This window comes from Motacilla alba, chromosome 18, assembly GCF_015832195.1.
Source record: "Motacilla alba alba isolate MOTALB_02 chromosome 18, Motacilla_alba_V1.0_pri, whole genome shotgun sequence".
Classification (NCBI taxonomy): domain Eukaryota; kingdom Metazoa; phylum Chordata; class Aves; order Passeriformes; family Motacillidae; genus Motacilla; species Motacilla alba.
The window spans coordinates 3,964,056-4,071,181 of NC_052033.1; the positions used below are offsets into that span (position 1 = coordinate 3,964,056).

Sequence of the window (107,126 nt, forward strand, 5' to 3'; positions counted from 1 at the left end):
TCTCAGGCTGAAGATGGCAATGCTAAGTTACTCAAATTTGCATATTTATTATATGACAATAACCCGCTTGTATTCCAACTTCATCCCAGCTGCATTCCAGTTATTTGGTGGCAAGTTTTGCAAGTGTTTAATATCAATTATATGTTTATTTAGTTGTTAACTGATAGTAACTGATTTTGTTGTTAACTGATGAGTTTAATAACATTTGCTGTAAGTTGGTGGCAAGTTTTGCAAGTGTTTAGTATCAATTATACATTTATTTAGTTGTTAACTGATGAGCTTAATAACATTTGCTGTGAGTAAACCATGTGTGTTTTCCTTCAAGGTTAACTTTGTCATCTTCTTAAAAATTCTCAGAATGCTGATTTCCAAACTGAAAGCTCAGCAAATGACCTTCCACGACTACAAATACAGGTATGCAACAAATGACCCACAACTCCTGATAGCTTTTTCTTGAGTTAGGAGCTCTTATTGAATTTATCACACTTGAGATAGCTTAGCTACTTTGAATGGTATAAAATAGGTAGGATGGTTTTTGAGGTAGTGCTGGAAACAGAAAAAGTTCAATAAAAGGCAAAATAACAAAGCTTTTTTAGAGAAAAACTGAGCTAGGGGTAAGAGGTTTTTGCGTTTGTTAAAGCACTCCACAAAAGCAATTATTTCTTTTGTTCTCTTCTTTTTCTAGTGAATTAGTTAGGTGGGACTTTTTGGCCTCTGTCCAATTGGGTAGCTCTAGGTCTGAGGTGAAGTTTTAATGGTCTTAGGAGGTATCTTTTTACCAAACTGAGGAGAGAAACTTTTGGGCTTTTTGTTTTTTTAAGCAGACAATAATTTGGTCACTTTGTTAACAGAGGGTACATTCCTCCAAAGTCCTGGCTCCATTTTAAACATTTTGTCACATCAAAAACTTGTCTGTTTCCCCTAAAGATGTACCCACCACCAGCAGGTGTAACAGATATTCAGAATAAGGGAAATAGCTCTTGTGGTATTTCCTGAGACCCCCGTGGCAAGAAGGAATGATGAATCTGACTCCATGCTCTCAGAAGGCTGATTTATTATTTTATTATCTATATTATATAAAGAATACTATACTAAACTTTACTAAAGAATAGAGAAAGGATCTTGGCAGAGGGCTAAAAGATAATAATGAAAAACCCCTGACTCCTTCCAGAGTCAAAACAATTCACATATTGGATAAACACATTCCAAAGCAGCAAAACACAGCAGAAGCAAATGAGATAAGAATTGTTTTCCTTTTTCTCTGAGGCTTCTCAGCTTCCCAGGAGAAGAATCCTGGGCAAAGAGATTTTTCAGAAAATATGACAGTGGCAAGCTATATTCTGAGTAGATTTTCTGAGTAGATTTTCTGCATAGGAGAGCAGGCTCCACAGACATTTCCATATCTGGGAGGCAAAGGCAGCTCAGAAGCTGGGTGCTGAGTTTTGGGGGCATTTTCACAAAGTGCACTGAGATCTCTGCCCTCAGGTATCTCCTCTCACACCTGTGGCCTCTGCTGCTGTGGCACATCTTTCCCTTTGTCATCACCAAAATTTGGGAAGAAAAACCCTCTAGCACTATGTGTGTGGTCTGATAGAGAATCAGAATTACTTTATTCTGGCCAGGATGTGCCATGGAAAACATTTCATTTACACAAGCCTTTTAACTAGACTTTCCACGGATTTATGCATACATTATTCCCAAAATCACAAAACTTCTACTACCATTCCAAAGTCAGAATATTGAGGGCATGTTCCTGGAATAATTTCTTTGTTTCTGAGTTTTTGATTTTTGGCTCCAAGGACGTTTAAAAAATACAATAATCAAACATTTTCTTTTTAAGATTGGCAAGATCTACACTTGTGCTGATTCCACTGTTGGGGATCCACGAATTTGTATTTACCTTCATCACTGATGAACAGGTGGAAGGGCTTTCAAGACATATCAGACTTTTCATTCAGCTGACAATGAGCTCATTTCATGTAAGTTCTGAAAACATTGTTTTCTGTGTTTTGCAGATATTGTTTTTAGGGTTCATAGATCCATGTGCATTTGCTGTTCACCACAGCTACACTGAATTTTCACTTAATATCATATCCCAACCTACAATGTCTCTAAATACACTTGTTGTTGCAGTAACAAGATAAAACACTCATAAATAAACATCACAGTCCCAAACACCAAAAAAAAGGAGCCTGACGTTTTCAAAAACTTTTAGGAGAAAATTTGTCAGAGCCCTCACATGATGGAGCAGAGAAACAGACCAGCATCTGCAGGTGGAAAAGAAGTTTCTCACCCACAGGCAGGGGTGTTTCACAGATGTTGAGGCACTTGGCTCCTCTTCAGTCCCTTGGTTTGGTGGGAGCAGGAAGAAGCCGAGGTGAGGGAGGGAGTGTGGCTGTGGAGCTCAGCCGCAGGACTGGGGGTGAAGGAGCCCCACCCCAACCAAGCAGCTGCTTCCAAGGAGCCCAGGGGAGCTGGCACTGGAGCTCAGGGTGATTCTCAGATGATGCACAGGCTGTGCCTTCCCACTCTTCATCATAATCCTGGGGTTTTTACCTTTCCTGTGCTCTGATGTCTGTAACCACCTGCTCTCTGGACACCGTCTCTCTCACTGGACGCTGGCACAAGACAGTTCTGTCTGTCTGTCTGTCTGTCTGGAGTGCTGCAGCCCTGCTAAATAATGAATTTTTGAGAGACTGCTCATGAACCTGCCCAGCAAAGCTGTCTTTTACCCACATCTCCTGCCTCGATCTTCCTGGGGCTCCAGGACAGCAATTTCCAGATCTCTGTTTGCTGCAAAGCCCAGGAATCTCTCTGGCTCCAGGTGGCTGCTCCTCAGCAATTCCCTGCTCTGACACTGCTGCCTTCTTCTGCAGCCTGGGGCCACCTGAGCTCTGCTGCACTTTCCCACAATTTATAATCCTGGGTTTTTACCTTTCCTGTGCTCTGGTGCACGCATGCAGCAGTGTTCTGACACTTCTACTGAGGCTAGACTTGAAAATTTCCACCCCAGCTTGAGGGGAAAAATGTCCCAGTGGCAGCAGAGAATTCCTGGAGAGCCACAACCCCGAGGAGCCTGCTGACATGGTGTTCACAAAATCCCAGGATTATTTGGGTTGGAAGGGACCTCAATGTTGGAGTGTAAGTTCCTTGGTTAGAAATATCCTTACTTGGAGAGGTTGCAGTGCCTAGATGTTATTTTAAAAGTGCAGAATCATTTTAAGTGAAGATTTTATTTACTGGCTTGTACAAAGAAATCTGATATATAAACCAGCTTACTCATCCCTTGCTAAAGAACACAAACTTCATTCCTTTTGGAGAAACATGCATGAGCTTGGCAGCATGTCATGCTTTAGAAGCAGAGCTCCATTAAAAAACACCCAGAGATCTTAGCCAATGTTTATTGCAGATTCTCTTTTTTAGCTGCAGCATTATTTATGAAGGGATTAGCCAAAAAGCACATAAACTGTACCCAATTACATTTGTTTAGTCTGTAAATCTTCTCAGTAGTTTAAAAAGGCAGTTAAACTGTTTTGTTAAAGAAAAGCAATTATCCCTGGGATCTCAGCTGAAGGTTTTACTCAAACATTTTCAAGGAGCACAGAATGAAATTCTAAATAGGAGTTCTGTTGTAGGTAGGATGCTGCTTTGCTTTAGGAAATAGGGCAATCTAAACATCTTGGCTCCCTTGTGCATGGAAATTTTTACCCTCAGGAAAAAACACTGGTTTCTGGTGGAGAGAACTCAGTTATCTGATGAGTAATTTATCACATTGTCATTAGAACTGAAGAACAGCTTTGAGGCTTAGGTGTGCATCTGTCCTTTCCTAGTGGTGTTTCTGCTAATGAGTATTTCCTCTGAGTTTCTGATTCTCCATTCTCACTCACACTGGGATAATTCCGTGTTTGAGAAGTCACAACACACTGGGAAGCTTTCTAAGTGTGAAAATCAATTTACTGGGGCAAAAATGAGTAAGCATTATAAGCATTAAAGAAACCAGGATATGAAGTGAACATCAAACACAAATAATCAGTGAAACTTTCCACTTTCTGGTGGGATTTCACAGTGCTTGTCACTCCTGCTCTGACCCTGCAGCAGCAGAGGAGGAGATTCCCAGAGGATTTCCAAACTGGAATCAGCCCAGGGAGCCCCACGTTTGCAAACAGCAGCAGTCACAGTATAACACAATAGTTTGGAAAAAAACCCCAAAATTATGTGGCAGCAAAATGGAGATAAAACTGGGGTTTACAATCTGTAAATATATAATATATATATACACAAATAATTTATATATATTTATAGATTATATATATGTAAAATTATATATATATGTGTGTATATATATATATATATTATATATATATATATATATATTATATATATATAATATTCTTCAGCATCTGCACAAAATGTGCCCTGCACTTGCCAAGGAACTGCCCACAAACAAGTGACTGGCTACTTCATTAATTAATAATAAATAAATAAATGCAGGCAGCCAGTTTCCTTTTTGAACATTAAGGGGCACTGTTTATATTTATGGTTTTAACACTAATGTCAGCTTTAAATTCGAGCTTCAGGTACGTCCTGCACTCTGACTTTTCCCTCTCACTCCCTTTCTCTTGCAGGGATTTTTGGTAGCAGTTCTCTATTGCTTTGCTAATGGAGAGGTAAGACACAGTGCTGTGAGAAAACTCTTAGTTCATTAGCAAAATGTATTAATGACACCAAGGATGAGCACACTGACAGCTCTGCTTGCTGAGAGCATGGATGCATTCTTTTGAGCTGGTAAAATTGTTTTGAGAGGAGAGAACAGCAAGAACTACCACAGCTTTGGGCTCAAATGGGAAATATTTCCAGGGAAGGCTGAGTGGTGATAGCACTGCAGAGGTTTGGGTAGCCTGGGGTGTCTGAAATGCCATTAGAGGTTTATGGTCACCCTAAACCACTAATAAATCCATTAATAAATAAATAGATCCACATATATCCACTCCTTTAAGCAGCTGCAACCCCAGACTTGGTGGTCAGCCAGGCTGAATCCTCCCTGGGTTTACCCCTGAGCTCCATGTGATCACATTCAGAGCTCTTCATTACCTCAGACAGCAACGTGTTGAAAAAATAATTCCATAAAATCACAGAATGGGCTGGCTTGGAAGGGATCTTAGAGCCCATCTCACCCCACCCCTGCCATGGCAGGGACACCTTCCACTGTCCCAGGCTGCTCCCAGCCCTGTCCAGCCTGGCCTGGGGCACTGCCAGGGATCCAGGGGCACCCTGTGCCAGGGCCTCACTGCTCTCACAGGGAATATCCTCCCAAAATCTAATTTAAATCTGTCTTCTTGTAGTTTAAAACCATGCTCCCCCTTGTCCTGTCCCTATTTGCACATGTGAAAATGTCTCTCAGCTTTTTTATGTCCCCTTCAGGCCCTGGAAGGGGCACTCAGATCTCCCCAGAGCCTTCCCTTCTCCAGGCTGAACAACCTCAGCTCTCTCAGCCTGGCTTGCTACCTTGGAAAATTATGCTATCTCAGTTAATTTAAAATGTTTTCTGAGCTGGATCTGTCTGTTCTCCCTGACATTTGGCCCAGGTGCAGATTGCCCCTACTCACACACATCAGATCTGCAGAGGAAAAACTTCAGGGTGAAGAGGTTGGACTCTTCAGATGGATTTAGCAAACAAATCTGTTCCTACCCTACAAGCACAGGTGCAAGGCAAACCCCAAAGGGGCAGGAAGCTCTGATTTGACAGGGTATTTGTGTCAGGGTGCTCACATGCCATTCCCAGTGACCATTTTCTCCTCTCCTCAGGTGAAAGCAGAGCTGCAGAAGCAGTGGTCCCGTTTCCTGCTGGCAGATCCCTTGGGCTGCAAGCTCTGCTTTCTAGGGGAAAACATCAAATACCTCCGGAAATGTTCCCAGAAAAGGAAAAAGCAGCACCTGAGCAGCGGCAGGCACCACTTCTGCCTGGAGGTGAGCAAGCCCTGGGAGCTGCAGCTGCAGAAGGTGCTGGGGAGGCAGAGCCCAGGGGCCAAGGCAGGCCCTCCCCAGATGAGCATGTCTGACAGCAGCGAGGGAGAGGTCACCACTGCAGAGACCACCGAGGAGGTCTTTGAGGAAAGTGAAATTTAGGCAGCTGTCCCCTGGGACAGCACCTGAAGCAGCAGGGCTCAGGAGAACAAAGTGTTCATCTCTCAGCTGCAGGCTGCTGCGAGCTCTGGGAGGTGCAGGGCAGCACGAAGCAGTTGATGTCCCAGGTGTTCCCGTTGCCTTGGGCTGAGAAAAAAATGTTATTTATCTGGAGGTTGCTAAGCTGTGTGCCTGGGGAGAAGAGGACTTCTGGATGGAGCGTTTTTGCTTTGAGCTGGCATTTCTGTAGCACACACAGGGAAGAGGATGAACTCTGGAAAGCAGCAGGCTCTGGGGACACTTTTTGTCAGCGCCATCCGTCTGTGGCTGGCTTTGAGTCTCGTCATGAGAAGTCAGTTTTTCTCTTTCATAGGAGTGGTTCTTAAACAGAAGAGATGTGTGTGGAAGACTCCTTCCTTCACAGACTGAAATCATACCCCATCTCAAGAAAACCACCCCAATTTTAGAACAAACCAGACCAAACACACACACACACACACATATATATATATATATATATGCATAAAATATAAATATATATATATATATAACCCAAAAAACATCCTTGGGAAGAGCCAAGCTTTTGCTTGCATTTTTGAGCTTCTTCACTTAAAAGTTTCCTGCTGGAAATGTCATGATGAGATGAAAACCCAAAATACTTCCATGGAATGTGCCCAAATGAAATGTCCTGACACGATTTTTTTACCTTTTTGTTTTGTTTTGGTTTTTTTTTGACACAAGCCACTGTGACTTCTGGCTTGCCCTACATTTGTCCTTAATGACAAAACAGTGGTAAGTGCTGCCTCCACCTTCCTCCCAGGGGACCCAAAATGGGTAAAAACATGGCATTGTGACAGCACCAAAAGATTTTGTGAAATCCTTCTTCCTCCATTTAACAAGAGCCATGGTGAAGTTTCATTTCTCACATCCAAACTCATCCAGAGACCTATGAAATGCAATCATTGTTAATATTCTATGATTCTACTTATGTAATTTACCAATGCTTTTCTGATTATTTATCAGGCTACAAAGGTTTAGCCATGCAACCTGTGGCATTTATACTCTTTTATTGCAAAAACCAGATAAATTCATTGACCAGCACTAGTTCAAGAACCTATTTTTGGCACTTTAAAAAAGTATTTCTTTTACAGTTCTATCTGTGTTACCTTTTTAATCAATACCAAGTTGTACATTTCAGTGCTATATTAATAAACTGTAAATGTTTGATCTATTTTAAAATAATTTATCTGCAGTTTTAAAAGGTTTTTTTTTTTTTTACCAGAATGTGAATTCTGCTTGTATAGAATTTTACTGCAATGGATTTCTTCAGCAGCCACTGGAAACAGCAGACACCACACATGCCCACTTTGTGTCTTCCTCTATTTAAATCAAACTGATTTCTTCTAGAGCCATTGTTTAAGACATTAAAGAGATTGAAGAGATTTCAAATCTGTTTCACTTAGGTGTTAAAGACATTGAAATTGTAAGATCTTATGGCATCTTAGTGAAATAGCTTACTTTTTAATTGCATTTTAAAGATTTTTAAATGGTGAAGAAACCAGTTCTCTGTGTTTTGGCCAGCAGTCCCTCTAGCTGCATTTTCTCCTCTCTATTATGTGTTTGGGCTTTTTGCCTCTTTCAGTTTATAAAAATCAACTCTTGTTATATAAGCAGGCCCTGTTGGCCTGAGGTCTAATCCAGACAAAAACAACCATCACACAGATTCCTTCAGAAAGAGCCTTTCTAAGCAGATAACAGCAGGAACACAGAATTATTTATTTCACAGAATTATTACAAGCTCCAAATTTCTAAACATTTCCAGAAGACAGCAGCGAACTTCACAATTCACACGTGTTAGTCAGAGTCAGGAATAGCTGACTGTCCTCCTGGGAATCTGAAGGTCAGGAACCCTCCTGGGATTTCCTTTCCACCCTTTGTGGAGCCCCTGGAGGGACACGGCAGCCTGGTGAGCTGATAAAAGCACCTGCAGCAGCCAGGGATGCTGCCAGTGCACGGGCTGGACACACATGGGAAGGCATCCCTGTCACTGCCAGAAATGAAGGGATGGGACTGGTTTTAAGTTAAGAACAATTTATTGTTTAGATAAACATCAATCAGTGAGATTTTAGAGGTGTAAGCATTTGCCTATAGCTCAAGAGTAGTTACAAGGTTTTTTTGTTATAAGGTAATATATCACCTTCTAATAATATATTAGAAATAATCTTAGGAATAATATTAGAAATATTATTATTAATAATATACATTGCTTTCTTCTATAAGCAACTAAAAGACAGTTGCTACAGGGTTTATTTTACTTTTCTAACTTATCATTTTTACTTCTGCTGCACTGTGGATGCTTTTCTCTGATGGGCTTCTAACTCACAGGCACACATTTGCTTCTGTTATAACTTCTAAACTCTTGGCTTATTCCATACAACCACACCCCTAATTATAAATTTTCACTGTTTAATAGTTTCTCACTTACTAAGGCATATTCTTACAACTACAGAAATATAAGTTTATTATTTTTCTGCATGTGTGTTGTATTTTTACATCAATCTCAGTGGCTTTTAAAGCTGCACACCCAACTCTTCAGTGTCTGGAGAAATTTCTGTTTTTCCAATTCCCACAGGAAGGACATGAAATAGGATCTTGTTCTCACAAAACAAGAGTGGAGGAGACAGCCTGGGTAAAGTGGTGTTTGTTTACAAGTGGTATTTTATGGAAATCATGTATCTAATTTGTGTGCTGACTAATTATCAGGCAACAGAAAGTTTAGCATTCCCCCAGGGCTTTATGCTCACGCAGACCTGGTAATGGGTCTTTTCTCTTTATCCATTGGTTTCTCACCTTTACTCCCCAGATTTCCACTGCCTTTTGAGAAATCCTGGTGGGAGATAAAGGCTTCCCACAGTCCTGGGAGTCTGGGCTCTGCTGAGTCAGTCCATTCAGTAAAACCATTATTATTATCTTACTGAATGTTCTATTAATCCTCAGGACATCAGAGACAACCCATGCTCAAACCTGACTGCCACAGCTTTGGAGTTGTCTTTGCCAAGGATTTTGCTTTCTGTCAAAACTTGCATGACAAAAAAAACCCCAAAAAAACAAAAAAAAACCCCAAAAAAACCAAAAAAAACCCAAAACAAACAAACAAACAAACAAAAAAAAAACAAAAAAAAAAAGAAAAAAAAATCCCATTCCAAGCCCAGAATAGCCTGTGGGGGTCAGAAGAGCTTTGCCATGAGATGTGGTGTGATAAGTGATCTGATATGTACAAGATTTATTCCATCTCAGTAATCTGTTTGAGACAGGCTATTAATCCTTGATATTTTACTACACCTAGAGCACAACCTTCCAGACACAGTGGCTCCTCCTACAGCCAGAGATGTCAACTGTGTGCTAATTATTCATGTGCACTTACATTCTTTGTTAAATATATTGCTTTTACACGTCAGAGTCTGTGCCTCAAAGGCTCAAACAGTAAAGCACAAACATTCCATTCTGGAAAGCTCTGTCAGTTATGCCTTGAAATTGGTCCCTCCTTTCACTTCTTTTCATTTGATTCTGGACTTTTCTTCCCTTTTCCCATCAGTCTGAGCTCTCCTTAAGGAAAATTCTGTGATTCTGTAAGGAAAATTCTGTAAAATTCTTCATGATGTTATTTTGCTAACATCATCTTTCCCACCATCCATAGCAACCACCTTTCTGGGTTTTTAACTGTTTTTTTTTTTTTTTCCACCTGCCATTTCCCATCTCACAAACTCTGTGCTGTGCTAAATGTCAGCTCATGTTTAGATAGCTCTGCAGTCATTCCTGGAGCCACACACATCTACAGTGAGAAGCAGCTGCTTGTGAGCTTCAGCATTGCAATTAGCTGCAGGAAATTAAAGTTCAGCTGCCACACACCAGCCCTCAGAGCCTGTTTCCTTGTGCATCACATTGGCTCAGCAACAAGGATGCAAAACACCACCTAGAAGAACTAAGGAAAGGAACAGAACAAAAAGGCACTAGGAAGAACTCAGCTTTTTCCTTTCTCCTTTGCCTTTCAGGGAAGGAAAGGATTTATTGGACTTTAGAAAGGTATCACAGAAGATCAATTATCAATCACTGACTGAACTCTCCATCTCTTTATCTGCAGGGAGGCAAAAAATCTGTCAAGTGCTGTTAAACTCCAGCACTGACACTGCTGGGGAAGAGTCCCTGAGCAGAGGGTCAAAGTGTAATCAAGGGCTGAATCACAATGAATTCCATGCAATTCATGACCACGCTTTCTCCTCCCACCCTTCCCTATGGAACTGGGGCTTACTGGTCACTGTCAGCCAGGACACTTGGCTATTTGGACTAATCCAGAGTTTTACTTCTCACAGACTTGGGAGGTAAGAAATGACTGGTTTTCAGCAAGAGAGGAAAAGCACAAAGCAACAAAGGTCAGAAGGCACTGAGCACATCTGCCTGTGGTGTCTGTAAGCAGCACAGCAGCCAGGCTGCTCACTGAGCACAGCTGCACACACTTTGCAGGCTCTCTCCTGAGAATGTGAGCCAGCTCAAAGATCCCTGAGAGCTCTGAGCAGTGCTGGGAGGGTGTCTGGACTCAACCCCCACATTTCCACATTCCTCCACGGTGCCATCCAGTCTTCCTCCCTTTTACAAACTGGCAGAAAGTGGAAAGGCAGTGGGAAGAGCCCCTGAAGTCTGAGAGCAGAGCTGTAGAACTCAGCTTAAAGACACCCAAGCAGCTGACACAAAAAACCAGCCCGTCTCCTTGAGCAAAGAACCACAGACAAGTGACAAAGTCTTAAAACATTTGCTAAGTCTAAAAAAAAAAAAAATTAAAAAAATCACTGCTCTGTAAATAAAAAGACTGTAACTTTTGCTGTAGCTCTGGGAGACTCGAGTGTTTGGTTTTCTATTTGATCAAACAGGAAGTCAAATTCAAATCTTAGCTGAAGGTTTTCATCCTCTGCTTTCAGGGACTTGTGGAAACAACAGTGCAAACAGCCTGCAGCACAGACCACTGAGGTTAGACTGTTTGTGCCTACAGTAAATACTTCACCAGTGCATGTTTGTAATTTTTTTTCATTTGTATAAGGACTGAGACAGTAACTTCCCCAAGGAAGAAATATGAAGGAGTATTTCCGTGGTTCCAGTCAAGCTAGAAGGATCATGACTGCTGAAACCTCCCTTGTGTGTGAGGTTAGTTCAAAGTAAGCTGTGCAAATAGAATTCCCTGGGCCATCTGACCATCGGTTCAGAAATTTCCACTGTATTCCTTGAAACCACATGACAGAAATGGTGGAATGCAGCAATCCAGGAAAGATTAGAAGATCTGAGTTAAGCCAACTGCTTTAACTTTACACATAGCTCTACTTCTAAGGGCCTCATGCAGAACACAGGCCACATTGACTTCTGAAGGTTTAAAAACAGTTCCAGCCCATCCTCCTTGTAGAATCAGTTTAACTTTTTCCACTGACTCACAGCAGTAGCCATGACTACTCCTACTTCAATGGCCATATGTGAATCCTTCCATGAAAACTGCAATCATGAACATCTGTGACCTTCTGCAGGCTGTCTGCCTGTCCATCCCAAGCCCTGAAAGGCAGAGCTGTCTCCTTGTCCGCCCAGTGGCTAACACAGATGAAGACAGCTCCAAGAGATCATTGTCAGGGCCCCCAGAGCACCACCAGGACTTACCTGCCTTAGGTTGGCCCGTGGGTCCAGGAGCAGTGCTTGAAGTTCAGGCCTGAGACATCTGTAGGTGCAGTCATCTCCTGCTTCTCCTCTTGGATGGACCTCAGAAGCCAAAGGCTTGATTACATGGTGCAATCCAAGCTGATTTTTGAATATTATGGCTGCAGGAGCCTAGCACAGATATTCCTGTGCAGAACGGTGTTAACACCATTCTGCATGTAAACATTGCAGCCTGCAAGGCTGCCACCCTGCCACTGCCAGTACCTGCTCTGGTCCTTCACTGGGATGTTTTTCTGGGCACTGGCACTACACCAGCACAGCAAATGGCTTGTTCAGGGTCTCCCCAGTCTGGGTTTCCAGGTTGTGTCAAAGTCCTCCCCAAGGAAGTGCTTTCTGCTGTCAGGGTGCAGCTCAATGTACCACAGCACGTGGAGGGCACTCACCAGCTGCTCTACACCATGCTCCAGAATCTCAGAGATTTTTTTTAGCCAATTCAGGCAACTTGGGACAAGGTGCAAAGGCACTGCTGTGAAAACCAAGCTTCCACCTGGAACTTTTTCAGCGTTTAACCTTCAGTGTCTTCTCCTTTCCGAGAAGAGTGTGCGCACCTCTGCCACCACTTCCCACCTCCGTGCACGAGCACAGAGTGCAGGGGGTTGCAGAAACCAGTTCTTAACATGAGTTCAAAACTGGAAAAATGCCTAGAAAGAATCTCCACGGAGGTTTCTGAGATGTATGGATGTCACACCCTGCTGGAAGGGGGGCAGAACTGTGACCCCCGCTGCTCTGAGCCCCTTCCACAGGCAGGTGTTGGGTTAGGCAGGATTTTGGCAGGCCTGATTTTGACTCTGTCAGAAAAGCTGCCAGCATGCATATTAACTGAAACATCAAAAGGAGAAAAATCACTAACAAGGTTTTACAGCAGTGTTTTCAACTGAGCTTCCAGCTGCACGTGAAGCTTGAAAGTAAAGGATTGACTGGGTGGGGAAGAGCTCCAGATCACTTAAAACATAAAAAAAATACCCATTCCATGGCAGCTGCTCTCAGGCTGCTCATGGTCAACTTGCCTGCTTCAAGAACCACTTAACCACACGTGTTTCTTAAAGTGATTTCCAGGAAGAAAAAGAAATTGAAAGTAAAAACTGTAGGAACCAAACGTGTCTGAATATCACGTGAAGATCTGAAAAGGGTAAGCACAAGAAAATGACACGCCAGTGATGTGGCTGCAAAATCAAGCTGCATTAAGACAGTATAATAGTAATAAATAAATATAATAGTAATTAATAAATATCATAAAGTCCATGTGGCACCCCGCAGGGTCTTTGATCAAACTGCACTCACAAGGTTTGGGGCTGTGGGAGAAGAAAAAGCAACTGGGCAAAGACAATTCCATGCTCAATGTGTCTCTGTACAGTTTATTTTACAGGAGATGAGATGAGCACTATGGTGTATATAAACTTGCAGAACAATATAGGAAAATACAGTTTAACCATATGAAATTGTTTTACAGTAAGACAGAAAAATTACATATAGGAAATGCCTTCAACTGAAGGACAAGATCCACAGCTGACATCAAGTAGCTTCCACTGAACCCTGCCAGTTTATTCAAGCTGAAGATCTGCCCCTTAAAACTTTTCTTCATTCAACTTAAGTTCAGTAAGTGATTCCTTCATCTGTCCTTAGGGAACAAAAGCCATCCTATAATTTCCACAATGATCCAAGATTTACTAGTAACCCAGACAGAGGCTGTGTGATAAATAAACTATTTAAGGGGTCTAGTCAGCCAAAATTTATGGGAAGTTATAAAATTTTGGTTAAGCATCTGTAAAAACAAGTCATTAGTACTGGCAAAAGACAACTTTCCTAGAAATTTAGAAGTATTTAGGAAAACTTACGCAAAAAGGACCAAATAAGCAACTTAATTTTGGTAGAAAACTCAGGTTTAGTGTATGATGGTATCTGGCCTGCCTGTGAATCCCTGCTGCTACAGCGTCTGCAGAACTGCCCAGGGGAATTCTTGCAGAAAACAAGGGAAAACAAGGGAAGCATCTAAGGAGAAGAAAGAATTTTTGTCCAACACTAGTACCTGCTGTTTTCCTAATGGATAGAGGCTGCTGTCCCTGAAGAGTGTTTTTGACCTAAAAGGGTATGGACATCCAAATTCCTTAGGCTGTCCTGATAATCTCAGCCATTTCATCAAAAAACTCCAAAGGAACAAGGGATTTCAGGTCATCCATTGCCAAATTCTGGGATTAACATGACTTTGATTATTTTGTTAGCAGATGTGAGATCCCTGAAATCCCAGTCAGCTTCTGAGTTCCAGGACCAGAACATTTCTTCTCTGGAACTGCTGTGGAAAAAATAAAAGTTGTGGGGTTTTATTATTATTATTATGAAGAATTAATTTTATGCAATAAAGTGTAACATCTCTTTTATGCAAAACTATCACTGCATACTATTTTTTATGCAGAATTCCCTGCTTATTCTACTGAGACCAAGCACGGGTCCAAAAGATTAGTTTCAATGCAGTTGCTTTGAAGTCTAATTTATTCTATTCCATTTTCAGCTTTGAGAACTTAGGATGCCTGAGCTGGACAGCAAATTCTCAGAGCCAGAGGCAGGTCTCCTGGAGATGTGGCTGTCCTAAAAGGGTGCACAGCTCAGAGCAAGGAAGGGGCTGAGAATCCTGCACAGATCTGTGCACAGTGGCTGCTCCTGAGATTTGGCAATTTGTAGGGTAAATCTGTATTTTTCACATGCTTGTAGCAGATACTATTTAAAGAGGCACTTCAAGGGGATTTACTAGCAGAATTTTAATAGGGTTGTGATACAAGCCATTACTCAGTTACTTGTTAAATCAGTAGCCCTAAAAGACTGCATATATTCAAAATTATAGTCCTGTCCACTCACTGAACCTGGATAGAGCAGCTGGAAAGCTTTTGTTCTGAATATCCTCTGAGTTTGTCTCTTATGACACACCTGAAATAGTTCAACTTAATGTAAGTTGAGGGAATTAAATTTGAATGTCTCAAATCTGTATGTGTTTTTTTTTTTCCTGTGATTATTATGTGGTTAATCTGAGATTTTTTTTTATTGGTCTATGAAAGATTTTATCCACGTACAGTTCTTAGACTCAGATGCATCATTAGGCACAAAAGGTTTCTGCCTTGAGGAATGCATGGGATTAGAAATTTAAGTTGAATTGTGCTATGTGTTGGTCCCTTCAGAATAAAACAAACATTCAGGAAGGAAAAAGAAACTGCAGTTAGCACAAAAAGAAGTTATTACACTTCCAAACCTGGTGGCTGATTAAAATAATCCAAAAAAAAACCCAAAATAAACCCTCCAAAAAAGCTCTTAGAACTCTCAGAAAACAGCCAGAAGCATGAAGTTTGGTTAGGACGTTGAAATAACAGGTATGTTCTATGAAATTTCCAAATTAAAGGTCCTGAAAAGTGTTGCACTTCACTGATGAAGGGCTGGCTACAGTAACAACAGAGAGGGGAAAATAAAGAGTTGAGAGATGCACCACTCATATGAATAGAATCTATTTTAAGACAAAGCAGTGGGTGTTATTCTTACAACAGTGTTCTCAGGAAAAGACAAGGATTTGCTGCCAGGAAAGACTTCATTCCCACTGTGCATCAGCAGGGCTGGGTGCTCCGGGCTCCTGAAGCACAGCAGGCTCAGCACACCTGACCCGGGGCAGCCACATGCCAGAGCCCCTCTCCAGTGCCCAGGGCAGCACTGGCACCTACTGGCCTTGCAGGGGTGAGCTGGACAGCTCTGTAGCAGCCACAGACACATCCCAGCACTGATCTCCAGCTGCTGAGCAGCACTGGGATGGTGATGGGCTCCTCACTCATCACTACTCAGTGCCCAACAGGGTCTGAGAGAGGCCACTGAGGTAACCATCCTCCTGCCCCATGTGTGTGCTGTAATGTGAATTTATCTGTGACTCTTGGATAAGACAGATGAGAGCAGCAGGCTCCTCTGGTGCACACAGGATGCCCGTGGGCTGTTCCCCATCCCTGGGAGAGGATGGCAGGAATGTCCACACAGCAGCAACTCCTCAGAGCCAATGCCTCAGCAAGCTCTGCCACACCACTCTGCTGTTTCAACACACACACGGGGGAGCAAAAAGCCTGCAGGCTTTCCAGAGAGGTCTGTGAACTGAAAAGCTCATTATTTTGAAAACTGCCTTTTGAAGATGTAATTGCCAATGAGAGGAATGTCAGGGTGAGCAGGACTGCCCTCAGGACACTGCTGCCATCTCTGGGAGCAGACACAGCAGCTGCACTAAGTGGACAGAGCACAGGAGATACTGTGAAACAGCAAATCTGCTTTCAGTTCAGAAGGAAACATCCAATAATCACATCAAGAAGCCACATCTACTCATTCCAGGGGGACCTTCAAAGTGCTTGTCTGGATTTCTTAAGGTGCTTGGTAGTGAAGGACCCACCTGGGTAAGCAGTGCCCTTTCTCTCCCTGTGTGTGATGAAGAAATGGATGGGCAGAGCCACTTTGTCACTGAATTGTGGATTTGAGCTTCTACAGCTGCATCTGTAGGTGACCTGTGGGTCCAGACTCCAGAGGTGTGTTCTGACTGCAGCCCCACACAAAAACACTACAGGAGCTGCACAGAGAGCAGCCACACGTTAATTATCTCTCATTTCTTAATATTTACTTTATCCATGTACTTGAGCACAAGTAAAGAAAAAAGAGGCTTGGGCATTTCTGTTTGTTAGCCTGATTTTCAAAGAGTCTCATCTCTTAGCTCCCTGCTGTATTCCAAGAAATGTGCTGAGCACTTCCAAAGAACAGGTGAAGAATGCCCATTTCTATATTACAAGCCTAACTTGCAGCCAATATTTCAATAATTAAAAACAAGGACAATTCTAGGAAGTTCTAACAAAGCCTGAGACACTACAACTGCTACAAGCATAAAGAAGTTTCCTGTGAATGCCCCACAGAAAATTCCTGTTAGGGGAAAAGAAAAAAACCCCAACCCAAGCAAAAGAAAAAAAAAAAAGCTGCATAAAGGGAAAAAGAAGCAGTGCACGAGGTTGCATGCTGCCTGTCAGGCACTCAAGAAGTGTGATTTCAGTGTTTATCTGTGCAATAAGGGGAGCACAGCTGCCCCCCAGCAGCTCAGAAGTGACTGCACAGGGGGAAAGGGAGTCTAGAAACATAACAGGGATTTCTGTATGATTTTCACTGCTGTTACAGTATTTTAAAATTAAAAAAAAAATTAAAGCTATCTTCTGCAATTCCAGTGTCCCATGATGAACTAACATCCCTATAAGGGAGCAACCAAAGTCTTTCAAAAGATGTCCAACCTACAGAAGTGATGAACAAGTGTGAGTTACAGAGATGACTGAACCTGGAGCAAGTTGGCAACTGAGAATCAGGCCTTTTTGGGATATTGCTCCAAGGAAGAAACTGCAATCTTGCTGCTAATGGGAGAAGAGTGCATTTGGCCCATGTGGTAAAATACTCACTGCTTTCAGCTCACAATCTCCAACAGCAATCAGCCAACAGCACTGGATCCAGAATGAGTTCTGGCAGGAAATGAGCTGAAAGAATACCTTAGAGAGAAAGATGCTCAAGTGTGCTTTGGAGACACAGGCAGGAGGGTGTGGATGATGAATACAAGTTCTCATTCTGTGTGGCAGCTGAGGGTACAGCTGGCAAAGCACCTCACCAGCTCTGGCACTGAAGCCATGGAGTTCAGGAAGCCCAGAGAAGGGCCAAAAGGCTCTGGCTGAAAGGGAAAATGCCAGACAGCCCTCCAGCACAGGACAGGAGCGTGACAGCATCACTCAGACCAAGAGGGAACTCACAGGTGAGGCAGCACTCCCAAAACACAGGTGGCTTAACAGATCTGGGCAGGCAGAGCTACCTGCTAAGGACCAGAGGAGAATTGCCCCTTGTTCCACCTGGGGCAGTGAAAGCAGTGTTAGCTGAGAACTGACCTCTCTGTGACCTCAGAGCACGCAGAGATGGGAGACAGCCCTGCCAATGGGATCCTCACAGTGACTAAACCAGCAAGGGCTCACACCAGGCGTGTGAGGTGCCAGCTGAAGTGGGATGATGCCGAAGCTCAGTGCTGGAGGTAAGAGACTTCCTTTGGTATTCCACGAGTCAGTTACACTGCAGCAGCATCATGCAGCACCCACGCATGCTGGAGTTTTAACAAAACACCGAGTTTGACCTTGCTCTGGAGAAGCAGCTGCTTAGGATGAGCATGAAGACAGACTGGGCTGCACTGCATTTTTGAAAGTCAGTGGAACAGAGCAATGCTGAAACTCCCAAAGTTACCTGGGAGAGCAGGAACCCAGGCTCTCTTTTCAATGAGCCACTACCCTCTTTGAAGATGCTGCCTGGGAACCCCAGCATGCCCTGACCTTTAAGGCATCATCATCCAAAATCCATCATTCAGAGAAGGGAATGAGCCAGGTAACTCTGATCTGCAGGGTCACATCAAGAGGGAGTATCATCTTTTGAAAGAAATGAGCTGAAAAATGTTTACAAGCAACAGCAAAACCTGCACTGAATACAGATGGAAGTGTTGTGGGTGAAGCATCTCACCTGTGGTGGAGCAGAACCCAGAGTCTCCTGGGGCTGGGAATGATCAACAGCCAGGTACCTGTGCTCTCCTCTGGTCACTGAAGTGAAAAGGAGATACAGACTCCACCAAGAGAACCACTGTTCTGGGCAGCTCACATCCCTGAAACATTTCAAATGGACCAAGAACTAGAAGCAGGAAAACTGCCCGGAAATAAAACCAAAAGTAAAAAGAAAACCAACCAAACAAAAACAATACCCCAACTAAGAATTTAGAGCAGCATAAATACACCTTAGCAGAGCAACCAAAACACATTACAGTCCCCAGAGAAACCTGTGCTAATGGACAGTGTTTCCAGTCCAAAAGAGATAAAGTAACAAACATCCTTAAAGAAAGAGGAAAAATAAAGTGTAATTTCTAACAAAGTATTTCAGGTATTTATTGAGGAGAATACGGTATAAAGTGCACAACTAGCTTTGTTTTGCAATCAAAACAAGAATGTGCTGAGGCATTGTAAAGATTGCTGATTTCAATTTACAATACAGTCTAGAACAGGGGGCAACCTGAAATGCAGCTTTCATGTATTCACATTCTTTTGGCCACTGAAGTTTTCAAAGTTCAACCTGCACTTGTGGCTAAAAAAATAAAAAAGTGCCTGTCCTCTGAAGTGCAAGGTAAGAGTTAGAAGCATACACTGATATGGCCAAAAATTAGCAAGACAGAGAGTGAATCAGTAGAAACTGAAAAGGAGAGATCACCAACTGCCCTGCTTGAGGGCAGAAGGAAGGAGAAGAGGATCCCAGGGAGGCTCTCGCCAAGCTCAAGGACACTCAGGCCAACCAAACACTTCAGCTGGTGCTGCAGGGCTCTGTGCAGGAGCTGAGGAGAGGCTCGCACCACAGCGTGCTCTGCCAGCACCAAGAACAGAGCCCAAGCTCCCAGGCGTGCAGGGGAAGAGCAGCACAGGAGTGCCCCGGCAGGAGCAGTGATCCTGAGCATGCAGCTCTCATGGCACTCCAAGTGCCAACGTGCAAAGGGTGCTGAAGGTCTGTAAAGGTTCACGAAGCAGCAGAGGAGTGGGGTGTGAAGGCATTTGCAAGACAGGAATGAACCTGTACCAATACAGAGACGGCTGGAAAGAAGGGACCAAGAGAAAAATGCAATAATAATTTAGAAATAATAAAATAACCACTGCAGCAACGCTACAAACATGTTTCAGGAAAGACTTTTCTGTGTCTCAGTTTGTATTTGTAAAGAAGAATACTGACTCCCAATGATCTAGTCCCAGCAATTGGAGGATGGTGAACAAAAACCTGGAACAGCAGCAGAACAAAAGAAGGATGCAGCTCTGGGGCTGAGGAGAAAAAGACAGTAACAGTGAGATAAAATGGAGCAAAAGTGTGGATCAAATGAAATAGTGTGGTTTGGGATATTGTAGCTAAGACCACAGTAAACACTGAGTAAAGGCCACAGTGGTGAGAATCAAGATTTCTCCTGGATCTAAAGCAAGAATCTGAAGAATCTTTGCATTGTATGAAATGCTGAAAAAAGATATTAACAGCAACACTGAATACTCCATCAGAAATAACAGCAGAAGAAAATAAGTACCTTTCCAAAACCAGTCTCCAAAATACATAGCACTATTTGCTAAGAGCAGTGTTGAATTTTTGGTGGTTTTCTGTAAGGGTAACAGAAAAAAACTCAGATGGTACAGAAGTGCTGGGCACTACATCTACACTGAATGCATCGTATATTCATGGTACCTTTGAAAATCAGGCTCCAAAGAGATAAAAGCCAAAATTTAACGGGACAAACCCAGTAATTAAAAATACCTAAAGTCTGCGATATTCACCTGAAGAAACCAACAAAGGAAATTTAAACCTGAATCCCAAGTAAACTATTAGAGGACTGTCTTTAAGGAGATTCTGTGGAAAAACACCTTGCATGAGCAGGAAAGATTTTAAACATCTCATTTATTCCTTGGAATACGACCTCCTTCTGTCATTGAGGGCACTCTGACAGCTAATGAGGTAGGTAGAGTACAACCAAGTCTTTCCTGATAAAAAATTGTGATGGTAACACACTCAAACTCACCAACTGGCCAACAACAGAAATCATGAAAGTGGGTGTATGCATCCCTGAGAGGGAGTATAAAACAGGAAGAACAGGAATCTCCTCCACAGATTTTGGGAGAAGGGCCATCACTTCACTGCCATGGTGAAAGCAATGTATTCACACAACACTGCTGCAGGATACACAGATTTTATAAACGGGGGAGCCAGGAAAGTTAATTGACTTGCCTATGGCCATGAGAGCAGTCAGTGACAGACCTGGGATTCATGATCAGGACTTCCTTGCCTCCTGCATCATACTCAGTTATCTCCTTGCTGGCCAGAGGCTCTCTGCCTGCTTTTTCTTACATACTGTATAGAGATAGTCATGCAAGGGGTGGAGCACAAAGTCACTGGAGAACAGGGCACTTTCTGTGCCAGGAAGCAGATTTCTCCTGGAAGCTGCGTGCAATTGGGAACCTCTGGTGGGAAGCACACATCTGTTTTTTTCACCCTGGAATGTCTGGTGCTTAAGGCTTAGCACAACGAGGACCATTGTAATGACTAAATGGAACAGAGATAGCCCATACAGGCATAAATTACAAGGTGTCTGTCTGGTAGTGAAACAACCTTTTCCCTATGCTCTTCTGACCCTTAAAAACCAACGTTAGCCTGCTAAATTCAGTGGACTCATCACATCCAAGCACAGATCAGTCTATATTTCCATGTCCACAGGTCGGATATCTCCAGTTTTGTGTTCTTTTACCCACAGTTCCCTGTCTTTGGCAGGATCCACTTTCCGAAGCAGCTGATCCACAAGTTCTACTGTCTGAAATGAAGAAAACAAGAATCCAAATGTCAAGGGCACACTTCAAGCAGAGAGTCATTGCTCTGACATGCAGAGCAGCTGTGGGCATGCCTGCACTGCATCTGCAGACAAGTGAGAGCTGCACGTACATGAGACTGGATGGACAAGACAGGTCTAAACGTGCAGCCTTGTGGTGAGCAGAGAAGAGGGAGACTTGAAGAAGCAGAGACAGGTTTTCTGTGCCAGGCAGCAGCCAGGCAGCCTCCGACTCCTGTCCTGCAACCTGCACCTTACACCAAACACAACTGTACTGAGTCAGCAGTGCATCCCCCACACTTCAATACTTGATAAATGGCCAGTTTTTTATAAGGAAAATATATATATATATGCACTCCCTTTTCCAACAGTGAAACAATTCAGCATCTTCCCTGCACAAACAGAAGACCTCATGGAGTAGTGCATCATGCTGGGAGAGCTAATAATGGCTCATGCTGGCCAAATGCACTTCAGCTGGTGGTGTCTCCCTCAGGACAGAGCTGTGTGAGATGTGATCTGCGAGTCCTGGACTGCAGGGAGGCAGCACAGCACTGCTGCCGACTCACAGGCTGCCTGCAGACACTTCCCCCACATCCTTTGACAACAGGCAGCCAGCCCAGGTCAGGAGGGAGCATTCTGCTCAGCTGGAGGGCAGTGAGGGCACAGAGAGCAAACAAAAAGCACACTTACACTTTGGTTGAACATGTCTGTCTCGTGCCGCAGCTGTGTGTACTGGCACAGATGCTGCCGAATCATCTCCACCCTTTCAACTTCTAGTCTCTCAAGCTCCTGGACATGAAGAAAAACAAGTCCATATTTTTACTGGAACCTGAGCTTGGAGGCCCAGAGAAAGGAGGGTACACAAAAGGCTGCCAGGAGGTGCGATACTGCCCCAGGGTCATGCTTGGGAGCTGGGCTCTGTGGCTGCACATTCCTCTGCTCTGCAAAGAATAAGAAACAGCAAGCAACAGCAGTCATCTCAGCCTAGCAACAGAAAAGAAGGTCAAACCTTTCCAAAAGGTTCCAAAACTGAGACAACCAAGGCAGAGAGTGGAGCCACTGCCTTCAGAGACGCTGCAAGCGAGAGGGAATCTGCTTCCTGCAAGAAGTTTTGTGTGCTTTATTGCCAGCTGCAGAAGTGACAGCGATTCCCTGGGGCAGCAGAAAGCACACTGGGGGGATGGCTGAGACCACCCCCATTCCAACCAGACACCTGTGAGAGCACAGTTCACCAGGTGATGAGCTAGGACAAGCTTCCAGCTTGCTCAGCTGGCAGTAAGAACCCAGTAACACTTGAGTTGGAAAGGCACATGATTTCTGTCTGATAACTTCTGCCTCCCTCTTCTTCTGGATTCTGATATTATACCCCAAAATCTGCATTCAGTCCTTCTGGACTGAATACACCGAGCACTGTGTGCAGTTTTGGGCACCACAATATAAAAAGAAAGACCTTAAGCTGTTAAGAGTGTCCAAAGCAGGGCCTCAAAGACAAAAAAGGGTCTGGAGGGGCCTTAGGGGAGGCTCTGGTGAGATCCCACCTGGAGCACTGCAGCCAGCTCTGGGCTGGCAGCACAAGAAGGATGTGCAGCTTCTGAGTTGAGTCCAGAGGAGGCCACAGAGATGCTCCAAGGCAGCTTGTAGCAAGCCAGGCTGAAACAACTGGGGTTATTAAGTCTGCAGAAGAGATGGCTCTGGGGAGACTTCAAAGAAAATTGTGAAATCGTGGAATAGAAAAATTCATCAATGTATAAACAGATTTGGTGATTTATCATGTGTTTGTCTGTGTTTTCCTTGTGCATTACTTCATCCTTCCTAAGGACAATTTGAGTGCTCTGGCCCCTAAGCAGCCCTGAACTGGTTTAATGCCCTCTGCAAAGAAACAGAAATTTCTTCTTTGCCCTACTGATGAGCTTTTCTTAGGACTGAGAATGGGATAAACAATGTGAGATTTATCACCCAGTCCTCCCCAGTGCTTTGCACTGAACTAGCTGAGAATGATGAATACTGTAGGCTGTGACAATTCTGCAAGGGTGGTTTTAGATGTTACATACCAGAGTGGTGGTCACCATCTCCTCAAACCACTTGGACTGGGCTTGATTGTAAAGATCCACACAGCGCATCAGGTCATCCCCTGAAAGAGGAAAGACAGCAGCACATCAGTCTTGTCCAGCCAGAGCTTAGAAGGAAAGTGCAGGTGAGGTTTTGCAGACCCCAAGGATTTGAAGATGAACCCTGGTGGAGCTTGGAGGAGTTCTGCTTACATGGACCAACATTTCAACTAAATGCATGCACCTGATGTAGGGCAAAAAAGCAGATGATTGGGGTGAGAAGAAATAGATTTGGAAAGAAAAAATATAAACATTAAAAGTAGTATTTTACAAAGTGTCCAGAAATATAAAAAAGGCAAGTTACTTCAGTTAAAAAAAAAAAAAAGCCATAGATGGAAAGTTGTATTTGAAAACTAAATTAATAAAATGGGAAATCACAATGGTGAGTTATGAACTGCAGGGCAGCACTGTGTAGGTGAGACTGCAGCCTAAGGGGTGTCTGGCTCAGAGGGGAGGGATGCATCAGCCCCAGCTGCTGCATGAAGGGATGCTGATTTGCAGCCTCCTGCATTCTCCAGCCTCTGGAGGTGCCCAACTCCAGCTGAGCTCCAGCTCCTGTGATCAGGGCAGTAACACAAGAAGCTGCAGTTCTTTCCACTTTTTTTCTTTGTTGCAGGACTCTGCACTGATGGAGGGGGAAAGGCGGGTGGCAAGTTTGGAAAACAATTCTCAGAGATTGCTGCTTTGCAGCTAGGAAATTCTCTTTGTTCTTTAAATGAGGCTCAATTTCTCTTTCCCTGTCTGATCTCCAGCTCCTCCTTGCTTGTTCAATAAAAATTGATTATAAACAATTCCTAAGGATCCAAGGAACAAAGAGAAATTGTGAATTTTCAGGTGAATAAAGAACATCTCTTACAGAGCCTCCCGATGTTAAATCATAACTTTTCTTTCTCCTCAAATGATTGCCTGTACACATGGTCACACTCCCAGGGACTCTTCCCAGACTCCTCAAAGCCCAGACACCTATCCTGAAGTTTTAAAATCCTCAGAACTCTGAAGAATCACTCTGCCAAGGAACAGCCCTTGTTGAAGGGATGAAACATGGAAGGCCCAGCTAAAATTCATTTTCAGTCAAGGTACTGAGCTGCATGTATCAGCTTTGCAGATCTCAAAAAAGTTCCTGATGGATCCTGTATATGTGGCTTGAGCCACAGATCTCAAAAAAGCTTTGCAGATCTCAAAAAAGTTCCTGATGGACCCTGCAGATGTGGCTTGAGCCTCTGTAAAATATGCAAAGGTCACAACAACTGGCTGTATCCTCAGTTCAGGACAGCACACACTACTATATCCTCAGTATTCCTAGAAGAGAAATTATTTTAGTCACTGAGTAGCAGAGGGAGAAAACCAAAAAACATCACTTTCAAGGAAAAAGACAGTAATAGTAAGTGCAATAGGCACCCACAAAGTTGTGGGTGAGTGTGATTTAGGAAAGAACCAAGGAAGGAACTGTGATTTATGGGAGAAACACCCTCAGCTAACCTTCTCTGAATCTGACTTTGGAAGTTCACAAACATTCAGTAATCTAAGGAAACAGAAACAGATAACTCACCCTACTTTTGCTGTTCTCACCTCAACTATCAAGAATTTGTGACGTCTGAGTTGGAAAAACTAGGCTTGTTTCTTCTGAGGATTTAACATCACACAGATTTGCAGCATGGCTCACTTTGACTTTGTTTTTACAACATTGAAACCAAGCCCCACGTGGATGGATGGGCAGGTGCATTCCCCCTGGCTCGTGCTGTGTGCTGACAGGCACAGCTACTCACCTGCCTGGGTGGACTTCCGTCTGGCCTTCTTGATTTCTTCTTCTGTCTTGTTGCTGAGTTTCACCTCTAGCTGCTGTGTTTTCATTTCCAGATCCTTCTGCCTCTCCGTCAAGGCTTTCCGGGCCTTGGAGTAATGAGGAAGAGTCAGAAGTTACAGAGAAGAAGATCTGGCAGCTGCTTTCAGCCACCTAGGACTCCTTCTCACAAGTGGTTCTGAGCAAGGAGTCAGCAACTGTGCATGGCACTGGGTCCTAACAGGGATTCAGGTTCTTACAACACCATGGAGTTCACAAAAGTGTCCTGTGACCACAGGGGGGTCACCACCAACAAATCACAAAAGCACCTGAACTCTTCACAGAGTCTTAAAAAGGCAGAGGAGTAATGGCATCATCAGGCTCTCCTGTTTTTAATAGCTTTCTCATTGTTTCTGGAAGAAAAGGGAGCTGGAGCCTCTTTCAAATGAATTGAACAGCACCATTACCAGGACACCTCTTCCATTCACTTTTCTTAGGATCTGAATTGTAGAAGTTTTCCAGTATCTTACAAAATTTGTCTTTAAGTGAGTTCTGGGCTCAACTATACCCATCACAAACTAACAATAGGAACTTAATTCAGATAAACTTATTCAGGTTTATGCCAACAGCAGAAATCAAGAACCTGAGGCCTGGTTACAACTGATGACTTGAACTACTTTACTTAGAAGTTCTCCCAGCTGTTAAAACCTGATTTATCAGTACAAATATATATTATACACGTAAATTAGTGAAGTACCTTAACAAATAAACCTTGTTACATGCAGGCTGATAAATACATAAAAATCACTTGTTTTGCATGCATTTGTTATAAAACGTGTCACATTTGTTTTTTATACTGTACTCGTGTTTCAGACTAATTTGGATGACTGTATTTCTTAGAACTTTGCAGGTTTTTACAGTCACACCAGCCTAAATGTTACAGATCTGCTGAAGCATTCCTGGAATTTTTGCCATGTGCAGTTCTGAGGCCCTGGTGGGTCCTGCAGGTGTGGAGAGGGAGCTGCAGGAGAGCAGTCTGTGAGGGCTGAGTGCTCCACAGGCACTGCAGTCACAGCTCTTCCCTTCTTCCCAAGGTTACTCCTCATTCCCTCTTCCCAATATTGCTACTGAGCTGCTTTGCAGATAGGAGTGTGAAGAACTTGGTGTTTTGCAGAAAAATGCCTTCCTTGCAGACACTCAGCCTAATGACCTTGTGTATCCTGCCATAGTTCTGTCCCTGGGGAACTCCTGCTGAGCTTTAATGAAAGCACAAACAGCTTCAGGGATGACTGGGAATGGTATTTCCTTCCAATTTACACCCAAAAGCAAACTCATGAGGATACAATTTGGCAGCTGAGACACGAGCATCCCCATTTCTGCCAGCTGCTGCTCGGAGATCATATTTTGTGGGTCTAACTCCCTGCACCACAACCTGAGCCACCTCCTGGTTGGTGTTACATCAGCCCAGGGTGCTGCTGCTATGTGGGTTTTTCAGTGAGGGTGTTTCTTGTGAAGGATTTGTGATTTGCCAGGCCAGGGTCCAGCTGCTTTTGGCCACTGAGCCAGGTGAGCCTCTGACCTGACCCTGCTGCTCTTCTAAGGCAAGGTGCTCTAAATTTTGAGGACAACAGATGCACACAAATAAGAAGTATTTGCATCAAATTTACTGCCCTAAGTTGGCAAGGGGAGGATGAATCAAAAAGCCACTTCAGCAGTAGGATATTTGCCCCCACTTCCCAGATCTCAGCTAAACACCAAATTATTTCTGGGGCTGGGCAAAGCACAGCTAACAGTTGTGGCACTCACATTCTCTGAACAGAGAGACATAATTCTCTCTCAGAGTTTTTCCTGGAGAAGCACAGAGAGAAGAAGAGAAAATTCTTATCTCTACTTGCTGCTCCTGTTGTTTTGCACATGTAGAATGTGTTAGGGAGATTGTTTACCTGAAGTGATTTGTCAATTAGATTTTGCTGAGGATTGTTTGGTTTCCTCGGCCAGTCACTCAAAGCTGTGTCCTGGCTGTCTCAGTCACAAGTTTTCTTTAGTATCTTTTAGTATTCTTTATATGTTTAATATAGTACAGTATAATGTAATATAATATAAAGCAATTGTTCAGCCTTCTGAACCAACAGAGTCAGATACCAATCACTCCCTGCATCAGGGGCACCCTACTTTCAACAAAGAATGAAAGCCCTCAGCAGGAACAGCTGTGACAGAACTGAAACTCTCCACGGGGCAGCTGCTCTCCTCAATCAGCAGTGTCTCAGAGCCTGCAGGCTGCTCCTGCTCCCACCTTCTCAACAGCCGTGTAGCGGCTGGCCAGGTGCTTCCGCAAGTCCGCGATGTGGTGGTCACACTTCTTCATGTCCTTCTTGAAGTTCTCTCTGAAGTTCAGCAGGGGTTTCTCCACCTCACTCTGGAGCTGGCAATGAAAGCAAAGGAAGAACTGAGGAGCCAGGCAGCAATTCCTGGCTCTTCACAGAACCACGGAATCGTTACGCTGGAGAAAACCGCCAAGATCACCAAGTCCCATTGTCAACCCAGGTGTGGCATTCACATTCTCTGAAAAAATCCCTTTGCCCAGGATTTTTCTCCTGGGAAGCTGAGAAGCCTCAGAGAAAAAGGAAAACAATAATTATCTCATTTGCTTCTTCTGTGTTTTGCTGCTTTGGAATGTGTTTGGAGATTGTTCACCCACAGGTGATTGTTCCATTGCATTCTGCTGTGAGTTGTTTTCACTCTTTGGCCAATCAGGGCCAAGCTGTGTCAGGACTCTGGAAAGAGTCACAAGTTTTCATTATTATCTTTTTAGCATTTAGTAAGTATCCCTTCTGTATTCTTTAGTATAGTTTAGTATTCTTCAACATAATATAATATCATAAAGTAATAAATTATTCTTCTGGGAACATGGAGTCAGATTCATCATTCCTGCCTTTGTTGGGCATTTCCCAGCAAATACAATACCCAGGGCTACCAGGTCCACCACTAAACCCTGTCCCTGAAGTGCCACAGCCATGTGTTTTCTGCACACAAACAGTGGGAAGGATTTGGAGGATGCTACAGGAGTTTTTGTGCAGAGTTTAAGGAAAGTAAAAGAATGGAAAAGCCCCTCTCAACCTGGCCTGCCTACACATACACATCACTCCAAGGTGCATTTCTTCCTTTTGGAAAACAATACAGGAGGACAATGAGGAGCAAAAAGTATTTCACTAATTACAGCCCTGATGTCGAAGTTTAAGGCAGAGCAGTGGGTTACCAAGGCAGCAGCTGGTTGCCTGAGTAACCTCTGCTGAATTGCTTACCAATGGTGCAGAGCTATAATTTTCCTCCAGAACATGGCTGTTGTGCTGAGATATCTGCCACTGTATTGAACTTGAACACCCACAGAGGTTAACAGAATGCAACAGGAATCAAGAGCATGTCACATGTGGTAGAAAAAAGCCAGTAAATATCATAATTTGTAAAAGAAATCTCCTTGGGCATCACTTGAGATAAAACCCCAAAATAACATGATGTTCCCAGCAGACTTTTCAGAAAGGCTAATGGTACAAAAAAAGCTAGAATTTGGGTTCTCTTTCTTCCAGACAGACAGAGTAGATTCTTGTTGAGAAGCCAAATATTGCTTTTCATTTCTTCCTTTGCAGAAGTGAAGCGTACAAGCACTAGTTCAATTTACTGGCTGGAACACAGAGCCCCAACACAGTGAACAACATCTAGAATCAGTTTTACTTCTTTTTTACAAAACCTTAAGGCTAGATTTGTTTTAATTTACTCATCAAGTAGACTAAATAAAATGATTTTGGGAGGAAAACTGGACAGAGTTTCATTAAGTTTGTTCACCAACTTCTTAATTCTTCTAAATTTGTAGCACATGCTCGTGCATTTCCCCACTAACATGCACTGAAGGGAGAGGCCCAACAATTCAGGACAAAAATCTCTGGAAAAGAAAGAACCATTTACCTTAGAAGAAAATTTGAGATGAACCTCTGCTTCATCAGCTAAACTCTTCTTGAGCTGAGCCCAAGCTTCTCCCAGTGTGCTGAAGGAAGAGCAGGACAATGATCAGCCCCTTGCCCACCTTTCCTTGTGGGATCTGTCAGAGAAATCTGGTACAACGCTTTGTACCATATCTTGATCAGCAAAATCATGGAAAAGGGTAACAGAAATCTGAGAAAACAACCAACCTTTGTGACCAAGGCAGAATTGTGTTGGCATTGTTCGCAGCAGATCTTTGAAAACCCAGTTCATGACAATCTCCACTTACAGAGACACCAGAGCCCCCCTAAGCAAGACCCTTCAGTATGTTATCCTCACCATAACAAAGTTTCCATCAATGCAGTTCTTCTGCCTCTTCTACTTTACACCCTACTTCAGAGAGCAGATTTTCACTTCAGGTGAAAAGTCTCAGAGAAGTTTTTCAGCATTTGAAAATTTCTCTGTTGTCTTTTTCTTTCAGATAATTTCCAGGACAGGGGCAGCTGAGGCACACTCCTCCAGATCCTCCACAACAGCCCAGACACCTCTTAAAGCACCATAACCAAAACTACACTGTCCCCAGTACAGCACAACTCCAGGGGCTAAACTGGTTACAGATTATTTTGTATCAGACACTCTTTCTTCTACATATTTCAATGTGATTGCCTTTTTATACAACAGCATGAAGTTGTTGATGAATAAGCTTGTGATTCACTACAGCCAGATCCTTCTCCCACAAACTGTTATGTAACTGTATCTTTCACATCCTGTGAAAGTATAAAACCCGCTGCTTTGTCCTCATTAAAATGCATCTTATTTTTCTTTCAGTTAATTTTTCAGTTTTAACACGAGAATTCTGAATTGCAACCTTTTCCTCAAGTTACACACACCAGCCCTCCTAGCTCTGTCACATCTCTGAATACAGTAAATCCATCATTTCTTCTATTATAGGTTGTTCATTTTAAACCCCCCTGGACTTTGGACAAACCTTTGGGATCTCATTCCACAATACTTTCTGCAGTTAAGTTTCTGTAAGCAGTGGCTTTTTCCTACCTAGTTTTCTGCACACAAAGCTTTATTTAGGCCACCATTTCTCTTGTCTGCCTACGAGAATCTCCCATCACAAAAAGCAACACTAAATTAAGAGCTGTGATGCTTGACCTACTCTTTTACTCCATCACGGAAGGAATTTAGGTTGCCTTGGCATGGTTCTCTATGCATATACAACAATTGCTCATCATCTTATTTTTCTCCTAAGTGGAAGTTTGATGGTTTATTCCACCACTTTGCAAAGGTTGAATAAAGCTGAGTGATCTACAGTTCCTGGCTCCTTCTACCTCTTTCCTATCCCCTTTTCAAGGATAATGAGATTTGACTGTTCCTGATAGCCTGAAAAATCACCCGTCACCTGCAATCTCAAACTAATGACCTGTCACCTCCGATGCTGCTGCAAGTCCTCAAATATGCTGTTCATCAGCTGAACAACTTAGACACACCTATGGAAGTGCTCCCAATATTCCTCCTTGCCTGAGGTCCTCTCCCACTGCCCAGTTCCCACTGACACTACCCCTGTTATCTGATGCAGGGAGTCACCACTGGACAGTGCTCTCAGCTCCATGCACTGCACCATGTCCTCTCCAGCTCCCTACTTCACCTTTTCTTAGGTTTGAGTGCTCATTCCCTCTCTTTTCACCTACTTTGTTTCCTTCCCTTTTATTTTTTCAGTCATTTCCTCCTTTTCCCATTGGGGGTAGGAGAAAGTAGAAGGAAGATGTGGAAAGAAGTGGGTTTAGCTTTGCTAAACCCACTTGGGATGGATTTAGCAGGGTTTAGCTCAGGATCAGCTGAGCATCCAGCCCTAGGGAGAAAGGAGGACAAAAAGCATTGCCACTGTAGGTGTTCAGGGCAGTAACAGCCCAGTTATCCTCTTGAAATTTCTGTCCTTGCCTCCTGGAAACTGAGCAAAACACCTCATGCAGCTTCAGTGCTGGCAGAAACGCACTGTGCCAAAAGTGAGGACAGTCATTTCCAGCTCTGGCCTTCAGTGCTGAGAGGGTTTGTGGTGAAACAGACAGAGCTACCAAGTTCTGATCCTTCAGGAGTGGTGCCTTTGCATTATTCCTGCAGAACAGCAATTCAGTCTGAACTGCACTGCCTAAAGTCTTCTTAATAACTTCCTGAGTGTAAAAATGTTGGAAATAAGCAGCAGTCTGCTGCTTTTCTTGAAGGGCCAGAGCCCTGATGAGAAGAGACTGCTTTATCCTTCCTCTTTTCTGATTGTACCAGCACTGACCTTACACATCTTCTCTCAGTAGTATGCATATATATATATATATATATATATATATATATATATATATGTATGTATGTATTCTATATATTCTTCCATTTTCAAAGTAGTTCAGTACTCATCCATGCTAATCCTGGAAGGAACTAGTCCTGGCTACAACAAGGACAGCACATAAACCTGACTGGAAAGGCAACATTTTATACACATATTCCTAAAAAACTTCTCACTAACAACCTAAAAAAAAACCCCAAACAAACAACTCTGAAGCAATTCCATCTTCCCCAACATGCCCAGGGTGTTAATCTAAATAAACCTCTACTCAGAGGGAGAGAGCTGGGGAAAATTACTTGTACCTGCGTGGGAGAAATGCCTTTTATATTAAAATTCGTCTTCTGTGAAAGTCACAGAGACACACTTACCCTTCTTCCTGAGCAGCCAAGGAATTCTGAGACAGTTTGGACAGGTTCTTAGCATATTCCTCCTCAATCTTTATCCTACACTCACATACACACAGAGAGAAAATAAAAAGACAGCAGTAAGTAAGCTTTAAGGCAGAAACCCACACACATAATTTGAAGAAATTCTCTGCATTTTAACAGATTTTGCCACAGGAATTTTCCTTTCAGTCTCCAGGGCTTGGCAGCACCAGTTTGATGAGCCGTCTTCTCCCCCCATATGCTAAAAATGCAGAGGCAAGAGCAGGGCTATACGCAGGACGGCATGTGAGACAAAATTAGCTGAAGAAGCTCCAGTTCTGGAGAGCAAGTAACAAGGACAGAGTGTTTCTGCTGTGCAGCACGGGCTGTCTGCAAAGCCAGGAGCACGTGGTTCAGTCTGCTGTGAAATGTGAGGCTGCACATCCTTGAGGCAAAAATGAAGGAGTGCAGCCACCCAGGAAAAACCCAAATGAGATTTGGGGAGCTGAAGTGTGTTGGTGATGTTTGCACGGGTCTCAGGATGAGGGAAGAGATGAATCTGACTCCCTATTTCTTAGAAGGCTGATTTATTATATTATGATATTATTTTATATTAAAAATGCTGTGCTAAAGCTATACTAAACTATAGAGAGAAAGGATACATCAGAAAGCTAGAAAAGAATGAATAATAAAAACCTGTGACAGACCAGAGAGTGTGACACAGCTTAATTGGTCACTAAGTAAAAACAATTCACATGGAACCCATCAAAGATGCACCTGCCACATTCCAGAGCAGCAAAACACAGGGAGGAGTGATCAGATAATATTGTTTTTCTTTTCCTCTGAGGCTTCTCATCTTCCCAGGAGAAGAAATCCCGGTGAAGGGATTTTTCAGAAAATATCACAGTGACAGAAGTGCACCTTTCTTAGGGACACCAAATGCTTCCTGCTCTCCGTGATGGGTGACAATCATGGCAGAGATGTGGCAGGAGCTTCTGTCACCAGCACATGGCTGGTGCAGCCCCTTTGTCTCACTCACCCCACTCACTGCCCTGTCCTGGTCTTCACCCACTTGGAGGCACCAGGACCAGGAGCTCCTTGCCAGTGGCAAAGGAGCAGAGGAGGAAAGGTGTTGGCACCCAGCTGTTGTGGGAATGACTGCAGGGAGGAGAAGCAGCTGTGGAGTGAGGGGACATGGCAGGTGACAGCCCAGCAGGGAGGAATGAGCAGCTGCTGGTGCAGAGGTGATGGGCATCCTGCCTGAAACCATCTTCTGCTGCCAGTGAAACAACTCCAGGTGCACATGCTCCCGGGCACAGCAAACACTTGTCTGTTCACAGGTTTTCAACCCAGCTCGCCTGACAGAACATTTCTGAGAGAGCTATGTGGGCCCCAGGTAGAAAAAACTCCTGATTCTGTGCTAACTATGCACAAAACCTGCTCTGAAGTGTCCATCCACACAGACTCAGAAGGTGGGGTATTCCTGGCAGGCCCCTTTGCAGGGGCTAGTTAAGCAAATGCACTTTTGTGGGGCACATCTGAGCTAAAAGGGGTCCCCTGAGATAGCTGAGAGGGATCTGATGCTCAGGGCTGCTGCAAATATCCTGGTGGATGGTGTGGGAAGGGAAGTGCCACGCTGTTGTTATGCTCACAGGAGCTCAGGTCGGGGTGCCACAGCTGACAGCTCCACAGCAAAGCCATTGACTGGGACGTTCCATCCAGCTGACTGGGATGCAGCTGGCTGAAGGCCAAGGGGACACCCAGCTAGGTGTGACACAGTGCTACAGACCTGACCCTGGAGCTGGGGTCCTCTTCTTCCCCCTGCCATGAGGACAAAACCAGCCAGCTCCCCACACCTGCTCTAACAAGACCAACAAACACAGGCATCAAAGCTCCACTGCCTCAGGACCTCACTATGAAAAAGGTTTCATCCTTCATCCAGGCACATTTCACCTCAGGTACTTTAAAGGCCTACTTCAGGATGAGACTAACCTTGTCTCAGAAGTGACAATTTCTGTGGAATGGAGAGAGAGAACAGGTCAAAAGTAATAAAGATGCAAATATCTCTCCCCAGAGCCAAGGCTCACTACTTTGGGCTCAGCTCCCAGCCAAAGTTCTAGTCCACAGCCTTCATCATGAACTTCATTCCTGCTGAATTTTGTCTTTAGGATGCCTTTGAGTGGTTTTCTGTGGATGCTGGATGTTCAAAGGTGCAACAGTCTGCTGACTGTTCTGAGCTGCCCATGCAGACTCTCACAGGAGCTGTGTCTCAGTGCTTTGTCTCCTGAACAGTGGAGTGGCTGACCATCTTCCATCAAAAAGGTCTGCTGAGAAAATACTGGATTTAAAATCCTGCCAAGTTCTTCCCTGCTGCTGCTGATGCTGGGGAATTATTGAATGTAGCAGGACAGAGCAAGCCTCACGTCTTCAGAAGGGAAGAGAGCAGGTTTGGATGAGACATGAGGAAGAAATTCTTGCCTACAAAGGGTGGTGAGGCCCTGCACAGGGTGCCCAGAGAAGCTGTGGCTGCCCTGGATCCCTGGAAGAGTCCAAGGCCATGTCAGACAGGGCTTGGATCAATCTGGTCGAGTGGAAGGTGTTCCTACCACGGCACTGGGAAGGGTGAAACTGGATGAGCCTGAAGGTCCTTTCCAACCCAAACCATTCAGTGGTTCTGGTTTCACAGGCACACACAGGACACCCTGTGGCTGGTGCCACCAGTGCCTGTCCTCAATGTGGCACCAGGCCAGCAAAGCTTTGATGGAAGAGCTCCTCACTGGCTCCAGCTCTGGCCTAGGCTCCAAGAGCTTTTCAGGGATTTGAAGTGTTACTTGTACTGCAAATGGATGGCACTAAAAGGGCAGAGTGCCTGGCAAGGAGCAACATCGATAAAAGATAAAAATAAAAGGTGAAATGCCTATAGTGAAAGGTGAAATGTCTATAGTGAAGAACCCCAAATATAAGAAATAAATTATTCTACCCCAGCCTGGCTTCCTGTCACCATCTGTAGCCAAAAGGGGCTAAAAACCAAGATAAACTTCAAAGAGGGGAAAAAATCTGCCTCTTGACCCTGCCTGATGTAAACACACTGCAAACTCTGGATTGTGGTGACTGTGAAACACAAACATGCCACAACTCCTGAGTCCATTTTCAGACATCCACGTGGCTGTTTGGCAGTAATTCCACCTTCCTAACAAGAAAAAATAAAGCTACCAGCTCTTGTTTCCACTCATTTGTTTGAAAGCTTTCAGGATTTCACTCCCTATATAGTCAGAAGCATCACAGATTTTAAGTGCATTTTGACCCATACTGTTCTCACTTTACTGGTTCTAGTTGATCTTTGGATGTTCATTTCCTGTTCCCTTTTAATTTATTTTTTTTTTTTTTGGAAAAAAAGTACTTTGTGTGCCCACACTCAAATAATTTCAGTCATGACATATTATGGTGGATGAAGAAAAACTAGAGAGCTGCAAAGGGAGGCGAAGATGATCTGATGTGACTGCCATGCAAGAAGAAACTAAATAGATTAAGACAACAGGGGGAACAGGGAGAAAAAGGTGGCAGAGGATATCTGACAGACAGCTCCATAATTCCCACTGTGGGAAGACTCTGACTGAATCTTTTTACACTGTTCCTCCAGATTAGGAGGGAACAATGAAATTATCAGACAAGAGAAGCATAATTATTTCTCCTGTAGTGCAGAGACTGCAGAATCTTCCAAAAATTGCTCAGACAATTGTGAAAGGTGCATGTATGGATCTGCTGAACATGGCAGAAGCTAAATAATCTGCTTTTTAACTTACATTTTCTAAGCCACTCCTTAATTAAAAAGTGAATAATGGAAACACTTTGCTAATGGAAAGACTATTTCTTATATCTGGTGCTTCTCAGGGCAGCCTGCAGATTTTCTGGCTGTTTTGGAGCCTTCCCTGAATGCAAATTCTGGACCTTATTTTCACTTTTGATTTAAAGTAGTACCTTCTTTCACACCAACACCCTGGATTTTTCAGTGCAGTATACTTATTAGTTACTCTCCTTCCTTTCTTGAGCTCTGTCTTCCTAAAAGTCAAAGTCTCTGACTTTTATTTGACTTTTATAACCCCACCTCTGTCAACCAGAACTGAATGAACATGTAATTGCTCAGTCTGAGATAACTATATACAAGAAGCTCCTGTAAAATCATCTACCTGATAAACTAAATTGCAGTTAGCTTCCCTCTTGTTGGGTATTTGGTGAAGAAATCTGGTTATCATGTCTTATAGCAGCTGGCTGTCTTTAACAGCTGCCTGAACTCACCTCCAGCAGGCTGGCTGCACAAAGAGAATTGTCCTGGACATGAAAATTCCCAGTTAAATGTGGTCTTGTGCTCCCCAAGGCACCTGATGGTCATCATGAAAACCTTGTCAGTATTTCAGCCCTCTTAGCTGGGAACACAGAGGTTCCCCTGATGGCCTGAGCTGTTTCCATGAATAATCCCTCCACCTCAACACCATCCTCCTGATTTTCCACACAGAACAATCCTGACCCTCTGTTACAAACAGATGCAAAATGTAAGAATCTTTCTGTAACTCCCATCCAGACCCTCTTCACACTCAATTCCCAACCTTTTTTTTGTTTCTAGCACACAGTGGGTCTTTTCCTTCCTCTCCAGCATGCCTCCTTCCTCTGCTGAGGACAGACATGCCTCCCCACAGTGCCAGAGCTGCTCTCCTTGCTCTCTCTAATTTCACACCAACTTTCCCTTCCTCTTGAATGCCTCCTGCTTTTATTTCTGTCAAATTTCATTATATATTACTTCCTTTGAAGCAGCTTCCCCCTCTTTTCCCTTGCTATCATCATTCTGCTTGCCTTCCCATCCTCTCTCTTAGCAAGCCTAATTCTCAATTGTATTTTTAATATTCCAGGGGTTTCTTTCTTCTACCTCTGGTCACACTGTAACTGCCTCTTGGATTATCTGATGTCAAAGGCTACAGAAACCTCTGCTCACCATTACTGCCTGGGACACTTTGCATTTTCCCACTTCTGCCACATCCCTAGCATGAAAAACAAAGAAGGTGAGAGGAAGAAATAAAACAAATTATAAATGAAGCAACTACCTGCAAGTTCAAGTGAACTGCACCCTGAGAAGAAAAGGCTCTGGGGAGACCTTAGAGCCCCTTCCAGGGCCTGAAGGAGCTCAGGAGAGCTGGAGAGGGACTGGGGACAAGGGATGGAGGGACAGGACACAGGGAATGGCTCCCACTGCCAGAGGGCAGGGATGGATGGGATTTTGGGAAGGGATTCTTCCCTGTGAGGGTAGGCAGGCCATGGGACAGGTGCCCAGAGCAGCTGGGGCTGCCCCTGGATCCCTGGCAGTGCCCAAGGCCAGGATGGACAGGGCTTGGAGCAGCCTGGGAAGGAGGTGTCCCTAGACACACAGATGGCAAGGGGCTGGAATGAGATGATCTTTAATGTCCCTGCCATCCCAAACCATCCTTCGGTTCCATTACCAAGCTCAAAGTGCTGTCTTTTTAAATCTTCCTCTAGGAAACTCTGCCTATGCTACGCGTGAACAAATTCCTTCTGTACTTTTCAGACAAAACATTTCCCTTCTAAACATCACCTCCACTCTGCTTCTCTCCTGTTTCTGCTTCTTCCTTGAATCTGAAGCTTAAAACCTTCTTGGTTCCCTCTAAACAGACAGCCTTTGTGCAACACAGCTCAGACAAGTGAGAGCTGGAGAAGCCTGGAAAGCGTGAATGAACACTAAAGAAATATTAAATGTTCATTAAGAACTTGTAGCAAACCTTTTATGCAGTTTAAGCCTTGACATATTTAAGGAATATCCAAATTGGGAAAAAAACAAATGCAATAAATATTGAATTTGACAGCCAAGTGCTAGTTACCTTTCTCGAACAAACTCTGCCATTTCTTTCTGCATTTGTTTCCCTTTAAGTTGCTTTTGAAGAAGAATTTCAAATCCCGACACTGTGTTGTTCCCTTGTGAGTCCTTCTTATCTGCCTGAAAGAAATAAAAGGAAGTTCAACAAAAAGCTTTGGAGGCCAAACCCACAGAGATGTGGCTCCCAGCAGTGGTGCTTGAGGAACCCTCCCCTGAGGGCAGCTGGTGGCTACAGCACCTCAGACCCTCTCAAAAAAATAGCCCGACACTCTCTTGCCCCCCTTTTTTTTAAATATAAATTTAAAAGCAGAAGCTTTACAATTATCTTTAGCCAGCAAAGGATGCTGGGGGGGAAAAACAGCAGCCCTGCAGTCATTTCTGCCCACAGGTGGGTGCCCAAGCTCAGCCCCAAGGGCTCAGGCTGCCAAAAGCAGGAACCCTGGAACAAGGGAACTCTCCTGGGGCAGACGGGAGGATAGGGCTGCTCCTTCCAGGGGGAACACAGCCCTAAAACACCTTTAGCAGCCTGCCAAGCTCAACTGTGATTTGTGCTAAGGAAAACAGAGCCAGTCTGCAGGGATCTGCAGTAAAACCAGGCAAACTCATCCCACAGATTGCCACCACACCCCCCATTCCTCACTGCCTGTTCCTCACACAGCTCCTTGCTCCACTGGCTTCAAGAACCAACACAGCTTTCTCTCTGCTGCCTCCTCTCTCTCTGCTTCCCTGTTTCATTTCTTACCCTCACCCAACAACCACAATCTCAGAGAACATCTCCCTCGGTGCTGCAGGTTTTGCTCTGATCCCCCACGTGCTGCAGAACCAGCCAGAGGAAAATGCCAGACTAATCCAAGCAGGAGACTGGCAGGATGCCCTGCCAGGAACCAGCAGGCTGAGCCAGTGGGAGAAGTGGAGATGGTGGAGGAAGGGGAATGAGCTGTGGGCAGACCATGACAAGGCCAAAGAGGAAATTCCTGCAAGCAGAGTTATGGGAGGATAAAAGTCTGCAAGAAGTAAGGAGTTCTAAGCAGAATTTCACTGAAATCAAGGTGTGACCAACCCAAGGAATGAAGCACTGGCTGAGCCTGAACAGGGAGGACCAAACAGGGCAGGAACTTTTGTGAGACACATGCAAAAAAATCAGTCTCTACACCATTAATGACTTAGGGCCCATGGGGATTAGAAGAATGGAAGGAACTGAAGAAATTTTGTGGCAACGTGACCATTTTCAAATATGTCAGTGTATTTTAGCAATGCCCTGCCATCAGCACTGAGCAAGCACAAGGGGACATCCTGCTGGGCCTCCAACACTTTTTTTTTTAAAGGGAAACACTTCAATAACCAGTAACTGAAAACACACATGAGATTCCTAAAAGCTTCATCGTTGATTCCTTTTGTAGTATTTCTTCCTTCCGTTGTGGTTTTCCTCTCACTGCCCAGAAAAATATTCAGGTGGAAGGAAAGTTTTCCACTGGAAGATCATTTTCTATCAGCTCCACACTCCAAGCACTACTGCATCATTTTCATGTGGCTCAGGAGCCTGGAAACAGACCTGAGCACAAAGGGGCACGCACAGAACCAGCCATGGAAAACTCTGGATGCTCCAGGCTGCATTGAAACTACTCAAGCCATAAATTGGCCTGTCCTACACAAACCTCACCCTACAAAGAATGCATTCATTATCTGACCTCTGGAATATCCTCTGGAGGGAGCTGCACAATTTAACAAAGAGTTTTTAACTATCTGCTTGCTTTAGAGGAGGCACCCCCTGCTTCCTTGTGTATCCCTGGCTCTCATGCTCTGGGAAACACTGGAATCATATTCCCTGCCAGCCACCTTTCTGTCCTATGGACCTGGGGGTCTGTTGGGGTGAGTCCAGAGGAGCTCACTAAGCTGGAACACATCTGCTCTGGAGACAGCCTGAGAAAGCTGGGGCTGCTCAGCCTGGAGAAGAGAAGGCTCCAGGGAGACCTCAGAGCCCCTTCCAGAGCCTAAAGGGGCTCCAGGAGAGCTGCAGAAGGACTGGGAACAAGGGATGGGGTGCCAGGATAAGGGGGAATGGCTTCCCACTGCCAGAAGGTAGGGTGAGATGAGATATTGGGGAGGAATTCTTCCCTGTGAGGGTGGGGAGGCCCCAGAGCAGCTGTGGCTGCCCCTGGATCTCTGGCAGTGCCCAAGGCCAGGCTGGATGGAGCTTGGAGCAGCCTGGGACAGTGGAAGGTGTCCCTGCCCATGGCAGGGGTGGAACAGGGTGGGCTTTAAGATCCCTTCCAACCCAAACCAGCCTGGGATTCCGTGATTCTATTCCCTTCCTCCTGCACTGCCCTTTTGCCTGTGGTATTTGGAAATATGTGGCTTCTCCTACATCCTCCCTATTTCCTGAGCAAATCCATCTCCTGAGAAATGCCCTTGCCTTCCTTTCTCTGACGATCAGCCACATCTCAGAGTGGTCAGATGTTTCCAGGAGATCTTCACTGGCATCCCCAGTCTCCGTGGTACTCCTGAACAAATTGTATCTCAGCCCAAATTCTCCTTTACCTTGCACCACAAATCAAGCTGTTTATTCCACTTTCGTGGAAGCTCTGGAGCTGCATGTGGCATGTGGCTGGCTGCCCACTTACCCAGAAATAATCACAGTAGCTCCACTCTGAAGGTTTCAGCAACTGCTGCTCCGGCATTACGTCAGGGTGGGGGAAAGTCACACAGTTGATCTGTTAAAAGAAAACAAAGCCAAAAAAAAAGGAGAGTTAGACAGTAATGAAACTTAGCTGTTAATGAGAAACACGTAAATAAAAAGTTATATCCATCAGAAGATCCGCAGTGAGTGCATGCCAGGGAAGAAAAACTGGCTGTTGCATGGAAACAGCAGCTAAGTATTCCCAGAATGCTACTCTCTGCAGGCAGGAGTGTTGGCTCAGAGGGAAATAAACTACCCATTTCACAAGAGGAAAACCTACTGGATTTGGAAAGCACCACACAGGGAGTTCTCCCAGATCCCCGAAAACTGTGCTAAAAAACCTGATGTGAAACACCCTGAGCACAGAAACACAGTGAGCACCAGAGAGCACTGCAGGCACTGTCAGTGCAAAACACCCTTGGCTATGCCAGTGTCCCACAGGATGCCAAAAAATGGAATTATTTTTTCAGTGCACAGCCCTTCAATCTATGTCTAAGACCTTTTCAGGTGGAAGTGATGGTCTCTGTAGAAAGGAGCAGGGGCTCTCTGGAGTCAGTGAACCTTCAGTGCTCACGGAGATCTGTCAGACAGGACTCATCACACGCTCATTGAACAACAGCATCGAAAAATCCAAGCTCTCATTAAGTTATCCCAGTGGAACACTGCAGCCTGCTAACAGCACAGTGAAGGCAACGAGCACCACAGCTACTGCAGAACATGCTGCAGAACAACCCTGGACACAGCTGAGCCTTCCAGAGGAAGCACCAGCAAGAGTCAGAGCTCGCTGCCAGTTTGTAATGCTCACCCCAAATCCCTGCTGGGCAGGTTCCCTAAAATCAGCCCCTCTCAGGCTCATGGGAGCACTGAGAGCACTTGAATATTCATCAAGGGAACAAGAGATACTGGGGATGGGATGTCACAGATGTAACTGTTTGGGGGTGGGGGTTTGTTTTGGATCAGTTAACTCTCACAGGAAATCCACACAAATCTGTGGGCAGGGTTAGCACAGCTGCACAGGCAGACCCAAAGGCACGCAGTGAATCTGCCTTTGGGCGATTCAGAGAGGATCAGAAAGGATGTGGGTGCTGACACAGCACAAACCCACCACGCCAGAGCACAGCAGACAAAACCTTCAGCTGATACAAGCTGCTCCGACAAACCCACACTGGCTCTGCTGCCTCTGCCCAGGCCGGAGCTTCAGCAGCTGTCCTGTAACAGTGCAAGAGCTTGTTCCACACAAATCACCCTGCCAGAGCCTGCCAAGGCCATCCCAAAGCAGCCTGAGGACCTTGTACCTGTGGCTGTCACCTCAACTAGACCCTAAATCATGTGTCTTGCTTTCCAGCTCCCATCAGGCTCCAAGCTGACCTGCAGGTCAGAAATCTGGGCTTTGCAGGCAGTGGCCATGCACTGGTGACCCTGCACCTCCAACCAGAGCCAGCATCTCCAGACAGTGCCAGCACCTCCAACCAGAGCTGGCACCTCCAACCAGAGCTGGCACCTCCAACCAGAGCCAGCATCTCCAGACAGTGCCAGCACCTCCAACCAGAGCCGGCATCTCCAGACAGTGCCAGCACCTCCAACCAGAGCCGGCACCTCCAACCAGAGCCGGCATCTCCAGACAGTGCCAGCACCTCCAACCAGAGCCAGCACCTCCAACCAGAGCCAGCATCTCCAGACAGTGCCAGCACCTCCAACCAGAGCTGGCACCTCCAACCAGAGCCAGCATCTCCAGACAGTGCCAGCACCTCCAACCAGAGCTGGCACCTCCAACCAGAGCCGGCACCTCCAGACAGTGCCAGCCTCCAGTCAAAGGCACAATGTCCAGTCCATCTCCAACCAGAACTGACCTCCACTGACCACAGAGTTCCAAGCACAGACAGCACTGCAAACACTCTCCCTGTTCCCCTGTTTTCCCCAGCAGAAGAGTCATGCACCAGGAGTTTCAGAGCATCAGCTCAGTGCAGAGCAGGATGGCCATGCTCTAACCAACTGCACCTCCCAAGTGTGTTCTGCAGCCTTTAACAGAAGTCTGGGCATCACAGAATCATAGAAATATAGAATATCTTGAGTTGGATCGTTGTGTTGCAGCACTGCACACCAGGACAGGGAGGTGATCTGCAGTGGGGGGCACGGGAGTTGGATCCTGCAAAAAGAAACAGCATGGGAAATTCCCAATCCCTGCTAAAAGCAGTGCCTGTTCCACAAAAACTAAATCTGTGTCAGTTGGAAGCTGCTGATTAGAGATGTGACAGTGAGTCTCAATGTCCTGAAGCAATAAGCACAGAGTCACTGGAAATGCCAGGGCTGGACTGGTGACAGTGTCTCACTGCAGTGCACAGAACTCCAGGAATGCAGCAGGAAGTGGAACAGTGAGTGTGCACACCAGCAGGTGATGAAAGCAGGGTTAATTCAAGTGTTTCTCAAAGTTTCAGGAATAAATCAAAAGATTCTTCATTAATCCACAGACTGAATTGTCTGGAAATGATGCTGAATTGTCTGGAAAGAGTCATGAGGCCTTTGGGTCTAGTATCACTTTTAAAAGGGAATTGGTGCCAGAACTAAAAAATAAAAGATGCAGAAACTTTTACAATCTTAAAAACAACAACAACAAAAGTATTATGGTAAACAGAATTTAACAGAACTTACATCTTTTTACACTAAGTCCCACCAGGGGGCATGAAAATTTTCTAAACTCTAGAAATACTACTAAAAATTCCATATGACTACATAGGTAATCCTGTGATCTTTCTTTCCTTTCATTACCCCAGATTGCTTATACTTAAACAAGAGCTCTTGCATTGGTATTTCCCAGTATTTCTAAAACCTCTCAGGATTTCCCAGCAGGAGGGGAACACCAGGCTGGCAGTGGCATGACAGTGTGGCATTCCCCCCTCTCAATCCTCCCTCTGAAATGCTTCTTTTCTTCCTTCTAAAAGCAAAGAGAGCTGAAAAAACCCCTCAGTGCTTCACCAGCTTGGTCCCACTGATGAGCTGAGTGGTGTAAGGACAGCCAAAGCACCTGGTGATGATGTCCCCATGTTTGACAGCTCCATCATTCCCACGGACAATGACACTCCCTCCATGCAAAGGAGCACTGCCCTCACTAATTTTGGGAGCCCACGCTTTGCTCACATCCCTGAGAGCTGTCTAGGCTCCATGCAAGCTCCAAATCCAGACCTGTGGCAGTGTGGCTATTTTAATAATGCTGACTTGCCAGCAAGGCCTCACAAAAGCTTGCAGAAGGTGCCTATTACAGCTGTAATTGCCAGGAAGAAACAAAACAAATTAAAACAGGCCTCTTAGATAATGATGGAATCACAGAACATGAAGAGAAAACAAGGTGTGATGACCTGCATTGCATTCCCACAAGCTCCACTGGGACAGCTGAGGTGATAATCAGCCTCACCATGATATTAAGTTCTTATGCACCCTCTTTGTCAAAATAATGGCTATTGTCAGCTTGAAACAGAGCAAAATTAATAAGAAGACACCCAAGGAAGAGCTGAGCAAACCCGCCAGAGGACAGCAGCTTGTCTTTCCAGCTGCCACTGGCCAGGAGTGGCACCAGAAAACCTGTCTGGGAGCCACTGGATCAAAGAGGACAGAAGGTTCAGAGTCAGAGAAGGAAAAAAACACAGTGACAAACAAAGCTTGGCGGAGGACACACACAGAGGGGATCAGAGAAGCAGCACAAATGCATTTCTCTTGACAAGCCGTGTGCCAAACTCAATGGATTAAAATACTTTTGCCTGTGCACTGATCGTGAGCAAATGCAATTATACTCTTAACAGCTGAATATTCCAGCTCCTATTTCCCACGAGCACATTGGCAGCAATGACAAAATGAGCTGTTTATGTTGCAGGTGACTCTTAATTACATCTGAGACACAAAAGGGTGACAGAAGAGGAACAGGCCCAGGGAGCCAGGTGAATGCACAGGATTTGCACAGGAACAACAAACTTTGTTGGGTTGGACGTGCACATTAATCTCTGGGATTTCAGAGTCTCTGCAGGCTTTGAAGTCACTCACCAGTAAATGAGACATTGCCAAGCAACAAGAATAAAACAAGAATAATTTGATCAAAGCTTAGATAATCAACTACATGTTTATTACATCAGTCACAACATAAATAAATGAGCAGGAGAACTTACTGTGCCACACTCACGCGACTAAAGCAGGGCAACGTTTTTGCTTATCTCTTCAACTTAAAAATGCTCATTATTTTTTTGATTTCTACACATTCTCAGCACCTTAAACACACAAGACATGTGCCAGATTGCCTCACTTCAGTATTGTCTTTACATTTTCAGCTGAGACCCAGAAAGTACAATATCCAACATTGAGTTCATATGGCAGATGGAACTATTTGGGTAAAAAAAGCCAAATGCAAAGGCTGGAGAAGATCTCAGAAGAGCTTGGGCAGCCTGAACTCCCCAGGCAAAGAAGCCCTAAAATGCCTAGGCTATGTCTGGGCAGCTTCAACACCATGAGTTTGCCCTGGGCTTTAGCTCTGATAGGGTGATGCTGCAGCTATGGTACCACAGAAGGGAAAAACAGATAGTTCAAGTCCTCACTGTTAACAAATCCATTGAGAAAGATTCTGCCAGAAGTGTGGAGGAGCCCTCTTTACTTGGTCTATCTGTAGAAAGGTTCAGGGATTAATCAGGCCCCTGCCCAACCAGGGCTTTTGTGACAGTATCTACCACGATCAGCCCCAGGGCAGGGGGGGGAGCTGTGCTGAACATGCAGCCTCATGCCGTGCTCATCACAGCCCTGTGTGTGTCACACTTGTCAGACACACAGCAGAGCAGCAGGAAATCCCAAGTTCCTGTGCACAGGCTGCCCATCTTCCATCTGCAGCACGTGTTCATTGACGTGGCCGGCACCTGCAATCCAAACACCAGCATTTTCCAGGTCCTGCACTACCCTAACAAGGCACAAGAGAATTTTTAAGACAGAAACCCACGCTCAGAAATACCTCATAATCAGGCAGCTTTCCTGCTCTTCCAAGTAAGACACAGCCCTGTTTCTCAGGTGATATCCCCCTGTGCATTCTCCATTCAACTCTCCCTCATGTATTGTAAATATCTCCAACTTCCACAGACCAGAGGCTCCAGGAATCAGCCAGCAAACCATCCAGCCTTTAAACAGCAAGTGCACCTTGAAATTAATTGTAAAACCAGCACAGACCACACACCTGCAGCTCCATGACAGCCTCTGATACACCCAGCTGGAGTTTCTCTTCCAAAGATGGAAGACCATGTCAGTAACATTCACTGACCAAAGAGAAAACACCAGATTATTCTTGTTGGTTGCACACAGATGGGAAATACTCCAGCTCCACCTGCCTTCGGGGTTTCCAGAAGCTGTGCTACTAAATGCCACTTGGATGCAGAGGAGGCAGATGCATCCTGAGGAAGATGCTCCCACTCCTCTGCTGAAGGCGATGACGCAGCAACAGCTTGGCTGGACATCACCTGATGTCTGCAGCTTGTGTGCCACAGGATTCCGGTTTGAAGGGAGGTTTCCTGGACCAAAAGCCTCGAAGTAAATCACAGAATTCCCCTCTGCAAGAAGAGGTTCTGCCTGAGCACAGCTACAGACCAAGGAAAAGCATCTGACAGCAAGCTAAGGACATGCCCTGCAGCTCTGCTAAGCAGAACATCCCCACGTCAGCTGGAGTGGCACTGAGCACACACAACCTCCTAGGAAACAGTGAAAACACACTGTTTTACAGTTTACACTCCTTATGAGGTTTTTCACAATGCTGCCTTGATGGAGGCAATGGCTTGGAGCAAACAGCTGTTAAAATTAGCTTATTTTTGTCTTCTGATTCATCCTGCTTGAAAGCTTTGGGCTTCTGCAGGAGGAACGCACACCCAGTGACCCTGACATAACACAGAGTTTGCTTTGCAGATGTTACCTGATGGCACATGGGCCAGCAAATATGGAAAGCCACCCTCAGAGAACAGCCTGAGCCCTGTAAGCAGCAGGGATTGCAGGAAAACAAGCTCTCCTCCTCTTGTTCTCATGCAGCCCAGTGCACCCCACCCTGTGTGACCGTGTCTAGTCCCTCTGGATGTGATGTTCAGCCCATGATTTACCTCAACCCCCCAGTCTGAGCAGGCAGGGGCTGCATTCAAGGGCAGGGACACGTCTCCTGCCCCAGCCACGGCAGCCCTGGAACAGCTGATTCTCCCAGACATCTGCAAAAATGTCTGAACATCCAGATTTGTACTTGCTTCAAAGCACACCACGCTCTCAATAAACCAATTACCAGTACTAACATTGGTAACAACCAATTTTCGTAACTAAAATCACTGATTGAAGTGGTTTTTTTTCAAAAACTGTTGAAGATTTCCCCCTCCTTCCCCAGAACACTGTACCTGCATGGCAGTGGCTGACTCACATCTCCATCAGAGGCACTTCTGTGTGCTTCTTTTGAGCCCTGGTCTCTGTCACCAGCAACCCAGCCCACTAATGAATAAATCTGCAGGCTGCATGTGACAATGCAAACAACAATCTCCTCCTCGTAATAACACTAACAAGGAAGTATAATATTAAATTATTCCTTTTGTTCTCAGGGACTTGATACCCTGCCAATACTTGCAGCTGCAAGAATTGCCTCTCCTTTATTGCTGAAAATTAATTTATCTGCTCATTTCTTCTGATTTCCATTTAAATAAAACTTTTTATTACTAGCCACTTTCATTCATCTATTTTGATTTCCCTTCTGGTTTTAATCACCTGTCCTGCACTGAAGAGCCCATAAGTGCTAATTGTGCTCCAGATGAGGTCACCAAGCACACAAAAGTTATTAATGACTTTAAACTGAGATACATTATACAACTGAGAACATTTCCATTCACAACACAGAATCAGAAGATGGCTTAGGTTGGAAGGAACATTAAAGCCCATCTTGTTCCACCCCTTGCCATGGGCAGGGAGAGCTTCCACTATCCCAAACTGCTCCGAGCCCCTTCCAACCTGGCCTTGGACACTTCCAGGGATCCAGGGGCAGCCACAGCTTCTCTGGACAGCCTGTATCAGGGCCTCCCACCCTCACAGGAAACAATTTCTTCCTACTAGCTAATCTAAATCTTCTTTCTTTCAATTTTAAACCGCTGTCCCCTGTCCTGTCACTACATGTTCTTGTAAAAAGTCTCATCATTGAGCCAGGTATACTTAATTATAAAGACTAAAAGTAAACATAAAATTAACTTAACACTGAAATACAAAACCTTTGCCTGTACTTTCCACCAGAAATCTTTACTTGGACACTCTGACACAAGAAACCTTCTTGACACCTCAAATACAGATTGGGAAAAACAAAGATCCTGCTCTGTCTAACTCTTCAGTACTTCTCCCAGTGCAGACACTGCTGTGGAGGGGGGATGATCAGATGAGGAAGTTTTTTCAAGACACCTGGTTCACAGTCCCAGGCACCTCTTAAGGCACCTCCTTCCCCTCTGCTCATCTTGGAACCACCACTATCCCACGGAAAACCGCGCCTGGACCCCAGCGCAGGGCAGAGATCCCAAACCCTCCGTGGGTTTCGCGGCGACTGGAACACCAAAACGCCGCGGGGGCAGGATGCTCCGGCACGGGGTGCCCAGCACGGAACCCCCGCGGTCCCGCAGCCCCGGTGCCCAGCACGGAACCCCCGCGGTCCTGCAGCCCCGGTGCCCAGCACGGAACCCCCGCGGTGTCCCGCACAGAATCCCAAGGTTCCCCGGCCCCACTGCCCGGTGCCCAGCACGGAATCCCCACGATCTCCCAGCCCCAGTGCCCAGCACGGAACCCCCGCGGTACCCTGATGCCCGGTGCCCAGCACGGCATCCCCGGAGCTCCCCAGCCCCGGTTCCAGCACGGAATCCCCGCAGTTCCCCAGCTCATTAGCCGGTTCCCAGCACGGAACCCCCGCGGGTCCCCAGCCCCACTGCCCGGTGCCCAGCACGGAATCCCCGCAGCCCATCACGGAACCCCCGCGGCCCCGCAGCCCCGGTGTCCATCACGGAACCCCCGCGGCCCCCCAGCCCCGGTGCCCATCACGGAACCCCCGCGGCCCCCCAGCCCCGGCGCCCCGCTCTCACCGTCAGGCTGCTCTCCTTGCTCTGCCGCCGCGGCGCCGCCGGGGATCCCGGGCTCTGCGGAGGGAAGCGGAGCGCATCATCGCGGCCGCTCTCGGAGCCCAGCATGGCTGCGCGGGGCGGGGAGAGGCGGGTCCCATGGCACGGCTCGGCTCGGCTCGGCTCGGCCCGGGAGGCAGGGATGGAGGGAGGGGGAGCCGCGGGAGGCCCCGGCTCGCTGCTCCGCCTCTCTCGCCTCCGCCGCACCGAGCGCGGCGCCGGGGCTCGCTGCGCCGTGGGACGGTGGCACTCGCCGGCGGGGGTGCGAAGAGTGCCCTGCCACGCCGTGGGATGGTGGCGTCACACCCCCCCGGGGACAGGGACAGCAGTCTTGGTGTCCCATGGGTGGCACTTTGCTCTGCTGGGTGTGAGAACTGGGACGGGGATGGTGACATCCACTGCTGGGGACAGCGATGGTAGCTCCTGCCTATCTGCGGAATTGGTGGCATCATATCCCCCTGGGGACAGGGACACAAATGTGCCCCAGAGTCCCCCCAGGCGGGCAGTGCTCCCTGTCCCTGTCGCAGGTCCCTGGTGGGGCTCGGATGCTGTGACTGCTCTTTAGCACGTGAATCGCTCCTGGCATCATTTGGGACTCCCACCCCAAACCCCACTGCTCAGGCACCCGGTGCTCGTCCTGGGACTCAGCAGCAGCAAGGTGCCAGCACCACACACGTGCAGTTCCATGGCTGTTCTGCTGTCCCCTCGGTGGCAGTTGTGACAATTTGAACGGGCAGCACTTAGCTGCTCTCTAGGAAGCCATGAACAAGGTCTGGCTGAGTGCCCAGCACAGCATAGCTCCGCGTTGTTCTCAGTTGTGGCTTTTCCCCCCACCCCCTGACCTGTTTCCAAGAAATGTGGCTGAGCTCGCTGGAGGGATCTTGCCAGCATTTGTTTGCACGGTGGCTGCTGCCCAGGTCCCAGAAAGCGTCCTGGCCAAAGCCTAGGAGCTGCTCCACAGTGGGAGACAGCCCCTGCCAGGAACAGACAAGGAAGCAGTCAAGGCAGAGCAGCTTAGGATGGCCCAAGACACACAAGGAGTGAGAGAAACAGGCCAAGAAGACTTTGAGGGTATGCAGAACAGCTTCTTGCAACCACAGGATTATGGTCAGATGCTTTCCTTACTAAGGACTCCTCTGCAGAAGCTGCCACAGCCCCCAGGAAAAGCAGCTTCCCAAGCGGGCGTAGACACGAGCTGTTCTGAGAATTAATGCCACCAGCAGCCAGTCAGGGATTCAGAACTAATTCAAAGCAGGTTCAAAGCGGGGAGGAAGCCAGGAGCTCAGTTTGGAAAAACCTGTAATAAAGGAGCAGTGGAAAGAAAGTACCATGGAGGTGATGAAGGGAATGAGAAAAGTCATGAAAGGGATTTCTGACAGGCTGATGGTTGAGTCAGCTGAGCAAAGCACTGCACAGGCTGAGAGAGCCTGGAGAAGAGAAGGCTCCAGGAAGACCTCAGTGGAAACCTTCAGATCCTGAGGTCAGTCTACAAAAAGCTGGAGAGAGATTGTAGACAAAGGCCTGGAGTGATAGAAAAAGGGGGAATGGCTTCCCACTGACAGAGGGCAGGGTTAGATAGGATATTGGGAAGGAACTGTTCCCTGTGAGGGTGGGAGGCCCTGGCACAGGTGCCCAGAGCAGCTGTGGCTGCCCCTGGATCCCTGGCAGTGCCCAAGGCCAGGCTGGATGGGGCTTGGAGCAGCCTGGGATAGTGGAAGGTGTCCCTGCCATGGCAGGGGGTGGCACTGGATGGGCTTTAGAGTCTCTTCCAGCTGAAGCATTCTGTCACTCTATGACTCCTCATGTATCTCAGATGTGAATTTGAGTAAAAAGGTGTCTGTGAATTCGAGTGAGACTCAGCAGCGTAAAAACAGAAGGTGGCAAATGTTGCTACAAAGGAAACTCTGCAGAAATTAATCTGACTGCGTTCCAAGACAGCTACAAAAACATGGGAGTCAGATACCTTTAGATTTTTTGGGTTTTTTTTTGACAAAAGTATTCACAAGGGACTTTTTGAAGGAAGTCACAGCCTACAAGTTTATTTGGGTTCTCTGAGGGAGTCACAGTAGATGTGTGGACAGGGGTGTCTGGTAATGCACTACATAAGATTCTAAAATGCATTTGACCTAGTTTAGGTGCTCACTGTCTCCAGCCCAGGCAAATTGCTCAGAGAAACAGCAGCACAGGGAGTTGGTACAAGATGTTTGATGTGGAAGAAACAGAGAATCCAAAGAGCTGTAGTGTATCATGAGAAATGCCATGAATCCAAACCAGGAATACTGACCTGGGTGAAAGGCTGAGGAGGCAGCATGTGAGAAAAGAGAGTCAAGGCAAAGCAGGACAGTTTTCAGACAACACAAAACTCAGCCCAAGAAACAGAGAATGTGAGAGACACTGAGAGCACCAGACAGGCCAGGTCCACATGGCAGCAGCACACCAATCAACCATGCACTTCCCCAGGGGTATTTAGCACTGAGAAAGGACTCACCACTTTCTTACAGAAAGGAAAGAGAAAACTCAGGTCTGGGACCACTGGGGGAAACATCAGAGGGTGGGGAAGCACAGCCCAAGTGGAGTGTGATCCACCAGCTGTGGCAGTCACATGGCCATACGGTGATGTTTTGGCAGGAAGCAAAGAGTTTCATGGGAGGAGCTGGAAGAGGGCCCTGTGCTGCATCTGCAGACCTGTGGGGAAGAATTTCCCAGGGATATGACGTGTTGCAAGCAAAAGTGCAGAGATATTTATTGGAAATTTGGACAAAGGCAGAGGAGGCCAACTGTCCACAGGTCAGCATGCTGTAGGTTAACTCGGGGTGATGTGCTGGGTGAGGCACTGAGGAGGGGCTGTGAAAGGACAGGCCAGAGTGGATGAAGTCATTGAGAAAAAAGCTTTGGATGAATTCTTTGTGAATACTGTCTTTGGGAGGGAAAGCTGGAGCTGCAGGAAAACACAATGAGATACAGACATGGGCGGATGTGCAAATGTAAAGAGAGGACTGTGCTGGACACAGGCCCAGGGTTCAGGCTGGAGTGGCAGGAAAATTCATAGGGTTGCTAATAGTGACTGAAGTGGCCTGGTGGATTTTTCAGAAAGGAGTGATAGGACAAAAAATCCAAAGGATCTTGCCTTTTTTTACTGTTTTACCAGCTGGACACAAAGCCTAACTATACTGCACACAACAAATCTGTCTGACCTGAGTTTCTAAAAGAGAATGACCTCGTGACTTCTTGCTCTGGGTGGATTCCTGAACTACTTAAGTAGAAACCCATTTATTCTTGGATCCTGCTGTTTGCCTTTTTCCCAGAAACTTACCTGGGGGTCCCCACTGGGTTTTCGGAGGCTCGTGTGACCTGAGTCGAGCTGGTGTACTGGGGACCCAGAGATGTAGTAGCCATTCACTGCAAGAACAGATGGAGAGTTAGCAGGCTTGCAGCTGATAGCCAGTGAAAAACTGCACAAATTTAAAAACTAATCCCATAACTGATCATGCAGATATAGATCACAGTGCTTTAAGGCTTAGTTGCATCTCTCATTACCCTACTGTGATTTGATGGGTAATAGAGTAAACATTTTCCTGTGTGGAGTCAGTTTTGCCCATCACCATAATGAGTGATGTCTCCCTGCCCTTATCCCAACCCTTCTGTTGTAGTTTTTACCCCCATTCACCTAAGGAGGAGAGTGACAGAGAGGCTTGCTGGGCACCTGGCATCCATCAAAAACACTGGTCCAAGGGAGTTTTCATGTAAAGAAAGCAAGCCTTGCACGATGTTTTTGGTTCCTGCATGGAACTACAAATTGCCTTTTTTTTTTAATATACTGAGCAATGAATAATGCTCAAACTAGTGTTGAAACAAGATACTCAACTACATTATAAATCCTTTGGTCACAATGAAATGCACAATCTTCACACAGACTACCCACCCAGTTCTGCCAATAAAGAGGGACATCAGTTCAAAAATTTCCAAGAAAAACATCCTCTAACCTGCTTTATTTACAGTCAGCTGGCACCAATGGCCTTTACATTTAACACTTCTTATTCTAGAGTAATTTTTGCTTTGCTTTGTCATTCTTCAGTACAGTTACACATCTGACTCTGCTACTTGCTTCCCTGCAACCTCAAGTCAAGACAGAGATGATGTGTATGGTCACCCCTCTAGCCATCACATGCTGAAACTTTGCTGTGCACATGTTCTGTGTGGAAGAGCATCAGCCAGCCCATGTGTGTCTGCAGCTCTTTGATTTCCCTGCCCTGTCAGAAAGCAGAACTGAGGAAGTGCTTGTTGGGCCCCTCTTTGCCTCCGTGCTCCCAGAAGGAGCCACCTCAGCTCCTGAGTGGACACTTCAGACACCCAGACAGAAGATGGACTGGCAGGGAAACAACAGTCACAGAGGAGGTGTCAGGAGGGAAAGCCCCACCATGTTTTCTCTGCTACACTCTCATGACTGTGTAGCCTGGAGAAGGGTCTGGGGAGACAATAGAGTCTGACAGGGATACAGGAGAGCTAGAAAGGGACATTAGGCAAGAGTCTGGAGTGACAGGACAAGGGGCAATGGCTTCAGCTGTGGGAGGATAGACTGAGATCAGAGATTAAGAGAAAATCTGTGAGGGTGGTGAGGCCCTGGCACAGGGTGCCCAGAGAAACTGCGGCTGCCCCTGGATCCCTGAAGTGTCCAAGGCCAGGTTGGACGGGGCTTGGAGCAGCCTGGGATAGTGGAAGGTGCTCCTGCCCATGGCAGGCAGGTGGAACGAGATGATCTTTAAGGTCCCCTCCAACCTGAACCATTCCATGATTCCGTATGTCCATCAAGTCTCTCTCCCACTGTATCACAGCACTTTCCTTTGCTTTGCTGAATGGTAGAGGAGCAGACTGACCCAGGCACAGCATCAAACAGTACCTGCAGAGCTCTTCTGTGACACAGGGCTCTTGGGAGTGCCAGGCACACTGCTGGGCCGCTCCCACGTCGTTTCTGTTGAAGGGAAACACCAGTGTCAGGGTGATGGAGGTTTTTACACACATACCAGAGTTATGACACATAAACCAGTGGGTCTGACCCTCAGTGTCCTCTGAACCAGGTTCTCACCCTGTGAGGAAGATGCCTGCACCTCCCTGCCCTTCCTCTCTCCCCTGATCTCTTCCTGCCACAGCTGCCAGCTGGGATGGGTGGAGACAGAGCAGGCTGGAGGCTGCATCACTGGTTCTTCCAGGTCACTGCCTGGGAACACTCACCTGGCCTGCACTGACTGCCTTTCCAGGTGCACTGAAGTCCAGCCCAGCCTGGGCACTGCCTGCAGCCCACTGAGGGCACTGCCACATGCCAGCCGTGGTCCTCAGCCTGGGGACAGAGTGCCTCTGCACCTGCTCTCTCCATGAAAGGCAGCTGTGAGTGGCTCTCAGATCTGCTTTCAGTCACATATACACAGCCTTAGCACCTTTTTTCCCCCCAAAAAAATATTTCTCTGGAAAATTCCCCTTTTTCCATTCATGTCACTTAGCAGCTGGAACGTGCAAATGTTTGTCACACCAGCTGTGACACTCCAAAGACTGCTGCTGCTTCCCCCCTCAGTTGCCTCTGCAGTTTAACCATTCTGCTCATTTTTTCAGCAAATGGAAAATTGATTTTGACCACATGCTGAAGACAGAAGATTTAAGTGCAAAACTTTTTAGAAGTTGAGAACAGAAGACAGTGGAGTGAGAGGAGCAACCTCCACAGAAGTCCAGCCAGAAAGCCCAAGGAACCATTCCTTTTGAATGCACATGTCAGTTCCAAATCATCTAAACAACACTGACTGCCAGATTGTACCAATGAGAAAATTAGCAAGCCACTGTAAAAAAGTCTGAGGACTTTTGGCTGCTTCATTTGAGACTGCTGTTTCCCAAATCCCAGTCAGCAACCATCTAATTCTGCCAAAGCCTGAAATCCTGTACCTGTGTGTCAGAAATCCTGTACCTGTGTCAGGGTTCTGGTCAAGCAGGGATGGAGGAGAGCCCTCGAGGATTTTAGGGTTGGCAGCGAGCACCTCCCTCAGGGCACAAAAGGCCTCCTGTGCTGGGTCAGTGCTTATTTGGCCATCAAGCAGGGTGTTAACATGCTTCAAGAACCATAAAAAGCCTATTTTTATATTTAGAATTGTGCACATTGTGTATATACATTTATGTATCTGTATGCATACAGATGTCTATGTGTATATATGTGCACAGAGGTGTCCTCAAGGGTTGTGTTAGGTTCCTTATTTCAGAAAGAACTCAGGATTACAGATCCCAAATGGAAGCAGGTGCCACCCCCACACCTGTAAATGCCCTCCCCCTCCCCAAGCCACAGCATGCTTTTGCCTGCAAAGAAAAATACCTTGAGCTTTTTCTTCCATTAGAAGTTTAAAACCTGAACTAGAAGCTTTGCTGAGTCTCGAGGGAATATTTAAATTTTAGTGTGTTTTTGTGAACAGGGTAGTAAGTAAATAAATTCCACGGTAGGTCAATAAAGAAGCACTGAGAGGTGTCTTAAGTAAACAGAAGCAAAATCAAATGCAAAGAGTTGTCTTTTATGAGTCAGCTTGTCTTGGCTTACAATCCACAAGTGCATGGTTAAATAGAGACAAATTCTAATTTACATTTACTGTAAGGCAAAGGTAAAAAATAATACAGCACCCAGGTGTCTTGTAGATTTTTTTAAAATTTATTTTAAAATGTTGATTGATCAATAATGTGAGCTGATTTCTGTGGGAAGGGACTGTGATGCCCACTGATGCTGAGCCCCAGTGCAGTCAGTGAAGTGATGTTTTTTTGCCAGCACTGACTTTGATGTTAGCAGCAAAGCAAGCTACCTTCATATTTGGCTTGGGAATTTTATTCAAGGATACCAGTCTCCAGCATTTTTGAGACCCTGCAGAGGAATGTACCTAAAAACCTGAAAAATATATATGAAATGTAATTAATTGGTTAAAGAGACAGCTCAGTTAGCCAGAGCATGGTGCTAATAAAGAAGTTTGTGGGTTTGATCCTTGTATGGGCCATTCACTAACGAGCTGGACTCGATGATCCTTGGGGGCCCCTTCCAACTCAGAATGTTCTGTGATTCTGTGAAAATCACCAGCTGCTCCTGGTAACTGCTCTCTGCTTTGCCTGCTGGCTGTTGTGGAGCTGCTGTGCAGTGCCTCATTCTTCCCCTCTGCCACACAGAGGGCCCAGACACATAACTTGAGGGCAGAAAATTCACACATGAAAGAGCAGTGCCCAGTGGTTAGCAGATTTGTGAATCCAATCCAAAACAGTGTCTTGACAAATTTTCCAAAATAAAATTACTTTGGAGCTAAGCACATTGAAAAATAAAGAAAAAACCCCAATGTTATAAAATGCATTAAATAGAAAAACATCTTTAATTAGATAGGAAATGAACACGAGTGTTTAACACCATTTTTTTGAGCATTAGGATGAAAAATAGTCCATTTCTGTGCAGGGATTATTCTGGCAGCTCAAGCAGGAACTAATCTGGATCAGGACTGCACTGCTGGAATGCCATCTACTGGAAGCAAGTACGTTTACCAAGGTAAAACTGTGACATTACAGATTTCTCTGCAGCTTAGTCATGATTAGAAGGGAGAGTGGGGATTAGAAGTGAGTGGGGGGATGACTTTTTTTACAGAGACACAGAGAAGGCTTGTTGAGAGATAATGCACTGTCTGATCCAGCAAAGGCACAGTTTTGTCTGGGAGTACCAGCACAATCCTGGTGCTTGGAAAATCAGAAGGCTACTTGTGACCCTGTGGTAAAACAGTGATCGTGGTTTTAGGAACAGATTCCACACTGACCCAGATTTTACATCCCACACAGTTTTCCCCAGAGGATGTTCCAGTCAAGCTCAAGCCCTGCACTCTGGGTGCAATTTAGCACTGGCAGACCAACACCAACAAGTTCTGTCCTCCCTGCTCAGCCACATGTTAATTAGACCATTCAGGCAGTGTGGGCAAGGAATAACCAACAGTTTCCTTGAGAGATGACCCAGCAGACGATTGCAGACAATTCTTGACTGTGAAGGAGGGCTGTGAACAAAAACAAGTGCTGCAGCCCTGGGAGATACCCAAGGCCAGGGCCAGGAGCCATCTGGTCTAGTGGAATGTGTCCCCTGCAGGGAGCTGGCACAAGGTCCCTTCCAATCCAAACCACTCCGTGGTTCTGTGGAATTGAGTTAGTGAACAGCCAGGCAGGAGAAAACCACTTGTTACAACTGAAATGATGAAGTAAAAGGAAAAACAGTTACAAGATCCAAGCTCCACCGGCCAACGGAACCAGAGAGGGTTTTCACAGAAGTGGTGAAACATTTCCTACCAGAGGAAAAGTGGAAACCTGTGGTGTTTGGGGGAGCAAGTTCACTCCTGTTTGGCAGAATGAGAAATGACATGATGTGTCAGAGAGCCACACACTCTGGGAATTGTGTTAGTCAAGAAACAGAGCTTCTGAGAATATCCTGAAGCAGACGATTTTTGTGATCACACTGTGACAGCTGAAGAATGAACTGTTGGTCCCTCTTCCATGACTTCAGTGGCACTCTAAGGTCAAAGGAGCTGCTTTCCAGTTTGAACATACATCATCAGCCAGGCGTCAGGGCTTTATGTACCAGCACAATCCCTCACGAATGTGCCTATATTCCTTTCATTTTAGTACCTCAGCATGGTGTCATGTGTAGTTCTATTTTTGGAGCTAAATGCTCCATAGTTTCAATGTCTAAACGATGAGAATGGGGCAGATCAAGCCAGTGGACCTCTGAATCTTACTGCACAGAAACCTCTCCTCGTCTTAAGGATCTGTAGCACCTGCCTTTGTCACCACACTACTGGTGCTAACTCACATCTTTATAAACAGGTTTGGAGTTTATTTTGGCTTTAACAGCAATAAATCTGTGATGCTGAGCAGCTCTAAACCCAGTTTCTGCCCTGAACAACGTGAAGCTGTGCAGGCCAAGGATGAAGGTGCACAGACAGGGATGAAGAACAGCAACAGAACATGTCCCCCCTTAATGCCACAAGAAGCAACCCCAAAAACTTCTTCCAAACTGGTCCTGAAAAAAAGCAGAACTAGAAGTCCCATCTGCAGAAGGATAGAACAGGCCTACACAGTTTCAGCTCCTCCTTTTTGGATACACTTTACTCTTGCCAATGGCAGGCAGGAGACACCTTGCAGACAGTTTGCAAACCCTCCATAACCTTTCTGTGCTTCTCCACAGCACCTCCACAGACTCTCAGCAAGCTTTGTGGCCTGTCCATGGCTCCCCAAAGGGTAAAGATTGGTTGGCCCTGTGACTCAGAGGGAGGGCAACCAGCCCTGCTTTGGACACAGGTTCTAAAGGTTTTCTTTAGCATCCCAAACCTCCCATCTGCCTGGAGCCACCACACTCTGAACCTCACGTCACCAGCCAGGAGCAGAGAACTGTCAGGGTGTCACACCTCATGTCCCCTTTCTGGCTAAGATCTTCCCCCCATTTGTGAGGAACTGGCAGAGTTTTCACAGCATTTCATTTCTTGATACTGTGTGTGGTAGAAAAAAGCCTAAAGGAATGGTCAAGGGAGAGTGGGGGTTTGGGGATGCAAGGAGGGAATGTCACTCCCGATGCCCTGAGACTGGTGCGAACCACTCAGAACTTCTGAAGTAGAAGGAGTGGGTGAATGAGAGTGCAATGAAAATATTTTCCCTTCTGTTCCACAGAGGCTGTGTAGCACAAGATTGTTCTAGATTTCATTGGAATGAGGAGATCTCATCTCTGCATCAGTTCACAGAAGTGATTCAGACCAGCCCTGACCTCCTGCAGACCAAAGGATGTGGACTCTCCTGAATCAACACAGCAGCTTCTCCATCTTTGTGCTCCCACATTTTGGTCCACTGAGCCCTGCAGTACTGAATCCTGCATGGGTCACCTGTACCAGTGTCACTTCAAAATGCCCAAACCACCAGCCCGTGCAGGAGCCTCTGAACTGCAACACAGTGACCTCACACTCCTCCACGGGCCTCCCAGGACTGTGGCCTTCACCTCCCTCCTTATACATAATAAAAAGGGACAAAAAAGCAGGCAGAACTGACCAACGCAAATCTCTCTGCACCTGCATCAAACATGAGAGTCAAGGACAGAAGTGCTGAAAGCAGAGAATCAGGCAGCCCATGAACTTGGTCAGCAGAAGTTGTGGTGTCAGAACTGAAATCCACTCCCATCCCACAGGCAGTTCAATAAAAGAGAGACTGAGGCTGCCAAACAGCTTTTGACCTCAGTCTTGAAAGACACACCATGGAGACAGGCACCATGCAGGAGTTCCTGAATTGTTGTGTCCATGTTGAATGGAGAGGTGCTTGTCACCACCTCCACAGCACGGGAAAAGCTGCTGACAAGAGCTCTCACTTGATCTTTCAAAATGATTACTGGGATATCTACCATGCCCCTCCTTTTGCAAACACCATGTGACAAAAGGGAGCCCTTCACTGCAGGCTTAGCAGTGATAATAATGCTATTTCCAGCATTTTCTGAGACATGCTTTGTTTTTTTCTGGGTTTTAGGCCACTTTACCAAGGCAGGTTCCTATAACCACCCTTTAGCTAGAGCATCCTGTATCAGAGGGAAATTGCCATTGAAAAATTTTAACTGTATGAGAAAAAAACATGTAATAAAAATGCTTGACATCTCTGTTGTCTCCACGGATGACTTACTCTTTGAGCTGCAGTTCATAAGTTTGGTTGGAGTAGGAGCTGATCATAGGTGGTGAATAAAATCCCTCAATTCAGAGACCTTTTAAGAAAATGACCTCTTTCAGCCACACATTTCAGGACTGCCCCAGAACTTATTGCTGCAGGTGGCATTTCACTAATGATGCTTGTGATGATAAGAATATATGGACTTTAATTAGGATCAAGATAACACAAAAGCAGAAGTTCTGCTTTCCAGGAGATAAAATGCTGTTTAGTAAATGGGAAGTACCTTACATAAAAGACAAGAAAAGGCTGGAAATAAGAACACACCACGTAAAGTTGGCCTCAGCTGTGAAAGCAAGGTGGCAGCAAGCCACCAACACTGGTGTCACAAGTACATAAGTCACCTTTAATATGATGGGCAAGGTAGCTGGAGTGCTATTGTTTGACTAATGCAAGAGGTATTGCAGCTGCAGCCCATCAGAGAATTTCTTCAGCATAATGAAATATTTTCTTGCTGAATCTACCACCCACACACAATTGAAAACCCCTCCTACAGACACTGAGTAACTCGTTAACCACGTAGTGGCTGTGCATTCCGGGCACTCTGGCTTGTGCTCTGCCATGGCAAGCAGGGATGGCTCTGGATGTTGCACAAGGCATTGCCAGGCACCCAGCTGTAATGTCACTGCTGCACACTCAGCCTTCCTGTGGCAAGGCCATGCCCAGAAAAGCTTGGGTGCACTGAAATTGTCTTGGGTTTCACTGTGCAGGTTGTATCCAGCCCAGAGGCTCTTACAGTGGTTTCAGGATTGAACCTGCTTCAAAGGATGATAAATGTGAACTGTTTATCTGGTGGGATATCAAGTGGAGACACACAAATGTGCTGTTTGTCACCTCTGCGCATCCATTTGTTCCAGGGTCACCCCAATTCCTTCATTAGTGATTTTCCTAACATTTTTCTTCCACATAAGAACACTGTCTCATATATATTCTATTTCTTTCTAGTTAACAACCAATTCCTTGTGTTTCTTTTCCTGTAAAGACAATGAAAATCAAACCACACAACAACACATGGTGGAAATACTGTTACAGTTAGATAAGATCACAAAATCAAAAAATAGTCTGAGTTGGAAGGGACCCAGAAGGATCATGGAGTCAGACTCTTAGGTGAATGGCCCATATGGGGATCAAAGCCACAACCCTGGCATTATTAGCACCCTGCTTTGACTAACTGAGCTCATCTCAGGGTCAAGATGTACAACAAAGGCAGATAATCCCAGTGTGGAAGGCCATTAACCACTGAAAACAATGGTGACAATAATAGCAATGCCTCACAAGAAGGGAGGCATCTGCTGTATTTTGAAGGCTCAGAAGAATCAAGATTTTACTTGACCCTAAAATCCCACTTCCCCTCCCCAGGAATGCGAGTGGATGCTTGTGTTACCACTTCTGAATAGTTCAAGCACTAAGAGCAAAAAAAAAAAAAACCCACTTTAACCCAAAAAAAGACTTCTGCACTGAGGCAGAGAAGATGCACCACCAGGCATGGTCAGAAGGACAAGCTGTTGAACAGACAGGTCACCCAACACCTTTCGTGTTTAGGAGGAGGGCACAGAACTACACACAGGGTTCGTCTGGGGAGCAGCACAGAGCTCCACCACACCAAATCTGTACAGCTTTAGCTTGCTGACCTTCCTCACAGGCTGTGTCCCCCCTTGCTCCCAGCCATGCACCCATCCCAACAGATCCTGTGGTGTGGAGCCCACCCTCTGCTGCTGCCTGGTGACATTCCTGCCTGATCCTGCCTTTTCCTGGAGAGCTCAGGGGCAGGACAGTCCACGGAGGGGCAGGACCTGCCCCAAAACACAGCGGGAAGATGTCACAGTCATATTTTCTGGAAAAATCCCTTCGCCCGGGATTCTGCTCCTGGGAAGCTGAGAAGCCTCAGAGAAAAAGGAAAACAATAATTATCTCATTTGCTTCTCCTGTGTTTTGCTGCTTTGGAATGTGTTTGGAGGTTGTTTACCCACAGGTGATTGTTTCATTGGTTTCATGTGAATTGTTTTGACTTATTGGGCAATCAGGGCCAAGCTGTGTCAGGACTCTGGAAGGAGTCATGAGTTTTTCATTATTATGTTTTTAGCCTTCTGTCTGTATCCTTTCTGTATTCTTTAGTATAGCTTAGTATAGTATTCTTTAATATAATATAGTATCATAAAATAATAAATTAGTCTTCTGAGCACATGGAGTCAGATTCATCTCTCCTTCCTTCCTCTGGGAACCCCACAAATACAACGGGAAGATTCAGCACAGCTGCAAATGAAAAGCACAAATGAAAAGTTCCTCTGAACTCATATTAAGATTCTTTGACTCAGATAAGCAGAAAAAGCAAACCAGGAGATGAGTGACAAGAGCCTGGTTAAACATGATGATTGTAAAAACTGGGGAAATACAAAGACACCAAATAAAGAACAACTTCCATTGAAGGCATTTGTCAGTTTCCACACTGATAAATATTTTTGTGTAGTTTAGGCTTTACAGACTGAAACAAACAGGCCTGACAGGGATTTCAGGAAGTCATACTGCCCCTGCTCTACCCCGGGGAAGGCCAACCATGAATTTTCATGGTTTTGCATAATCTGCTCCGGTGATACAGACTCCCAGGCAACTCTGTACTCCCACACTTCACTTCCAGCAGAGCTTGGAAAGTTAGCTGTCCTGGTTGCAATTGAAATGTGTTCTAGAGATGAAAATTGAAATTGAAATGGAAATCTTCTGGTGATGACAGGCATTGCAAACAGCTTATTCCAGAGTGGCATTTGATGCACTTTAAGCCTCCTTTCATGACCCTGCCCACATCTGTGCTTTCTAAGGGCAGACATCCCCAATCTCTCAGCATTTACCCACAGGCTATGTTTTCCACATCTTCCATCACTTTTGCTGCTCTCTTCTGGGCTTTATCCAGCTGACTCACATATTTCCTGAAGTGTAGAGTCCAAACAAGATAAAATATTCCAGCTGAGGCATTATAATTTCCTTGTAAAGTTGGAGGCTTACTTCATGCCTCACAGACAACAGTCCTATTTATACAATGGAAAATGCTGGCTGGTTTGTACTAGCACAACACTGCTGGCTCTCACTCAACTTCAGATCCTCCAGAGCCCCAATGTCTTCATCTGTAAACTGTTCCATTGCCTGTCTTTGCCACTTAATTATTTCTGGTGAAATCTCTGATCTTAAATGCATCTTTACTGAACGGCATCCTCCTATTCCAGAGTGATTGGGAATTCTGAGCCTGTTCTGTGCAGGAGAGAACACCGTGTTCCCTCCCAGCTCCAGTGAAAAGTTATTTTTTTGAATAAGTGCTCTCAATGTCAACATGCCATTCATCACTGGAAATACTGCCTAGAATGAATTCTCAGGCAGATCACTGCAGGATTCCCTTCAGCACAAACTCCCCCTGGACAAGGGACCTTTGATGACCATGCTCTGAGGATGAGCTGGCAAACAGTTTTGCAGCAGCTTATTGTCATTTAACTATGGCCCCTGCTTTGTTTTCCCTTTAGTCAGCTTTCAAACTGCCTTTGTTGCTTTTAAGACCTGCTTTCCCATCAATGAAATGCCTTCCTTCACACAGGTCCCCTTCCCACAGACCCTGCCTGGACGCTGGGTAAATGTTTAGCCACAGTCCCACCCCATGAGAAGGCTCATACCTCCCTTCCCCAGAGCCTTTCCATGATGGAAGTGCTTCACTGGGTTTAGGATTAGTCTGGTGACGAGATTCTCATCTAAACAGAACTTGAAGAAGTGATTCCTAAAGCAAGGCTCAGAACACAGAAACCCCACTTCCACCCTCTCTGACACGCTGTTATTCTGAGAAGCACACAGCACTGTAATGGTTGAGAGCACAACCACAGGTGGGCTGGGCATTCTCCTGAGAAAGACTGGTTGGGAGCGACCTCTGGAAGTGTTCAGCCCAGCTACTCTGAGCAGGATCACTGCTAACAACAGATCAGCCACGGCTCTGTCCAGCCAGTTTCTGAGATTTTCCAAGGACGGAGATTCCCCCGCCCCCCTGGTCAGCCTGTGCCAAAGTTATCCTCCCTTCCTAGAGGAATCAGAAATCTCCTGATTTCTGGCCTGAGCTCCCAAGCAGGATATGGCAATTGGCCCTTGTTTTATCACTTGTAACTTTTGTGAGGGAAGTACAAAACTGCCTGACATGATGGAGAATTTAGTCCCAGTCCCCCACCTTTCTGAGGCAGGGTCCCTCTGACAGGAGCTCTTTATCACAAGAGAAACGGGCTCTGCCTCTTACTGGTTTTACCTGGCCTAAGCCCAGTGACCCCATCCCAGTGATGGCTCAGAACTGACTATAATCACCTCCTGGCCTGCATTTGTACTGCGCTGGGGATGGGGTATCTAACTCCTGCTGATCTCCCCAGCTGTGCAGGGGATGCTGCCCACCAGCCAGAGCAAACTGTGCTTGGAAATGGAGGCAGGGTTAAATGGAAATGAACTTTCTGGAGGGAGACTCCTGTAAGATGTGAGTGCATCAAACTCCAGTAAATAATGACTTGGCAAAGTTCTGGGCCAAAAGCTTCTGAAATCAAACATATCAGACAGAACAGACCATGAAGTGCCCACTGTTCTTCTTTGTAGAGATAAAGGAATGCCAGAGGTCACTCCTGATGGCTGCAACTTCCCTGTGAACAAGATTAGCTCCCTTCATGTCACTCTGGCATTCTCTTTGCTACAGAAATGTGGATTTGCTTGTCACAAGACCCTGTTTTGCAATGCTGCTGTGAGCTCACGATGAGAAGAGCAGGTCGACACAGAGTCTCGGGTAACCTGGAGGTGGTACAAGTTTGACAGGTCTTGAGCAGGTGATAAGATCATGAGTTAAGTCTGCTTCTCAACATGACAGGGAATAGAAGACGCAAATACAGCCTGGAAGCTTTGTCTGTGTTGTCCCATTACATGTGTTTGTCTTCCCTTGTCTCCATGAGTCTGACCAGTTCATTGTTTCTGTTTTCCTCAAAGGTGCTTTAGTGATATCTGATGTTCTATCAAACTACTTTACATGTATGTATATATATAACATAAATATCTCCAGGCAAAGGAAATAGGGAATGGGGTAAAAATTGTATCTTTAACAGTGTTTCCTATTCTAAAACATTTATGACAGGGGCATTTTTACTTTACATTCCCAGTCTTTTGTCAGTGTTTCAGATGTCTTCTGATAATCAGAATTAAGATGACAGAGGATCATAATCTTCTTGTATTTTCTTTCAGGTATGGTGTCAGGATCATATTAATGACTCTGGCTCTGCAGCTACTTTTGTTACCCAAATCAACCATCAAGATGATTTCCTGAAACAGATCTGTGCTGGTATGGTGAAACATGTACTGGAAACCACCCCCACTTACCATTTGTGAAGGTGTTCACGTAGTACCTGCGACCCTGGGGGGACATGTAGCTCTGCCAGCCAGGGGGAAGGTGGCCGTTCAAGGCGTCTTCTCCTGGCTGAGGAGTTGCCTTTCGGGGTTTCTGCTGAGAAAAGAAAACAAAAAACCAACCCATTAAGTCAGTATCTAGGTAATGTAAAGTCTAACCAGATACACAGCTGGAAGGAAATGATGTGGTTTGGCAATCTACAGATTCTAATATACCCAAAGAATTTCAGTCCATTTCTCCCTTCATCTGTGCTAGCTTCATCCAGAACAGGAAGCAGCATTGCCCTGGAGAAATCACCCTTTGGGACAGAAATGAACCCCTCTGTTTTAATGTCCCAAGAGCACGTGGAGCTGTCCAAGAAAATGACTCTGACTTTCTGCAAAGCATGAAATGATCAAGTGTCTGAGAAAGAGAGGCAGGGATCTGGCCCTCCTTCACCTTCCCATGGATATACCATGAGTCAAAGCACTGATCATGGAGGCGCTGTCACAATTTATTTTACAGGGGCACCATCACGTGAACCACAAAACCAGACCCTCTCCCAGAAAACTCCACTGGATGGCACAGAGTACTGCAACAAATCCTGGCACAGCTCCTCCACCATGGGATTATTGGTCCCCTGGTACTGTTTGCAAAAGCACACTGAAGAAAAGTAAACTCTGCAGTGTGGGAGTGTACCAGCTCCGGAAGGATACGGCAGCAGGCTGGTTCCTTCATATTCCCTTCATGGATATCTGGCCTTGAAAACAACAAAGATACACCAGGCTATCTCTGCTGTGCATGAAAACCTCACAAAGAGGAGTCTGGGGTAATCCAGCCCTGGGTTCTGTTTCAGAAGATCCAGATTTCACACTTTTTTGCTGCATGCTTGTCATTTCTGTACCCAACACCTTCTTTCTCTTCAAGAACTGAAGTCCCTCCATTACCACTACTCCTACTCCTTAATTTGATCCTGCAGTGATTCCATGTGCCAAGCAGGTCACCATTAATCTCAGATCACTTTAGGGGCCCATGGTGTTCCTCCACTTTGTACAGTCAGCACCAGAGCCCTGCAAGGACAGATATCAGCAGTTTGCTTCAGGGAAGCTCTGAATTGCCCCAACATCCTTTCAGCCACATTTTCAGTGTGCTTCATGTGTCTCTGCTGGACTGCAGGAAAAGCAGAGGCCTTTCACAGGTGAGTGCCATGGCTGTATTCTTAGACAAAGGCTATGCCAAGAGACAGATGGGGATGGTATACAGTAAACACCAGCAAATGTTGGATGGAAACAGTACAAAAAGCAAAGCTAACCCAGTGTTTCAGCTGTAGTCCCTGCCAAAATGTGCATCACTTCAAAAAGCATGCAAGCATTATGTTTTGCAGTTGCTAATTCTGTTTTTTGGTTACTAATATTACCTTTGCCTCTGATTTTGCCCATCAAGAAGTGCTGTGAGCACAGCAGTCTCTATCAATGACAGTCAAGAGGGAATCTCAGCATTGCCAAATGCTGAAGTTCTTGCAAACAATGGGGAAACAGTTTGCTTTTATGTGCATGCATTGTGGTTTAACTCCAGCCAGCAACTCAGCACTACACAGCCACCCACTCCCTGCCTCCCACCCCTGGGATAGGGAGGAGCATCAGAAAAAAAAGTAAAATTTGTGAGAGAAGAACAGTTTAATCATTGAAATAAAGTAAAAGATAATGATAATAATAACGATAATGATGATAATAACAAAGAAACAGAAGGAAACAAAAAGAGAGAGGAATAAAATCCAAGAAAGACAAGTGATGCACAGTACAATTGAACACCCATACCCAGCCCTTCCCTGAGCAGCATTCAGCCCCTCCTGGCCAACTCCCCCAGTTTATGCCATTCTGTGGTGTGGAATATCCTGCTGGACAGTGTGGTCAGCTGTCCTGGCCTTGCTCCCTCCTGGCTCCTTCTGCAGCTCCCTGCTGGCACAGCACAGGACACTGATGAGCCCTTCAGAATTGCTGAGCACCAACTAAAACAGCAGGGTGTTATCAACATTATTCTCGTACTGAATCCAAACTCAGCACTGTGCCAGCTGCTAGGAAGAAAACTAACTGTACCTCAGCTGAAACCAAGACAGCATGGAGTGTGTGTGGATCTCTCCCCTTTGTTTTAGACAGGAATTTGACCCAGCTCACTGTTAGGCAAGGCTCATCCCCCCATGGAGGCTGCAGAGGAAGATCCCCTGAATGCAAGGAGCAGTGCTGTGTCAGAGCCCCTAAGTGGTTCAGTGCAATCCCCTCCCAACAACACTTGGACTACAACTCCTGGAGCAGCTTTAGGGGAAAGAGGAACTGAAAATGCCATAGGGGAGGAAGAGAAGAAGAAGATACAAAGCTTGACTTCATACAGGTTTCCTCACAGAATCACCAACTGGTTTGGATTGACTTAAAGATCATCTCATTCATCCCTCCTGCCATGGGTAGGGACACCTTCCACTATCCAAAGCTCCAAGCCCTGTCCAACCTGGTCTGGGACACTTCCAGGGATCCAGGGCAGCCACAACTTCTCTGGGCAGCCTCTGCCAGGGCCTTACCACCCCCACAGTAAAGAATTTCTTCTTAATGTTTTAATCTCAACCTACTCTCTCTCAGTTTGAAGCCATTCCCCCTGGCCACATCACTACAAGCCCTATTCTCCTGGGTTGGAACCCAGGATGGTCTGGCACAGATAGTGTGGGATGATCTGGGATAGATACACGTGAGCCTGGGCATTATAATGCACCACAGATTAGGTTCATAGTTCAGGCACACTCAGCAAGCCATCCTTTCAGAAATGAGAGTGCCAGAGAGGCCATCGTGGGTAGCACATCATCCCTTTTCTGCCAAAATGGGAGATCTGAGGAAAAGGAGATATTTTCTTGCTCTAGTTTTCTCAGCAGACACAACCCTGCTCCAGCCAGGCCATGTGCAATCCCTTCTTTCATCAGCACAGATAAACCAGGACCATCTTTGCACACCTCTGTGGGAGAAGTTTTGGTTACTGTGGCATGTGATGACAGGCAATCCTGCTGCTGGGACACAGCAAGGAAAAGGCCATGGGACTGCACAGGCAACTGGCAGTGTTCTAAGAGGCCAGCTCCACATCTGGCACAGCTCCACATCTGGCACAGCAGCCACAGACAGGCTTCAGAGCTCTCCCAAAGGCAGCTCCCACCAGGGCACCCCTGCTCCCAGCCACATGGAACAAGTGCTTAGAGGAACCCATGTGTAGATGCACCTCTTCCTTAGATCAGCAAGACTGGACTGTCACTTTGATTTCTTGTTCCTGTTTTAGGGGAAATATTGCCAGGATAATTTCTGAGAACAGTAAATCACAACAGAGGATGTCGGCATGGAGAGGAGAGGTGTCAGCAGGGAGCATTGCAAGCCAGCAAAGAGAGAGCAGGGACTGGAAGCTGAAGAAAAGCTCAGCTTGAAAACAATCTGCCAATCATGAGGATAAGTATCAAGGCTTACCAGGGGGCTGTGCACATCTTGGGGTTCTTCCATCAAGATTAAGTGCCTCTTTCTAGAAGTTCTGCTGTATTCCAATGAAGAGAAAAAGCCAGGAGCCTGACACCCCTGCCCCAGCTCAGGCTGGGTGGGCTTGCAGTCCCTTCTGCTTTCTAAACCTTCCAACTCCCACAGAGCCTTTGAGCTCAGAAATGTTCAGGCCACTCCCCTCGCTGTCACTGCTGGAAGTGTCACCAGCTGCTGTCACCACGGTGGTGGACAGGCAAATCTGGACCCAGAAAGGATGTCTGCAACACACGCTCGAGGAAACAGGAAACCTGAACAATGTGAGCAGAGAACGTGTGACCCCAGTGAAATCCTCCTCCATCTGTACTGGATGGCTGGAAAAGGGATCAAAGTGTCTCACAAAACATTAAAATCCAACAGCGCAAGCACTTCTCTCCCACGAGATTTCCTAGGATCAGAATTCTGTGTAGCAGGGGAACACTGAAGAGCAGCCACCCAACAGATCTGGTTCTACATGACAAGGGATGGTTTTTGTCTGCTGCCTGCAGAAACACAGGGATGGAATTCTCCTGATAAACGCACAGCAGAGAGGAAACAGAAATGAGCAGCAAATGCAGAAAGGGCACTGGTGCTCTTCAGCACCAAAGAGAGATGAGAGAGAGAGATAGCAAAGGCAAGCACGTGGAATAACAACAGATCTGTGGGTTTAACTCCCCTAATCCAGGAGAGCAGCACTGACAAGAGGCAGAAGGATTTGCTGTTTAGCTCAGAGCACACAAACCTGACCATGCTCTGTGCTTCTTCCCCTACATCCATGGGCACTGGGCCAGGGATGCCAAGAAGAGGATAACCTGTGTGGGCCAGGGAGCCACCCCAGAGGACCACAACCCTGACCAGGAAATACTGTTTCATCTGTGTGCTGCTACACACTGATGGTCTACAAGCATGTCTGAAGAGAAGGACGACGGGGTCAGACATCCTGGATGCTTCAGGTGGAGAAGAGCAGCAGCCTGGGGCTGCCTGACAGAGCTCTGACACTTTCTGTCTGGCTGGGCCAGCTCAGAACAGGGCAGCAGGGAGGGGGTGAGTGCCTCCCCCACCCCACCTCTTCTGATTTTCTGACTGTTCTCTTTTTCTTTTCTTTCTTGGTGTTCTTGATCAAGTTAGCAGCAGCACAACTCATTCTGTTCCTTTAGAAAAGCCCTTGGCATTGTGATTCTGTTCCAGTGGTGGAAAAAAGCCAAAGAGAGTTTTGTGCAGCAAAGTGGGGAAACAGGGAGTAACACACATCAGCTCAATCCATGATGACTTGACCCTGAGGCAAGTTCTGCCTTGCTCAATAGAGGAAAATGACTTCCCATTTTCAAACTGCAGGAAATCCCCATTCTCCTTCAAAGAGGGATCCTAGGGAGGAAACATCTGTGTGTTGACAAGCCTGAGCTCCCTGAAGATGTATGGGCTTGCACAGTGCTCCAGCACAGCTCAGACCAGGGGCAATTCCCAACACACAACCCCAGGGAAAGGAAAGCAAAACAATCCCAAACCCACAAGTTCAGGCCTTGAGCAACCTGATCTAACTCTGAACAAGGGGCTGGACCAGAGACCTTCAAAAGTCCATTCCCATTTAAATTCTTCTGTGATTTTATGATCCTATTTCAGCAGAGCAGGCAGCCTTGGAGCAAATGAAGAGGAGCCTCTGGCTGTGGGACAGGGCTGGAGGGCAGCATCAGCACCCTCACCTGCTGCTGCCACCTGTCCAGGCACACTTGCAGACCCAGCAGCACAAGCAAAGGCCACAGTGCCCAAACCCAAACAAGCAGCTGCCCTGCAGTGCTGGAGGATCACAGAAAGATGGGCAAACTACGGAGGGGAAACTCCCTGCAAGGAGCAATGCAAGGACACAGCATGAACCTGCCCCAGAACAGCCTCTGTGCTGTGGGGAACAGCTTGCTCTGCACTGACAACACTGAGCTTATCTTTCTGTCTAACTGCAGTTTGTGTGGCCACTGAGCCTTGAAAAGGTGTGTGTCAGTCCTGGTGCAGAAAAGGCAGAACCTCAAAATCACAGAATGGTTTGGGCTGGAAAGGACCTCAAAGCTCACCTCATTCCAACCCCCATGCCATGGGCAGGGACACCTCCCACTATCCCAGGCTGCTCCAAGCCCTGTCCAACCCAGCCTTGGACACTTCCAGGGACGGGGCAGCCACAGCTTCTCTAGGCAACCTGTGCCAGGGCTTGTCCACCCTCAGAGAGAAGAATTTCTTCCTAAAGCTCATCAAAACCTGCTCTCTGTCACTCCAAAGTCCCTCTCTAGCTGTCCTGGAGCCCCTTTAGGTATAGGAGGGTGCTGTATAGTGTAAAGAAGAGGGGTCTGTATTTTTCTTCAGCTGATGCCTGTAGCAGCCTGTGCCCTGGCTCAGGAGAAGGCCTGGGGCACCCACAGAGCCCTCAGCCCTACCCACAGCCTCTCTCTGCCTCGTACTTTGAGTCATTCTGTATTTTGTTCATTTTTATGCAATCTTTCTTGCTCAACATTTGGTTTCCATGGAGTCACATACACTGTGTGAAACAGACTTATATATAGAAAGTGGAACGGGTCATATGATCTGTCCTGGTTGTCGTGGCAACCAGCACAGCTCCCCTCGGGCTGAATAGGATGGCACATTCTGCTGGGGACAAGTCACCCTCCCTGGGTGGCCCTGCCCGTGCCCCTGCCCTGCTGTGCCATTCCTCTGCTCTGGGCACCAGCCTCCTGTGCCACCAGCCCTCGTGCCCCCAGAGGCCAGTCCCCTTCCTGGGCTGAGTCAGAGCATCTCAGAGTGCTGAGGTTGAAGCTGTGTGCTGAACCGTGCCCAGCACATGCCCACATTCCACTTTTGCTGGGCAGCTCTCATTTGTTCCCATTTTAAAAAATCTCCTTGTGCTAATAAGTTTCCCCTGTGCCGTGCCACTCTGCTTCACTCCTCCTTCTTCCTAAAGAACTCCTGCAGCTCTGTGCAGCTGCTGTTTCTCTGGATGCCATCTCTGTTTCCCTGGATGCCATCTCTGTTTCCTTGGATGCCACCTCTGCCGCCTTCCCAGCAGCTGATGGTGGCTGTGACCAGGAGGAACGGGTGGCCAGCTCTCTCATATCTCGGCACTCCTCTCTGCCTGGTTTGGCTCTGGAACATAGCGTGCATGCTTCCCACCAGCTCTGCCTGGTCTCCAGCCAGACCCACAGCTGCCAAAAGCCTCCCTTCTCACCCACCCAGGTCCCTGGCTGTGGCACGGGCATGTGCCCAGGACCTTGCTGTAATCTAATGTACATGAAAAGCACTGTGTTGGCAGAGAATGAGCTTCTGGGAGTAGGATATTTTTCTCCATCAGTACCATAAATGAGGGAGAAACAAGCTGTTTCTGAAGGTACGTGACCCAGGGAGATGGAGTGGGTGATGTTTTCTGCCTCAGTGCTGTGTGAGACCAAAATGTGTGGGAAGAGAAACGCTCTGACCTGTGAATCCCATCCTGACCCCTTCAAAATAGGGGCTGTCAAACCAGAAGTGAAAAATCTGAGTAACTCCAGTGCAGCTCAGCCCTCTCCCTTCCTTCCCAACATGTGCCTGGTGCACAGAGCCATGTGCCAGACTGGGAGAAGTCGCAGCAGGGAGCTGCAGCTGAGCCTGGCCCCCGTGGTGGGTGACGTGGGACTCCTGGCACCAGGTCTGCTTCAGATCCTGCCACAGACGATGCTCACTCCCTGGCAAAGCAGCAGCTCAGGGAGAGCCTGGCTATAGCAATCAGTGGGTTTTGCCTGAGGAGGGAAGCTAGGCAGGTGTAGGAAGTAGGAAGCATAAGAAAGATGGCAGGATTGAGATTCAGTGAGGAGAAAGAGCATTGGGCCCTGATTTGAAGAGGGTGGTTAGCTAAATACAATAAAAAGCCTTTGATAGCAGGGATTTTGGGAAGTGGTAAGTGAGCAGGAGGGTGAGAGCAGCCTGCAAAGGACAGCCCAGCTGTCAGCCTTCTCTGCCTCTTGCTCTGCCCGAGCTCTGCTCCCTTTCCTGCGCACCTTTCTCTGGGTGCTCTCAGGGTGTGACAGCATTCAGCACTTTGTGACAAGGGTGCAGAGATATGGCACTGAAACAACAACTAAGAAGGGGGAAATCAAGCACAACCCTCTCACCAGGTGCCAAGGAGCATGGACAGGCAGATGGGAGTAGTGTCTGTTCTGAGAAAGCCCATCCAGAACACAGTAACCACAATGCACCCACAAGGAGCTCAGGAATCACCCCCAGGAAAACACACAATTGTTTTTCCCTTCTGTGCTAACAGACAAGTCACTTAATGGACAAATCTGTCCAATTCCCTTTGAGCATCCCCTCTCCTGTATCCAGCTGAGCCATGCAGGGACAGGAGATGGCCAGACTGACACTGGACAGCAAAAAAGCTGTGGCCACATCGGGCAGCCACAAGGATGCAGCTTCTACAGCACGGCCTTGGAAAGCCAATGAGGGGTCCTGTAGACAGACTGCTGCAATATTAGGAAAAATTTCTTCACCAAAAGGGTGGTCAGGCATTAGGAGAGGTTGTCAAGGCAAGTTGTAGAATCACTGTCCCAGGAAGTGCTCAGACAATGAGCACTCGTGTGCTCAGGTTTTCGGGGACATGGTTCAGTGCTGGGTTAATGGCTGGACTTGATGATCTCAGAGGACTTTTCCATCCTTAGGGAATCTGTGATTCTGTGAAGGGCCCAGCTCCACACCCAACAGAGCAGAGAGGAACGGGAACAGAACACAGAGGGACAATGATGGGAGCTGAGATAACCTTATCTCACAAACACAGCACTCTGTGCGGTCACCCTTGTGGTGAGAGCCATCAGGCCCTTGGTCTGGGGTCAAAATAATCACAGTGAGTCACAGGAAAGGTTCTCTAGACCACTGAGGGACAGAGGGATGCAGGGAAAGAGGTATTATACAAGATAAGGGATGATTAGGGGTAGGTGGTTAGAGGAAGAAACAAAGATGGGGAAGGGATGAAACCAGTGAAAGGTAAGAGGGTTCAAGGAACCGGTTAAATAGGCAGCTGGTGATGACATCTGTCTGTCCATGCCCTGACTGGTGACTGCAGTCTGTCCTGTCTAAGAAACAGGTACTGAAAAGGGGCAGATCTTGGCATCAACACGTGGCCTTGGACACCCCTGTGGGAGTCAGCACATGAACCACCCAGAAGTGAAAAGTCCATTGAAAGAATGCCAGGAAGGACTGGGCTGACACCTCTCACCCATTCCCAAGCATATCTGTGACCAGCTGCCTCCCTGAAACATGGAGCAAACCCTCCCAGTTTCCCTGCAGGAGTCAAGGACTTTTTCTGAATTAGCTGTAGTCTTTTTCCTTCTCCCCCAAAAGAAATACGGGATTTAGCACTCTCCCATTCCTCTGTTCTCCTTTCAGCACCAAGGTTTCTTGCTGTTCAGAGAGTTAACATTTGGAATCTCATTTGCTAACTGGCAGAGTGGGTATAGGCTCTGGAGGTCTAAGCATGGTTCATCTGCCAGGACACAGCCAGCACACTGAGTGCCCTGCTCTGCTACTCTTCTGTCATCAGAAAATGAAGCCATGCTGTCTCCCTACCACAATGTCTCAAAAGAACAGGATGTGGCCAGCTGGGACAAAGCTGATTTCTCAAGAGATCCAGAGCTGCCATGAGCACAGTTTAATGTTTCCATGCAAAAGCTCTGCATGCTGCTGTGTAAAACTCAGCCCACTCCAGTGTGATGAGTTTGACATGAGTCACAGCCCCATCCCCTCAGAGGGAATGGAGAGCCAGAGCCCTGCCACAGGCTGTCAGGAGCTGGCTCTGCTGGACACTAAGGCTTCCCCAAGCAGGAGTTACCACACCATGGCTTAGTAGGGTAGGCATGGGCAGAAGAAGGTGAAAGAGTGGGGGTGAGGCAAATGCCAGCCCTCCAAGAGCCCTGGGCTGGATGTGTGCTGTGCCAGGGCAGCCCAGGAGCAGGCAGGAGCCCTCCTCCCTTCTGTGGAACCCCCAGTGCTCCAGGGGGAGCTGAGCTGGGATTCGCAGGCTGTGCAAGAAGTGGGGAATGCCTGGAGCCCCTGGCAAGGGCCTGGGAATGGGCACTGAGGACAGTGACCCTTCCCCTGACCAAGGGCTCAGGGCCCTGCGGGGCTGAGCAGGGGGTGTTTGGTCACCCAGGGACTCTGTAGGAGCCAGAGAACAGCAGCAGACCCAGGATAACCCCTGCAATGGGTATGTGGATTGTAAGGCTGCAAAAGCCCAGGGATTCCTTGACTCGAGGTCTCTCCCCAGGGCTGTTTCTAGCACTGTACCACTCAATCATTACCTTATTTTCTTCCCAAAATTGGATCCCTGAGACTCTGCTATGGAAAACCTGGAGCAGAGAAGGTTTTTTACAAGCCTTCTCAGGAGGGATGTGCCACTCTGTCTCTGACACCAGCATCTGGAATGAGGCAGAGCACCAGGGCCAAGCACTCTGAAGGGCTGTGTTGTTCTGGGCATCCGGGGACAACAGGGCCATTGTTGAGCAAACCTTGTACTGTCAGAGTCACCCCCAGAAGCACAGCGAGTCACAAGCCCAGACCAAGCCAGCTGCAGCACTGCTGCTTGTCTCCAGTTTGAAATGACCCGCTGTGGGGACAAATCCCTCCCTGAGTGACTGCAGAGCGTGGCACGCCAGCTAGATGGGCAGAGGCAGCCAGGGAGCTGGGGGCATGCTGCCTGCTCCAGGTGCTCTGCCCTGGAAGGGTGACTGGAAGCAGTTAAAAAAATAAACTTCCCACAGACTTGAATTTGCTGTCTGATCCCTCTCCCTGGGCTGTGCCATGAAAAAGGGGGGTTGAAAAGTCATCCTGAGCAGGCTTGAGGGCAAACAAAGAGCTGGGCAGCATGGCTGCCTTCTGGAATCCTTGTGCCTGTGAGTGCAGCTGGGCTTGGAGGAATGGAACATCTGGGAATAAAGCCAAATGTTTTAATGTGGGGCCTCCAGCCTGTGCACCGCAGGAAGCTCAGCCCGGCTGAGAGCTCTCTCTACCTGTGCTGCAATCCTCCTGCAGCATCCTCTGCAACTCCAGCAGCTGGATGCAATTCCAAACAATGCAATTCCAGCATCCTCTCTCCCAGCTGGGCCAGGGCATCCCTTCATGTGCTTCATTTCTCACACATCACTAGGGTTTAACAAACCACATTCTACTGCTGGGTTCTGCAGTTTCCCAGACACAATAAAATCACTTGATAACAACTAATAATTAGTGTCCTTTCAGGACGGAAGGGATTCTCCCTTAAAATAGAGAGACTCCCTCCCACATGCACACACAAGTATGCAGAGCAGAGCTAAGGCACAGCTACCTCAAACCTTGCTGCAGTCATCTGCCCAAAACATGCATTTACAGAAACATTTTGCAGCAAGTAATGTATCTATAAGTTAGAAAAGCAAGCAAAAGCATCATAGATCTATTCAGATCTCCAGAGAAGTTAATAAAAGGACATTCTGTGAGTGTCCAAAGGATAATCCCAGTTAGTTGTCTGTATTTGTCATAGAATCACAGAATGCTTCGGGTTGGAAGGGACATCAAAGCTCATCCAACTCACTGCCATGGGCAGGGACACCTTCCATCAGACCAGACTGCTCCAAGCCCTGCCCAACCTGGCCTTGGACACTTCCAGGAACAGGGCATTCATTTATTTAACTACTTTTAAAAAGCCTTTTACTAATCTTCTCTCTTTTAGGAAGAATGTTGGACAAGGTGCCTGAGAACCTTATGTTTAATGATCTGCATTTCTGATAATTTTATTATGAGTACTATCTAAAAACCCATGAAATTAAAACAAAATTACAATAGTTAGCTCAGATTCTGTTCCTGGCCCCAGGCCTTAAGCAATCTTTTGGCATATTATAGCTACACTTTCCTCCACTTTAAAATGAAATTTGCTTCCTCCTGTTGCTGCGGTTGGGCAGATCCCTGCCTTACTACTTTTTCAAGCAGCAACCTTTTCCTTACAAACACCCTCAATTCTTCTTGAATGGTGTTTCCCCGCAGAGGAAATCTGTTCCCTGGATTAAATGGCCCTCCACGACCAAAACTTTGGGAACCTCAGATGCAGAGAAAGCAGCGAAATGGCCAAGACACAAAGTGCTGCCAGATGCACATTCCTGCAGCCTCCCTTGTAATCTCTCTCAGGCGTGGGGAATGTGGCTGTTGTGCCTGTAACCCCGCAGCACAGCGCACTCACACAGACACACCACCTCTATTTTTTCATTTCTGCTGCTCCTACAAATCTTAATGAACGAGCAAACAAACAATCAACAAAATAAGGCACGGGAGGGAGGCCACTGTGGCCCCTTGGCACGCCTGAACGAGGCTGCAGGAGCCCCTGCACGGAGCCACAGCTCGCCCTGCTTGCTGCTGTGGCCAGACAGACAGACAGACAGACAGACAGAAAAGCAGCCAGGCAGACAAACAGGCAGATGGACAGGCAGCTCTGAGAGCAGGGCCAGTCCTGCTGGCAGGACTGGGTGGCACAGGAAGGCCAAGGGACTCTGGGGGCAGTGCAGAATGCCTGGTGCCCCTCGCAGCTGGGACACAGGCTCCTGCCAGGCTCAGCAGGCAGGGAGAGCCCCACTGACTCCAATCCCTGCATCTGCAGCACTTCCAGGGGCCCCTTCTCTGAGCATGCCAATGTGGGGCTGCCTCTGTACCCGGACAGAAGACTGAGATGTCCCTCAGGAAAATCCTCCTTCTCCACCAGGCTCAGCGACTCTGGGGGTTGCTCAGGCAGGATCACAGGTATTTCTGGCTGCCTGCCTCAATCCTGTCCCACAGCAAGGTGTGGACAGCCACATCAGAGCCCTTTGCTGGGCTGAGATCAAGGCCAGCCTGTGTGTGGCATCCAGGCAAAGCAGCAGCCTGAAGAAGCCCCTGGTGGGCAGAGCAGCAGAGGGTCTCCAGTGCTCTGCAGGAGCTGACTGCTCCCCTCTTCCCTGTGCTCCTGGAAAGAGCTGAGCTGGTTCTCATCGATCCATCAGCTCTCTGCAGCTGCTGTCCCCTCTCCAGCACTCCTGCACAGTGGCTCTGCTCCTTCTGGCCTTCCTGATTTGGAGGGGGACACAAGCAGAGGACACCTGTGTGTTTCTCCCACATGCAACCTTCCCAGGACTTTAATGTGAGCAGCCATTTCACCAGACCAGAGAGTCCACTGTGAACTGAATACCTCTTATCTCTGGCTGAAATTAAAGGGTTTGTTCACATTTACCTTCTCATTAGTGGGCTACCTCTGAGGTAAAAAACCTGTTTCTTGTCCTCACAGCTGCTGCTCCTGGCCCTCTACACACTGAAGGGCGCTCAGATGTCCTTTTCCTGGTTTAGCTCTTTTCAATGAAACTCCACCATACAAACATTTCATGGGAGAGGAAGAATATCCAGGTCACCACATCTGTGCAGTGGAATTCATTCAGTCCTGGTCCATATGCAAGAATAACATTTGAAGCAGCACATTGCCAGTGGTGGGGAGGACTGCAGAGATGAGGGACGGCAAAGGCAGACCTCAAGGAAAGGGCTGGGAGACAGCAGGAGACCTTGCTGCTGGGACACGACCAACTGCTGATGGGTCAGATGCATGCAGGAAACAAATGGAGCAGGAGAAACACCCAGGAAATATCAATTCAACATTCAGCTTGGAAAAAGTGCAAACAGGAGCAAACAGCCCCCAAAAAAGCCAGCAGGGGGAAATCCCTGGAAATAGTTATTGATGGATTTTAATTTGCTCTGTGCAGTAACTGAGCATCCTCAGAAGAGCACAATGAATGTCACTGGGTCCCCTCCACCCCCTCTCTTTTCCCAGTCTGTCTCCTATCTCACTGGATAAAGATGATGAATAAACTGGCCATTTTAAAACTGCCTGGCACCTCAATCCCTGGGATTGAGGAATCCTACCAAAAGGATGCATTTCCAACGTGGTCCAGACACTGCTGCATACTCCAGATTCATCAAACCACACTCTCAAAGCAGATAAAGAAAATCTATTGCTTTGATTGCTCTGCACCTAGCAAGTTAATCTTGTTTATGGAATTGGCCATTTCAGTATCTGTCTTCCTCCTATGTCCATTACAGCCTATCATTACCTGTTACTGCATCAGTGGATTTGAATAATTGTAATATGGAAACATCAGAAGTCACTAGGGCTGGGCAGCCTTGGTGCTTGGTACTAGGCATGTAAGAGAAGGAACCTTTTGGACTGCTTTTAAATTAAAAAAAGCTGCCACTTATTCCTATGAAAAGTAGAGAAGTGTAGGCGCAGAAGCAGATAAAATCAGCAGAGAGGCATTAACAGGAACAGGAAATAGTTTATAAATGTGTATTAAGAGGAATGCCAAGTAAAAGAACCAGTGGAAGCTCAGCAGAGGAGAGCTACCCATGACTGACCATGTTCAGGATATTCAACAAAATGCCATTTATTAATAAAGTCCTCCATAATTAAGTTAATACCAGCATCAAAGATTTCAGCCTGCAATAGAGAAGGATAACTTGGAGAACCCTGAGACTGACAGACTTCTGAAGAACTGGCTCATAAATCTCAGAGCATTTGCTAATTTTCTCTGAGAATCCATGGAAAATCTAGTCCAGAAGAGAGTAAAAACCAGAGATCTAGAAAAAAATGACCTGAACAGAAAGAGAAAAAAGCAGTTAAATACAGGGCAGGAATAATGAATGAAAGGGGAGTGTCTTGGATATGCCATCAATCTGCCAAAAAGAAAAAAGGGTGGTTTATTTTCCCATCCCTCACAGGAGAGAGAATTTAACCTGCAGAAGGGAAGGTTCAGGATGGAGGTGGTATCAAAGCCACCTTGAACTTCTTTAAAAAATACCAAATAACTATTTATTAGAAATGATGTAGGTATTATTCAGCCTTTCTGAAGCAAAGGAGTGAGCCTGTGCCTGGAGTATGAGGTACACACATATGTATCCTCAGCAGCTGGTCCCAAAGATTACACCATGCTGACATTCCACAGGGAGATGGCTTGGAATGGACACATTTGATATGAAAATAGAAATACGATTTAAAGTATGACATCATGTATTAAAAAGAAAATAAAATCAAATAGAACTAATCTCATGATCTAATAAGAAAATGCTGCTTTGGAAAGATCCACACTTGGAGCTGAAAGTTAAGACCTGGGGTGGGGATGGTACAATCTTTCTGATGACATTCACAGTGAAACCTTTAATAATGCTAGCACAGCAAAGGTGCTGTCTGGCCACCCTGCACTACCTGGACATCATCACCTCAAAGAGGCATAAAGAAATCATTCCTAGCCTCTAAACCCTCTCCACATGAACCTCTGCAAGCTTTTGCATGTGAATTACAGTAGTATTTGCAGCTGAGGTATTTTGAAGCCTGGGACTGCAAAAAAAAGATTAAATCTAGGGAAAACAAGAAAGTTTTGTTGAGTCTGGTGATTATGTTCCACTACTTTAGATGGGATTTTTTAAGTCCATGGGGTTTTTAAGTCATGTGCTTTTGTGAAAAAGGTAGAATTCCAATTTTAATCTACACTTAACGTAAGAATAAATGGTCATAAATTTCCAGATCACAAGCTGCTACCCTGTGAAGAGCATGAAAAAACCAGTATTGCAGCACAGCCTCAGGTACAGCTAATAAGGAGTCATGGAAGCATTTTTTGGATATTACCCAGAGCACCAAACTCCTACAGGGTCCCTTCTGTCAGGAGCTTGTCCTGCTCAGGGCACCTCCCTGTTTGTGCTACTTCCCTTCTGAGACTTCCAGTGAAGCCCTGGGGAACCTCTCTGTGACACCTGTGGTGCTGCTCCCAGCTGCCTGAACACTTGTGCTGGGCTCAGACAGGTGCAAGGTAGGGGGGGAAAAAAATAATAATAATAATTCTGGGAAAATTTAATTCAAACCCAAGAGCTGCTTTCTGGGCTGTAAAAATCATATTTGCACCTTCCTGCTCTGCTGCAGCAGCCTTGTTTGTGGAGGAGGGAATGGGGAGGCTGAGCACAGCCCTGCATTTGCAGGCAGGTCCCACCTCCTGGACACCAAACCTTGGCCTCATGCCTGGGGAAGAAGCAGGACGATGCAGAACAGATGCTGAATTCAGGCTCCAGATTGATAACAACACCCTCAGGCTCCTGCTCTCTGACTTAGCAAGAGAGGAACAGCTTGGCAAGACACGAAAACTACATCTCAGAGCAGTTCCTTGTGGGGATTGCCATACAGCCTGTTTGAGCACATCCACAGGCAGAGCTGCTCCATCCTCTTGCCTCCACCCAGGACTCCAGACCTCAGCTGAGCAGGTGCTCACAGCTCTCTGATCACAGGGAAGAGAAACAACCCAGCTCCTTCAGCCTGGACATCTGAAAAAGCACTGGGAGAGTCTGACCTCAGGAATTTCTCTTCCTTACCAGGCTGTAAAAATCAGAGTGTTTTGTATTTTTGAAATAAAGACGAACTTGTTCTTGTCTGCAGGACTGAGAAGTTCCTGCCCCAAGGCTTTTCACCTGTCCATGCTGGAACACAACAGAACAAACAATCCTTGGAGCTTATGAGAAACCTGCCATCCCCCTGGACACCCTGTGCTGGCACTTCTGATGGCTCCCTGGGGCAGCAGGATGGTCACAGCACGCACAGCAGCTCCTGAGGAAGTATGTGGTGCTTGACTCCCTGCAGAGAAGAGGAAACTGCAGCCATGTCTGTCAGTTTCTGCCCCTGAGCTGCACACCTGGCACAGGAGGGTGGTTAATGCTCCTCTCCTGGAGACTATAAATGAGCCACGGACACCAAACACACACAGCCCCCATCAGGCAGGGAGGAGCCCTCACTCACCCCATCCCAGGAGTTTTCCACTGGTGAGCTCTGGGCAGCTCCTGCCAGGCATAAACCAACACTGATCCCCTCTGGAGAAAGCAGCATCTCCTGCATCACCTGCACAGAAGGGCTGGACTCGCTGTCAGGAGGGGGAGATAACCTGCTGGAGTAGCCCTGTCGGTGACCAGGCTGAGGTGTGGCTCTGGTGCCATCTGTACCACCTTCCCACCTGTGTGCTCCCGCTGCTCCAGCCCCATCCAGAGAAGCACAGGACACATTCAGCACTCCTGGAGACCAGGCTGCTGCAGCCACAGGGGAACAGGGCAGGCACTGGCTGGCAGCAGGGTCTGGCCCCTCTGCCCACCCTCAACATCCACTCTGCACAGGTCCTGGTGCTCTGTGGCCTTGGGAGCTCACACCACACCAGCCCTGAGAGCTGCACCAGGGCATGGGGGAGGCTCAAGAGGGCCTTCCTGAGGCTGCTGCTGAGTGCAGATGGGGTTAAGGCACCATGAGAGGGTTGAAAGGGAGCCTGGAGCAGCTCAGGTCTCAGGGTTGCCATGTCTTCACCTGCCCAAACATCCTTCTCACCACTCTAAACATTTCTGTGCCTGCTGCTGAATTGGAACAAAGCTTCCCAGCAGCCGTGGATCTGCAGGATGGCTGTGCCTGTGCATACCTGCAGCCCCCAAAAAGCAGTGTCTGCCTCCCCCACCCTCACTGGCACTTCAGAGGGGTCAGTGTGGCAGTGCTGCTCTTGCTGCAGCAGCTCTGGGCTGCTCATTCCACGTTCCTGTAACTGACTGCATTAAGGGGAAGAAGTTGGTAGGATTACAGAAGGAATTTTTTTCTTTGGTGAATTTTGCACAGCTGCAGGATCTCACCACGTGAAGAAAAATAATACCTGTTTTATTTGGAAATCTGAGAGGTTATCTTGGTTTGGCCTCCCTCTAGGAGTTCTCTTGCATGCTTAAACGTATTGAATCTAGTGCCTAATTAATCACACTCTGCTGCACAATGACAGCACACTTCTGTGTATTATTTTCTTCAGAATAATATTGTTTTATTATATAGAGAACTGAAACTGTGCTGTAACTTGTGGTTGTTGTTCCTCAGGCTGGGCTCCTGAGAGAGGGAACCTCTGGAGCTGAAGGATATTTTCTCAGCACGCTCTGAGCAAAAGTTGTAAATGTAACATTTCATGATCTCCACTGAAAGAGAAAAGTCTTTGGACAGGAAACAGAGCTGAGATCAAAATTAGTGTTACAGGAATAGCTTTCAGATCTGGCCTGCTCTTTTCTGGGGTGGTATATTTAACTCCTTCCGCTGAAGAGATTGCCTTACTACTGCTGGAGCTGCAGCCTAGCAGAGAGAAGGGGGAAATGAACAATAATGAGGAATTTATACATTTATAAATGCATCTATTTTATTTAGTTGCAAATAAATTTCTCACCTTAAGAAGAAAATGTGGAAGTTGTCAAGGAAGGCGACATCATAAATATAAGAAAAAGCTTAAAAGAAAGGAAAAAATTGTGTCCTACATTGTGATGAACAGGAATTCAATTGTACTCCTCAGGAATGTTCTGATAAGGCAGCTGAGGTAGTTATATGTTATGTGATAAAGAGGGACAATTCTCTCCACAGGGCAGGATGAGACATCCTAGGTGTAAAGGGTATCAAAAGCCAAGCTGTAACCTTATTTATTAAAATTAGTAAATACAAGGAAAAAGCATTTTGAAGGATTTTAGCTGCACTGCATCTCAAACCCATAAATAGCTGGTGGGCATCTGCCCTTTGAGCTGTGTGCCAGTCAAACAGAGAGATAATGACAAACCATGGCCTAAATGCAGACTGGTGCCATCCCTGGCAGGCAGAACCCCTCGTGGCAGCTGTCTGATGGTGCCAGTGCTGCATTTCTCTGGGGGTTACAGGTGTGCACCCCAAGCAGGTACCACCCAGAGATGCTGAAAGGAGCAGCCCCAAGACCTCCCTGGCACAGAGCAGAGCTCAGCAGCCACAATCATTGCTTCTTCAAGCAAAGCACTGATGGCTCAGATTGAATTTGACTCTTCCAAAGGAGGGGTGTGCCCGAGAGGATGAAGGTGCATGGTGGTTGAAGTGTGACTCCTGAGAGCTAAGAGAAGAGCAGAAGACTTTATGAGGCTCTCTCTTGGTGGTGAGGAGCAAACATCCCATCCCTGCACAGGGAGGGATGTGCAAGTCACATCAACCTCCCCAGAACACTTCCCTGCCATGGGGAAGGAGGAGTAAAAGGTTCTCAAGCTCACTTTCCTCTACCCATAGGCAAACACTGGATCCTCCAGCACTGAAAGCAAAAGCAAATTCCTACCACAGAAGTGAATGTTGGGTTTTATTCATTCCAGGGCCTGACTCCAGGCTGGAAACAGGCTGTAGCTTCTGAGTGGCTCTTCACAGGCTGCCAGGCCACAGCTCTGACCCCAGCCAGGGCATTGGAGCTCCTGCTGCAGGAGGCAGCAGAAGGGAGGAGAGGGCTCAGCCCTGCAGCTCTAACACCACTGCATACAGCAGGGACACAAACACAGGGCACTGATCAGTGCTAACACAGGGACTACAGCCATGCCTGCTTGAGTATTTCTGGTTCTAACATCACAAAAGAGCCATTTCCAGACACTCACATCTTGCCCAGCAAAAAGCTGCTTTGCTCAGTGCAGCCAGCTTCATTCCACGTGTCACCAAAATCACTGTGTGCAGGCTGAGAAGACTGTGATAAAAAGACCTTGCTGAGCATCACTGGGTGGAGATCTGGGATCAAGATCTCTGACCTAACTGAGTAAAAAAATGCAGCCAGAGTTGAAGCATTCAGCAGTTCTCAGCTCCTTTGCCCTTTCACATGCTACTTGAGGTTGGTGGTGTCCATCTGTGGGTTCCCTGTCCCCACTGTGGGGCTCCAATGTGGCCAGCACACCTCCTCTCCTACTCCAGCAGAGTCCCGCCTCAGAGATGGGACAGCACAGCTCCAAACTGACTAGATTTCTGAGAAGGGTATCAGAGACATGCTGGAAGATGTCCTGTTCCATGAGCAGGCAGCACAGAGCACTGGTCACAGTGACCACAACATGCTGGGATCACTGATTTGCACCAGAAAAATCTCCTCCCCAGCACTGCCAGCAAGCTGCACAGCAGAATTTGCCACAGTCCCATCCCTGAGATGAATTATGTTGCTGGCCCATGATTATGTTTTTGGCAAGCACTGAGGGAAAGCTTTGTCCCTCACTGAAGATTCAAATTCAGCCTTAGTAAATGGTGCTGGTCAAGAGCAGAGGAGAGAGCTGCAGTGAGGGAGTCCCCAAACCCTGGGGCAGTGCAGCTCAGAGGAACTGTGCACAGGGGTTCACTGATTAAGGTTCATTGCAAAATTATTGTCCAAAAGATGATTTAAACATGATTTCCTTTTTGGAAATACCTGAAGTTCTGTTCTTCATTCTGTAACAGACTGAGGTGATTCCCAGTCTTCGTTTGGTCTGAGTTATCACTGATCATCAGCAGTCTGCAGTGCAATGAGACAAGTCATAGGCTCTCTTCTAAATCTTGCTATTGAGAGTGATTACTTGGCCTTGGGTAATGAATTAGTCCTATTATACAGCAGCTGGCACAGTAGAAGCTAATCTGCTGCTCAGGCAGCTCATTACATGGGCAGGGCTGGAAGTGCTCAGCTGTGTGCTGCACACACAGCCCTCAGCAGCATTTTTAAACTGAATTCTACACACAGTTCTTCAGGACTACAAAACAAACTACGTCTATCAAACCAGTTTCTGTCTGTTCCTTTCTGAGCTAAGCATTTGCTCACCCCTTGGAAATACAATTCCTCTTCTGTGCAATTTCTACATGGCACCTTGCCATATCTGTATCAAATCCAAACTCTGTTCATTCTTCATTCTCTGTCAGCCCTTGCAAACTCTGTCACTCCTCATCTCCATTTTTCTCCTCCAAACTCCTCTGTACCAATTATTCCATCCATCCCACTACCAAAAGCTTGCCAGCTCCGCCTCTTCTATGACCAAATTTCACTTCTGTGGCAACTGGAACTGCTCCTGTACTGCACTAGCTTGTCACTGCAGGTCTGGCTTTGTGGTTTTGTGGAAGTGGCTCAAGGAGGAGCATTTCAGCACACGGCAACTGCGGGGTTTCATTTGGAAACGTGAGCAAAGGGCTAAATAAGTGAATTAGAAAGGATCAGGAAGACAAAGCAGATCCCGGCAGCCAATTTAAAAGAACATTCTGAAAGTGCTTATGGATGACCAGAGTAAAAGTAAGCAGAATGACAGAATAAATTCAATAGCAATGTTGTAGCCATGGTAGCATGAGCAGCTCTGTGTGGTACTCTTGGGAGTGCTGGTATCTGCTGTCAGCCCAACTATCACAGGTATACTTGTGAAAGCATAAACTCCTTTCTGTGAAGATTTCCAGGACAAAAGAAGCAGACCAGGAGTGAGAAAAGTACTATACAAAATAAGAAACAGATAAGCCAGAAGGCAAAGAGCAGAAGCAAAAAGAGTCTTCCTCAAACCAAAAGGTCTGCTCATGTGGCTGAGGAGTGATGATGCCAATCACTCCGCAGACAATTCAGGAAAGTGAGAAATGTCTTGTAAATATGTCCAGGTTATACATGATTGTTTACATGAGCTCCGAGCTCAAAGAACAGGCAACAACACAGCAAACAAAACACACTGGGAATAAATGCAAAGTATTACATATGGAGGTAATAACTGAAATCCTGTTGCACTTTTCATGTCCCGAACAATGTCAAGCTCAAAGATCCTTGTTCCTTCCCTCAGACTTCCACAAAAGCTGGTCTTTTAGCAGCCCAGGGAGCTGCTCCTTGTTAACCCCTTCCACGCTCCCCATTCCACTGCTGCATTTTTCTCAAGCAGTCTCGGAGCTGCTTGGCCTGTCCCTGGTGAAAGGGCTGGGAGGGGGTGAACAGGAGCCACAAGCAGTGCTGAGCTGCCAGGGAGGACACTGCAGGTGTCCTCCAACGACATTTAACCCTGAGCTAGCAGATTTCAAGGAAGTTTTTACAGTGATTCCAAGTAAAACATAGGGGCAAGTTTGGGAAGATCAAATGAATGGCCTGACACCTAATTTTGTGCCTCTGATTCCTCCCCACTCTCACACCTTTCTCCTTTTTATTCACTGCTGGACTTGCTGAGAGTGAGAGGGCATTTCAAAGATGAAAATTCAGTGCTTGTGGGACAGCCTGATTATTCCAGACTCCATTTCCAGCCCAGAGGAGCTCCTGCTTTCTCTCTCTGTGATGAGCTAGAGCCTTGCAGCTCGCCCCTGCTTTGGCAACGCTGGGCAGGGCAGATCCTCCGCAGCTTTCACATCTGTTGTGTCCCTTCTTTGCTGAAAAACATGGAACATCTCATCAGAGCACTCTGTGGAACATCACACACCTTCCTTACGGACCTTGATCTGATCCATTTTACAATACAAAACCCCAGGTCTTCCCAAGACTTATTACTTCTAATTTCCTGTTATTGAGGGCTTTTTCCACAGTGCAAAGAGAGGCAAAGAACTGATGGATATGGGCACGTGAAGCGATAGCCAGCAAAGGAGTTAAAGTTGGAAAGATTTTGTTCCTGGAGACTGCGGCAGCAGAGGCCATTCCAAGTGCCACAGAGCTGGGAAAGCCCTGAGAGATCTGTGCAGTAAACAAACCCAGGGCTCAAACAAACACTGGAAGACCACGGTGCTTTTGCTGCCAGCATCACAGTGGGAATATCTGTGGCTCAAGAACAGTCTGCACAGTCTGCTCTTACCAACCACGAATGTAGGAAAAATGCCAGACAGGTCTCAAAGGAAGATTTTCAACCTTTGCAACTGCACCTGTTGAGGAGCTCAAAGATTAGTGACCAAAGTCATCTGTCAGTCAGCCTAAATTACCTCCAAAGTGCCTCATGCTGATGGCTGAGTACTGAGGGGACTGCTCACAAATGCTGACAAAAGTGGATGTTAAAAGATCCTGGCCTGTTCTGCTGCCAGATATACTCTACAAAATGCAGAGTGGCAGCTCCTGAGTAACCCATGGCACCCCTTTCTGGAATGTGCCAGCAAAAAAGCAAACCACAGATGTACTAGGCTAGTACAAAAGCTATTTTGATAGCGTGATGTGGAAAACTGGATTACTAGTACAAGCAAAAAGCTTTCTCTGCTATTCCATATGCCTGTAAAAGGACTGCTCCCCAGGGCAGTCACCCCAGCAGGTACTGAGAACCCACAGCAGGGAGTCTGTATCCCAGGAAAACGTACAGCCTGCTCTCCTTCTCAATCACAAGTGCACTTCTGCAGCTATGGCAGGTATGCAAAGGGCTCCCCCACGCCTAACCCCGTGCTACAGACTCAGCCTGCTCACCTGCTCTGCAGGTACAGGGCAAGCCTGCTAACAGCCCTGCCACATACCAACCCCTCACAGCAGCTCCTCTCAACAGGTAATGCTTTACACAGTGGAGTGACATAAAAAATTCCAAATACGCTAAAGCATACTTGAATTTTTCAAGACAAACACTAGTTGAAGCACAGACTTGGAAAACAGTGGCTGAGCAAACTGTTGGCCCTGGTTTCACACTGTTCTGCAAACTCAAGGGCTCATACCAGTAAAATGGAGTGTGACAGGTAATTAAATATGGCAAATGACACTTTGTGGTGACATGAACTGATGACAGTGTGCAAAGCAGAGTGTGCGGACCACCAATTCCATTTTGCTGCTTTCAGGCTTCCCTGGGTCCTCTGTCCCTGTCTGCAAAGGCAGAGCTGTGCAGGCTCCTGGAAATGAGCACACAGGGAGCAGCCACTGCACCCCAGCCCCAGCTTCTGGGAGGCTTCAGCAAACCTGCCTTGCATGGGGAGCAAGGCACAGTCCACAGCACTGGATGCTGAGAAAGCTGCCCAGAATGAGTGCTTCCTGGGAGCGTCAGAAATCAGAGACAGAAATATCAGTGCCTCATGTCAAACACCCAAAACACAAGTTAGTAGTGGCTGGCTCCTTTTGCTGTCGATGGAGGGAAGAGGATGAACACACCCAAAGTGAGAAACTCCTCCTGCCCTGAGTTGCAGCGTGGCCACAATGAAAACAACTGCAACAGACCCAAATATTTTTAAAAGAGACACTACCTGCTGCTGTTATTGTGGAGCTTCTCTAAAAGAGACAATGTCCTATCTTTGGCATAGCACTTGGTGGTGTCAGCAGTCAGCAAAATAACAAAAATAAAATAACAAAATAACAAAAAACAAGTCCTGAGAACACACTCAGACACTTCAGATTCTGCTAGGGCACAATACTGGTAATAATGTGCTTCATGGGCATAAGCAATCATGGAAGATAAGGAATCATGAAGCATAAAAAACAGGTTTAATCTGGTTAGTTAAACGACTAGTTAATTCTACCTTGTCATTTATTATCCCACAAGTAAAAGAGAAATAAGTAGAGAAAACCAAATCCTGTAGAAGCTGCCAGAATTTTCTGGTCTTGATGACAGAGCCAAATTTTCCATTTTGGACACCAAAGAAAAGCTTTGTTTCTGGAAAATAAGTATCTGGCATCTTCTCATTATTCCTACTGTGTCTTTTTCAATTATATTCAGTATAAACTGCTCTGTGGTACATTTAGCACCTCTGTTTGTGTCAAAACACTCAAGGCACTGAAGGTGCTTTTGCACCCAAGCTGGAAGGTGAGACTCGAGTTCCCCATGTTTGCTGCTGCAGAAATCACTCTTGTATTTTCCTACAGGACATGTGCCCCATTCAGAGCACAGAATGAGCTGGAAATTCTTTAGGGAGCTAAACAATCTTTAAGTCAGTCTTTAAATGATCCACATTTTTCATGGTTGCTCTATATCCACCCTTAAATTGCAGGTGCACAGCAACTCATTTAATCCTGCACATCTAGAAGGCAGATGTCTGCAGGGAGGCTGTTTTTAGACTCTTTTTGTAATCCACAGGCCATAAGACATATTCCAGTTTAAGCCTTCCATGGCACTTTTTCATCTTTTAGCTAAGGATAAAGGAAAAACATCTTTAAAAATTCTGTCCTATGCAATTTTTGTAAGGCCAACAGTGTGATTGTTCTCACCTGCTGCAGAAGCAGCAGCTATGAGCTCAGCTTCTGCAACACCCCAACTTCTGCAGGGGACAGAAGAGCTCATAAAAAAATACCACAGCCGTCTTTAAGACCCTTCTCTGCACAAATTTTGGCTATTTATGGTACTATTCAGTTTTTACATTTTATCTGTAACTTCAACAGAGCGAGACAGTTATTGCTAGATGGATAACAGGGATTGTGAACTGCAGCCTCACATCCCCTTCACATTCTCCTGGGGCTTTAAATTCCCTCAGAACTTGATTAAAGAGCAATTTTCTGGCAGAAAAACATAATTTCCTCACCCTTTTATATTTGATTTCATTCACATTTGCCAGAAATATCAGTGGTCAGATGATCACAAGTTTCAACTCTAAAAAATACAGAAAGTCAGAGAAAAAAGACTTTGTGAAACTAAACCACAAGGCAATACCACAGGATTCTCATTGTCACTTCTCTCATGCACACTTTGAGCAACAGTTTGCTGTTGAATCATGCAGAGCAGACCAGCCTCAGCAACTGTGAGCACTGAACTTTGGGAACTTCACCTTTTCCCTGAGACAACACCCACAGCAGGTTCCCATCTACAGCCAAACAAATCTCTCCCTCTGCCTTCATTAGGGAGCCAGCCCTGCAGCAAGAGAATGAAAACCAACTTTCTACGCCAGGGGAAATGCCATCCCCACTTCAGCTGTGGTTGCTGCCCCAGCACCACCTCCCAGGGGCAGCAGAATGGCCAGAACATTCAGGATGGTGTCACAAGCACCCCTGGGCAGGAGATAGGAGATAGATCACCCCAGCCTGGCAGTGATGCCATCCACTCTTTGGGTTCAGCACCCACAGCCTTATCACACCAGATTAAAAACCAGATTCCTTTCCCAGCACCCAAGATTGGAGCATTACTTGCTCCACAGAATATCCTTAGAAAAAAGCAGTGGCAGCAGTCACATCTGTGCCTGAGATCATCACACATCCCCTCAGTTCTTGTGGCTCTTCATGAGTTTTATGTTAAGCTGATTTTTGAGTGGGAAGGTGGAAGAAGGAGAGAGAGTGAGACAACAAACTCCAAGGATGAAGAAGAACCTTCTGAGAAAGCAAAGCACCATTGCTGCGTGCAGGAGGTAAGGACACCATGTACAAATAGCTCAGGGCTCAGGTGCCCACAGCCATCCAGGTGCACACACAACTTTATTCTCCTTTGTGCATCAGGAAAAGCTCTGTTGCAACAGGTACCAACACACCCTCCCTTTTAATACATATCACACACATCATACAGCCCCCATGATGACAGAGGGCAGTTTAGCACAGAAATCCTCTACACATTCTCTGTTACTACAAAATAAATAAATAAAAGGCGTTTTAATTTCTGTGCATTCCTTTCATGCTTTTTCTCTATGACTCCCCAGGCACCACGAAGGAAGCAGTCTGTGCCACGCCATGCCACGCTTCCTGCAGCTGGATGTGCAACAACCTCCACGCTCAGCTGTCTGCACATCTCCACCTGTCCCACGTTGGTTTAGGTGAGGTGAGTTACCTGCTGAGGATTACACAGCAGTGGAAGCAATGAACCATCTGTCTGAGAGCTGCAGCACACCATTCCCTCCTTCCTGAGTGCCTCACAGTTCTGGTAAATCAAGCTGTGGAGTGCAGATAAGATCAGTGGCAGCTCACAGTTCTACTCAGTCCAGCCCGCTCAGTCAGATTCCAGAGCCACCTCCATCCATTCTGGAAGCACACGCTGTGCTTCATACAGAGACTTACATCTGTGGGATGACTGAAGCTATAAAAAGTGCTGACAATTTCCAGCAAATTTGCATATGTTGCTGCTGCTGCTGCTTATATAAGTGATTTCTAGTTAACTACAAATACAAAAAAACCAAGGCCCAAAAATAGGCTTTCAAAGAAACCACTTGCAAATGTGACTGAATGATACATCTCTCCAACACTCCAAAAATCACTTGTCTAGAACAAGCAGACAAAACAGAGGTTTCTCAAGAGGGTCCCATGCAAAGCACCTCCTGGAATACACACTACCCCCCTTTCTCAACATCTGCGCTGTCCTGAACAATAAAGGTTGTCACAAACTGGAGCACCTGAGCCTCGTGCCAGGTTGCTCTTATGTCTGGAGCTGTACAGATCTCTCTACACACGTCACCATCCCAAGCACCCTGATGCAGCTGGGGTGAGGAGGCAGCCAGCCTCAGGATAAGAAACAGGAGCTGTTGAGAAATGCCTCAGCGCATCACACACCACACTCCATTGGCTCTGTGCACACCTCCTCACCTGCAGCTGCACAGATTCCCTCTTGCTCCAGGCTGGGAAGGACAATTGCTTAACCTGGGGCTGTGACAGTCTGGTACCAAGGGGCCCTGTAGGGCTCTGCTCCATGGTCAAAAGGTCAGGCAAAAATATAAAGCACACAGGAGGGAGGAAAGGGTCAGAAAATCCCCAATTTTCAGGTCTCACAGCTGCCATAGCTATTAATCACCAAAAGAGGGGTGAGGGTTGAAGCTGATGGTATCTACTCAATAGGATATGGATCAACAACATCTTCCTTCCCCGAGCCCTTCAGCTTGCAGAAGGGTGCTGCTTGCTCACAGAGCAAGCTCAGCCAAAGCAAAACCAAATGAATCTGACAGCAGTCTTCAGGACTGCTCCAGTGTCCATGGATTCTCACGCTCAGGAAATACTGCTTAGGGACCATTTCTCCATTAGCCTACTATCTACAGCAGTGCAGGAAACTGTACTTGGTTTTCCAACACAAGGAAGGCAAGGACACGCTGGAGAGAGTCCAGCAATGGGCCATGAGGATGATTAAGAGTCTGGAGCATCTGTCATACAGAGAAAGGCTGAAAGAACTGGGACTGTTTAGCATCAAGACAAGAAGACTTGAGAGGGATGTTATCAATGTGAATAAAAATCTATGGGCGAGACAGTAACAAAAATATATAGACTGTTTTAAGTGATACCCAGGGAAAGGATGAGCTGCAATGGGCACAGATTAAAACATAGAAAATACCTTTAAAGGGACACAAATTCCTTTAAAGGACACAAGAAAAAACTGTGAGGGTAGTTAAACACCGGAATACATTGTCCAGAACAGTTGTGGTGTCCACTCTTCCACACACTGAAAACCTAACAGACATAGCCAGGCAAACCAGCCTAGCTGATCTCCAAAGGTCCTTTCCAAGCCAGTGATCCTGTGATTAAAACCACAGCAGCCTCCTCAACTGCTCCCAACCAGCCCAGCCTCAGGGAATCCATCTGGAACCCCCCCACGAAGCCGATACCCTCCCTTTCTCCCTTTGCTCTCTGCTTTTGATGGTTTTTTGGTTTATGCTACCACTTTTGCTCTCTGACAGTGGTATCCTCTTCAGAGCTCACAGAGACATGCCATTTCTGGCTTGTCCCTACCATGAGCTCCTGCAATCCTCCTCCAGCCCTCACTGCTTCCATCACTGCCTCGAGCAGGAACCTCCAGCCAACCCTGCTTTCCTCTAACCCTCCACCGTGGGCTTGCAGCAGCCGCAGGAGCAGGAAACAAAAGGATACCAAATGTCTTTATCTCTTTACCTCTCTATGTCTCTCTTGCCCCATATTTATGGTCCTTTCCTTGACCTCTGTGATGAATGAACTGAAAACACAATTTTCCCCCTCTGCTGTTCGTCACACCTTTCTCACTTCCCTCTTTCACTCACGACCAAAACTCAGCACAGACTTTTGAACCAGTGCTGTCAGATGTGATCCCTGGGTTGGCAAATGTGAAGCCCTCCAAATCAGAAAATCCAGCTTTCCTGTCTAAACACAGCGCAGGCTTCAAGTCACAAAGGCTTCAGAAGAAGGCCACCCCCTCCTGGTAGCTCCCAGCCACCGATGGACCTCGCTGAGAGAAGAAGGGGTGTGTGCTGTGGAGGCAGGCAATGCCACCAGGCACGTTCAGCCTCTGCTGCGGCAGAAAATGCAGCCAGCTCTCCTCCAGGCTCCAGAGAGAGCACAAGCAGTTGCTGGGGTAAACTGGGCACAGGGAAATGAGGGCAGAACAGAGGGAGAGAATAACATCTTCCTCTTCAAACAACAACGAGGGGTCAAGTTCAGCTGAGGACAGAGCACTGAACCTTACTGAGAGCTGAAGGGCCAGGGCCACCCAAAGCCCGTGGAAGGGCTGGCTGGTACAGAAAGGAGAATGATGTCCATGGCCCCACCTGGACATGCACTGTGACCACCTCCCTGGCATCAGTTCCCATGTCAGTGTGGCTGGGCAGGGACTCAGATCAGGGAGCAGAGGAGGAGAGTATTTCTGTTGTGGTGTCTTTCAGTTAGATCAGATCTCTGAGCAAGCTGCACACAAGGGATAAGCTACCTACAGAGAAGGGAAAGGCTACCTGAACAGAGCCTTGAGAGACAGACACTCCCTTCTCACACATCTCTGATGTGTGCCAAGTACCTGTAATCCCATGGATTTGGTTAATTAGCTCTCAGTTTATGTATTTTTTTAACTCCAGCTCATAGTCCTTATTAGGTACCGTCTCTGGCGAAAAGGAAAACATGCCAGAGTGAACACACTCCACCCTTGCCATTTTCTCGCCTTCTTTCTTTTTTCTTGCCCAAGAGAAAGGGGGCCAGGCTGCGTGGACAAGTGGTCTCCATCAAAGCTGTCAGTGGTACATGACCAAGGGTCAGAAATGCACATTTTGGGGCTGTGGGCATGGTGAAACTTGCTCAAACTTAAGCAGAAAAACAAGAGTTTCTGACAGGAAAGCAAAGTTATGGTATTTTGAAGCAATTCCCCACTGCCTCTGCTGAGCAGAATCTTCCACATCTCATGATACATTTTTCCTCAAACAACTCCCAAATTCCTAGATGGGTAAACATTTAGCAATTTGTGAAACCACAAACATTCACGTTTCTCAATAAATGATCTCGTAGGTGGCAAAACTGACAAACAACAGGACTCTCACATTCTGAAACTAACAAAAGAAATCCCAAGTGTGTCAGTTGCACGGGAAAGTCCACGGCCTCACTCTTGTAGCACTGCGTGGGCAACTCTTGCTTCTACTTTCCTGTCTTTCCAGGAAAAAATAGTAAGAAACAGGAAATCAATGGAAACACCACAGATTTTTAAATTATTTGGACAAGAGAAATGAAAAGGCAGCACCAGATTTGTGGGCAAAATGCCGTTTTGCACAGAATCTTTTGCTCACAGAACATTTCTCTACATGCAGCTGGTGGGCAGCTTTTGCTCAGGACTCTGCTTCCTGCTTCCCTGGGACGTGTGCATGGAAAACTGGGGATGGGCATTGCCTGCCTTGCATGTAAGCAAAGCAGGCTGGCTGATTCCCCTTGGAAGGGGAGGACAATGAGAGGCTGACCTGAGAAATGAGCTGCGAATGGCTTCAGCCCAGCCACCGCAGGGAGATGCTCCCCGACACCACTGCCATGGCCACAGCCTGGTGTGAGTTCCAAATGACAGCAGGGCATGGCCAGTGAGGAGAGGACTGACGGGGTCATGGCAGGTTCTTGCTTTAGTGCACGAGATGTTTCAGAATTCACGTGCAGAGATTGTGAAGGCACTCTTCCACAGACATATTTTTTACCCTCACATGGTGTCTTGTTTGCATGGACTGAAAGCCATAAACACATTCAGGCACAAGCAGTCCTGAGGTGGGAATCCAACTGTCATCCCAGCTGTCAGGGCCCTGAAAATGACTGAAGCTCACAGAACTTTTCAGTATCCTGACAGCAAGTCCATGGGTCTGCACAACCAGCCTTAACCCTGCTGGGGCTCCCTGAGCCATGGCACAGACAGGGCAGCGAGGTGTCTGCAGCTGGCTGGGGAACTCCTGCAACAGAGGGAGAGAAGAGATGGCTCCAGGGAGAACTTAGAGAATCTCCAGTACCTACAGGTACTGGGGAAGGACATTGGAGAGGGGCATGGAGTGAAGGGGGGATGGCTTCAAGCTGAAGGAGGGCAGATTTATATTAGACATTAGGAAGAAATTCTCCTTTGAGAGGGTAGTGATGCCCAGAAAACCTGTGGCTTCTCCTGGAAGGGTCCAAGGCCAAGTTAGACGGGACTTGGAGCAACCTGGTCTAGTGAGAGTGTCCCTGCTCATGTGAGAGTGGGTGCAATGGGATGATCTTTAAGGTCCCTTCCAACCCAACCCATCCTGTGATTCCGTCATTCTAGACCTGAATTACCTCTTCACGACATGTTCAGTGAAAGAAAATGAGAAGGAGTGCGGGGCTTGCCCAGCATCTGACCCTCGTGAGCGACTGACAGGGGCTGCATCACCGCAGCTCCTGCCTCCCACCGGCTGCTGCCAGCGACTGTGAACGCCCGAGCGTCCGGAGCAGCCCGCAGCTCGTCACGCACCTCAGCTCTGCCTCTCCATGGCTACAGCCGCAAGCACCAAACGCTCCGGCTGCCGGAGCGAGGCCGGGCAAGCGGATTCTCACACAGCCGGCAGCCTCAGCCCGCTCTGCCGGGACACCTGCCCGGGGCTGGGGCTCAGCGATGCCGAGGGGATCCAACAGCAGCACGGCCACGGCCCCGTGTGCCCCCGGGACCGCCGGTGCCCCCGCGGGACATCCCCGGGCCGGCCCCTCCCGCCCCGGCCCCGGCCCCGCTCCTACCTCCAGCAGCTGGACGTAGCTGGCCGGGAACCAGCCGCGCAGCCCGTCCTCCTTCTGCCCTTCCCACCAGCCGCCGTCTGGCACCTGCAGCACCGTGATCAGCTCTCCCGCCGCGAAGCGCAGCCCCTGCCGGTGCCGCTCCCCGGAGAAGGGGTACAGCGCCTGGCAGCGGGTCCCCGACATCCCTCCGGCCGCCGCCGCCGCTGAGGGGGCCCCGCTCCGGCCCGGGCAGCGCGGGCAGCGGCAGCCGAGCAGCCCCGGCGCCGGGCGCCCACGGGCACCGCCGGCTCGGGGTGGGGCGGGAGAGGCGGGACGGGCTGGGCGAGGGGAGGAGGGCGAGGGAGGGAGGAGGAGTGCTGGGAGGAGGGGGAGAGCGGGAGAGGGGAGGAAGCGGCGGGAGGAGCGGCCGCGCGGTGCGCGGGGCGGGCGGTGCGTGTGGCGCTGGTGGCGGCGGGACAGCGACAGGGACCGTGTGTGAGTGACCCGAGGGACAGGCGGGGGGACGGCGTGTGGGGGAGTGCACGGGGAGCACCGCTGTGTGCGACGGGCACCGTGCCGAGGGACTCCGTGTGCTCCACACCCCTCTGGTGGCTCTGTGTGACAGACACTGTTCCGAGGGACTCCGTGTGCTCCACACCCCTCTGCGTGGCTCTGTGTGACAGACGCTGTTCCGAGAGGCTCTGTGTGCTGCCTGTGTGCTCCACACCCCTCTGCGTGGCTCTGAGTGACACTGTTCCGATGGACTCTCTGTGTTCTGCCTGTCTTCTCCACACCCCTCTGTGTATCTGAGTGTGACAGACATTGTTCCGAGGGATGCTCTGTGTGCTCCAAACCCCTTCTGTATGGCTGTGTGTGACAGACACTGTTCAGAGGGACTGTGTGTTCTCCATACCCCTCTGTGTGCCAGTGTGTGTGACAATGTTCAGAGGGACACCTGTGTGCTCCACAACCCTCTGTGTATCTGAGTGTGACAGACATTGTTCCGAGGGATGCTCTGTGTGCTCCACACCCCTTCTGTGTGGCTTTGTGTGTGACAGACACTGTTCCGAGGGATGCTCTGTGTTCTCCACACCCCTCTGCGTGGCTCTGTGTGACACACTGTTCCGATGGACTCTCTGTGTTCTGCCTGTGTGCTCCAAACCCCTTCTGTATGGCTGTGTGCGACAGACACTGTTCAGAGGGACTGTGTGTTCTCCATACCCCTTCTGTGTATCTGTGTGTGACACTGTTCAGAGGGACACCTGTGTGCTTCACACCCCTCTGTGTATCTGTGTGTTACAGACACTGTTCCGAGGGATGCTCTGTGTTCTCCATTCCCCTTCTGTACGGCTGTGTGTGACAGACACTGTTCCGAGGGACTCTGTGTTCTGCCTGTGTTCTCCACACCCCTCTGTGTATCTGTGTTTGACAGACGCTGTTCTGAGAGGCTCTGTGTGCCGCCTGTGTGCTCCACACCCCTTCTGTATGGCTGTGAGTGACACTGTTCAGAGGGACGCCTGTGTGCTGCACACCCTCTGTGTATCTGTGTGTGACACTGTTCCGAGGGACTCTGTGTTCTGCCTGTGTGCTGCACACCCCTCTGTGTGTTACAGACACTGTTCCGAGGGACTCTCTGTTCCACCTGTGTGCTCCACACCCCTCTGTGTCTGTGCATGTCTGTGTGTGTGTATGGAGGACAGATGCTGTGTCACCCCGTGGGTGCATTAGTGATGCCCACCTGTAGGTCTGTGAGAGGCACCCGTGTGTACAAGAGTCACCGTGTTTGTGACAACGGGACACCCGTGTGTGTTGGTGACAGGCACCAGGTGAGGCACTGAGTGTGCCTCAAGCGTGTGTGACACTGTGTGTTTGTCACCTGTGTGTGTGCAACGCCTGTGTGCCTGTGGGATGGTGGGTGAAGCACCGTGCGTGTCCAACACCTACGGGTATGACCCTGTGTCAGACACTGTGTGTGTTTGGAGAGAATGATGTCCGTGTGAGTGTGAGACATCTCTGATGTCTGGGACTCTCACTGTGCGTGTGCATTTGTCACACACCATCAAGGGTGTGAGATAAAGACTTTATGTGACACACTTGAGCACGTGTGTGACACATCCTCAAGTGCGTGTGTCCCTGCAGCGCTTGTCTGAGTGCACACCTTGCTTCATGTGTGTCTGGCTGCAGCTCGTGTGTGAATTCCACGTGTGTGAGCACCTCTGTGTGGCACTCTGGCCTGTGGCCTTCCTCCTCGACCTTTCAGAAGGTGGCTTTCAATGTAGCTGTCCTTCATTTGGACAGCACAGATCAGAGCTGAGCTCTCCAGGGTTTTTCATTAGGATTCTTTCAACAATTTTCAGCCTTTTTTCACAGTTCTATTTTTGATTCTCTGGATTGTGATGAATTGCTTAAAATCACCCCCTTTTGATATGTATTTAAGCTGATAGCTACTGATCTATGATCCATTGTGTGGTATTATCACAGCAGCTGTGCCTTGCTTGGCAAAACTGCACAGACCTGATATCATGGCACACATCCAGGTACATCTATCAGCAGTATTCTCTAACAATGCCATTTAGAGATGGCAAGAACTGAAATCAAAACAAAACCCTCTCTTTTTCTTCAGCATATACAAACCCAGCTTTGCTAGGTTGCCACTCGGATCCACATAGTTTAGTGCGTTCACATAAAATAATTAATTTTGGTTTAAATAATGCTTTTCTTATGTTTGACATTGACAGAATGCTTCAGTATTTTTTTTGTTTATTCTTTGATATTTTTTCCTCTACTTCCAACTTATTTTTTCTCACTATCTCCCTTTCTAACATTTTTGCAGGCTCCTGTTCTTCTTTGCAGGAACTCTCTTGATGGGAAAGCCTCTAGCAGTCCTAGGGTCGTCTCCTCCCTGAAGCCATTACAAATTGTAGCTCCTGTTGGCAAGCCCAAATGTAAACACTTGCATAATTTTTATTTTAAATTTTCTTTCTAAACCTGTTACTATGGCTTGCCTTTTGCTTGAGCACAAATGTCCAGCCTGTAAGCAAAGACCTTTTAGTCACTGGAGGCAAATATCTCTCGAACAGTTCCATAAAGAATGCTCATTTTATGTTGCAGGTAATGACCAGGTTGGGTTCTCTTGAGCTGTGTCTAGTCCTTCTCCTCAGCTTGCAGGATGGCTTTGCTTCCTGAGCAGAGAGCAGCTCTTGCCAAAGGCTTGGTTGGAGCTGGGCTTGCTTCTGCATCATGTCGTGTCTGTATTGTGAGGGATGTTAAAGGGGGACGAGCTTGGTGAGAGAGGAGAATTATTTCTGAGCATAGGTATCTTTTTTATCTAGCATATCAGAGCCAGAGTTATGATGAGGTACAGAAGCCATCCCAGAACAAATGCTAGTGTCAAGAAATGCTGTCTGGGAATGAGAAGGAGCCAACTCCACATAACACTGCAGAAAACCTCCATTGTGGTCATCCAGACAGAGAGAGAGCTCATTCCATGATTTCACAGCTTGCTCTTGGGCCTTAAAATGCCACCACTGCAACAAGTCCTGTGCAGATGGGCAGATTTCCTGAAGAGGGACCTAAGAACATCCTGGGAGTACCAGAAGAAGGCTCACACCTGACAGCTGGAGGAGCAGCATGGTCAATATTTCTTTTTTGTTCAAAGCAGTATTTGACAATCTGTCTAGCCTGTGAAAAAGATCTAAATGACTCCAGCTGTCTGCTCAGAACAGATCCTGCAGACCTCCCAAGGAGAATGGGTTAGCACAGGTGTATGGGGCAGCTTTATAACTATCATGGATTGGAGAGTCACATGAATAGTTATTGCTGTGGGTCTTCAGGGCAGTCAGGACTTGGTGGAGCAAAGGAGAGATCTTGACTCCATTTCAAAAGGTTGGTTTATTATATTATGATATATATTAAATTAAAAAGACTACACTATAACTATACTACAAAGAACAGAGAGAAGGAATCATTAGAAGGTGAGACAAGAATAGAAAAGAATAAATAACAAAATTCTGTGACTCCTAAAGAGTCCAAGAGCTGCTGCCTCCTCGATTGGCCACCAAGTAGAGACATCTCACATTGACCAATTGAGGAAGCACCTGCTGCATTCCACAGCAGCAGATAGCAAATTGTTTACACTTGAAGCTGAGGCCCTTCAGCTTCTCAGGAAAAGAAAATCCTAGCAAAGGGATTTTCATAAAATATCACAACCACAAATAGTTGATTGGCCATACCTGCTTTCAAGAGGCAGCACCACCACATCTCCTGAGGCCAGGAACCAGGAAAGAAGGAGGCTAAAATGAAACCACATGTAGCACTGGATCTTCCAATGACTTTTCATATCTAAGAGACTAGCAGAAAGTAGTTCTGGTTTTGGAGAGTAAATGTTGTGAGCATTCTGTGTACACAGAAGATACTTTCAGTTGTTAAAATGCTTAAAAGATTTTGGTGGAAGGGGCCATTCTCAGTGCTTTAAACAGCCAAAATACCGGAACAGATCCTGGGGCTCAGAACAAAACTTCATCTGGTCTACAGTCTCATTTTGGTCAGCGACTCACAGAGAATGAATGTCCTAGACCAGATACTCATGAGAATCACATTTGGGAATTTAGGCATCCAGGACTTCAGACATTCTAAGCAGAAGACTTGAGTTTATGAGTCATGGTCATCTGATCAAATATGTGATTCAAACATGAATTTTTCAAAAAGCACCAAAGGATGCAGCTTGGCTTTACCTTTGATTTCTGCTTTTAGAAGATTTTCAGATGGCTCTGCTGACATTGGAACTCCCTTTGTACAAGTTCAGCCCTGAAAATGAAGTCAGATGTGCAGTGCCCAGCCTGGCTGTGGCTGTAGTAAAATTTTGTGATGTTCCAGGGCAGGTTTAGTCATCTTTGTCTTTGCAGTGCCCAGAGCTGTATCTACTATTTTAGAGTCAGACATAAACAAGCGTATTCTGTGTCTATAAATGGACAGTGGTATTACATGAACAACAGCTTGTGGTGATTCACATGAGAATCAACTGGATTTTTCTGCCAGAATAATTCACCTGGAGAGATGACTGCTTCCATTCACTTCCTTTCTTGGAAGCAGGCTGAGAATAACAAACTGTTCCGATAACATCAGCCTAATTCCAGTCAACATATTTCCTACTGAGAGGCAGGGCAGGCCCCACCCTGCTACATGACAGGCAGTAATTGGTCCTAGAAATGTGACTCATAACTCTGACACTTGGCCTCAGAGTTAGGTGTCAGCAGCAGCCAGTTGTCACAAACCCCTGTTTGAAAGAGTGATGCCAAGCCTTCCCTCCAGCAGTTCAGTGTTCACCCCTCACCTCTCTAACTTCTTGGGGCTCTGAAAAGCCTCAGTCTCAGCTGTGTGCTCCTATTAGATGGCTGCAGAATTTCAAATCAGAGTTTCCCTCTGGCTTGCTGCTGTTTCTCTTGCTGCAAACTAAACATTCAGGGCATCCAGGGCACTTCATGGTGGTCGATGTGCCCACAAAGAGAGGACAGGCCCCATTTTAGACAACCTCAGTGATTTCTAGGCATTTATATTTGTTGAAGCAGACACTGTTGTAGCCTTATCCTCTCTTCTTCCAGCTCTATAAACACTAGGTCATTAAATGTTGAATGGTTTTGCGTTTATTGAATGTTTAACTATTTCATTCTAAATGGAAAAGTCATTGAAAGGAAGAAAGGCATTGTCTACAAATAATATAATTACAGTATTAATAACAATAAGCTGTGACTACATGGATCTCAGCTTTTAAGTGTTAGACAACAACATAAGACAAATAACTCTGGATCTGACTGTCTGGCTTATTATCTTGTCTCCAGCAATCTTACAGCAGAAGTCTAGGGAAAAGGACAGGTAGAGAGAGACATTTCTGAAAACACCCTCTTCCTTTCCAGCAAATGATAGCTCTTGTCTTCCCCAGTTAGAGGTGCTATCACATCATTCCACATTCATTTCCATTATTGAGGCTAGTTATTGTTTTGAGCCCATGCAAACTCCTGGCATGCGTAACGTTCTGCAGCAAGGGTTTCCAGTGCAGGCATGGTGTTTTGGATCCTGTCCCTTGTTTGTTTCATCTGAGGATTGTGCTGGCCCACCATCATAGGCTCAACCCACCCACAGTGACCTTTATCCCCCAAGAGCTGCACTGGAGTCCAAACCTGAACCATTACTCTAAAATTCACCTGGACATGGAGACGTGGGCATGAACCTACTTTGAGGGTCCTAAGGAACTTGTCCAAGATTACATGGAGAGGCACTGGAAAAACAGGAAAACATCTCAAGAGGGCTCTGATGAAAGCACCCAAACTTTCCTTCAAATGTCCTTCTCTCTGGCTTAGTATCAACCTTAGTGCTATGGTTTGGGCTTGCCAGATAATCTTCAACAGCTTGCTGGATCGCAGAGTGTCTGATCTTCTCTTTTGAGCCCATGGAAAGCTAGGCTTCTGGCCAGCTAAGGAGAGCAATCCAGCCAGGCAGCCCTCTGGCCAAACTCCCTCTGGGTGTGCTAGCTTGGACATTGATATTTCCCTGACACTAAGCTTTCCTCTTCAGCATGAATTGCTCATTACTTGAATTCCATCAGGGATTTCTTGTGTCAAGAAAGAGTGGAGATTCTGCCTGAACACACTGAGCAGGACTGACTGCTTTCTGTGCATGAAGCTGTTGATCTGTGTGTGTGTGTGCCTGTATCTGCAGGACATAGATGTCTCAGTGTTTGCCTCTCAATGGTGCCTCTGTTCTACAACCATCTGTGTATAAAGCTGCTATTCTGCCATGAACAATGACTCATACAGGAAAGTCTCGAAGAATTAGGCAAGAACTGTGTTCATCCTGAGGACTATTGAAGATGAGGATCCAATCCCATAAATTCTTGGAAAAACTCAGCCTTAGTTTTCCCTTGACAGCTTTAATCTTTAAAACCTGCTCTTGCTGATACACATTTGCAAGCAGCAGGTTGGCAGCAAATTGTCTCTGTCAGTGGGCATCACACATCCACTGCTTGCCTCTGAGCCCTGCTCACTGTCACCAACTTCTCCTCACTCCATTTTCCAAAGAGGATTTTACTAGTGACTCTTCTATCTCCTGTATTCTTCTGAGCCCCCACAGATTATTCTTTCCAGTCCCTTTTCTTATATTTCTACTCTACTCCTCTGCCAACAATAGTGGCAGAAAGTAGGGTCACTATTCCTGACCCCCTGCAAGCTTCACATGGACCTGGAGCTGCCCAAAACTCTGTGAAGGCTGTAGGGGCTATCTTGGTATCAAAAAATCACAACAATCTCTGCTTCAAATATCTAGCCAGGTTTGGGTACTCAGGAAAGAGCTGAAAGGAAGGAAATATCCAGAGGATTTCATCAGACAGTCTCCTGTAGGCAGAATGAATGCAGAAGGAAGAGTTTCTGAACTGAGCTTCTCCAACTAGTGGGGAAGGTTCTAGTTTGTGGCACGACTGTAGAAAGAAAAGATTGCAGGGTTCTTACATTGCAGTGACCCAGAAAGGAAACTGTCTGAGGAACGAAGATTAAGATGATCAAGAGAGTTTAGAACAAATGGTGACATATCCTTATAACATAATGGTAAGAAAATTCCAGGTATGTAAACCATACATACAAAAGAGACACACAATAAACAAAAGTTTTCAGTTGGACTAGAATTCAATTAGAAATTTAATTCTCAGATTTTGAACTTTCTCTAGGTGCCAGGTCTGTGCTTCTCAACTTTTCCAGTGAATTGATCAGTCCTCAAGCTACAGAATGCAGCTTCCTTCCTGCTAGACCAGTGAGTTCAGCTGAGTCAGTGAAAAATGTGCTTTGAAATCCCATCTCCTACTCCAAGCAGGGCTAACTTCCAAGCTGGCTAAAGTCACTCCAGGGTTTGTCCGCATGTATCCTGGAAATCCCTTGGGCAGCACTCTCCTGGTAAACGAGGTGCTCTCTTTGTTGACAAAGGATTTTGCTGGCTGGCAACATGAGCCCATTGCCCCTTGTCCTTTCACTGAGCACTTGCAGGAAAAGCTTGGATGCTTTGGAATTCTTATCCCCTCCCCTTGCAGCAGCGCCTCTGCAGTGAGATCCCCCCAGCCTCCCCTAATTCCCACCTCCTCTCCTCACCCAGCACAGGCTGCTGCTGGTCCTGGGGCTGTGCTGGAGCCTCTCCAGTGTCAGCATCTCCCTTACAATGGGCTGTGTGTGTTTGAAAACTGCACAGGGCGTTGCAGATGCAGCCTCCCCAGAGGCAGGCAGGAGGGAGTGAGCACATCCCTGCACTTGCTGACCACTGCTAATGCAATCCCGTGACTGGTGGGTGTTGCTGCTGCAGGAGAGCACTGCTGACACAGGTCCAGCTTGTTTTCCACGAGAATCCCGAGGCCTTTACTGCAGGGCTGCACTCTGCAGTCTATCCCCACTCTGCCCTAATATGTGGAGTTGTTTTGTCCCAGGTTAAAAAAAAAATAAATAAAGAGGTTACACTTTTCACAGAACAAATATATGAGGTGAATTGGAACAAATTTATCAGGTGATTGGAAAGGGTCAAACCCTGAGTCCTCTTGTGCTGTGATTCTAATACGAGTACAGATCAACAGTGGCCCATGGGAGCAGCATTTCAGCCTGAGAAATTGGGGTTTTCTGCAGGAAGTTCTGATGTCAGTCACAGACTTAAGCAGAGGGGCTGGTAGCTCTCAGCACAAATTACCCTTTCCCTACAGGCTTGAAAGAGAATCGTGCAGGCCATTGGAATGAATCCCACTTCTGTCCATTCCCCCAGGACCTCAAAGGAGGAGCAGGCACCATGCCTAGAGGGGATGAGCTCCGTGTGTGCATGGTGTGGTTTTAAATCAGCATTTTAATCCTCCTTTTGATTAAAAATCCTCCTTTGCAGATAGGCAAACTAGCAAGAATTATCCTTTGGATACACTGAGATAGGACGCAGCTCCATCTCCCTTAATCAGCTACTTTGTTACTGTTCTAAAATAAAGAGTCTTGTCCTTTTTTTTATTATTTCCTAGTAGAAGAGATATTTATATTTCATGTCACTTCTGGTTTGACTGAATGAAAAATAGTACATTAGTTGTTCTTAGAGAAATAAATAAAGTTCATTTTATAACTTAGCAGTTATTTCAACTTCCTTCCAGCTTTCCACACTTTTTTTGAGGGACAAGCAAAGGAATCAGAGGGCTCTGTAGGTCTCATGAGAACTACAAAGCACATCAGGAAACTTCTGGGAATGCAAAGCATTATTCAGACAAAGGCTTTATAAATATGTTTTCAGCCATCATCACAACAGAGCAAAAAATAGCCCCAAGAACTCCTGCAGAACTAAACTCCCATGCTAGAGCTGTTTCTCATTCTTTCAGTTTTTTCTTCCTTGATGTACAAACAGGCTTGTGTTTAACAAAAGGATAAACCCCGCTGATCTGCTGATTTGTCAGCTAGCCCTGTGCTTATCCCAGCAGTGTTTGTGGGCCGGGGCAGAGGCAGTGCTAACGTGCACAGCTGTGCTGAGAGAACACCTCGTGTGTGTTATGTGAGAGCAGCGTGGGCAGGAGCTGCCGCTGCGGGCTGGACACGGCCACTGCTGTGTGTGACCAGGCTGTGCCCATCATCCCTGACAGCAGCCCCTGCCGTGCTGCAGGACCAGCAGAGCCACGGATGGCTCTGGCAGTACCAGTTGTGGGGTTCTCTGGGTCTGGATTGAAGTCAATTGAGACAGTAGTTCATGTTGGGACTCAGGTGTTTATTATTTCTTTTCCGTGAAACAGCCTCGCTACTGTGACCTCTGCAGCTTTTCATTGGAAGGCACAAAATGGCCAACAATCTCTTGTTACAAGGTCTTTTAAGACTAAACTATCCAATTAAGAACTGACACCTGGATTATTTCCCCTTTTAACCCAATAACTGATCCCACAGAGCCCCAGTGGGGGCTTTCCTGCCCAATTCCAAAATGCCACCCAAACCCATGGAGAAGGAGGAAGAAGCAGCATGAAGAAGAAACCCAGGATGACACCCTGTGCCCTCCAGCTTGCTGCCATCCACAACACACTAAAAATCCCAAACCCTCAATTTCTCCCCAAGTGATACACCCACACTGCTCTCTCATTTCACACTTTTGTGGATTCCAGTCTATCTTGAAGTCCAGGAAACTTTCTCCATGAATGAGGGTCAGAGTCAGTGCTCCCCTGGGGGTCAGGGCAGCCCAGAGCAGACAGAGGAATATTCTCTGTGCCCTGGGTTTGCACAGATGGCAGGTAGCCACGGAGCTGGGGATTGAAACAATGAGCTGATTTCTGTCAGCTGGACAGACAGACATTGCTTGACAGCAGGGCACTGTCCAAGGGGTGTCAGCAAACAACACGCCAGGGAGCTCTGAGTGGCACAAAGGAGCCCAAATGTGGATGGGAGGATGAATGGCCAGTCAGGAGGCATGGGTGACAGCCAGCTGTGATGACAGGGTATAAAACACAGGACGAAGATGACAGAAACCTAAATGGAAAACAACGTATGGGAGCAATTTAACAGATAAATACACAGAGGAGGAGAAAGGAATGACAGGGGAGGAAGGGACACAGAGTGCTGGAGGAGGCAAGAGCCTTGGCTGGGGTGACCAGGAGGTGTGGGCTGATGGCACTGGTGCCTGGAGACAGCACTGGGAGTGAGGAGAGCGGCCAGAGCCACTGGCTGTCACTTGGGCCACGCATGAGCCCAGCATGAGCACGGCCAGGAGCCAGCACTCCCTGTGCCTGGGCACTGCCCTGGCACAGCTGCCAGCAGCGGGGAGGATCCAGTGTGGGACCCTGTCCCGGTGCAGGAGGGGTTCAGAGACACCGCGGTGAGCCCCGGAGCTGACGGTGCGCTCCCAGCACGGCTTGCCCTCCGGGACAACGAGGAGCGGCTCAGCAAGGGCGGATCTGGGGCACCCCGCACATCCTACACAAAGCACACCTCCGACCCGCACCCCGCACACACCGCACCCTGCACACCGAGCCCCTCAGTCCGCACACCCTCTACCCCCCGCACACCCCGAACCCCTCAGTCCGCACATCCCTGTACCCCCTGCACACCCCGCACACCCCGAACCCCTCAGTCCGCACACGCTGTACCCCCTGCACACCCCTGTACCCACTGCACACCCCGAACCCTTCAGTCCGCACATCCCTGTACCCCCGCACACCCCGAACCCCTCAGTCCGCACACGCTGTACCCCCCGCACACCCTGTAACCCCGCACACCCCGCACACCCCGATTCCCCGCACACCCCGCACGCCGTACCCCTGTAACCCCGCACACCCCGATTCCCCGCACCCCCTGGAGCCCCCGCACTCCGCACCCCCCGCGGGCCGGCGGTTCCACAGCGCCCCCTCGCGCCGCACTGGCGCAGCTGCGCCTGGCAGCGCTCC

The 107,126-nt window shown here is 47.0% G+C and overlaps 2 protein-coding genes across 6 annotated transcripts in view; one reads left to right on the forward strand and one right to left on the reverse strand.

Annotated features, from left to right (window-relative positions):
- Positions 1-6,601, forward strand: part of GLP2R (glucagon like peptide 2 receptor) — an 18,315-nt gene extending 11,714 nt beyond the window's left edge. For both annotated transcript variants that reach the window (XM_038157128.1, XM_038157129.1), the window contains 4 exons: positions 326-414; positions 1,841-1,979; positions 4,626-4,667; positions 5,806-6,601. In XM_038157128.1, the coding sequence (XP_038013056.1) occupies positions 326-414; positions 1,841-1,979; positions 4,626-4,667; positions 5,806-6,126 (591 nt within the window). In that variant the 3' untranslated portion in view covers positions 6,127-6,601. The remainder of the gene's footprint in view (positions 1-325; positions 415-1,840; positions 1,980-4,625; positions 4,668-5,805) is intronic.
- A 13,736-nt stretch (positions 6,602-20,337) lies between these two features.
- On the reverse strand, positions 20,338-95,917 carry GAS7 (growth arrest specific 7). Of its 4 annotated transcripts, none has more exons than XM_038157052.1 (14): positions 95,735-95,917; positions 64,638-64,761; positions 53,434-53,505; positions 51,850-51,935; positions 48,501-48,554; positions 40,349-40,438; positions 37,732-37,847; positions 31,850-31,924; positions 29,126-29,204; positions 27,459-27,587; positions 25,152-25,275; positions 23,329-23,408; positions 21,968-22,066; positions 20,338-21,262 (listed from the first exon to the last, which is right to left on the reverse strand). In XM_038157052.1, the coding sequence occupies exons 1-14, from the start codon at positions 95,915-95,917 to the stop codon at positions 21,149-21,151; spliced, it is 1,425 nt and encodes a 474-aa protein (XP_038012980.1). In that variant the 3' UTR covers positions 20,338-21,148. The 4 variants fall into 4 exon arrangements, with proteins under 4 accessions (XP_038012980.1, XP_038012981.1, XP_038012983.1 ...); XM_038157053.1 differs by having other exon boundaries at positions 21,149-21,262; positions 64,638-64,758; XM_038157055.1 differs by lacking the exon at positions 95,735-95,917 and adding an exon at positions 68,139-68,365 and having other exon boundaries at positions 21,149-21,262; positions 64,638-64,758.
- Positions 95,918-107,126: the final 11,209 nt, after the last annotated feature.

Excerpts from the sequence above, each read along its gene's own strand:
- GAS7 (XM_038157052.1), bottom strand. The coding sequence starts at position 95,917 with ATGTCGGGGACCCGCTGCCAGGCGCTGTACCCCTTCTCCGGGGAGCGG. Across the intron at positions 40,439-48,500 it reads GCAAGGAGAGCAGCCTGACG|ATCAACTGTGTGACTTTCCC; the intron begins GTGAGAGCGGGG and ends TTCTTTTAACAG. Across the intron at positions 29,205-31,849 it reads TTGGCTGCTCAGGAAGAAGG|CACACTGGGAGAAGCTTGGG; the intron begins GTAAGTGTGTCT and ends CTCTTCCTTCAG.